Here is a 144,179-nt window from a genome sequence, read left to right as displayed (position 1 = left end):
GAATGCTTTTGTGGACCTGCCGCCCAAGATGCTCAAAACCCAGAGGTGAAGAGAGATTATACACCAGAAGCAGAGGATGGGGTTTTCCATAAATCAAAACGCTGAATCAGTATTCACTGATGGCCGTTGGTTTACTATTCCTATCAAGCTGAAAGAAAGAAGTGTTAGTCAAATCAAATACTTTGTTTCTAGCACAGAAATTTATTTTGTAGTTAGTTGTGGAATAAAATCATTAGCAAGCTTTTTAATGTAATTAAATGTTCAAAATATGTAATGTGTTTGAAGGGTTTTGCATAGTGTTCTGAAATTGAACATTGCTAAGAATGTGAAAGTGAAAGAAACGAAAAGAAAAAGGTTGGGAGGAGAAACATGTCCCTGATCTACAAGCTCACACAACTTAGAGAAGTGTCCAACAGGTACTCTGTCAAAGCCTATTTATTCTAATTTTAGACACATTTCAAATGTGTATGGTTTTGGTTAAATGGTTTCCCAGGACACAGTAAGTCATAGGCAGCAAATTGTATAACAGTTAGAGGCAGACTCTCTAACACATCAAGAAGTGACAGTTAGCAGCCTGACCATGAGTAGAGACTGAAGAAAAACCTATAAAAAGCAGATATAAGAACTCGAAAAGAATTTAATGCAGATGCCAATACTCCCAGATAACATATATATTTATAATGATGAACTCGAATTGAGAAAGGTTAACTATGTATAGGGTATTTTTTTCTAGACATGTGTAAGACACCTTAAGAGGATATATATAACATTTTAGTAAGCTTTTCACTAAAATAAAAAAATAGAAGATGACTTTGGCACTTAACCATAGAAGCTTCAATGTTCTGAACCATTGTTTTATGGGGGCACATATCATTCCTTGAGGCCAGATAAATAGGGATCACTGAGAATCTTTAAATATCAACTTTTAAAAAGGTATAATTTTACATTCATTTGGAAGTTTCAACGTGTAATCACTAGAAAAGTACGGGAACCTCAATTTTAAAACAAATGTCCTTCTCCTTTCTAGGAGCATATTTTTAAAGTACATGCTGCACATGTGTTTTAGTATAAAACTTATACTAAATCTTAATCACAGAAAAAATAATTTTCCACATTAATCCTGTTAAATTCTATGAAAAACTGAACCTTCATTGGACTTTAGCATGCACTGTATACCCATTTTGAACTTATTTAATACAACACAGAACAATGGGTGAGCCTAAATATATTGATCTGGGAGTCCAACAGATTAAGAATTATTGTTTCATTAAAACTATCAGATTGCTCACTGAAGTAAAATACTATTATAATAGTACAGCCATCTTTTGGCATTATAATGGTCGTTAATTCATTCATGAAGGCTCTGTTCATTTCTAAAGTAAAAGATCTTAAGTCTGTTTGGCCCGACCATGTCTTCCCAGGATCTCAATTGCCAGTCACCTCCCATGGAGAGGTTCAAAATTGACCATGACATAGAAAGAGGGGGAGGCTTCTTTTACATACTTTTGAAGAAATCTAAGGTGATAGGCAATAACCAAAGTTATGGCCTGTATGGGCAGCAACAGATAACTAAATGAAAAATAGTTTTCACAATTATAGGAACTAAAAGTCCAATCGTATTTTAAATAGCTATTAATTTATAGTTTCTAGTGCCTTAAAAATGTGCTTAGCTCTTTGGGGGGAAAAAAAAGCTATTTATCAATTCAATATAAGGTTTTCAGAGAAATATATCTATGTAAAATTAATTGGTATAATACAGGTAAAAAGCATTATTGACTCAATATTCATATTTGTCTTGAGTTGAAAAATCATACATATATGGCAATTGATTTTGGCTAAAATTTTACCACTGCAGGTATAGAACCCTGTTAAACGAATTATAATGACATAATGACTCAATTATAATTCATGTTTTAATTCATTGTTTAAATTCATTGAAATAAATCGATGACCAAAATAACATTTTCCAGGTACAAGTCTATCCTAACTTTATCTTATTACCATGTTAGTATATAGGCCTTTGGACGAAATAATTGACCTGTAATATCTGGTCCAACTCTAGGTCTTTTACTTTATTATACCAAAATTATACAAATGCTAAAATATTATCCTCTGATTTACTTTGAATCTTTTTGGTTATGAAACTAATATTACAATATGGTATTAAAATGTAGCTCCAAATATTTAAAATGCTATTTTTCCCATAATTCTGGTTTAGAATGAATACTCTTCTAAAGTTCAATAAATTACAGTCCTCAAAAATCCTACATGGTTTTTTAATGTTAATTTTTGTTTCTGTGGTTTATTCATGATGTTTCATGAATGCTGCGCAATCAAAATTCAGTTTACTTGGTTCAAGATGCCACAGTGGGAAGTAGTTCACTGACTGGGGAATACAACAGATCTGGCCTCTAGTGCTGGCTCCAGGTAGCTGTGTGACCTGGGAAAGATATTTGATATCTCTGGGCTTCACTTACCTCATATTGTAAAATGCAGGAGGCTGGACAAGCTGATATCTAAGGTTCCTTCTGACATCACTTTCTATGACTTGGCGATTCTGTTGCCATAAAGTCAGCAGAGGGAGCACTTTTGCTACATGTCATAAATTTTGGCTATTATTTCAATATCTTTCAAAAACTAAGGGGTTTGTGAAGAACATTACTGAAACTAAAAATTGACAATCCCTCAGTTTTATCAAATCACAAATCTGATAATAAATTTGAGAAAAGGTTAAAAATAATTTCTGTTCCTTGAATTTCGTGAGTAAGACCCAGAAGACAATTGTTTTATAAAGGTCAAGGAGCTAAAATATACTGAAAAGTTAAGCAACTCTACGTGGTAATATGTTGATATGGGACCCAGTTAAAGAGAAACACACCAGACCATACAACAGAGGCTATCTGGTTTCAAAGATGAAAAGTGAAAAATTCATCGATCATAAAAAATTAGCAAATTGAGTCTAACATAAACAAATCATGCAAGTGATTGGTAGGTTTTCTTTGGCACTTTTCATTAAGATACACTAGGAACAAGTAGGTAGACACAACCAGAGCCTACAGGCTTGTAAGAGACTGGAAACGTGTGCTATCAAGCCAATGACAAATAAAGTTGTATATCTGAGAACCTGAATAACTTTCATTCCTATATTTATAGATATCTTAAAATTGAGTATCATGTCTTTTTAATTATTAAACAATCTCATATCGTATATTAAATTTTTTATTCCTTAGTAAGAATTTTAAGATCACAAAATAGTGTGGCAATATTTAGGTAATAGAATTTGTGGAGTGCTGAAAATACTGGAATATAAAGATAATTTCTAGTTTATTTTCAAATACTAAACTTTTCTAAACCAGCTGGTTTCTTGCAGACAGTATTTATTTTTTAAAATAATTTAAGACAGCATAAGCTTGTACCAAGCATAAGCATTGTAACAAAAGTGCAACTTTTCAGCAAATCCTCCCAAAAAGATATTTTAACTCAAAATATCATTAGCACATATTTTCTCCCTACAAAAATAGCATGTCAGACATCATTAATTGGATGTATTAACAACTATGTACATAAGAGCCACCTTGTAGGCTAAGAGTTTAACGTTGTTTAAACACAGCGTTTGAGGCAAACAGTAGCAACAGCAGCAGCAAATGCACCAAACTGACTAAAAGACCCAGATATTTTCTTCTCTCATAGTCAGACTGTTGTGTCTCACCCCTTACATAACATTCAAGTGAGATTTCTCACAGTGCTACCTTGGCAACAAACTAAAAATATCTAGACAAGGTCTTGGTTTAAGCCTTATTAAAAAAGCTTTCTTTGTGATTATCTGGTATCTGGTTTGGTCTCCAGAAAATACATAGACTTGGATATAGGAAGGCCTCACAGGGCTTCATTCCACATCTTTACAGCATTTCCAATCAAAACTGATGAGTTTAATATTTTCCTCTTGTGATTTAACAGAATGTAGGATAAATCAGTTTGGACTTGTTTTCTTTTTTAAATTCAGTGCACATTCTTTTTTTTACAGCAAGATTATCAAAATCTAGGAACGTGATGGATTAAATAATGGCAGAGTGGGAATAGATGCTATATATATGTATATATGTGTGTATATACACACACATACATACATATGTATACATACGATGAGTCAATTGATTCATTGTCAATTTCTCAATAAAGTGCCAGCAAATATACTAAGAATAATTCTGGCCTTCCTCATCTATCCCCTTCCCCGACTTGGTTCTGACGATGGCCCAACTCCGTGTCTCTTTAAACAAGTGCAAGTTACTAAGGGATACCATTCAAACCACTCCAGAATAGGTTGCAACATGAGCGACTGCATCTTCTCCTCTTCCTCTGAAAAATATATGCCTTTTAAAGAGCTGAACTTTATAATATACTGAAGAGTAAATTCAATTCTAAGATCCTCATTCTGTTTTCAGGCAGAAGTCTCCTGAAGCAGGCAAGACAGCTTTGAGTCATTGACAGATAACTACTTGCTGTTCGATGTCAACTCCTCAGCCACCTTTCCCATACCCTGGTTCAATCAGCTCATCCACAGAGGAGACTCCTCTCACTTCCTCGAGAATTAGGTTCTGTATTTTAAAAGACAATGGAACGTGGCCTAAAGGTAGGCAAAACTTACTTCAGGGAGTTCTTTAAAGAAAAAGGAATCAGTTATCTAGCGCGAAGGTTCTTTTACAGCTGGTGGGGGAAGAAAGGGATGTTAGTGTGTGGAGGGTGGGGTGGTGAAGGATGAGCAAAATAGAACTCCAAATGTACACAAAACACCTGTTGTTTTTTTTAAAGCCGGTCGTGCATCAATTACACTTCCTCCCTTAAAAACGTTAAGGGTGTTTTAACTTAATATTATTATTCCGCGTGAACCTTCGTCCTTTCTAAGAAAGGGACGCAAGGTTTCAGGGAGTTTCCTTCCCTGGTTGCGAGGGATCTTCCTGAGCAGAGCTCTCCGGGTTCCCGTGCTCGCGGGGGCCAGCATAGGGCAGGTGGGTGCGCCCGTGCGGGTGAGGGGGATGCAGTGACCCAGGGGGCGCCACCTCGTGAGGCAGGAGGGTCGCGGCGGCGGCTGCGGCGCCCGCCTTCTCGGGAGGGGGCGACAACACGGAGGACAGGCAGGGAAAGGCAGCGGCGGCAGCGGCGGCGGCAGCAGCGGCGGCTGCGGCAGCTGGGGCGGGGATGCCGGGGTACAGCAGCGGGAACGGGGCGGCGGCCGCCGCCGGGTACAGGTACTTCTCCAGGCTGCTCTTGTCCAGGAAGGGCTGCACGTAGGCGGCGGCCGCTGAAGGCGAGAGGAAGTAGAAGGGCAGGCAGAAGGGGGCCGCGGCGGCCGCGGGCTGCGCGAAGGGCGCGCCCCCGCCTCCGCCGAACGCCACCAGCGAACTGAGCAGCGCGGCGTCGGGTCTCAGCAGCGCGGCCGCGGCGGCGGGGTCCGGCCCCAGGAGCGCGGCGGCCGCCGCCGCCGCACCACCCCCTGCGCCGCCACGAGAATCCAGCCTCATCCTCTTAGGCGCCGGCGAGTCCTCCCCGGGGGGCTCCTGTTTGATGGTGACGCGGCTCGCCCCAGCGCTTTTGCCTTTCTCGCGGTCCGGCCTGGCCTCGGCTTCGCCGCCGTAGCCGCTGTCGGTGTCCGTGTCGTTTTCGGCTGCGAGCTCGGCGCTTGGCTGAGTCCGCTGTATGACCGGAACGCAGTGGGCGAGGGGCTCCAGCTTCTGCCCAGCGCGCTCCAGGCAGGGGGCTGCTGCGGACCCGGCGGGGGCGGCGGCCGAGGGCGCGCCTGTGCCTTTGCTCAGAGGGACCTGTTGAGTCAACAGCTGAGGGGTGGGCAAGAACTGGGTGGCCACCGCGTGCAAGTGGTTGATCAGCTGGATACACCGCGGCTCCCTGGGCGTCCAGCTCTCAAACCGGGAGAGGTATTGCAAGACTTCTTTGGCGCATGTTTGAAATCCCGAGTGGAACGCATCCAAGTCGGACTGAATGGGCGATTTCAGAGATCGCTCCCCTAGGATGAAGAGGGGGTGGGGGGGGGAGGACAGAGGAATGGAGGCAAGGAAAAAAAAAACCCACCGACGTTAAAACATCTGCTTATCACGTGGGCCCTACATTGACTAAAGTGATCTCGGTTTTTCCTCTGTATTCGAGTGATATAATCCACCGGTTGCAAGGGGGTGGGGGTGGTGGCGGGGGTGGAGAGCAGGGGGGCGCTCTACTCCCAGCTGAAAAACTAAAGTGGAGAGAGGGTGCAACCGCCACTTTAAATAAAAATCTGATTCCTCTGAGTTGTGCTGAAAGCCTCTAGGATGCTTCGGGAAATGGGCACTTTCCAATGAAGAGAAAATATAAGCAATTTCACAAATGAGAATGAGCCCGTGGGACCACGGAAGTGGGGTGGGGGAAGAGTCCTATCACTGCTCTTCTGTGGGCTTCCAGGCTTCATCAGGGTGGGTTGGCCTCCCAGAACTGACTTACCATTCTGTAAAGCAATTATCTTCTGATGCTGCTGCTCGGTTAAGGCTGTTAAAGCTTTTAAGTGTTTCAAAGTTAATTCCAAGACTACCGCTTTCTCCAGATGCCCCAGAGTCTGCAGTGGTGCAAAAGAGAATGGGGTACTTGGTTACTTAAAAACACATTTGGCTTGATTGGCTCTCCATTCAGCACAGCAACTTAAGCAAACACTTTGAAAGTATTATTCCTATACTTCTTGAGCTTTCCACAAGACAGGTTATAAACGATTTCTTGCCTTCACAGTTGTGAGCACCTATTCTTGAGTTTGTGAGAAACTCTACACTATAGAACAAGTTGTAAGGCATCTGATATTTACATTTATTCTTATATGTCTGGGAGTAGTACCAGGCTATTAACGCCCTTGGAGAGTAGCAAGGAAGGAAAATGTGCATCTTACTGTCAACTTCAGATGTTCAGGCAGTAAATCTTTCAGCTGAGCAATGCATTCATTAATTCGGTCTCTTCGTTTCTTTTCTATTAATCTGTGTGGTAATTTGTAGGTATCCTTAATACATGAGAGTCATGGAAGAGAGAAAACAATAACATAAACATTCATTTACTAGATATAACAATATCCCCTCACCCGCCAAAAAAACACATATGTGATAAACTATGCCCAAGGAACCTCTTTCCTCTGGACTGTTCTGAAATGCAATTTAAATTCAGGTATGATGTTTAATCCCCCCTGAGAGTATCCAGCAAACCACTTAAAATTCACAGTTGGGGAAGCTCAAGGGCTGGAATATATTTGCGGGCAGAGCTTAGCTGTGAAATCAATGGCCCTAATTAACTATCCAGGCAGGTTATGGGGGAACATCGGAAACTTACTCTTACCTTGCTATCATCTCGCTTCATGCTCCTTTTGGGTTTGCACATATACAAAGAGGAATAGTCCAGTCTGCAAAACAGAAATCAGCATCAGGCACCCATTCGGGAGGGGCTCTGCCCTCGCCCGCTTCATATCACTTTCTGGAGAAGAGAAAATATCAAACTGAAGCCCAGACAGATATTCTCAAGGGTGCGTGCACCTTACCCTATAAAATCTCTATGTTCCAGTAACTGTCTCTCTTGCAAATGAGGAATTCCTTCGTCCATGTTCAATCGTTGTCCGTTTCCTCTGTTTCGATTTTTGGGGTTCTGTTCTATAATCTGTGGGATGGTAGCTTTGGGAGATCTTGGGGGGATCTGTGCGTCCCCAGTCTCTTTCTCTCTCTCTCCCTCTTCAGTGCAGTGTTGAAAGTGTGAAGCAGTTGGTTCCCCCCCTCCCACCGCGCTCGCTCTCTATAGCACACACACGCACACACACGCACGCACACTCGCGTCGGCCCCACTGCGCTGGTAGTTTGCTCTCACTCCGGGCAGTGTTTGGCCACAGGGCACGCGCGTCGCCGGCCAGACCAGCACCCAGCTCACGTGCGGAACGTACCATCCGCGGTCCAGCCCGGAGGGGGGCGGGGGAGGGGGCCAGGCCGGGAGGGGCGACGAGAAGGCTGAGGGAGAGCGAACGGCAGGAGGGGGCGGGGACACCTGATCAGGGCCACCGGAAAGGAAAAACAACTTCAGCCAAGCTATTCATCTTCCCAAAGGCGATGCAGTCAGCTGGGGGAGGGGGAGAGGGCGCCGGGGGGTGCGGGGCAGCTAGGGCTTCCTGGTTTCGGAAATGTGACTCCTTCAGTCTGTCCGTCATTACGGCGCAGGAACGTGAACGTGGCTTTTTGCTTTTCCACCGACGGTGTTGTTGGTTTGGACCAGAGAAAGGAAAGAGAAAGAGAATTCGCGATGGACAAACTTCAGTCCTGAAGGAAAATTTGGAGATTTGTTTGCTCACCGCTCAGTGGCCTGGGGAAACCCTTAGGCCCTCGTTGGAGGTTGCCCCAAAGAGGGGCAACTTGAAATCCTCTCCCTGAAAGATTTAAGATAAATGAAATATCACTGGGTCCGAATGTCGCAATCCAAGTGTCTTTTGACGACATAGTGTCCCTGGGCCACCCAAAGTTCCCGCAGCAGCCGGAATTGCGGTGCCACTAATCACAGCAGCAGATGACGACGTTTGGGGCCTCTGGTGCTCTCGGAAGAACGAAGTGGGGAGGGAGGAGGAGAAGAGGGGATAGCACTAGAGGGGCTACCGCAGAAAAGCAATGCAGCATTATCACTAGCCTGCTAAACTCCGCCGCCTCTCAGTCCCTGGGGTGGCGCTGCGTGCTTCCTCTCCACTCCCCCCCGCTCCCCGCCACCCCCCTCCCCCGTGCGATAAGCGACACCGGGAGTGTGCAGAACCCACGTTTACTACCGCTGGCACCTCCAAAGCCTCCCTCCTTAATCCTGTCTCAAACGGGTACCAGCACAGGGCCAGCAACGTGATCCGACCTGCCGTTGCTGCCACATCACTGCGCGGGGAACCCGTGTGCGCGCACGAGCGCGCGCTCGCCTTTTAGCCGCGGCGACAATCTCGGGGAAGCACTAGCCAGCGGTAGCTCGGCCACTTTTCCTCCAGAACCATCCTTGGAGCATGACTCACTGCTAGTGAGAGTTACTGGGAGGTGTCTCTGGCACTGCTGCCCATCACAGCCAGCAGCAAGGGGCCTTGGAGGCCAGGGGCAAGCATGTCCTGCGGGACTCCCAGGTCTCCGACCCCGCTGCCGCTACTCGGGTCTGCCGGAAAGGGGGGTGGTGGGTTGGGATGGAGAAAATATATATTAATTTCCCTGTATATAGATAGCTATAAAACCTAAGGTCTTTCCTTCCTGCACCAAGAGTAAAATTTACGTTCTCCCAAGTTAGCCACGAAACATTCATTATGGCCAGTGGCACGTGAACCAAAGGGAGAAGTATGCCGAATGCACACGCACTGGGGCGCAGCAGGGACTGGGGCCATCGCTACGTGTCCCCTGGCCCGCCCCGCCGGGCGCGGGTTCCGGGGACGGATCTGGGTCGCGGGAAGCGGCGGCTGGGAAGAGGTCACGTGTCTGCGGGAGTCGGGTCTCCTCCCGGCCTCCGGGAGCCGCCCGGCCGCGGCCGCGGTGCGCGCTGCCGCAGTCTCCCGAGTCCGGGGCGGAGACGCGCGCCGCGTCTGGCTTCGTGACTCCCGCAGCGGCGGCGGCAGCCCAAGCTCACCCTGGCGTGAGGAGACGCTCGCGGTCCATCCACTTTGTCTGTTCAGAGGGCCTTTGAGGTCGCTCGACTTCCTCAAATAGGGGCACGTATTTTGTACCGAACAGACAATTTAATAATGATAATACTTAAAAAGTATGTTTAAATATGATTTTATTTGAAACCTCGATCCAGCCTCTCATTTCCAAGTGATTGAGTGATGAATTCCTTTTGGTGGGGAGGACAATTTGGAGCCCTAAGAGCGATATATCTCTGCAGCACTGTGTCATTTTGTCCTCTGGTTCTAAATTGGCCAATAAAAAGCCTAGGGTTGGGATGGGGGAGACCGTGAAGGGGGATGCTGGTAAGATGAATAATTTAAAAATTAAAATACCAGCTTTCCTTAGAGGTTTCTGAATATTTGGAGAAGGAAGAGGTTGTAAATATTTTCTCCAGAGCGAAATTTTCACTTGAAAAGATGGATGGAGTATTTAGTGAAAATAAAATGAAGACTGGATCACTGCATCTGCGCTTTGTCGGGTAGAGTAGACAAGACACAAGGCAGACATCTGATCCGGGCAAACCTTAGGGACTGTCTAGGGGCAGACACAGTAGCAAGTTAAAACAGGAGAAATAGGGAAAGAAGCCTAGTGCGTCACGGATGTGTTAATTTTGGATGTAAACTTCCCATAATTTAAAAGCGCAGGCCTGTTGCTGCAAATGAAGCCTTTTGTTACCACGTCTATCTCCTCTTTCCCCCACCCCCTCTGTACTGTTTCTCTACTTCTGTATCCAACATTTTTATTTTCCTTTTTCTAATATCCAGCTTAAGCTGAAAATGGAGTCTTTTCTAATTTTTAGCCTCCTTTGCTAGTCTAGTACTGCTTTTCTTTTTCTGTCTTCTTTTTTTCATGCCCACTTTTTTACTCTTGTCTCCCTTTTTCTTCTTTCTTTTTTCCCTTATGTTTTTCTCTTATTAATTTTCTCTGTTAACTGTCTGCTGTTGCTCTTCCCCTGTAGTTTTTGTTCTCTTGCTATTTTTTTTTCTTTAATCTTTCACCTCAATGACTCTCCTTGCTTATCCACTTCCCTTAAACTTGAGTCCTACTCCTTTCTCAAACTCATGCCTTCTGGAATATCAGGCATAGTTTAATGCCTCTAAATTTCCCTTTGCTACAAGGAGGGTATAAGAATAACTGACTATATAGCATTTACAATTAGAGCACCAGACTCCATTCTAAGGGCTTTTCATGTATTCATTAATTATTTCCACAACCTGTAAGGTATGTACTAATATTGTTTCCATTCTGCATATGAGAAAATAAGTGTATAGGGAGATTACAAAATGTGCCCATGGTCCCAGAGCCAGTATTTAAGTACTGACAGTGGGCTCCAGGGTCTGTGCTTTTAACTACTATCCCTTGTTGTGAAAAGTGAGGGTTAAAGGTTAAATGTTAATTAGCTGCTTAAGGGTTTTTTAAAAAATTTACCAGTGTGAATGTTCAGCTGTGTGTGTTCACATGCACACGCAATTTGGAGAAGAGATGGGGAATGGAGAGATGTTAGCATTGGAGCTGATGGCAGAGAAAGAAAAAAGTATGAGAAAAAGAAAGGTGGCAGCCTTTCGTCAGTGAGTGATTCATTTGGCATCTAGCTCCAAATTGATTGATTTAAACCCAAATATCTTAATTAATTGTTATATTTTTATATAGAGGGACAAATGGAAATACAGTTTAGAAAAGGCTAATGGTGACCAGCTGGTCACCAATTCCGCTGAGCAAACCAAGCCAAACTCTAATGTGAAGGCTCAGGTTAGTAATAGGAAAAGTTCACCTGTGGTGAAGTTAGAAAGGGAAAAAAAATTCCCCTGTCTCACAAAGGAACAGAAGACTAGAATGCCCTCTTTGGTTGGGTATGTTTAAAAATAGGTTGAGTCTTATCTTTTTAGGAAGGTTTAATGCTGTCCTGCTGAAAGCCAAGGAGATACAAGATGAGCTCAGAGCTCCTTTGAGCCTATAATTAAAGAATTCTGTGACGCCTTGCTTTCAATTAGAGATACCCATCTTTTTTCTTTTAATAGGTGAGAGGGAAACAGCTTCTATTGCTTTTCTTTGGTCAGGTAGGGAAATCATTACCTGTAGAGACTCTAATGAAAGGGAACACTTATCCCAGTTCCCACCTCCCTCCTCCTCCCCACCCCACCTAAGTATTCTAAGCCCTACACTCATTATATTCACCTAGTGACTTTGGAAAGTCTTATCATGTTTGCTTGCAAAGTCTTGGATTTCCAACAGAAACAGAACTCTCCTGAGAGGATTATAGTTTCCACAGAGAAGAGAGGTATTTTTGCCTCTTTGGGGTTCTGTAAGCCCCACTGCTATTCTGGAACAATGAGGTTAACTGGAATGTTTTGGGACCCCTGGTCTGATCCAAACTGACTATGCATCTCTAATGGCCTTGAAGGCCCCAGATCTGCCTAGGGATGTGGAGCCTCTAGCCTGTACTGCTGTGAAAATGTCCTCTCAGATGGGCAGATGTCTTTTTAAATCACCTCTGTTTGGGATGGTGGACAAGAATTTGACATCATTTTACATCAAAAGGGGAATGTACCCCATTAAGCAGAATTCATAAAAATCTAAAAGTTTAAAGTCGATGCTAAAATCAAGGTGGTATGAGGATGGGGGTAGGCTGATGGGGGTGATAGATCGGAGATGTATGAAATCTTCTTTGGGAATCCCTTCTCTGGGCAAGCATACTGCTCTCAGGGGAGAAAGATTAGTGTTGTCCGGCACACCACTGGAAGAAGGCTGCCTCATACAAGGATCTTAGGAAGGATCCTCACTGCTACTCACCAGAGGACAAATATGACTTGAAAATATTGATAATACTATTTGCTGAAGGTACTAGATTTAAAATCCCAGAATAGAAGGTTGAATTTTTCAGTCGTGTACTCAGCCAATCAGCAGGAACAGTACAAGTATCCCTATTTAATTTGTAAATAACTTGTCTTTCTGTAGATTACCGATTAATGTCTTTGTGGCTGTAAACATACATATGATTCACTTTTATATTTATGTAAAACTGCTCAAGAAGTTTATATACTTTTAGTCTTTGCATAGCACCAAGGAACAAGTAATATTAAGTATAGGAAATGAATTTTGTTACTGCCAAAATCATGTGTTTTTGAATTTATATAATTATCACAAACACACACATGGGTGGTCCTTAATTTAACATGCTCAAAGTTCCTGGAGTTCTTACATAAAAAAGACAGCTAGGAGAGAGCCAAGCTGAAGACCACTATAGGAGTAGAGGGGTGGGGGCCTCTTTGGCTTCTCGCTCCCTAAGTATCTGCTTGATCCCTCCTGGTACCCATGCACTTCTCATACTGACTGAGGATGATCCAGAAAGAGACTAGGAAAGTAGAATGAGGAGCACATGACAAATCCATAAAGATTTCCACAAAGTGGCTACATAAAGAGGGGTCTTTTAACTCTTGTGTTTCCCTTGTTACTGCTGATGAAAATCCTTAGAGTCGTCAAAGAGATTCATGCTTATGTATTATGAAACACAAATAGGAATAAAGCATACTAAACAGCCACTTATCTCCTCTTTTCATTATGGGCATGGTCCTCAAGTCAATTTTCAGATGGTGTTCACCCAGTGCAGAGAGCTGTCTATAACAGAATCTGGTAATTTATAAAGGCAACAATAAGACTAGTTAAGGAAGATTTAACCAGCACTTAGAATTATTGGTATATATTTTATTTAACAGTTAATTTAAAACTAGAATTCATATATAATCGATAAAGGCAATATCGTTCTGATACTAACTTATGATCCTTTTTCACAGGAAACTAATGGGAATTTAGGTTAGGTGTACATATCAGTTAAGAACTGTATTTGAGCCAAAGTAATAGCAGCTTAAGAATTTCTTTTTCAGTCACATTAAAAAATCTGGAGGAAAGATGCCCAGAGGTAAGGTGATGTAATAATAGTGCTGTCAGTTCTGCTTTTCTGCTCACTTTCTACCAGCTTCCGCCCACCCTCAAGATTGCTTCATGATCATAAGATGGCTGCTGAAGCTCCTGCAGGAAAGGATAAAAGGATGCCTACCAGCTGAACAAGTCCCCTCTAAAGAACTTTTTCTTATAAGTTCCACTCAGTGACTTCTGCTTACATATTATGTCCAATCCTATTACAAGAGGGCTAAAAATACTTTTCTGGCTGAGGCTCACTCAACAACAGAGGGGTTCTTTTAGTAAAGAGGGAGCGGATAATAGATATTGTGTTGCCACTAGCCATCTCTGTGGTGGTCCAATGAAAGGAAATGGCTTGTTCAGGTCCTCTTCTTTCTTCATCACTGGATATTTTTTCTCTATATACCATATGTGTTGGCAGTTTCCCTTTATTGTATGAGTGTGTTTAATACCAATTTCAGAAAAAGTTCAGTCTTTCCATCTGCAATTGCACAAACTTAACCAACTCCTTAAGCACACGCTCTTTAACATCTGTATTTTTAAGTTTTAATAATTGCAGAGATCTGCTTAGGGAAGGAATTTAGCAGGGTTTTCTCTTCTTCCTGTAGAATGCAAATTGCAACTGCATGTTTTCTGGGAAGTGATTGTTTTCCTTTTTACATAACGGCATCTGTCCTCTAGTACTTCTGTGTCTGTAGCTATACCTTCTGCCCCTGGCATTTGGGTTGAGAGAGAGCAACTTTCAGCAAAAATGGACTCACTGATAGTCCTCACCTAGAGGATTTTGCTGTACTTGGAGCCACATCATGTAGGATACAAAAGCTTTAGGGTCACAGGATTAGAAGAAGAGCTTTGTGATTGAGTTGGGTTCCGTACTCGATGGAGAAGAGAAGAGATAGGTGAGTGCAGTAGCATAGGAGCAGAGGGGCCAATCTCTAAGGCTGGAATTGGCAGGTGAACTCTGGAAGAGAATGCATGTTTGGAGCACTTTAATGTGGACAAGTATTAAGGCAGGTGTCTTACAAACAATATTTAGATCTCTCAATTCTTTGAACTAGGCACCATTAGCTTCACTTTAGAGATGACAAACTTAGGTTTAGAGACTTTAGGTAACCTGTCTTTGCAGTGTAGAGAATAGCAAAGCCAGGCAATAGGGAACCTAAGGCATGAGATTCACTGCTGCGCGTTGTCACTGGCAGGAATCTAGGCTTCTGGCAGCCACCTTTTCTCAGCCCTCGAGGGGATTCCCCATCCAAGTCTTTCACCTTCTTTGGAAAAGCCCCTCCAGGTCGTGGGAGCCATCACCAGAAGCCATTTAGAGGTGTTGCCAGATGAGGAAAATGATGGGAGGGCGCATTCTTGATCCCATTCTAGTTGTGGAGTGGTGTTCCTGACATTTGAGTTGGAGTTCTGGGTGTATTTTCTTACAGATAGACAAATGGAATAAGGTTGTGGTTAGATCACTGGATAAAGCTGCCCAATGTCTTGGAATCTGCTATTCAGTCCTCATTGGTTAAATGAGTATTTACTGTGCTTATAGATGCTTTGCAGTATTGAAGCTTGCCTTCAACGACCTTATAATTTAATGGAGGAGAGATTACTAAGAAGAGAGTTCACTAAGAAAGCTGAATAGTTATCCTAAAGCCATTTCATGTTCAAAGAGTAGTACTCAGGTGCATTTGCTGCAGTACTCTTTGGTGTATTTGAGGTACACTTATTAGCTTTGCTTCTGTAGTAATGGACTTTAAAAATTATTCCAGAAAGTGCAGTCAGTGGCGTCGGTCTCTGGGTAAACCTTGTCTTACTGTAATCAAAACATCCCTGGATGGAAAGCTGAGCAAAGAAAATGCTGTCTTCCCTGCTCCCATAGTCTGTCTAGCTCATCATTACCCTCCCCCAATTTGCCTTAACTTCCTAATGTTGGCGGGAATGCCCTTTCAACACCCACTCCTTCCAAACATATACAGTTTTATTTTATATGCGCTTGATCTGCTCTGTCTCTGATTCTGCCATCTTCATGACACATACTGTGATCTCTTCTCTTGGCTTAGTGTTTGAACTTTCTCTCTTCAGTGGTTTGGTTGCTTGGTGCTCCATATCTTCCGTTGTCTGTAGTAAGAAGCTCCTGCTCCATCCCAGCCCTGAGCCGTCACCCTGACCCCCTGCTTGATCATTGCCCTAGCAGGTTTCTTGTAGGGGGAGATTTGGACAGAAGTTGGCTTAACTAATTTTCTCTGTTACAGAGCAGGTTGGAGCAGTTTTAAAAAAGATAGTAACTCATTAAAATGGCCCATGTGCTCCAGGCTATTACATTTCACATTCTGCAAAAGGATATATCTTCTTTATCCTTATGCTGTTGACTTCCTTAGTTCTTCCTTGGCCTCAGCCCTTCAATCTGGAAAGAGGCCTGGCAGGGCTGGCAACTGGGGCAGCCTGATGTCCATGCCCCTTCCAGCTACATGGACTGGATGGCAAATTTATCAAGATTGCTTGACCTTAAAACCAAAAACATGGTGGTCGTTCTTGACCCCTTCATGTCCCTCAGTTCCCTCAACCAATGAATAACAATGTCCTGTAGATTCCGTTCATAAATATACATTAAATCCATCCTCTTTTTTTCCTTCCTCACTGCCTACACTCTAGACCAAGCCCCCATAACTTCTTATTCCAAATACTGTAATGTGAACTTCTTAACTGCCTTTAACAGTTGGAGTTTAGTAAGGAAAACAGAAGCCACTCTAGATATTTCAAGTAGCAGTGATTTAACAGAGGGAATTAGAAGCACACATAACCTTTGGATACATAAACTGGGATAATCAAGGTTGGGAAGAACTGCTGCTGACCTTCAGGACAGTTTGACAGGAGTTTCGGGGAAGGCCTGAATGCCATTGAGCTTAGCAGCCTGCCTTGCTGAAGAAGCTGACTTGCCTGGAAGCCACTTCAAACCTCACATCTGCACTCAGCTGCTGCTGCCACTGGAGAAATATAGTGTGTCTCTTCCACTTTCCACATCTTGCAACAGGGCCTCTAATTGGTACAATCTAAGCCGGAAACCTGTGGGCAACAGAGAATAGAAAATGCCCTTCCCCAGCTTCTCGCCTGTAATGAGAGCAGAGTGTAGAAGGCAGTGGAGCTAAGGTTGAGCTGACAACAGACATCTCACACTCCATATCTACTGTGTATGCCTACCCTCTCTCCACCACATCTAATTTGATCCTGTATTATGACCCGAGAAATCTTTCTATCCATGCAATTCCCTTGATCAAAACCCTTTGTTTCCTGTTGCTATTAAGATAAAAATAATTCTTCAGTGGACTGAAAGACATTATATGTGACTTGACCCTTGCCTACATCTTCAGTCTCATCTCTCATTTCCTTCCTCTGTTTCTACACTCTAACATACCAGCTTTCTTTCCATTTTTCTTTTTCTTCCTTCCTTCCTTCCTTCCTTCCTTCCTTCCTTCTTCCTTCCTTCCTTCCTTCTTTCCTTCCTTCCTTCCTTCCTTCCTTCCTTCTTTTTCCTTCCTTCCTTCCTTCCTTCCTTCCTTCCTTCTTTCTTTCTTTCTTTTTAATATACTCTGCTCTTTTAAGGCCTTCATGAATGCTGTCCCAACTGATCGGAATGCTTTTTCCCCATTTCCCCAAGTCTCGTCAAATCTCTTCCCTCTACTTATCCTTCAGGTGTCATCTGAAGCATCACTTTCTCCAGGAAGGTTTCTCTGAGCTCCTGGACCAGGTTTATCTCCTTCTATAAGCTCCTTTGTACCTTGTAATTTTCTTTCATGACACTTATACTATTTGAAAGACTCATAAGATTTCCCACTGTCTGTTTCCTGCTGGTTTGTAAGCCCCATGAGGGAAGACACCTGAATTATTTACTATTGTATCCCCAATGCCCAAGAGTGTTGAGCACAGAACACTCAGTTGTTTTTCTGAATGACTCCTGGAGGTGCTCCACCAAGTCATCTATGCAATGAAGCCTTGTTTCAGGAAAAGGCTTGAATGACAAGTCATAACCCAGCTACATAGTATTTGAAGGTCCTCGTACTTGCTAGAGGTGGGCAATATAATGTTGGCTGATACTCTCCCATCCTGCTGTTGGACTTTCGTATGTTTGTACAGATTTTATGGTCAAGAGCACCCTCACTGCACATAGGGCACTGCATATTTCTTTCTTGGCTTTACCAGCCATGAGAAGATTAGGAAGCAGACAGTATGAAGGATTGTTAAGTGCTCCTGATGTAGCAGGAAACCCAAGAGCCTGGCAGGGTATTTAGTGAACTGGGTGGGGCGGGGGATGGGTAGGGCCTGCGCCTCTGGAATTGCTGTTGGTCACTGTGTCAGTATGGACATATTCTGTGCCTAGAAGGCAGTAAACTCTGGCATCATGCTCCCTAATAATCTTGGAAGTTGGCATTTCTCACTCACAGAATTTTACTTTTTTCACAGTGTGCATGAACAAGACAGAAAGACTTCAGGGGCTGGAGCTAGTCCTGCTGAATTCCACAGGTGCTCTAGAGACCATGAGTTGGTGAGGTGACATCCAGGGCATGGCTCTCAGAGCCCAGAAATGCAGAGGTCGTCATGGCAAACTGTATTTACAGATCTGCTAGGCTGACTGGATCACAGGAGGGGTTCCTGAGGTAGTGCCAAAAAGCTTGGTTACCAGGAGTACAGAAAGAAATGAATACTGTGCCAGGGTGTAGGAGTCAAGCCTCAGACTGTGGAACAAAGTAGGAAGATTGAGAGCCAACGAAGCCATCAGAATGCCAAACTGGTAGGCCAAGAGGAGACAAGAAGTGAGCGGTCAGTGCAGACAAAAGAGAGCTGGAGCAAGACATGGGAGCCAGGAAGCAGGTGTGGATGAGATGCTACTGCTGTGCAGGAATTCTTAGGGTAGTCACTCATGCTCCTGATAGGCCGAAAATAGGGTCAAGACCACTTCAATCCTCATCCCCAAACCAACTTTGCATTTGTTCCTGGCACATATATTTGCAAAAACAGAGTTCTTTTTTTTTCCTAATTATTCAGACAGACAGGGTTGATTTTCCTGATAACGAGGTTGCAAAATAAGACTACACTTACCAAACACAGCGCTGGTGATAGCAAACCATCAGCAGGCCTACATCTGAGTTTACATCTGTTCAACTATCTTGCATTGTCAGAGATGATCAAGTGGGAAAAACTCTGAGTCTATTGTGATTTTAGATAGCTACACTAATGACTTTTCTGTGACCTATGTTTTTTATTATGTTTTAGAAATTCTGCTTCAGATATACCAAAGGTAATGGAATAGACACATTACATATGTCCTGTTTCATATTATTTCATGTTCCTGCTTATGGTGGCAGAGTAGTGTGAGCTCTGGCTTTAAGATTAAGAAGACCTGGGTTCAAATGCTGTTTTCCCCCTGACTAGCTGTGTGACCCTGGACAAATTATTAATATGTTGACTTTTCTCAAATGCAACACAAAAGTAGCAGTGCCTACCTCTGACTCGTTGTTGTACAGCTTGGCTATAGTCATGGAGAACACCTGCAGCATAGTAGGTGAGCAAATAGTAAATGGTAGCTATTGCTTTCCCCGTTTGAGCTGCCTGGTCAAAATTATGAATATTGTGGAATATGGTTTGAAAATAATTGATAGATTAAGTAACATATCTTAAATTCAAGAAGTAAACCCATTGCTTTCAATTATCCTTTTTTTTTTTTTTTTTTGGCTAATAGGTGAATAATAATAAAACAGAGGGCCAGACCTGTCAATGTGATTTTCCACTAATGAGACATAATTTTATTTCATATGCTAGTTGGAAATGTGCACAGCTTTATGCTTTTAAATCATACTTTTTAGAAAGCTCTTCTGGGAGGCCACACAGTTCCACAATCGTGCACGAAAGCGGGGAAATGCTGTCAGCCCATGCTTTGTCATAAGTTCAAGCCTTGTTCAGATCTTAAGTGAATGACATGGGTGAATTAAGCTTCAACCTTTGTTAGCTGGCCATGGGAGATATGTTGACTCATTTCTTCTTTATGCCGGCTATTCTGATAATAATAGCAAGCACTTTTAGAGCAGTTACTCTGTGCCATGCTCTGTTTTAGTATTTTAACTCAGTTAATTGCTTAACAACCCTTTGAGATAGGTACTGTGAAAATGCCATTTATAAACGGTAGAGACTGAGGCGCACAATGAGGTAATTTGTCCACGCACAGCTAATAAATGGCAGAGCCAGGATTCCAAGCAGGCACTGTGACTACAGAGCGAGTTCCCACAACCTCCCATTTTACTGCCTCTCTGCGCAACAGCATGCCCAAGAGCCAGAGAAAAATGGAATGTTTTTATTCACCATCCATGATTTTGTTTAGAGGGCTGAGGGTCCATGGTGCCAGTAGGAACATTTGAAACTGAGTACAAGGTTAAACTTTGCTACTACCTGTTTGCCTGACTATGAAAGGCAACTATTAAACATCTGCAAACCTCAGCATCCTTATGTATAAAATGAGGATAATATATACTTGCTGTGAGGGTGACTAATATTACGTCTGACATATAGGAGATGCCCAAGAAATATTAGTCCCTATCTTGAATACTAAATATCTAAAAATATTCAAATATACAATTATTGGTGTCTTCTTTTCTTCTGAAAAATTAATTTTTTGATTTCTTTTAACTTTTCAGCTTTAAAAAAATTGGATCACTTAAGAAAATGTGATCACTTAGTTAATAATTATAGGGCATCTTCTATGTGGAAGGCATTTCCTAAATTGGGGCTGTCCAATGGAACATTTTGTGATGATGAAAAAGTTTTTTAACTTGTGCTGTCTTATATGGTAGCCACTAGCTTTATGTGGTTATTGAGCACTTGAAGTGTGATTAGTTTAACTAAGGCACTGAATTTTAAATTTTATTTAATTTTAACTAATTTAAATTTAAGTTTAAATAGCCACATGGAGTTAGTGGCTACTATTGCACAGCAAAAGCCTAGATGCTTTAATCAGGTCCAAGTACTAGTTGAGCAGCAGATAATTCTTTTAAGAAAGCCAAGACAGTTTCTTAGCCTGTTCTTCTAAGGTGTCTATGATGCTCGGCATCTGTGTAGGAAGAAAAAAAATATCAATTATTAAGCATAAATTCAGGCAAATAAAGAATAACTATAGCCATCAACCTCTCTAAGTTTTATGATATTTGACAGATCGATTTAAATTTTACTGGAACCCAAAGGATGTATGTTATCAACATTCTAAAATACTGGTCATGAATTCTCTATGAATATTTTAGTCACTTCCCATAAACAGATAGTAAGATAATAATTTTAATACTGCATATAATACTGTATGTCTATTAGGTTTGGATGTAGGCAGTGGTATGCTGGTAAATGTTTAACCAGTTCTCTGAGAAAAATGTGTGAGTGTGTGTGTGTGTAGAGTTTATTATACCTTTTTCTATTATAAAGTATGCATAGCAAAGCACACATAATAATAAAATATACATTACTCCTGTAAATTCCATATAGCCAATTAATTTTCAGTGAATGCTTTTATTGATTTTTGCCAAACTCTTTTATTTCTTGTCAGCCTATGGTTGTAATTAATTCACAAGTGTAATTCCGACATGAATGTTGGTTAATGTTTTTGTTTATGTTAACTAGTAAGGTGAAAGGGAAGCAATGAAGACATTTGTTAGAACCTCAACTCATTCATCAATGATATGAGCAACTTTTCTTACTAAATCTGATAATTATTTTCACATACTGGAAAAAATGTCCTCAATTTTTTTTGCTATTCACAATACAATGACTATGGACGTGACACACTTTTAAGTTCAATCCACACGACTAACTATCACTTTCTCGAGTCTAACACTTGACAAAATAATAAATCAAGTCCTAATCTGTAGCATTTCAAATTTCCAAGGTGTAAATGCTCCCACCGTGACCAGTTTTGAGCTGCCAGTGCAACATAACTGCACGTGGAGTTGTGAAGCCGCCATAGACATAACTACCCTCAAGAGCACAGGCAATAATAAAATGCAGCAAGTTAATTAGAAAGTGATGAGTTTTGATTATTATTTTTTCTTGATATAATTATTTAGTTATAAGTTTGTATAACATAATTTCTAATAATGCCTAATTTTAGAATTAGTCCTGTGTTCATCAGCAATTTATCGAGGGGCTACTCTGTGCCAGGACTAAGTGCCAAGGCTATAAATCTGAATAAGGCCTGTCAATATTTGTGCCTTCCAGGATGTGCTCATCCCCTCTTCTAAACCTACTTTTTCTCCCTGGATGATCTCATCGAGTATCATCATCTTTAATATCATCTTTATGCTGATGACTCCCAAATTTATGTTTCCACTTCTCTCTTCTACTGCAAGCTCCAGATTCATAAATCCATCAGCCTACTTGATGACTCCCCTTGGATATCTTACAGTTATCTTAAATTTAATGTGGCCATTCCAGCCTGATACATCTTAACGTCCACCTTTTGCCCTAAATCTATCCACTCATCCTTTGTTCTTCACCATTCTTAGTCAATGACACCAATTGATTGAGCCCCCAATTTAGAACAATCCTTGATTGTTCTCCTAAATTACTTTCTACATTCAATCCATCAGAAAATTCTGTTCCTTCTGTACCAAAATATTTCCTGAATTTGGACAGTTTCATCATCTTCACTGCTATCATCCTAGTCAAACCCATTATCTTTATTGAGACTATGGAGAAATTCTCTACTTGGTTTTCCTTGCCTCTACTTTCCCTCATACAGACCTTACACACAGTATGAAGAATGAACACTTAAAAATATAACCCAGCTCATGTCAGGTTTTTGCATAATTTCTCTCCAGTGGTTACTTATTACAATTGGAATAAAGTCCAAATTTCTTTCCATATCTACAGTTGGCTGAATAATGGGCTCCCAAAGAGATCTATGTCCTAATCTTCAGAACCTGTGAATAAATATTTCCTTAAATGGCAAAAGAGACTTTGCAGATGTGACTAAATTAAGGATCTTGAGATGGAGAGATTATCCAGGTGGGTAATCACAAGGATTGTTAAAAGTGAAAGAAAGAGGTCAAAGAGAGTCAGAGAAGATGGAACTATGGAATGGCCAAAGATGCAACACTGCTGGCTTTGAAGATGGAGGAAGGGGCCAAGAACCAAGGAATATGGGCAGCCTCTAGAAGTTGAAAGAATGGTTTTATAGAATGAGACAATTGTCTGACAGGTGAAATGGATTATCTACTAAATCTTTTCATTTCCAAGGTCTGTGATAATATTACTCATAGTCTAAATTCCTATTAAAAATTATGAGTTGGTCGCTTTTCTTCTTGGGCAATGCAGTACAAATTGTATTCATTTTTAAGTTTACTTTTCCAGGTAATTCAACGTAAGGATGAATTTGCTAATATATAATTACTTCTAGAGCACTATGTAGGTATGTTTTCAATTATTATTTCAATTAATTGAATAATAGAACAAATTTAAATGATTGACCATCTTATTCTATTATTGGGGAAAAATGAATTCTAATAATGTGAGACAGTGCCAACTCAAATCCATATGCTATGACTATAGCAGACTATATATGAATTGTATATAGTCTGTCTATTGTTCAGTTTAAGAAAAACTAGAATTGACACATCTGTCAAGCTCTTGTGACATCTACGTTTGTGTAATCAGAGTATCTTAGACTTCACTGGCCATATAACATTATTGCATTATTCAAGATTCACCCCACTGCAAGTGACAGAAACCAAACAGAAATGAGCTGAAGCAGTAAAGGAGATTGTTGGTCTGTGTAATCAACGAGGGACGGCAAGGTGACAGAACTAAAGACATGAATATGATTAGACCTCCTTCTCTCCATCTCTTATTTGGAGTTCTCTTGGGAAACTAACTTTAATCTCTCCAGCCAATTTCTTCTTCAGGGCTAAAACTGAGGTAGTGGTGGTTGTGGGGAGGAGGCTGACTGCAGCTTAAAGGCACATCTTCAGGGATTTGTAACCAGAGAGAAGAAGGGTTAATCCTTCCAGGTTCAGTTCAGGAAAGGCTAGGAAAGGACACAGGCTGGCTTCCTTAGGGGCACTTGATCAATCTAGAAGGACCGATGAAGAGTTCTCATCCATTAGCCATGGTAACAGTTCTGCCCTTATGATTGGGGGTGAGGTGGGATCTATGTTAAAGGAGAGGGAGGAGGGCAGGGCAGAAGAAAAACAAAGGTGTCTGCTGCACTCAGGACCTTAGCATTTGTACCCTTATTGCCATGAGCTCCCATAGAGCAGATAGCAGGAAGTTCTGTCTTGTACAGGAAGTTCTCATTTAATATCTCAATAGGTTCTTGCAAACGGTAACTTTAAGTGAAACGACATAGAAGGAAACCAGTTTTTCCAAAGCCTAATTGATATAAGCAAGAGTTAAGTTCCTATGGCATACTTCTGGTCGCAAAAACCTCACCAAGCTTTTAAATAATGACCCAAAACATATCTAAGATTAAACATTGAAGTAAATGTGAGATACACATACATTTAAGAACTATCAATAAAAACAAATGAGAACGTGATTTTCCAACTCACCATTCCAGTTCAGGGTTTCCAGAGCTTGTCAGAATGCAAGGTGAGACCCCATCATGGACAGGACATCCTTCCATTGCAGAAGGCTCTCACACATATACCCACACTCACTCAGACTGGGACAATGTAGACACGCCGATTCACCTACTGTTTGCGTCTTTGGGACGTGAGAGGAAGCCGGATTCCCAGCGAAAGCCCACACAGCCATGGGGAGAACATGCAAACTCCACACAGATAGTGGCCCTGGCAGGGAATTGATTTTTTAAAAATTCTCATCAATGTTATAATGAAATGATGTTGAATGAAAAGATGTTATTTGAGGACATGCTGTACAGAGCCTCTGTTCACTAATACTTCTGGGAATCCCTAAGATGCCTAGAAGTATCCAAGACTCAGTCTTGGCTTTCTCTCCTTACTGTGCATCCCACAATCCTGGACACAAAACTCCTCATATGAGGCAGGAATGGCACCATCGCTACAGCCTTAGATTGGGCACTGATGGAGACAAGTGCCCATTCCATGAAGACAAAATTAGAATGCTCCCCTTATGTCCCTCTGTCAGGAGTCTACAGTTCTCACTCTTGCTATGAATTTGTTTCCTTCTAATGAACGCTTCTTCTACCAGTGGGGAGAGGGAATGCACAATATTCCTTGTGCCCATGAACAGTACAGTTCACTGGCTCGATGCTCAGATGGCTGAGCCAGGACTTTTGTAACCCACATGCATGTGTTTTACCCATTTGCCACCCAGAGGCTGAAACTTTGTTCCTGTTACTGTGTCTGCTGCTGCCATGTCACCTTTGATGACTTGGCATTTTTGCTGTCTGTGGAGTTGGAAGTCAGCTTCTCCTGATGTTGGGTAAATTAAAAGGGTGGAAACCTAAATCTAGATAGGCACTTGTCACCACCTCCCCCCACCCACTCACCTGCTGCTAATGAGAAGTGAGGAGAAAGATGGGGCTTTTCCACTTGCATAACAAAATGAGCAGGCGTTAGTGGTGCAGCTTTCTAAACCTTACCTATAAACTCTCCTCCAGAATGCATAGCCTGCCTTGGTGGGTGTACTGGGATGGGATGGATTCTGGTTTCACTTTTCAAGTTACATATAGATGTAGGAGTGTGCTAGTAATCTTTGCTGTTAAAGTGAGTTCTTGAAGCACCCTCAATCTCATGCTCATTCTGACCTCTGTTGGGGCCATTTCAATTTAAGAGGTTTAAGGGACATTTATGCTGTTAAAGTGTACCACCAGGAGCGATTCTTTGGTATCAGTTAATTTAGTCACCTGCACGAATCCCTGAAAGACAGATTCACCTTAACCTTTGTACTGATAAGAACCTCGCCCTCTCCACACATATTATTAACTTTATAAGCCATGCAGAGAGTGAGTTAAGACAAACTTACTGTTTGTATGTTTTTATTATAACAGTTTTTTTAAGGTATAATTCACATACCATAAAATCCACCCATTTAAAGTGCACACTTAGTTTTTAGTATATTCACTGAGTTATGATGCAGCTTTCCAACCATCACCACAATGTTTTAGATCATTTTTATCATCCCCAAAAGAAACCCCGTATGCATTATCAGTCACTCTCCATTCTCCTTCCCCCTTTCTTCTCTCTCTCCAGCCCTAGGCAACTACGCATCTACTTTTTTGTTTCTATGGATCTGCCTCTGGATGTCTCATATAAACAGAATCATATAATATGCTGTCATTTGTGACTGGCTTCTTTCACTTAGCATAATGTTTTCAAGGATCATCCATCTAGTAACACGTATTGGTAATTTATTCTTTTTATTGCTGAATAATATTTCGTTGTGTGGATATGCCACATTTTATTTATCTGTTCATCAGTTGATGGACTTTGGGTTACATTTATTTGGGGCTATTATGAATAATCCACTGTGAACATTCCTGTACTAGTTTTTGTTTAGACAAGTGCTTTCAGTTCTCTTGGGTATATACCTAGATGTGGAATTGCTGGTTCTGTGATAACTAAACTGCCAGACTGCTTTCCAAAGTGGCTACACCATTTTGATGTAGGAGGCTTCCAATTTCTCCACATTATAAGGGAAGTTTTAACGGAAGACGTGATAAATGTCAAAGTGAGGCATAGGAAATCATAATCTCTCTTTATTTATTGGTGATAAGCTCAATAAACTTTAAACTTTTAAGACTTGATTGATTCAACCTAAAAAGTAGTATTTAAAATGCATGCTTTTACTCAGGAACATGTAATTCTAAGTAAAATACAATAATAAAACTTCAATGTGAAGTGTGTTTATCTCACAAGTTTTAAAAAGGATGAATGTACCTGAACAAAGGTTTCAGGTTGGTAGGGTTCGACTCTTTTCCCCAAGATGCTCTTCAACATATAGGTAAATTAGATACAACTGGATAGGTGGGGATAGGGATGTTGCTTAATTCTACTTTCTGGAAATATTCACGTCTGACCCTTAGCTCAGCCAAGACATCCTGTGACATATAAAATAAAGCAATAAACAATGTAGGTAGGATACGGAAAAAATAAAGCACGATAATATTTACCTATGACAAAAAAAGTAATACACTGCTGGTGGGACTGCAAATTGGTACAGCCACTATGGAAAACAGTATGGAGGTTCCTCAAAAAACTAAGAATTGATCTACCATATGATCCAGCATTCCCTCTACTGGGTATTTACCCTAAAGACTTGAAAACTCAAATCTGTAAAGATATTTGCACACTGATGTTCATAGCAGCATTATTCATGGTGGCCAGGACGTGGAAGCAACTGAAATGTCCTACGATAGATGATTGGCTAAAGAAGCTGTGGTACATATATACAATGGAATATTACTCAGCCATAAGGAGAGATGAAATTCTGCCATTTGCGACAACATGGTGGACCTTGAGATAATCATGCTAAGCAAAATAAGCCATCAAGGAAAAGTTGAAAACCCCATGATATCACTTTTATGTGGGATATAAACCTAAAAACAACAAATGAACAGGACAAACAAACAGAGACTCATGGACATGGACTATGGTTACCAGAGGGTAAGGGGTGGGGGAGGAGTGGGGCTTAGACGGGGTAAAGGGGGTCAAATATGTGGTGACAGAAAGAAATATAACTATGGGAAGTGAACACACAGTGTAAATGTATATATGCCTTACTGTTAAAGTATACAACTGAAACCTATTGGATTTTGTTAACCAATTCACCATAAAAAAAAAATTAAAAAAAAAGTAATGGAGGTGCTATTCAAATAGGACTTAATACAAGAGCATTAACTTCTTAGTGAAACAACTGTAAGTGATGCAGAACTTTTTCTTCTCTCCATGCTCTTCCTCAGCAGGCCTGACAATGGAAGGCTTTTAAGGGAGCTTTTCATTATCTGTCCCTTTCCATCCTAGGTGAACTTTTGCAGAGCCAGAGGCACTATGGTTAGGTAGTTAAGGTTGGTGCAGTTTGAGGGCTACACAAGGCTCTCAAAATGTATCTGAGGGAATAGGGTGTATGTTCATAACTCTGTCTTTGCACTGACAGAATCTTCTTTTTAGAAACATTGTGTATAAGACAACTTTTTGGAACTTTAGCATATATCTTAATTTTTTATATAATGAAGTAAATACTTCATTTCAAAAAATAGAAATGACTAAGGGATTATTAGGTAGTTGGTACATTTATTCTGTACTTTGGCATTCTATTATGTAATTTTCTGTCAAGAAAGACCCAAAGATCTTATCTGTGGATAACAACCCATAAATTAACACGTCCATTTAAGGACCTGCATGAGCCAGGCCCTGGCTACTTTTCTATTCTCCTACTACGCTTTTTTGTTATTTGCGCAGTGTCGAGTTATCTCTGTGATTTTGTGTCTCAGCCTTACCTTAAGGCTATTTTGGAGTCACCTGGCTTCTTCCCCAGATTCTCATTAGGTGGAATGGCCTAGATTCATGCTACTCGGGAGTGAATAAGAGGCTGTCTAGTTTGTATTTTTGTTCTGGGCACTGATGGAGAAGAGACCTTAAACCAATTTGAATAAAATCAAGGCAGCGAATCATCCTGTCAAATGTTTTAGAACTGACTTTCTGGGATAGATATGAACACTGCAGATTTGTGTGATGATAAAGAATGGAATGGATGTAAGTGAAAAATTCAGGGGTTGGAGCAAGCTACAGTTCCTCTATTTAAGGTTTTACAATTTTGGCAACTCGTAATCTACAGTATTTAAACTCAATTCCACTTTGTTCAAGCATGGTTTTCTAAAACTATGTCTATATGAAGTGAAAACATGAACTCGAAAGCTTGTAACATGGTGATTTTTTTTGTTTGTTTTGCAAAAGCTTCATCATTATGAGAGTTTCTCAGTTGTGTGACATAATCAGAGAATCTCGGTCTTATGTGACATTTCCATTCACAAATGTCTCGAAAATAAATAACGACTTTACAGGAATCACAGTGGACAAAATGCTACATCTGCCCAATAATTACTGGCTAATCTTAGTGCAATGACCACTCTCATCTGTATTGTTACACACTCAGACCTGCCAGGTTCCCCATGCAAATGCCTGGATTTTTTTAAAATCTGAAATTCTCTTTGTTCCCCACTAAGAATTACTCCTGTTTAAGATTTGCAATAAGAAAAACTTCAAGCCATCTTGGATTTTAAAACGATGGTAGATTTTTCTCTGGAACATCTATCTTATGTGGAGAAGCACTTATTATAAATTGACGAATACAGGGCTTACTTCCTTTTCGTGATGTGTAAAAACTATTTTTAAATTGGTTAAAGCTGTGATGCAGTTTATAAATCCCACCTCAAAAGTCCTATGTCTATTTGCTTGTGTTGCTGCATTTGTAAACATCCAATAAAAGTTTATTTATTCGCAGTTCTTATGATCAGAAATCTTAATGTTTTGTATTTTTTTATACATCTACAATGTGATAATTAGTTCCAAATTGATGATTCAGAGTTTCTTTGACGATAAGATTTATTTTTTATATCATCAAAGAAAGATAAAATTTTGTCTCTAATGATATAAATATTTAACTCATTTTATTTTAGCATCAAAATTAGGCTTCATAGAAGCCAAATACCATTCTTGAAGCCCAGCTTTATCTTTTTCTAGCTCTGATGTTGAGTAAGTTAGTTAACCTCTCTTAGCCTGACTTTTCTCATCTGTCTTTTACTGCTAATCGTATATAGGTCATAGGTTTCTCAGGAGAATTAAGCCAATAAATGGGCATATCTGATAAATAATTTGTACTTAGTACCTGTTGCCTGATATTGTCAACAACAGCAATGGCAACAATAATAATACTTTGGAAATGTTATTCTATGTGGGGCATATGTTGTAATCTTTAGTAGCCAAATAATGTGATACTCCATTACTCAATTACTATATCTTTTACTATGTAGGTAATATATTAGCTACGCATGCATGAGCATACACACACACACATGCAAACACATACACACAAATGTCTATATATACTGCACCTAACGTTTTTAAGGAGAGGCTCTAGAATTTAAACCCGTATATTTGGATATATATAGTTCCGAGATTAATACTTTTGCATATCTTCTCAAATGTAAGAAGAAACACGGGCGCTTAACTATGCTATATGGTATACTGTCTCAGACTTTACAGCTCCCTCGTGACTCTGTCAAGAAGGGCTCAAGGCCAAGCTTGCATTAGCCATAAGAAAAAAAGCACTTTGGACAAAACAAAAAGTGGATTTGATTCTGGGGCACTGGGTGTTTTGCCTACTTAACTCATACACATTACACTTCACACAAAGCCCTATAGCAACATTACACAGCTAGATATTTCACGCTAAGCAACATATTTCAGTGAAAGCTTTTGATGTCTAAGTGACACACTCCCAAATATGGTACCCTCACATTTTAGTCTATTAACTAGTTCTAGTGTTACAGACTGATGCTATGAAATGGGTTTAATTATTATTTTTTTCACTTGAGCTAATGATTTTATTTTCTCAGGAATGACTAAGTTATTTTTTGACCTATACATATAGTTTAAATATGCTTCAAAAAGAGCTTGTTTACAAGTGTTCTTTGAAAAAAGAAAGTCAAGTGAAAAGTTATATTTTTTCTTTTTTGGGCAAATCTTTGTAAAATTTTAATCTGAAGAGTCATCTGCATTATTACAATCCACTAGCCTATTAAGAAATGTGTTCAGAGAGATCCTTGAGATCTCAGAGCTGAGAATACTTCGCAAGAAACGAGCAGAAAGCCCAATGCTGTGAGCACTAGTGGGTTTTGGAAGGAGGCATAAGACTTTTGTGTTTTTAGACCCTTCTTAAAACCTGGAAAGAGACAGTCATCATTGGGATTTGTGCTGTGTTCTGCATGAGGATAATTTTGCTTCTGGGAAAGTAAGAGCAAGGCCAAAATCACTCCTGGGATTTTGAAGTCTGAAGTCACTTGTTTGGCTCTGCTCCCTAGAGAACTCAAAAATGCTATTCATCAGCCAGGGTAAACAGTGGTTGAGAAATAATTTACTGTAATAATTATTTCCAGAATTTTTTAAGATACAAATTCTTCTACATTGCTTTTCAGGCACTCAAATGGCAACTCTTGGTGGGGTTTTCAGGTGAGACTTGGAAATGAAGGGACTGGTATGTATTTTAGAAATCTCCATGATTGTTCTTTCTCTCACAGAACTCTTAAGCACCCTGTTAGTCTTTTTTATGAACAGAATTTTTTTTTTTTTATAATCATATTATAATGCCAGCATGAGATCAGCTTTTGTTAAAACACCCAAGCAGAACCATCAAACATTATTAAATCCTTTTGGAGCTGTTAGAAGAGGACAAGGAGAGAAGTGAAGGGAAATAAAGTTCATTCTGGGATGTTTAGGTTAGTACTGGCATTATTACCCTATTTAGATCTCTTCTCAACCATGAAAAAATAGATACATACATTGTATTAATTTTTCTCTTGCTGTTACACAACATGACTGCTTCTTATAATCCTCAACTGGGTCTCTAAGCTTCTGTTCAGAGGCACTTTTTCTTATAAAGTTTCACTATCACAAGTTAAGAAATCATTTATTCATTCAACACAAAGTTATTAAATAGTGTGTGTCAGCCACTGTTCAAAGTTCTCTGCATACATCAGTGAACAGACAAAACTCCCTGCCCTAATGGAGCTTGCAGTTAGGTTCCACAGAACATTCATCTTGTCTATGTTCAATAAGACCCAGTCTTCAGAATATTTAAAGGGTCCCTGTGGTCCAAGGGAGTCTACTATAAATTGCTGGTAGCATAGCTGAAAATTCACTAACACACATTTAAATATGCAGAAAATAAATATTTAAAATATGTCTAATATGCAATCTAATCTTCCTTATGTGCCTCTGCCTGTTAGAAAATGAAAACAAAAGAGCTAAATTTTTTTTCTCATCTAATGCAACCATTTAACCATTGCTTTTAGGTAATGCTTAGTCTCAAGATTAAAAGAAAGAGGGAGAAGGAAGAGGCAGTGTATCAGACAATACATTTAAATGCTGGAAGAATATCAATATTTTTTGCTATTAGTAATCCAATGACTATGGACACAACAAACTTTTAAGTCTAATCTGCATTGTTGACATTTTCTCCATGATTGCCTTACCAGACAATCAACAAAACAATAAGTCAAGCCCTGACTGTAGCATTTGCAATTTTCATGGTGTAAATACTCCCACATGGCTGATTTCAAACTCCCATCGTGACATCACTGAACATAGAAAAGATGTACTACAGTTCACTATCATGTAATATTTCCACTAAACAGCTATGTCTTCATAAATAACTCCAAGATCACAGATACTAATAAACAGCTAGTAAAAGTAAAGTAATTAGGTAGTAATGAGCTTTGAGTATTTATTAATCTTGTTTTTAATATAATTTGTTTTATTATAAGTTTATATAATTTAACTTTTAATGATGGCAGTATTTAATAGTTGCGAAATTTCTAAAAATTTAACAATTTAATCTCACAAGTCATAAGTCAGGCTAAAACCGTAGTAATCATAAATTATCTCTTTAATTCCCGTGTCACTCTCCTTCAATCTAGCAGCAAATAATATTGACTCTATTTCTAAAATATATGTTGTTTTTAATATTAAATAATATTTCATTATATGGATATATCACTGTTTGTTTATCCATTCACCTATTGAAGGAAATCTTGGCTCCTTCTAATTTTCGCAAATATGAATAAAACTGCTACAAACATTCATGCACAAGTTTTTGTATAAACATAAGTCTTCAAGCAAATATGTAAATGACTTGGAGTGTAATTTCAAAATCATATGTTAAGGCTATTTTTATACTTGTAAGAAGCTGTCAAACTGTTTTCCTAAGTGGCTGTACCATTGCATTCCCACCAGCAATGGATGAGTGTTCCTGTTCTCTGCATCCTCACCAGCATTTGGTATCATCAGTTTCTGGAGAGTTGGCATTCTAACAGATATGGAAGAGTTTCTCGTTGTTATTTTAATTTGCAAATCCCTAATAACAAAAGATATTGACCACCACTTAGTGTGCTCATTTGTCTCTATACATTTTCTTTGGTGAAGTGTCTTGTTCAGAACTTTTCCCAATCTTTTCTTTTTTTAATCATTGTGCTCTGTTGATTTAAAATATATTTTGAACTGCTTGCTCACTTCCCTACTATCATCATAGTTCTCATCACCATCACTTCTCACTCATATTCTTGCAAAAACCTCTTCACTGCTCTCTCTGCCTCTACTCTAATATTTCTACTGTCTATTCTCTACACGGTAGCCAGAGTTATATTTTTTAAATGTGCATCACGTCATTGCACTTCCCGTCTTAAACTCTTCAACAACTTCCCATTGTCCTTAGAAGAAAATTCAAGCTCAGCATGCCCAATAAAGCCCTACATCCTCTGGCTATAGCTACGCTTACGACTTCATCCTGCCATTGTCCTGCTCAAGCACTATATTCCAGCCACACTGGCCTTCTCCCATTTCCTAAAATATGCCTACTTTGTAGTAACCTCAGGGCCTTGGTGCTTGTTCTCTCTGCCAGGGATGCTCTTTCTTCACAATATTCCATGGCTGACTCCTTCTCCTCAGGTCCCAGTAAAGAATCATGATTAATTTTATATGTCAATTTGACTTGACCATGGGATGTCCAGACATCTGGTTAAACATTATTTCTGGGTGTGTTTGAATTGGTTGACTGAGTAAAGCAGGTGGCCTTCCCCAGTGTGGATGGTCATCTTTTAATCTGTTGAGGGCCTGAATGGAACAAAAAGGCAAGGAAGGTTGAATGCACTCTGTCGGACTGAATATAGATCTTCTGCCTGTGGTGCTTCTGGTTCTCAGGCCTTCAGACTTGAGCTGGAATCTACATTGTCAACCTCTGGCTCTCAGGCCTTTGAACTGCACCACTGGCTTTTGTAGACTCCATTTTGCAAATGGCAGATCATGAGACTTCTCAGTCTTCATAATCATGTGTCAATCCCTTATAAGAAACCTCTCTCTCTGTTATTGAAGTATTTAAAGTACTTATCACTGCCTAAAAGTATTTTGTGCATTTATTTGTTTGCATGTTTACCTTTTATCTCCTCCATTGGAGAGCAGTGACTTTGAATGTCTTATGCATTGTTGTGTTCTATCACCTAGAATAATGCCCAGCACATGCTAAGTACTTAAATATTTTTGAATGAATGTGTATATAAGTGAATAAACACAGGAACTGGTGGCAACACCATTTTGAGCCTTTGTTTAGTTTTAGAAAAATATTATAAAAGAGGCTTGTAATGAACTTGATTAAAAGGCACAGCTTTATCTGTAGATGGTAGATTTCCATGACTGCTGCCACATACCAGTAAGGGCTTCTGTGAATTCTGGGTGCTGGCCTTTCATGAGTGCCAAGTAGCTGATGACCCAGTGGTCTCAATCATCAGTAATATTGTGGCTAAACTTGCTTTTACAACAAAGTTTAAGTTGTGAGAAGTAGTCGTTTATGTTCATAGTGATGAATGAGCTCAGATGCAGAGCTGGGAGCTTGGAATTCCTGAAGCAGCCTGGTGCTTGGGGGTCCAACAGCTCACACGACCTTTGTTCTCCTTCATGAAGAGGCTCCACATGATTATCTTTGTGAAAGAACTTGGAGTAGCCTCAGGAAGACTTCCAACCTTTGCTTTTTGCTTTTAGTGGTTGCCTTTAGAGCAGATACATTATCTATGGCAAAAACCTTATCTTGAGCTCACCTATCTTGAACCCGAGCAGTTGCTCAAGAAAGTAATTTAGAAAGGTCCATTTCCATATTTCTCATTTTTCGTTGAGATCCCTGATATGTCAAAATATGGTAAAGTTCATGAAGATTTCTGCAACTCACCCTCTGTTGATCTGGAAAACCAAGTTTCTTCCCTCTGCTGTGAGATTTTGAAAGCAGACTGCATGTCTTTCTTATCAAGGCACTTTGAGTATCTAGCACTGTATACCTAGCACTGAATAATGACCTATGGATGAAAGACAGGATTTCCATGTTCAAAACACTATCAAATTGGCTATGGCACCTGGAATCTTTCTAAAGCAGAGTCTTGGTGAAGCTCTGTAGAGTTCTAGGAGTCAGAAGTTCTGAATAGCCGCTGTCCCCTTCTTCACCACTTTCTCTTAAGGAAGCACTGAGCAAAAGAAAACAGGTTTTGAATCAGACAGATATGGCTTCAGGTTCTGACATGAGTTAAATGACTAGTTAAATGACCTTGGCAAAGTTAATTAACCTCTCTGAGTTTTCAAATCTGTAAAATGGAAATACAAATGGTACCTATGAAAATTAACTGAGATAGAGTATGTAAACATTTTAGCCCAGAACATGGTATCTACTATGTTTTCAATTACTGGAAGCTGTAGATATAAATCTTGCGGAGTGCTTTTTCTGCTTTTCGTGTCACATCATCAGCAAGCATGCTGAGGGGCAGGGCTATATCTAGAGCAGAATAGAATGGGGTCTAATAACATAGGGCCATAGCAGATCCTGGCCAGAGTTGTGTTAGGAAGAAATGGGGTTTGGGCCTAGAGCTTGGGGCACTGTGATGGTAGGTATGTAATGAGAAAGTTGGGCATGATAATAGGACAACAGAGAAAATGGTCTATAGAATCTAGGAATAGATCAGTTTTCACAGTTGGGAAATTTTATTATGAGTGATACCTGGATCTCTATCAAACTTCTGCAGAGTCTCTATTCTTCATTGAGTATCTACTTTTTAGAGAAAAGAAAAAAGCAGAACTATGTTCTATTACCACTGAATTAGAAGAACATGGCAGTTGTCTGTTTTAAACTAATGACTGGTATATTCATCCTATGAATGATCATTGGGGAAAATATATTTCTTCTTATTCTGAGTAGATCAAATAATAGACAGTGAATCGTGAGTGAAATTACTGGTCCAGACTGATCAAGGAAAGGTGAAGCGGTAGATAAGGAGATGAAAACTAAAGAAGAAATTGTGAACATAGAAGGGCCACAGGTAAAGGGATGAGAGCAGGAATCTGGAACAGAAGGAGATGGTATTGTGTTGAGGGAGGGCAGAGGGAAAAAATGAGAGGTAAGCAAGCCTTTGACAATATATAAATAACCCTAGCTTTATCCTTAAATGGCTATCCATACAACTTTAAGACCTCAAAAAGAATAAAGATCTTAACATTTAAGAAAATGTCCTTTGTCATAATAATAAACTGATGCCCCTTGAATGGTTTCGTAATACATGTGTAGGCGACAGAGTAATTTGGCAGAAAAGGGAAGAGTTAATGTGAAAGAGGAAATTTGAGGTTAGAAGAACATTAAGGCAAATCATTCACCAATGAATATAAAGGAAAAAGCAAGATTTAATAATAAATTGGGGGGGTCAAAGAATAGAGCTAATGCTAGTGACCACACACTACACATGAAGCTTACTGTGCCAAGCTTTTTATGTGTAGCATCACATTGATTATCACAACCTATAGAATGAGCCCTATGGTTAGCCCCATTTAACAGGGCAAGTTGGTGACTTGTTTGTGATGAGAGAGCTGGGAGGTGGGGGATCTGAGTTTTGTATCTAGGCCCTCTGAGATATTCAGCTGGAGTCTCTAAAGGGCTGAGAGAAGATGAAGATAGGGAGAGGACTGGGAAGGAACGGTACAAAAAATTTTATGTTAGAGAATCTTAGAGTAAAAGTAAAACACAGCAAAGAATAAAAAGAAAGCGTCTATAAAGGAGCAAGGGAATTAATATTTATTGATCACCTTGAGTGACACAGATGCACATCTATAATCTTTCATCACACAAGAAACCATTGAAATGGACATGATTTCCATTTACACAGATGAGGAAATAGAAATACAGAGAAGTCACCTGTTAATCACTTAGTTTATAAATACCGGAGCCAGGATTAGAATCGCTGTCTGCAGCATTAGAAAGCCCACAGTATTTCCATTTCAACAGCTGCCTTGGGAAAGGAAGTGCGAAGACTGGGTGTGAGAGAGCAGAAATGGCATCTCCTTCGAATGGTGGGGTAAAAATGCAAATAAAGCATAACTAGAAAGACAAAAAAAGGAAATGAGAAAGGGAGGACCGCAGGGTGATAATTAGGCTTCATACCACCTGTTTTCTCTTTGACCAAAGAGGTCTTCAAGGCTCTGAGTGAAAAACAAAGCAACTGAATGGCTCAGAAAGGCAACAGAGACACTTCTATCAGTCACGACATGGAGTGTTCAGTGATGTTGAAACATGTGATATGGAGAAACCCCAAAAAGTGACAAGAAAGAGATTCCAAGCAATTGACATCTTGTTGATGGCAACAAATGTTTCATAGGAAACAAAAATTTTAAAAGGGATGAAGACAGAGAGATCCGGAAGACACTCTCTAAAGGTGCTTGGCAGGAAGTATGGTTACTACATAGGATAGAGTCGTCGCTGGGTATGAAAAACAGCCCTGTGAAGCTGGCACGGTAGGTTTTATTATCATCACTTTGCATATAAGGAAACCATGGTCCATAAAATTTGAGCACTTGCGGTACCTGAGTTGTAGAATCTAGGTGTCTGACTAAATCTAGTGTGCTTAATACTGTGCCATTTTTCATTTAACAAACTACATTTCTAATGGTGAATTTGAGGTGTTAGATAATGGGGGAAGTAGTTTTGAGCAGGGGTCCTTACCTTGTCCTATATCAATAGCTCTTTTTAAACATTCTTTAGTTTTTAATAAAAACGAGTCTACTTTCTAGATGAAAATGACATCCAGCTCAGTCTTATTAGTGTTGTTTATAGTAATGGTAGTGTTTTCCAAGTGCAGATTCATATAGAACCTTAACCTTGTATTGGCTAATAATTAATAAAGTGGATGCTGACTTCACAGAGTGATTGCAGATATTACTGCGGTCCTTTTGTCTACAGCTGTCCAGGATACAATGATCCTCTGGAAAGCAGTTCTTTGATGGCCAGCTCAATATCATTTATAGAAGTAAGCTGACTGCTGGGAAATATACCCTCTCTCCCAGGCCCTGGAGTCTTTATTTCACACTTAAGTATATCCCAGTAAAATGGAGTGAATTATCTCTGGCCCATTTAGAATAGAATCAACTCATTTTGGCCCATAAAAATTCGCATTGGGTGCAGTCATGATTCTCAATGGTATGCTGATACTCTAGGCTGTTTAGATTACTAATTTTGCCTCTTTTTAAGGAAATCTAGGAGAATGCTTTCTTCCTCACCTTCATGATTTCTGTTGTATCAGGATAAATAGAAGTTACTAGAAATCATGGTCAAAGTGATTTTGAAGTTCACTGTTGAATGTCTCTAGATACTTCATGCTATATTCTGTGCCTCTGTTTCATTCCCCTGGGATAGAATAAATATTCCCCAATTATTGATAAGACTAAGTGGTTCAGTAGCAACATAGCACATATCTAGGCTCTTCATGAAGAAATCAGCTGTTTCCTGAGTCCAGATGTGTGCTGTGCTTATGTCTCCTTTTAACACATTTTACTCAGAATTCAAAGTATTTTTACAGGAAAATCTTATGAATTTCATTATCTACCCTCTCATCTGTGATAAAGTCATCTTAAAGAAACAGTTACTTTATCTTTTTTGCTTAAAAAATTTCAAACCCAAGGCAATGAGAAATGAAGAATAGGTTTTGTTTTAGAAGGTAGAAAACATGTTTGTTTAAGATAATGAGACACAAGTAGGCTATTAATTAGTGTAGAAAAGATCTCTGAAATCTTAAATGCTAACCCCTATTTATCATTCAGCTCTTCCCCACTGGTTGTCCTCCCTCCCTCCCCACCTCCCTCCTTTCCTCCCTTCCTCTCTCACTGTTTTTCTTATTTTCTTTTTAAATTCTTCTGTATTTGTACATACTTATCTACTTCCTGCTCTGGGCCTTCTCTTCCCCAGGGCAAGGCCATGTATGAGCCTACCCTGCCCAGGTTCTATAAATGGACACATAATGTCTGACATCTTCAGACAATAAGCTGGTCTGGATAGAGAAGATTCAACAGCTTGGTTGTGGCAACTTCAGGCTCTGAGTGACAGGTTTCTCACCATCTGCATCACAGAATCTCTGACTCTGCTTATTGACTCTGAAAGGCCCTGGCAATTCTTTTTATTTCTGCCAGAGAGGCAGATAAAGTCCTGGTTGAGGGACGCTGGATGGAGGCACACTGCACAAACAGAGCTGAGGAGCCTCATCCGGCAAGGCTGCTCCCATAGCAGACCATTAGGATCCTGCTTAGTTTTTATGTCTAGGACCCTCTGATTTTCCCACCGCCACGTAGTGGCCCCTTTAAAGCCAGCTTTTGCGAACCCCAGTTGAATGCTATTGAAAGATTGGCCTCATGCCATGAATATGACATCGACACCTCCTCCTGCCAGTATAGTCCATAGAATAGTCAAGCTCAGAGGTATAGGGAAAGGTATCTGGCTCAGGATATCTTCCATTTCAAGTGATAGGACCAAGTATAGCCTGTCAAGAACTAAGTTGGGCCATAGCCTTCTTTGCACTATTGCCTTTAATTAAGACCCATCATGGACACAGCAGTCATGTGACCAGCTCTAGGATCAGGAAAGGCAACACTGCCTCATGGCTGCAGGCTTGTTCCACTAAACCCTGGTCATACTGGATGGGAGGGAGGTGCTAGCTGGAGTGCAGAACCAGTCTATGGGGTGTGATAAACAGATCAACAGAGGATACTGGGACCAAGAGGTCTGACTCTGCTGGAACATGCCCTAGGTTTGGGAAGGGCTCTTGCAGGGCAGCAGAGAGGCCCCGAGGCTAACTCTCTGTCCAAAGAATTAAATGAGTCATTCAGGCAGGAGTTTTGCTAATACCCTAGAAATAATGGGTGGTAAAAATGAGGAAACTAGGATAGGCAGGGCAGAAGCCTAGGCAACATGACCAGTCTAGAGACTGGCCACCAGAGGAACATGGTGTGTTGGGGCGGGGGAGCATAGTGTCTCAGGGGTATTTTCAAGATGGGTGTGTGCACTCAGGTAGGCCTCTTATGGGGCAGGTAGAACAGTGTAGCGGGTAATGCCCGGCTGGGCCACCTTTGATTTTGTCTATCTGGGTGACTACAGGAGGTCTTCTAGGGTGGCTCAGGTTTCAAGAAGCAGAGTTCATTCTGTACCCATTCGTGAAGTTGATCACATTCGTAAACATGGAAAGGATTGATATGTGGATGGAGGAATAGGAATAAACATGGTCTTTGAATGTTCCTGTCCAGGGTACAGAATCCCACATGGAAGCAGAATTTACAAAGAGACAGATTGGTTGAATGAGAAAAACCAGTTTCCTAGTCTTCCAGCAATGACAAGTGTTCCTTGTGTGGTATCTTTAGCAACCTAGACAGTGTTTGGGACACGGTACCTTCTCATTAAACAGATAGCCCTTGCTAAGGATCCCTTGGTAGAAAAGGGATCCCCTCTGAAAAGGGTCTGTGTGAGGAAAGGGATTGGCTCTGATATCTGTCCCTGAGGAGCATTTATAGATGATTCTGCATATCTGAATGAACCTTCTCTCTGCATCGCTATCAGCCCCTGATGGCAAGACTCAGCACAGAGGTCTGGTAGTGCAGAAGGGGTGGGAAGCTGGCACTGGATCTGCTCAGAGGTAGAGCAGGCAGTGTGGTGGATCATCCAGGCTTCAGAGGATAGGTGGAATTGCATTTTGAAAGAAAGAAACCAATAGCAATAGTGTAGGTCTTAGTCCATGATATTCAATATTTGATTAAGATAAAGAAAACAGAAAAATGTTCTTATGTACAAATGGATACTTGTTTTATATTCCAAATTTACCTCTTCCCCAAATGATTTTTCACTTTCAAATGAGCTTCCAATTTACTTTTTAAGTCAATTAAAATTGTTTGTAGATCCAAGTAATCGCTACAATTGAAACACACACACACACACACATACCATCTATGTGTTATGTTGTAAGAGAAATTACTCTGCTATTTAACATTAACTGCCAGAGCAAACTCTTCTTTATATCAAATGCAGTAAGTGATTTTTGAGAAATATAAGCAGCGGCATTTGATATAAACAATACAAATGTAGTGGTTTATTTTGTTTTTTTGATGAAAAAGGGAATGTGTTGATTTTTCCTTTATAGGTACAACTTATCTATGGCAGCTCCTGAACCATTTTTTCTTCCTTATTTATAACCTTCTATCACCCTAGTTCCCCTCACCTATCACCTCTACTACTACCACTCTGGTCAGAGCCACTATCATCATCTTACTACAAGAGCCTCACGAAAGTCTCTCTGCTTCCGCTCTTCCCTTCTTCAACCTGTTTCCAACGGAGTAGTCTGAATGAGCATTTTAAAACAAAAGTCATATCCTGTCACTCCTCTGCTTAAAATCTTGCCATGGCTCCCATTTCACTCACAGTAAAATTCAAAGTATTGACCAAGGTCCACACAGCCCTTCATGATCTGTTTCCATCCCTCTTACCTCCAAACACCTCCCTGCTTCTCTTTCCTCATTCCTTTCCTGCCCCTTTGCTGTTCCTTGAACTCATCAAGGGCCTTATGCCTTAGGGCCATTGCTTTAACTCTTCTTGGCCTGAATCAATTTTCCCCCTTGGCAACTTCTGGGTTCACTCCCTTTGCTCAAATCTCTGTTCTCAGTGAGGCCGGCCCTATCACCCTAATTCTGCAACTTAGCATCCACCCTTGCATTCCTGACCTCCCTAATCCTCTCTACTTTTTTTCTTTCTCATTATTTATCACTTTTTAACATACTTTATAATTTTCTCATTTATTATATTTACTGTCATTGTCCCTCTAATAGCATAATAAACCACACAAAGATAAAGGTCTCCATTTTGTTCAAGTGTCTAGAACAGTATCTGGCATGTCATAGGCAACCAGTACACATTGTTGACTGAATGAGTGAACAAATGCATGTTTTCAGTGCATCTTAGTTTATCTAGACCTTGTCATCCTTCTGTGTAACATATCACAGGCTAGTCTTTTTGCTCATCATCTCATTTGTTCTTTGGGCACCTGTTACTATCACATTTGATCATCTTTTATGCAAATGATATCAAATATTCCTTTTTTGTTGTTGTAGTTTTGCTTTGAGAAAAGTTATTTCCATATTCACCCATGTAGTTGTGCTTTCTTTTTATAATTCATATAGTTCAGTGAGGCTTCTCACAAGAGCCTCTGAGCCAGGTCCTGCTTTTGGGCTAGTGAAAATTCAGTTTTCCAATGAGTTTGCTGTTCTCATCTTCAGTTGATTGTTGCAGCCAAGTTCCTCCTGCTGTTAAACTTGTGGCTCTCTTGCTTTAACTTCAGTCCTGAGTTTTGTATTTATTCTCTCTAGATATGGATAAAAGATGTCTCTTCCCCAGAAGCTTTTCATGTAAGCTGAAGGAAGTAAAACTACCCCTCAGTATTCTGCTCTATAAACAAAACAGCCCTAACATCATTAATCTTTCTCCAGGGGATATATATTTTTTCCTGAAGACATGTCACTTTAATAAATATATTTCAGAAGGTGGCACACAATTTTGTGCCATGACAACTTACTGAATGCTTAAATTTAAGTGGTGAGCAGAGATTGCCTTTATGAGGAAACCACAATATAATTTAGTTTAAAAGAATTTTGCTTGGTTTAAATCGTAAACTGTTGAGAGAAATACTTTCTGTCAGAGTGCTGAGGGGATGTATCGGCCTGTGACTACTGGCTGTAACTATATCTTGCTTTCATAAAGGGAAAGCTCACCTGAGAATGGCACTAGCAAAGAGGGAAGTAAGCAAAGCCACCAAGAAGTCAAGAGAAATGACACCTGCTGACATCAGAGAGCACCCAGTTGTTCTGATTAAGTCCAAGTACTACATCACTACACTCTTCTCAAACTGGAGGATGCACAGCTCAATTCTGTACAGGGAGGATGCAAAACAAGAGTATCCAATACATCTGTCTGAAGCATCAAGTTTATTACAAGATTTGGAAGAACAAGTACTTTAATGAGAACCACCCAAAAACATGGAAGAAAAGAATAGCGGGGGGAGGACTAGGGCCCCAAGTCTCTGAAGTTTCAGCCAGGTGGGGGCTGAGTGGTGGACCTGCAGCTAGGCTGACTTCCCTCTTATCCCCCAGGGGGCTCCAGGTCGACCTTCAAGCTCACCAGGTTTTGGGTGCAATGCTTTTGAAGGTGATATCACCAGGTTTTGGGTGCAATGCTTTTGAAGGTGATATCAAGTACCCTCCTGATGTGAATCCCGAGCAAAGAAAGCCGCAGCAACTGGCACACCTTCATCATCCTCTGGACCAAGTCCTCTTACCCAGGGGTCCTTGCACACACAGTGAGTATTTCTTGCACTGTCTCCACCTGCAGTTGTTTACATCTAGCCTCCGGCCCATCTCCCCCACCACGTGGCCGGGATCCCTAGAGTCAGAATCTTCGAGTTCAGCATTTAAAATGCAGGAAGACTGGTTTGACCTTCCTGGAGTCTTTGGTCGTAGCCCTACCTTGGCCGTCCACGATTCAAATGGTCCCTACCCTGCTCCATTTGCCATGCAGCTTCTTGGATGGCCTAAAGCAGAGCTTTCTCAAAATAAAGTCCAAGAACCGCTGAGCCACTCCCTGCTGGCCTTTGCTGGTTATCTCTGGGATTTCACTGCTGCTGCTGCTGCCACAGGTGCTATAGGTGGAGGGGGAGTCTCCAAGGTTACACTGGGGGGCTTGGGTGAGGGCTGGCGATTCTCGATCCAGGCTGGGTGGGGGATTGGCAGGCCCTGATTCCTGGTCCTCAGGCTGCTGCTCTGCCTGGCAGAACCTGGGGAACTCTGGCTGACCCTCCTTGGCTGGGGAGGGACCACAGCTGTTGAGATCAGGGGAACCGAAGGGCCTGACCAAAATGGTGCGGCCTGCCCTTGTAGGTTTCTTGGTGCTCAGGATGAGATATGTGGCCATCATGCTATTGTATCTCTTGCTTTTTAATGAGTCTTATATCTGGTCCCACTCAAACCCTAGGTTCATCAACTCCTCTGTCACCCCAGGGTCCATGTCATCGCACGGTGACTCATTGTAAGGCCTCAGTTCCTCCTCTTGGCCCAGTTTCGCCACAGGTCCTGCATGATTTCTTTCAATCTTCCTCAGTCTCTGGGGTTGAGAGTCATCAATTTTTTAAAATAACTTTTCCAATTCAAAAGAGATTTTAAAAAAATGGCATATGGTTTTTCCCTCTTCATACTCACTGCTGCAACTCCCAGAAGTTCTTTCCCATAAAAGGCAGGGTCCCAGTGACCATCTTATTTGAAAGCATTCCTAGGCTCCATATATCTGCCACAGAGCCATCATATTTTTGGCCTAGGAAAAGTTCTGGGCGGCATAAGAGGGGCTGCCACAGAACTTGCTCAATTTATTGCTGCTAAACTGAGCGCTGAGTCCAAAGTCTGCAATTTTGTTGTTCACTTGAGCATCATAGAGCATGTTCTATGGCTTCAAGTCCCCTGTGGACAATGCCTCTCTGGTGGCGGACCTGCATAGCGTGTAACAGCTGTTGAAAAACTCTCTGGGCCCCATTTCCAGTCATGCAGCCATGGTCCCGCATGTCCCTTCCACTAAGGTGTTCCATAAGGAGGAATGATGTTTCCTTTGTGTTGATCGCTTGGAATAATTTGACTATATTCGGGCGATTCAAGACCTTCATGCAGAGGACTTCCCTCAGTGGAAGTCTCTGGAGGCTGGAGGATCCCTGTTGACTTATGACTTTGACAGCCACCTCTGTCCCGTCAGAATGTGCCAGCCCAATCTCACTTGGCAAAGCTGCCCTGGCTAATGGTGTTCAGGAGCTCGTAATGGCCAATACAGGGCTCCTGGTCAGCAGAGACAAATGCAAGTTCATGTGACATGGTGACTCGCTATCTACACTAACTGACAATAGTAACAATGCTAACTATGCCCGCAAACTATTCTAATAAGCTATACTAACTGTGCTAACTAGATATACCAACTATACCAACATTACTAACTATATTAACTGTATTAACAATGCTAACTAAAAGTACTAACTAAAAAAGTTTAAAGAAAAATGAGAAAAACAAAAAAGAGAATGAAAAAAGAAAAAAGCAAAAAATGAGAAAACAAAAATCGAGAAAATTAAAATGATAAAAAAAGAGAACAAAAGAAAAATAAAAAAGACAAAAAGGATAAAGAAGGAAAAATGGAAAAAGAGAACAAAAAATAAGAAAAAGGAAAATAATAATCAAAAAAGAAAAATGAGAAAAAGAAGAGTAAAGAGAAAAAATAAAATGGGGAAAACCTCAGGCTGTTTTCCATAGTGACTGTACCAATTTGCAATCCCACCAACAGTGTATGAGGGTTCTTTTTTCTCCACATCCTTGCCAACACTGTTGTTCTTTGATTTATTGATGATAGCCATTCTGACCCATGTTCATGGCAGCACAATTTATAATAGCCAAGATGTGGAAACAACCTAAATGCCAATCAACATACGACTGGATAAAGAAGTTATGGTTCATGTATACAATGGAATGTTATTCGGCCATTGAAAAAATGAAATCCTACCATTTGCAATGACATGGATGGACCTAAAGGTTATATGCTGAGTGAAATAAATCAGGCAGAGAAAGATAAATACCATATGATTTCACTTATATGTGGAATCTAAGGAACACAAAGGACAAACTAATTGAAAACAGTCTCACAGATATAGAAGACAATCTGGTGATTGCCAGAGGGGAGGGGTTTGGGCTGGGAGAAAGGAATAAAAGGTTAAAGAAGTACAAATTAGTGGTTGATAGACAGTCACGGGGATGGGGAGCACAGCATAGGGAATACAGTCAGCATTAATGTAATGGCTAGATGTAGAACCAGAGGAGAGAAAGAACAATCAGGGAGATCGTTTTATAAACTATATAAATGTCTAACCAATGTACCGCATACTTGAAACTAATAATAAAATAAAATAAAATAAAAAAAGAAAAGAATTCCATTAAAGGAAAAAGAAATAATAAAGTGGGGGAAAAGGGAGAAAACACACTAAGAGGTCCAAGTCACCAAAAACCAGCTTCCTGGGCTACAATGAAATACCTCAGCCCTGCCGGGGCCTTATATCAGAGTTTTGTTTTGTTTGTAATTCCATCCTACCAGTGCTTTATAAGATCAGAGCAAAACACAAACCAATCATAGCTGAAGATAAACTACAGAGGTTTTCTCAATTTTTGGTATCGAGACCCCTTTATTAAAAAAAAAAAAAAAGGGATCCCAAAGAGCTTTTTGTTTATGTGGGATATTAAAGATTGGCATTTACTTTATTATAAATTAAAATCTAGAGGATGCTTCATTTATAATTTGAAAATCTAATAATTTTTGTCTTTTACAGACCTTATAGCGTCTACTGTTAAAACATTCAATTCCTTATCCTTAAACGCTGATTGGTCTCAAAATGATGCTATATTATGATACTATATGATATTATGATACTATAAGAAAATATTCGGTTGCATAACACATGATAAGGTACGTTATGGACATCTATAAACCTAAGAGGAAGATAGCTTTCATTATATTTTTGCCAATAAGATCATGAGCAGGTTTCTCTTCAGAAGTTAGTGGGTTGACATACTCAAAGCATTGAAGAAGAAAAACTGCCAATCTAGAATCCTTGATTTTGACTATGGCCATGTCACCCTGAATGCGCCCAATCTCGTCTGATCTCAGAAGCTAAGCAGGGTCGGGCCTGGTTAGTACTTGAATGAGAGACCACCTGAGAATACCAGGTGCTGTAGGCATTTAAAAAAGAAAAAAAGAATCCTTGATTTTAAAGGCAAAACTAGGCTTCAAAAATGAGGGCGAAATTAAGACATTCTCAGATAAACCAAAGCTGAAAGAGTTATTTACCACTAGACCCATTCTTCATGAAGGGAGTCCTTCAGGTTAGAAAGAAAGGACATTGGACTCAAAGGCTTATGAAGAAATAAATATCTCTAGCAAAATAAATACGTGAGCAATTATATAAGCTAGTACTATTGTAACTGGTTTGTATCTCTGCTTTTTGTTTTCTACTTGATTTACATATTATCTAACATACTAAAAACCATAATTGTTATCTATGATTTCGTACACACAATACAACAATGTGTGGTTTTTTAACATTAATGACTGAAAGGGGATGAAGTCAGAGCTATACAGAATTGAATTTTTAAATTTATCTCAGCTTATTTTCCAGGGACATTCTCTTATTGATTTAATTTATTTCACTGTCAAATATGAGCCCAAGTTCTTTTCTATTGTATTGAGGCCTAACTGGTCCTTTTCCATATTGCACATGTATTCTCGATTGGCTTTTCTTTTCTCTCTAGGTATATCATTTTATACTTGCCCCGATTACATTTCATCCTGTTTTTGTATGATCATTAAAAATCTGGTCAAAGAAATTTCGAATTTACCTCCTCTCTTTGTAGTACAAACAGCTCCATATGATTTAGAACCAGTCACATATTTACTAAGCCCACGTTTGATTTCTTCTTTCATTTGTAAAGCTAAAGACAAGCAACCTCGCTCCTAACCCCATTCCCCAAACTATGTAACACCACTCTATCTGTTAGTGACCCTCAGCATTAGCAACTTTGGCCTTAGCTTCTATGACAGCCCAATAAAAAGAAATGGCTATTTTCTTTGGATGTAGTTTATTGCCTGGTTTATACAAACATCTCATAAAAATACATAAAGCTTGGGGGTCAGAGGAGATATAAACAAGAGTTCTTAAATGAGTATTTTTATTTGAAAAATTCTTAACTTTTAGATGGAATAAGAACAGGAGGTGTGCTTTCTTCCTATCTTAAAATTAAGAAATAATTCAGAAAAACTTTGGCAGATGAGATAAGCTGCCTGCAAATTTTGGGCCCCAAATGCCATCTGTAGAGAGCTGAGGAAAGGGTTTCCTCCTCGTAGGGGGTTTATTGTCCTTCCTGGTCTGACTAAATCCTCTGGCCTTTAGAATAGCTTACAGATCTGCCCCTTCTAGATTTTGAGGATCATTACTGTAAAGCTGATATTTTAACGAACCATTTTTAACTGCTGCTGCCTTGTCATGTATTCTAATTGAATATTCTCAATTTTGTACTTATATCCTGAAGCAATCTAATCTACTAGGATACAATTTAGTAAACTGAAAAAAATTTTTTAAAAAATATATAGTAATGAATGGGACTAATTACCATTGTGTTCCATGCAGTGGAATGTAGCCAGTAGATGTTTAACAAATACTAATTTATGATCATAACAGTTAGCCCTAGAGGCAGACGACATGGTTTTCCTTTTTTCTGAGTCACCACGCAATCAGAGAAAAGGCACTTTTGTACTTCAGTTTCACAATCCACTAAAAGAAATAGTTCTTGTTCATCATTATCAACCCAGGATAGAGAAAGAAAAGCAGAGGGATTAACTTAATAATTATCTTTGTGTTTGAAGGTGGCATCTGGCCAGGTGTTCTCAGGCCCAACTGAAGAATTAGAATAAAATGTGTTTGGATTGGGAAGATTAAGGTTAAATGATGAAATCCTGGAGTGCCCTATCTAGACACTTTTTAACTAGGGCTTTTCTTGCTTCACATGGCAACCACAGGAGGTTGGATCAGATGACCTCTCCTATGGTCTTGCCTGTCTAAGTCAATTTTAAGGAAATGGTTACTGGCCAGAGGTAATAAACGGCAAGGGTAGTTCTTTTGCATAATCTCTTAATAATTATGTGGTCCAGGATGAAACTACTGACCATTTAAATGCCTGAACTCAGAAATTTAGCAACCAGAAAATATGGTTGAAGGTAACTATCAAAATTACCAGCAGCTTAACTGCTTGTGTAACCTTTAACCCAGAAATCCCTGGATTTCTAGAGCAAACTGGAAACCAGCCAGCCAGATCTAGCCTGCTGCTGACTTTGTACAGCTTGTGGAACAAGAATGGATTTTACATTTTTTACATGGTTGACAAAAATAAAAAAGAATAACATTTCATGACCCATTGAAAATTAAATAAATTCAAATTTCACTGCACATATATAAAGTTTCATTTGAGCACAGTTATGCCTGTTCACTTATGTACTGTTTTTGTACTATGTCAGCAGAGCTGAGTAGCTGACATAGATACCATATGGCCTGCAAAGCCAAAAGTATTTATTATCTGTCCCTGGAAAAATTTGTCTATCCCTGATCTAGAGAATCTATCTAGATTTGTCATCTTTATTTCTGTTTTTTTTTTTTTCCTGTATGATGTTTATGTTACTTACGTATTAAAAATATTATCAAAAAAAGATTGACGAAAGCATCAGAGTGTACAATAGGACAATGAAACAGCTCTCTACAAAACTGAAACTGCCCAGTGGGCCTGGCAGAGGACCCCCACACTGGGGACTGCATCTTGTTTTGCTCGAGTAATTTCTTAGCCTTTATCTCCTCCTTTACCACATTCTTCTTTATAAAAGAAAAGAGCAGGCTTCCATTTAAAATTTTTCCCATTTTCTACCTCCAGGGACCAACCCAGGGAGCCAGTGGGCATGAAAGACTTCCCTTCATTCAAAATAGATAGTCAAGCTTATTTACCAACAGTTGTGCATCTGAGGAAACTGCTACTCCTCTGAAGATATTTAAGTGATGTTCTGTGTCCTTCATGATTACCAAAGAACTCACAGCTGAGCAAGGTTGAGTGGGAGGTTTTCTGAAGTAGAGCACTGCTCCTTCTCACCTCCCTCAGTCAGGATAATGACCGTTAATTACATTACACTGCAGTCTTTAAAATAATAGTATCACCATTCCTTAACATGGCTTTTTCAATATTTCAAGATGTTAGAATGAAATTGATAGTAAGGGCAATATATTCTTAGGATTAACTATGTGGCTGGCAAAAAAACACTAAAGGAAAAGGCACTAAGAAATTATTATGCACATAAGGCTTCCATAGAAAGATGAAGAATAGAAAATTGCCAGAATGATCCAAAGAGTCATCTACCTGTCCCGGTGCTGAGGCCGTCATGGCAGTAGCAGGACGACCTAGTGGGTGTATTGTGGGCAAGCACTGGTGGGTGCTGCACATGAATAAAATGATGTTGGCATTATAGATGGTCTTCTTACCTCCGGATACAGTTCTTATGCCGGTCAGACACCAGCATAAGTGGGGACTGGAAAACTGAATTAAATTTAATAAGTATTTATTGAACACCATCAATATCAGGGTTAAGAAGTAACTGAAGACGGTGCTGTGTTCTGGGTGGCAGGAGGAGGGCGGTGTGGAGGGGCTGGGGCACTGAGGTACCCTGGCTGCGATTCAGATACAAGGAGACGGTGACAGTAGAAAAGAGGAACAAGAGGAACGTATGAGACACATTTCAAAGGAAAAGTCTCTGACTTGGTGATTGATTAAATAGGGACATTATATAGAAATTTCCCTGAAGGCAGAGTTTGGGCCTTAGACATGCCACAGTGGCTAACAGTACTTCTCATCTGTGTAGCAAATGAGATTTGAATGAAATTGGTTGAAGGATTGTTGTCATGCCCAAAGAAATGTGGTACCATTAACAAGATTAAAGATAAAGAAAGATTTTTTTTAAAGAAAGATTATGAGCCTAGTTTTGAAAAAAATAATTTAAGGTAATGATGGGTCATTCAACATCAACTATCTAGTTAGCTGATTGAAATTAGGGGAACTCTTGAAAAGTATTCCTATATTCAGCTAGCATTTCTTTAGTTTTCAAACTCCCAAAGAATTGATTCTGCTTTTCACTAACAATTTCTTACTCTTTGTTTCAGCCTTTTAAAAGTAGAGGGCTCTCAGTTAATATGCAAATCAATGTTGTCCATTAAAATTGGCTAAATTTGGAGTAATGACAATCACTTATAATGGAGAATATTTGTGAAATATATGAATGATTTTCTCCATATTTTTAAAATTCTTCCAGAAGCACCCATTTGCCTTGAGAGGATTTAAGAATGTTATAGAAGGAATATAAAGGACAAGGAAAGGTTAGCATTTAGCCTCTGACGTCAAAATAAGATTTTCAAAAGTCAATGGTCATTTAAGTCAACTTTTGTCCCAAAAGAGTTTTCTAAATTTTTTTAACTATCAAGACTAATCCATGAGAATTCAATACACAGATTTTCTTCCACAGTACAGAGAGTAATAGCCCTTGCCTTTAAGATAGCTAAGTTACAAGGATGGCTGACAAAGAAGAAAAGACATTATGATATAGAGTAAGTAGAGAGGCTGAAGCCCGCCCCTTCTGGTCCAAGGGAAGGAAGACAAGCAGTTTGAGGAAGTCAGATATCAATCTCTCACCCATATCTCTCATGTGAGGTTGAAAGCTCAGTGAGTAAGGTTTTAGAAACATCTAGATAGGTACGTGGAAACTGAAGGATGTTTGGATTAATGCCCTACTTTTCCAAGGGTATTGTGGAAGAAGCTGTGGCTCCAAGAAAAAGCCCCAGTCTTTGGCTTGATGCACAACCAAAACAGCATGAGAGAGATGGCATAGGGGTAGCAGTGTGGGTTGAAAAATGAGTGACTGATTCCTTCTGCCCACATATGTGTCCATAAAGGGGACGCTTGGTGAGGGAGTTTCAGGGATACAAAAAAGAGCTCATAGACCAGCAGAGGCTTAGGGACAGAGAGGAGAGGCTAAAGAATATAAAGACTTATAGGCAAATGAGATGGACCACAAACTTCAACACTAGAACTCAGTTTTCACCTTCAAAAGCCAGATAGCACCTGTCACACCTCAGCAGTCACCAGTCCAAGAAGCAGCCCTTCCCCCTCCCCCCCACAGCATCTCCCCTCAGCTTCTATAAGGATACAGTAACCTCAGTAGCCTCAGGCCCTTTTCCTACACCCGGAAGGAGTGAGGTGGCTTCTGAATGTCTGAGCACTTATTTGAGGTCATCCAAGCAGAAACTGAATTATCGGAAAAGACTGCAAATGATTGGACAGGATTAACATCTGCAGATTAACAAAATATGTACCCACTGGCTACCCCCACACTCCTCCAATTCCCCACAATGTGGGGACTAATGCAGCAATCTGAAAAGTTATAATGAACTAAAGAAACTATTTCTTTGTATATCTGAGTATATATGATGTGAATGTATATTTACCACTACTACACATCATTAAAATTAGGAGTTAAATGAGGATTGACTGCTATAAATTATTCTCAGCGTAACTATAAATTTAGGATAAAGCTAAACTAAGAAACCTGTCTTCAAATGTATGGCATTAATTCCAATTGTTCGAAGTGAGAACTGTCCTACGCCATTAATAGACCATTTTCCTCCAATAACATTAAAAGCCGACTTTGGAATACAGTGCTATTTTAAGAGTCTTCATGTATTTACTAAGATCCAAACAAGTGAACTGATTACCACTATTAAAAGCCTTTCAAAGCATCAAAGCACTATAAGAAAAATCTATATCAACATCCCTGAATTGTATGCTTCACCTCTTGTTCTCTAATCATCTATTGTCCATACTCTAATTTTTCTCTGTGGTCTGTGATTTACTAATTCCAAGTAAGCCAGAGGAAATTTGCTTCAATTCAAAATCTGATATTTTATGTTTGGAATTCATTGAATAAATCGTTATTGAACAAGTCTCTCTTCCAAGTTAGGTATTTTTTCCCTCATTTTGACCCCACTTATTAATCAGATGGGGGAGACTGAGACAGCTTTGCTCATTCAATGACAGAAGTAATAATAAATGTAAGTGCTCATCATTCTTCAAGCATTGTATGGAATTGTAATTATTTTATGTAAATTATCACATTTTATCATTACAATAACTCTACAAGTTGATATTATTTTTATCCTTATTTTACAGATGAGGAAATTGAGACATAGAAACATTTAGTATCTTGCTCAAAAAATCATACAGCTAGTAAGTGGCAGAGATGAGATTCAAACCCATTCAGCTTAATTTACTAGATTCTTCTTCTCTTAATAGTGTCATTGTACAATAAGTCCTCACTTAACATAGTCAATAGGTTCTGCGACTTCAAGCGAAACGATACATAACAAAATCAGTTTTACCACAGAGTAATTGATATAAACAAGAGTTAAGTTCTTACGGCATCTCATCAATGTTATAATGAAATGACGCTGAATGAAAGGATATGATTTAAGGACCTGTCACATTCTAGTCTGGTTGCCCTACTTTTCTATCAGAGCACTGTAGATCATACTCTTGCTCCTTAGTTGTTGTGGTACATTTCTGGACTCCATTTATTCATTTATTCCATGTGTCTAGAGTATTCCCTAGGTATACATCACAGTAGTAGGCACTAGGTGCAGGCTAGAACACCCAGATAAATTGACAGCTTAGTAGAGGAGATGGATTTGTCAACAACTACCATATGAATGATAAAATTAGTTCTAACTTAAGGTTCAAGGAATGGAAACGACAGTGAAGATGATCGAATTCTTCTCAGGGAGACTATTGAAAGTTTCCTAAAGGAGTGGAATCCAAAGTATAGTTTGGAGACCCCTGGAGGTCCCTGAGACCCTTTCAAGGAGTTGACAAAATCAAACTATATTTTTAATTATACTAAGAAATTATTTGCTCTTTTTCTGTGTATAGTACTGTCTTCTCAGAGGCTACTTGATGTGTGTGCTATCACAACACAATGAATGCTGAAGCAGTTATGAGAACGCAGGTCTTTCTTCAATCTAGAGATTTACAAATATTTAAAACAGGGCCCCATTTTTACTATTTTTTGTTTTAGAAATTGTGATTATTTTTATTAAAATATGCATGTTATCATATGAGCTTTTAATTTTGTTTTCAAATGGATTAGTAAACATTTTAAAAGATCTGTTTTAACTTTTAATACAGTTAATATCAATATATATATAACCTAGATAAACAAAATATCTTTAGGCTTCTTAATAATTTGTTGAGAGTTTAAAGGAGTGCTGAAACTAAGCCAAACTTTTGAGAACCACTTAGACAGAGGAAAGAATATTGGATTTGGTGTCCAATATTCTCCAGCTCTGGCTCTACCATCTGCTGTTCATCACCTCTGTGCCTGCGGGAAATGATCTAAATACACCAAGTCTTGGTTTCTCACTCGTGTAAGAGGATAGCAGCCCCTACACTCCCCTTAGGTGTAGATCAAATGAGATAAAGTATGTGAAGTTGCTCAAGTCACGAGAGCCTCTCATAATATTTGATAGGTAATTGATCCTGCTTAAATCCGCGTGAAGTATATCCATCCACCTTAGAATTTTAAAAAACGTGTATGAAAAGAATCCAAAGACATGGTAAAAAAAATCCAAATATTCCAGAAGAGTTTTATTTTTGTGAAAAAATTTTGGGAAAAAATCTGGCCTTTAGCCCATCACTCCCACTCCCCAGAGGTAAATATCTTCCTTTATCCATTGCTGTTTAAAGTTCCTCAGAGTTATCATTACAACTCTAAACAATAGGCTTACTCCTCTATTTCTTGATTCAAAATTCTAGTGTTTAATGGGTCCCTGCTGTGAAAGATGAGGATATGGCTCATTTGTATTCTCCCTAATTAGATGCTAATATATCATTTTAAATATAAACAATATAATTAGGCCTGTGTTTGCTGTCCAGCTACCTTCCTTCTCCAACCTTCTTCTACCCCACTGTTTAGACAGTCTCTTGATTCTGTGAAAGAAGAGGATACGGTTCTATTAGCCTCCCTCCGTCTTTACTGCTTCTTTCCTGCTTCCTACTTCTGACAGTGTACCATTCACATTGTCAAGGCTGATAGCATTTATTTTTCATCCTGTCAAATAATTTTTCCTATAGCTGGTCTATATGTTGATTAAACTATCACTGAACAGCATTTGCATTACTATGGCTTTATAAATTCTGTTCACTGCATGTTCTTCTCTATGGGCTCAAAGCCAGCTGAAATTTTTGTGCTACTTGAAGGAGAAGGTTTCCAGCCTAAAAGGCAAATGGGTTTTCAGCATATCCTCAAAAATATCTTGCTTTTTAATTATTATATTACAAGGAATCTACTTTCTTTACAGATATTTCTCACTCTCTCATTGTCTCTCTGAATCATCTGACCTCTTGTTTTAATTTGCTGTTTTGATAGCTTCCAAATCTCATTTTATGGATGCAGTATCTTCATCGATAGCCATAAGGATACTGGAATAAAAATGTTAGCCAGTTCTCTTTTCTGTTTCCTAAATTCTCTCTGTTCCTTTTGAAGGTTGTTCATTTGGATCCTTCTGTTTTGTGCTGTTGATTTTACTTACACGTTCTGTGATCCTTTGTTGCCTGTTCGTACTTTGACAAAGGGACAGGATATAATGACTGACAGGCTTCTGGTGACTTCCAGCTTCTAGAATTGGGGAAATTACTCTGGAGCATGACTTGCCATCCTAGGAATCTCAGTTTGCTTCATTTCTTTAGAAAGGAGAGTGGGGATAAATGTCAGGGTAGAAGGAAGGGTATTGTTTGTTCTGCATTGAAAAGTGGAAGCGGAGATAGGGATGATGGGTATAACTATTCTCTAAAGAGATCTTTAGTTAAGTCCCCACTTTTCAGGTCCACTTCTGAACTTTGTCCTCTATACCTGCAGATTAGCCCAGAGCCTGCCTAGAACTGTACCCTGAATCTAGAACCCTTCTTTTTGGAGACAACCAGGTCTGTTACTCCCTTCAACGTATTCCTTTCCTCTTCCCCAAATCCAGGTATTTGTCGATGTCTTTCATATGCTCATGATTCCTTCCCTTTCTCTTTACCCTTATAGGCTTATTCTTTTCTTTCTTTCTTTTTTACTTCTTTATGGCCATTTCAATAGGCTCTTAAAAAAGAGAATAGGCAAATACACATGCTCAATCATTATCTTGTATCAGAAGTTCATGATATGTATTTCTCTTAGAAAACTGTTTTAAGGATTGATGGACTAGCCATTGTATCTTCAAATTTTGTTTCAAGAAATTTGGAAGCTAAATCCCCGTACATTAAAATATATTGCTCTGATCATTTTTCTTATTTCTTTTTGTTATTATGTTGACTGTGGCTCATGTATGTGGATAATTAAACTTATATAGTGTCTTCAAGGATGAATGAAGAAATGAAGATTTATTTAATGCCATAAAACTGGTAAACAAGGAAAAATTCATTTGCAGCCATCTCAAAAACTCAAATGAAATAAGAAATACATGCAATTTCTGTATTAAATTCACAAATTTCTTTTCGTAGGACTTGGAATGCAGAGCTCTCATGGTTAAAAGCATCCTCGGAGGAAATGGCCAGGGTTTCTGGGTCACCAAGAAAATTAATTCACCTTGTTTACAGTCGGGTAAAGACGAATTAACAATAAATCAGGTAACTCCCTTGCAGTTGCCATGAAAAATATTAGACATTGTTTGAAAGTCAAATTCACACTTTCAGGGCATCATTACTAACTTATTACACATACCTGATCTTTAAATACTATCTTGGTTAAATATTGATTGTTCTTTAAGCTCTACTTGAACTACACATACTGATCACTACCTATTTTTTTTTCAGTTTTAACAGCTTTATTGAGGTATGATTGACATATAGTAAATTGCACATATTTAAAGTGTACAATTTAATAAGTTTTAACACATATATACACCCATGAAATTATCACCACAATCAAGATAATGAACATATCCATCACTTCCAAAAATTTCTCTCGTCCTTTTGCAATCCATCCCTTCTGCCGCTCTGCACCTTCCCTATCAACTCCAGGAAACATCTGATCTGCTTTCTGCCGCTGTAGATTGGTTCACATTTTCTAGGATTTCATGGCACCCTATGTAATTTCTATGTCTGGCTATTTTCTCTCAGAATGATTATTTTGCAATTATGCCATGTGGTTCTTTTCACTTTAGGGCTATTATAAGTAAAGTTGTCATGAACATTTGGGTACATGTACTTGTGTGGACATAAGCTTTTATTTCTCTTAGGCTGGGTCATATGGCAGATGTGTTTAACTTTTTAAGAAACTTGTACTATCTTGCATGCCTACCAGCAGTGTATGAAAGTTCCAGTTCCTCCACATTCTTAGCATTCTGAGCATCCCTTAGAATGCTCAGTCTTTTTAATTTTAGCCATCCTAATGGGTGTGTAGTAATATCTCATTGTGGTTTTAATTTGTATTCCCCTAACGATGAATTATATTGCACATTTTTTAGGTGCTTATTTGCCATCTGTATATATTCTTTTGTAAAGTGTCTATTCAATTTTTTTACCCACTTATTTTTATTGGGTTATTTGTTTTTTATTAACTGTATTTGAGAGTTCTTTATGTATTCTGAATATAAGTCTTTTATCAGTATATGATTTACAAATATTTTCTCCCAGTCTATGACTCATCTTTTTATTCTTTTACCATTTAAATGATTTTATTTTTTGTAGTCTTTATGGGAATTTTTATTTTTTAAACAATAATGATAATTATATCTATTAGTAGCACATCTAGCTTGGTTATCTTACAGAGCTATATGAAAGGCTGAGGTAATGGTTCAACCTTGAAACTTACATTTTAAATAGGGAGTATATTTGAACTGTTAGTTATTATGGGAAATGCAGTTCTATATAATTCACAGAGCTTAATCTTAAAGTTAAAAATTTACAAAAGCTGTAATTTTTATGGGTTTTAAAAAGTGAATTATATTCTGAGTATGAAAAATGTACTTTAATTCCTTAAATTATAAAAATTATTTTAGATGTAGAAATTCTTTTAGCTCTCTCTGTCTCTCCCTCTTTTTATTTGGGTATTTGAACCTGAATTATTCTAATGATATAATTTATTCAGATTCTCTTTCAACTCTTTTATAGATAAAAATATAGCATTAGGTTGGCCGTAGAATATTGAGTTATTTGAATCATATTCAGTAAAAATGAAAGGGGGACTATCAGTGATGGCTCTATCCCTTCTAAAAGGCTCTCTAAATTCTTAAAGTGGTATCAAATTTCTGCTAAATTTAATCCTGAAATTAAAACAAACTCTAGATAGGCTGTTCAGGTAGTACATTTTAAAGTCAGCATCCTAGACTTGGCTATAACCTTTTCTGCAAGCAGTGGGAAGTGGAGCATCACTGGGCAACTCTGCTCAATAACTTCATTATCAAAAATCTTTATTGCTCCTATTTTTGTATTCTCAGGTGCTTGTGCAGATTAAAAGTAGATTCTCCTCCAAAAACAGTTGAAGTTGCATGATCTAGATATTCACTGGAGGTAGCTACTTTATCCTCTGTCATGGAAACACCATCCCTCCAGTTGCTTAAGTCAGATACTTAGGCACTATTTTCTTTCTCATCCCCGATTCTATTGTCTCTCTGATGGATTCTTACATCATCCCTACTCCTGATGTCCCTGCCTCAATTCTTTCCCTTCACCAGTTCATTTTCTACACTGTAGCAAAGGGATGCTTTCTAAAAATATAATTTTTTTAGGTTTATATCCTACATGTAAGTGATATCATGTGGTTTTCAACTTTTTCTGTCTGGCTTATTGTGCTTAGCATGATTATCTTGAGGTCCATCCATGTTGTCGCAAATGGCACTATTTCATCTTTCCTTATGGCTGAGTAATATTCCATTATATATATATACCACTGCTTCTTTAGCCAATCATCTATTGTAGGACACTTCAGTTGCTTTCATGTCCTGGCCACCGTGAATAATGCTACTATGAACATCGGTGTGCAGATATCTTTTTGGATATGGGTTTTCAAGTCTTTGGAGTAAATACCCAGTAGAGGGATTACTGAATCATATGGTAGATCAATTCTTAGTTTTTTGAGGAATCTTCATACTGTTTTGTATAGTGGCTGTACCAATTTGCAGTCCCACCAGCAATGTATGAGGGTTCCTATTTCTCTACATCCTCTCCAACATTTGTTATTGCTTGTCCTGTTGATTATAGCTATTCTAACGGACGTGAGATGGTATCTCATTGTGGTTTTGATTTGCATTTCCCTAATAGCTAGTGATATTGATCATCTTTTCAAATATTTGTTGGCTATTTGTATGTCCTCTAGGGAGAAGTGTCTGTTCAGGTCCTCTGCCCATTTTTTTGATTGGATCATTTGTTTTTTTGTTGTTATTGAGTTGTATGAGTTCTTTGTATATTTTGGATATTAGGTCCTTGTTGGAGGCGTTGCTTGCAAATATATTTTCCCATTTAGATGGTTGTCCCTTTACCTTGTTGTAAAAATATAAATCTAAACACATTACTTTCTTGTTCAAATCTTGGCCATAGCTTTCGACTACTTTAAGAATAAAGTCCAAATTTCTAGTGTGACTTTGCAAGGTTCTTCATGTCGGACTTTATTCTTGAGAAAATAACAATACAAGAACAGAGGGACAATGAATAAAATAAAGTTTAGATTATAAACTTCACAAATCTTAATGACTGAATGGATATAGGGTTGTAGCAAAGGTCCAATGAGATACTTTAAGTAAAAGGGCTTTGTAAAATATAAAACATATTTTAATGTCATTATAATATTAGTATTATTTCTAGCTGTCTCTCAGTGAATCTCTGAAAATTATGGAGTATCGTAACTTCATTTTTAAGTATCTTGCTATTCCATTCTGGGTTTATGAAACCTTGGCACATGAGATTGGTTGCTACATGGCTCTGGACACTCAGATAAATGCTATATCATTGGACACCTTTGCCTGCATCCCCAGTCCTTAGAGGTGATCAGCCTTGAGAAGTCATACTATCTAGTAACTGTTAACTCAGGTCATACTGGGAGAGGGACTGTGAAGGTGATATAAGTTCCCCAAAGATCACACATGACTTAAACCCACTCAACATCACCTGCAGCTTCCCCTCCCACTAAAGAGCTTCTTGTTTTCTCCTCCTCTTCTTGGTCTCACCTTGAAAAGCTGACTTGGGCCCTTGGAGACCAGAAGTTTTGAGGCAATGGGTTCTAGTCATGAATCCTTTGGTTTCAAGGAACAGGAATCCCAGAAACTGAGAACTAGAAAAATCAGGAACTGTAATTAGCTTCTCCAGATTTTAAGTGCCACATGGTCTCTCTTACATCTGCTTCTGACTATATGCTCTGTTCTTTTGCTTTAACCAGCTCTCTCCTTATTCATCTTGCACAAGACCCAATATGACATCATACAATTCTCTATATATCATGTATATTAGGACTGGTGGTCTGTGACATCTACTAATGGCAGGTCTAGTTGCTCATTTCTCAATTCTAGACTTTCAAGAGAGGAATCTGATTGGTCCAAATAATCATTTGAAAAAGGTCCATGTCTTAGTTGACCTATGGATTAAATCTCCTGGGTCGGCTATTTAACAATTGTCCAATTACTTGAGGGTGTGAAATGCAAGGTCACATGTTTTGATGCTCACTTAGTAGACACTAAGAGTGAGAACTGCAGAAAATGATATGGTCAGGGTAACAATTAAGCATTCCTAATACATGAGAAACAATAAAGTGTAGTAGTTAAGAGCATGAACTATGGAGCCAGACCATGTGGGTTTAAATTCTGTCTCTAGATTGTAACTCTGGGCAAGTAATTTTACTTTTCTGTGCCTCAGTTTCCTCATTTATAGAATGAAAATAATAGTAGTACCTTTCTAGTAGTGTTGTAAGGATTAAATACGTGTGAATGTGTACGCAAGTGTGTGTTTAGTATTTGTTAAGTGCTATATCATTATTAACAATCATAAGAATAAAAATCAGAAGTATATAATGTAGCAAATTAAGAACAGCTATGCATGGTTGGTTGAATAATAACTACCCAGACATGGTGAAAACATGGGAGGTGTGGGAAAGGAAAGCAAATTAATGAGCACAGTAAGAATGAATTCTGAATTCCTCAGTTGAAATTTTGGGGACTAAAATTTAGGGAGGGTTGGGGACAAAAAGAGAAGAAAAGAGAACAGAGTGTGTCTGGCTCAGGTGCAAGCAATTGTCTCAGCTGCTAAGACACAAGAAGCTCAGATGTGTCCTTTAGGTCACAGCATCTGCCATGGTCGTTCCCAGCAAAATTGGTCCCTGGTCTGTTCTCTTGGTAGCAGTTGGTCTGGGATAAAAACCTGAAAGCCTTCTGAGGAGTTAAAAAATACTAGAGTCTCTACACTAATATGTGCTATTAGTGTGGATATCTGGATTAGATTAATTCATTAAATCATTCACTCATCAAATATTATTTGGCATTCTCTGTGGCTGAGGCTTATGGTGGGGATGGGGGATGCAGCAATAAACATATATCTGATAAGAGCTCAGAAGCTTACAGTCGAAGAGGGAACATGATATCACACAAAGAACCGATGATGACATGGGAACTTTCAAAAAAGGAGCACAGGTACTCTAGAAAAAGGCTTGAGGAGCAGGCTTCCTGAGAGATACCTGGGAGAGAGAGGAGAAGAGTGCTCTTGGCATGGAGAACAGACTGTTCAAAGGCCCAGCAGCAAGTAGAGAGTGGTATTTGAGGAAGGAGAGGACCCTGGTGTGGCTGGATACAGGACAGCGAGAAGGTGAGAGTAGAGGGCCCCCTTCCCCGCCCCAGCAGAGGAGTCATGTTAAGGGGCTTGCACATTTATACTGATGGCAATGGGAATGAGTGGAAGAAATCAAACTTGTCACATGTGAACTGCATCTCATTCATACTGATGAATCGCCCTCTTCTGTTTTTCTGGGGACAGGACCAGGCACCGTGGCCTGGGGAGTGGGGGTGGGGAACATCGTACTATCAGGACAGAGGAGGATACAAAATTGAGGTGGGCCTACATAAAGAGAAACCTCCTATACGTCACAGTTTTGCTTGGTGGTTCAGTGTTCTTTAACCATCACTAGTAAACAAAAGCTCTGCATGTGTATGTTTTCAGTTTCTCTTGACTGCATCCATATAGCAGCAGAAATCCTGGCCTTGCTCCAAAGAGGCCTTACAAAATTGTAAGGTGCCAGCAAACCATATGAAAGGCTTTAGAACAAACAAAATTTCATGCTCCTTATTTCAAGGCTACCTGTTCAAGGAGGCAACAGACCAAATTCAGTTGTGTATCCTTCTTAGGTTCTCTATAAACCCTCATGCAATGTTGCAGTCTCTCTGCTAATGTTCAGTACTTGGATAGTTAGATCCTGATTTAGTCAGACTTGTCTGTCTATCTGTCTGTCTATTATCTATCTATCTATCTATCTATCTATCTATCTATCTATCTATCTATCTATCTATCTATCTTATCTAACATCTATCTATCAGCTGCTGTGCCATGGTAAAATATTTACATAGGCTGCTGTCTTTTTGTATGAAGAAGTCATAATTTGTCCTGATGTGATAATGTGTGCCCTGTGTTATGTTTTCTGATGGCATAGCAAAAGATTGCTTCCCCAAAGTGCTCTATGCTGTGAAGATCAATAAAGAAAATATCAACTAAAATTGGAGTAGAGAAGGCCTATAGAGGGAGCTTTTATATATGGTCAACTACTCCAAATGGAAGCTGTCAATTACTCCAAACAAGAAGTCCTCAATTATAGACCCCAACAGGAGAAGACATACCTTGCACTCCCAAACAGCAAGTACAGATACTTTACTACTCTAGCAAGAGAAAGGAAGATTTTTCTTTTGCCCATCAACAAGCCCAGCCAATGGAAACACCACAGCTTAACCAATGAGAAACCATCTTCACCTGAACTCTTAACTTTCCTTTAATGAACTTACATTTTTCTCTTGCTGATGAATTCCTTGTCCCACACTCCTTTCTATAAAAGCCTTCTATCTTGTATAATCACTTGGAATATCTCTCTGCTTGCTAGATGAGATGCTTGCTGCTCAAATCATGAATCATTTAATAAAGCCAATTAGATTTTCAAGTATACTCAGTTAAATATATTATATTATTTAATATATTATTATATATATTATATAATAATATATATAATAACAGAGCTCTCATACAAGCCCTGTTAGAAAAAGAGAACTTGGCAAGGTTAAGGATGTAGTTGAAAAAAGTTGGTGAATTTATGTTTTATCTTCTTTCTCTGCTTCTTCTCCTGGAGGTGTGAACAAATAATGAAACTGCTAAAAAAAGAAAGGAGGCACACAAGAAGGAGGCCACACAATTGGCCCTTAAAAATTCAGAATCTAGATCATTAGCTGTGAATCTGAGTCGGAGGTGCTGAATATTCATTCACACGACTGTGCACGTAGTGGCGAGATTTCTTTTCTTGACACAATGAGCAGAGTGTCCTGACACCTTTGGACATTAGGGAGCTTGCAGAACCCACTCAGAGGTGACAACAAGGGAATGGACTTTCTACTTCCACATCCCACACCACCCCCACAGTCCCCAACCATCATACAGCATTACATACATAAGCTCATGCTACAAAATATAAATGAAACCACTAAATTTAACAAATTTAATTTCTCCCTGTTATCTGTCTCCTGGGCTTTCTGGGCATATAACATACTTTTCTCCAATCTATAATTTAGCTTTAAAGTTCATGGTTAAATAACTAAGCAATTTTAGTCCAGAGATATATTCTGGAGTGAAAGAAACATTATTTTAAGATACACAGAAACTTGAGAGGTATCTGAGATCTTTTGAGAGGAATGAAAATTAAATCAGATATTTGTCTTTTCATCTACTTCAGAATGCTACAGCATCTCGTACATAGTTGGGGATTCAAGACAGTTGAAGACATTCAACAGAATTTATAGCTCTGGAAGGGATGAATTATAAATTTCCAAGGGGAGACAATCCCTATTGTCTACCCGTCTATTTAGATGTACAAACTGATGCATCCACCATAATCCTTGCCTGTTTGGCTGTGCTCCATTGAAGAAAATATTGTTTGAGGACAAAAAGTAGGGTTAACAGAAAGCAGAATGATTCTCTTATACAGCACAGAATCTCACACAAGTTTTATTTATTTATTTTTAAAGGGGATCTATTTTCTTTCTCACTTTGGTCATATTGATTAAAAAAAAAAACCCTGTGATTTCTGTGAAAATATTTTTCCTTTCTTAGAGTTTAGTATTCATTTTTTTTTTTAATCCAAAAAAGCTATTCTCGATATAGTTGGGAAATTTTTCATTTTATCCACTTCTTTATTTACTCAAATTCTGTGTTATCTTTTATTTGAAGACATGATAGTAGCAAAAATTATGTTGTAAAACAAAATTATTATTTAGGACCAAAGTCCTACTCCAACATTCTGGCTGTTGAAGGGAGATTGGTCAACACTGTCTTATTGTTAGAATTGTTTTTTCAATGGTGGCTTAAAAAGAGGGTGTGGTAAGAATGCATTCTAAGATAGTAATTTCTCTTGATTCTATAGAGCTTACAAAAAGCAATTAGATAGGCAATCAGGCAATCTTATCTGAAAAGGTATGATTATGAAAACAGAGACACCAATTACAGATCAAAGTTTAATTACTTTTTACTTTTTTTTTTTTTTTTTTTTTTTTGCTTTGTAGGAGCAAACTTGTCCAGTGAGATAATGGCCTGAAGGAAACTAGTAAACTAAATCCGACACGTCGATGCCTCTCATTGGAACAGCTACAGGTGGAGGATAACATTACAAAACTTAGAAATATGAACTCAAAGATAGAGTTTAAAGGAACCAGAATTAATATGTAGAAATAAATATGTCCCTTTCAAAAGTGTCATTTTGGAAGGCATTCTACTCATGTAGTGTTGCTGTTGTTCTAAGTATTTTTGTTAATTATTTTTTGAGGATTGCTTTTAAACCTCGTGTGGTACATTATGTTTAATACTCTATATGGAAGCTAATAGCATTCTAAAAGGATGGGTTTAACTTTTAGAACAATCGACAGCTGTTTGAAGGTGAGTAAAGCATGCAGCAGGATGGGAAGAGTTGAGTGCTAAGAATGAGTTAACATAGTTTTGAATGACAACACCGCCAACAACTAGGAATAAGATCATGGGCAAGTGGCACAACTAATCTGAGCCTCGTCTGTAAAAATGAGGAAATGGAATCATTCATTCATTCAGTACAGTCTATTGAGCATTCACTATGAGGTGCAGATAACAGGAGTGGAGAGATAAGGTAATTATCTCTGACTAAATTTCTGCCCCAAGTTGATGATCGATCTTTAACGAAATAAAAATAGCTAGGTTTACATAAGCATTAAGTAATAAGGAAGATTATCTTGGGTGGCTCATAAACCATCTTTGATAAAACTTTCCAAAGAAAAGTTCCAAATGTTTGAGCAACTATAGCTTTGCTTAGTAAAAGTTTAACTGCTTTTAATTGACAAAGATAAAGGACCACGCTCATTTCAGATGCATTAGTTGGCACCTGGATTTCTTTCTTTCTTTCTTTCTTTTTTTTTAATCTGGAGCAATGCATTGAGATAAGCGATAGATGCTTTGAAAAGTACAGATGCTGTATGCCAACCCACTTCCTGAATTAGAATCTTGTGAGGAAGGTTTATGTTATAGGAATTTAAAAGAACATCATAAGTAATTCTGATACACAATCAGAGCTAAGAACCACTGACTAATTATAACTCCTCAGACTTTTAGAAATCTCTACCTTTATCTTGCATATTATACCCATCTCTTTTCATAAAACTTTCTTTTAAAAAGTATCTTAGCAGAATCTTATAATGAAACTAAATTCAATTACTGTATGAAGATTTGGTCCAGAGATTATTTCTTTATCTACCAAGTTGTAATATCCTTTTAATTGAGTAAACACTATGCACCTAATTCTCTGTTTGTTTTTAGGTGACTATAAAATAAATCTAAAATCTAATCTCTACCCCTAATGGCCAATGTTGAAAATTGAGGATGATGTTGATAGTATTATGAAAGGGGTGTACAGAATACTCAGATCTACTCCAAACCACAGCCACCCACCCTTCCTCATGAGTTTATTGAGGGATATGAACACTTAGTGAATGTGGTAAGTTGTTAGCTGAACTTTGGACCCAGACACCATTGATGATTGAAGTGTGATTCTGAACTGGATCACAAAGCCCAGGCTGGCACCCATCCTGGGCCTTATCACAACTCCTCGTTATCATCCCAAATCACGCTGTACCCCAAATGGCCCCACTGAAGGGGCCTAGAAACTAGAAAAAAAGAATCAAGGGGCCATAAATAAGTCTTCCAATGAAGCAGCCTCTCTAACTCAGCCTGCTCCCTTCACTTATAGGTGAAAACCTGAGGAAAGAAGGAGCAAGCAAGCTCCTCCTGCTTCTAACCACTATGCCGGTGGGTGCTCTGGATTCTAATAAACCCACAACTTTTTGGGGGTGGTAGTCGAGGCGCGAAGTGGAAAATGGTAAGATTACTGCTTCATAGCCTACAGATGGCAATCTGGATGGGCCAAGAGTAAAGTATTCCCTTTCTGGATTTGCAAAGCACTGGGCATAGTTATAAATTGCTGTTATTTATTATACTCTGTTCTGTAATCTGTTCATTCTCCTTGTGCTAACACCGTTCCTAGTACAAATAGGTAACCAACAAGGCTTTATAAATGAAGTCTATCATATAAAAATTTTAGAATGTAAGAGCATATTAATAGAACTTATTTGATACATATAATGCTATAGAAATACAAAAAAGAAATAGTTCAATAGTCTGGATAGCTAGGAAATTATTCATGGAGAATTTGGGCTTGAGGTAGACCTTTATGTAGAGTAAACCTTATATTTACACAGAGGACATCTGACCCATGACAGTGACTGTGGACCCTCTTTGGATGTTGGAGAAGAGGGATAAGTCAGTTATCACTTTGAAAGAGAGTATAAACTGAAAATCTGACAAAAGACCATCATTGGTCAATAATATATAGACCATTTAATGGCATAATTTATTTTTCTTATAGATGAACAGCCATATAAGAAAGACTATTATAGAAATTAGTAAATTAATAGAGATATTTTATCTTATAAACAAGAAGGGAGCAAAAATGTAAATTGTGGAACAATTGAAGTGAGTTTCTTTGAAAACTAGGAGTTTTTTGTTTTTTGTTTTTTGGGTTTTTTTTAACACTGTAATGTAATGTGCCCATTAGGAGACAACAATAGGAAGAAACGGAAAACGCATGTGTGTCTCACTGCCCCCAAGCAACCACTTTTAACATCTCGATGAGTTTTTTCTAGGCGCTAGTTTCATTCTTATTAAACCTCGAGAAACTTGCTTCAATAAACATTTCACATTTCCTCCATTTTCTTCTCTTGTGTTGCTTCCCCTGCTCTCTCTAAACAGGATGTTCAAGAAGATTAAATTGTTTTGATTTACAATATGGATTATTAAGGCCATTATGAACAAAAGTTAAAAATGCTTGAACTTAAAAAATACCCTTTCCCAAAATTTACATGATGAATTAAATATTTATTGCAGATTGCTTATATACAAAAAATACGACGAGGTAAAAAATAGATGATGAAGAAAGTTGCAAATGATTGACAGGTAGGAGTTCATGAACTCCAGCAAGACCTTGGTTATTCAGGCTGCTGAGAGAGGGCTGACTTCCCAGGGGCTGGCAGTATATTTGGGTGTTTAGAGTCAGTCAGCTTCTCCTTACCTTGTCCTGGTCTGATTATTCCCTAACTACCCTGGGGCAGAGAAGCAAAAAAGTGAAACTAGAAAGAATTATCTCCAAGGACTAGGCACAGGGAAAGAGCTGTTGGCTGGGTAACATGGTGAGGCAAGTCTGAACCAGTAGGTCTGATCTGACAGATTCCAGAGTCATTTCATAGATGAATAACCACAGGCATGAATAATAACTTTACTATTTCCCAGCTACACAGTCTGTGCACCTTGGATTGTGATATGCTGTAGTAGAGTCACTTCGCCCTTTGTGCCTTGCTGTTCCTTGCACACAATTCTGTCCTTGCACATGAAACACTTTATTACATTTCTCTGTTTATGGTCTATATTCCTCCAAGTTGAATGTGAGCTCCTTGAGGACAGGAACTTGCCTTTTTACTATCAGTGCCTACTGGGTTACTTGGTAATATTAGGCAATAAATGTTTTTTGAAAGAATTCAAGAAAGACTGTTGTACAGGCAGCTCACAACTGAGGAAGAGGTACCAAGAAAAAATAAATGATAAAGTCACAGTTAGTGTTTGAAAAAGGAATCCTTCCTATTGCCTTAAAGGATTGCAAGAGTGTTGAGCTCAGCTTGAGGTATGTCCTGGTCAGGTTCAGGAGTGGGACTTAATCACAAGGATATATCTCAAACACACTAGGTGCCCAAATTCCACCCCAAACATAACTAAATCAGGCATGTAAAAGAAAACATGTTTTAAATGCTCTATGGGTGATTCTGACCCGTATCCCTGGCTAAAAACCAGTGCATGCAAGTGTCTGTTAACATACTATTTAATTTTACATTTTAGGCTAATAAAAGAGCGATAAATGTTCCAGGTATAATCAACTAGTTGAGCATGATGCTCTATTAGTACAAACACACCTAAGCTAAAGGTGGCGTAGATTATAAAACAGCACTTAGCATTTCCCCATATGCCACATTGCAAAAGTATTGTAAATAGAAACCTTATAAAATGTCTAGCCTGCCCTATGATGGCTTTGTATCTTCCTACACAGTTTGACAGAGAAATATCTGTTATTTAATATTATTGTCTTTTTAGAAATGAGCTCATGGTTCACTTGTCACTTTTATATGTTTTTCTTATGCTGTTGCAGGTCTGTAATTGCAGAGATAAGGATGCTTCTGGGCAATACTGAGACTCACCTGGGTGAGTGCATTAGTTAGGGTCCCTTTGGTTTCAAGGGAGAGAAATAACTCAATTAAACAAAAGGAATATCTATTGACCTATTTATTTATTTAAATTCTCAACAAATATTGATTGAGCACCTAATGTCTGCCAAGAACGATGATGCAGTGGTGAACAAGATAATCTCCTGCCTTGCGATGTTTAAAGATAGGCTTGCTTCAAGCATAATTGTTTCCTGAGCCTCAAATTATGTCATAAAACTTCTCCCTCTCCTGTCCCCCATCTTTTTGACTCTCCTAGCCTCTGTTTCTGTTTGCTCATTGGCCTTATTCTCACCTATTATAGAAAGATTCCCTCCAAGTTATGGAAGCCTCCCTTCAAAAAAGGAGAGGGGACCATACCCACCCCAGCATCCTTATCAAGCCTAATGGAAGGATTCTGATTCATCCTGCTTTGGCTTAGTCCTTCGTATACGTGACCCTCAAACCCAAGGTCGGGGGCAGGGATGCTATGATTGGACAGACCAGGTCCAAAGGGCCACTCCTGTGGTCATCGGGTGGGCAGCAGTCCCACAAGGCCGTGTTGTGGTGATTGAGGGGGTCATTCTCCAACATAAAGAGGGATTTTAGGCCCAAAACAATGACATCCACCATACCATGTGTGATATTTGAGGAAGTATAATATTTGAGAAATGTGAACTTTTTTCTGTTAAGTTTAGCTAATCTAGCTTAATGTTAGAGTATCAAAATATTGTTTTAAATGTGCAGTTCAGTAACTTCTGTGAAATAATTTGAAATAAATTAGGGTATTCAATGGTGAATTTCGTATTTATTTTGATGTAACCTTCACAAGGTGATAACAGAAGATTAAAAATAAAATCACAGTTCTTTTATGATTGGCTAGGGTGGGTAACAGACAGCATTTGAGTCTGGTCACTTTCCTAAAGCAATGGGTGCAATCAAGGTTTCTATGGGGGTGCACTCTAAAGAAATAGACAACACTGGAAGAAAGGACTGGGAATCATGTTTTCTAGGGGTCATTCTGGAAAAGTCCCAGTTATGGACTTGGATGAGAGTACAGTGGATGGTGGTGAGCAAAAATAAAAATATATTGTGAAGCAAAGCACTAATTCAGTATCTGAAATTTCAGAGATATCAGGCAGTGAGTTAAAGCACAGAGAGGGTTATACTTTTCTGTGGAGAGTGTAGGAGGAGAAACAACTAGAACAGAATTGCCAAAGCGAAATTGCAGAGAAAGATAATACTTAGTAAGGAAAAAGTGAATAAGAGGGCAGGGCTAGGATAATTGCTAACAATTATTGATTACTTATCCAAGCTGGGAAATATTCTCTGTGTTTTCATGAACTATTGTAGTTACACTTCATAGCAACCTTCTCAGGTAAGTACTTTTAATATTCACATTTTATAGAGAGGAAATCGAGGCTGAGAGAGATGAAGGAACTTGTCCACATCTCATAGCTGGCAAGAATGAGAGCTGAGATTGGAACTTAGGCAGACTAAGTCCAGCATTTGCACTCATAACCACATAAAAATGAGAGACAGTTCATAGAAGAATGGTTGGAGAAAAAGAGCATGGCCTGCAAGGATTTATCGTAGGGTCAAAGATGTTTTTAAGGATGGTGATGATTGCATATGGAACCAAATGCAGGAGATTGTTAAATCTATGGAAACTTGCATATTATAAAAATGATAAAAGATGTCAATCTGGTTTAGAGTCAGATAATGACTCACTTATTCTAATGAAGGAGGAAGATTAGTGGCCAGAGTGAAAATCATATAGTTTGCTTATAATGCGTATGATTTTTAAAATGACTTTGTAGTGTTTTTAATGTTATTATTTAGAAAAGTTGATTGTAATTCACCCAAAGTATCTCAGTTGTGTTATTCCTAAAGATAACTCTTAAAACAAAAATAAAAGTGTACAAACAAAATATGCAATTCTAGGATTTTAAAGAAATATTATTTATATCAGAAATATCCAGATTTAGATGAATCTTGTGTGCAAATTATATTAGGATTTAGGATTTATCAGTACTTATTAAAACCACATAAAGTCCTTTACACTGTACTGAAAACTGCGAGACCAACAGTGATTAAGAAAGCCTGGTGTCTGCCCTCGTGGTGCTTATGATCTAGATCCTAGACATCACCTGTTCTTGCTACCCTGGAGCGTGGTAGAGATATCTGCATACATAGCACTGTACTCCCTTAACATGTATAATCACCTGTATGTGCAATGTACCAATGCAATTTTCCTATGCAATAAAACATCTAATTTATCAAAATGTATACATCAAATTTGTGCATTTTTTTTTGTGTGTGTATCAGTTGTACCTCAATAAAGCTAAAAGAAATCTAAGTCATTCAGCTAAAATATAGATAGAAAGAACACTGGACTTAGAGAAAGAAGGAAAAAATGTAACTTCGGGCAAGTCACTTAACCACGCTGAAGAAATTTCAACTTCATCGAGTTTGGTTAAATTTTAAGATATAATATGTAAGAGTACTTTGTAACATATATATAACATTGCATCATATACATTTGAGACATTATTATTATTGTGACTTACAGAAGATTATGTTTTTTATTCTTTTAGAGAAACTTTTCAGAAAATGATGCAGTGTTATTAAAACTTATCTATACTTACAAGATAATAGCGGTAAAATGTGCTATGGGATAGGATACAGAAGAAGCATGGCTCTATATCTGAAAACCTGCATCATTTAGAATAAAAATATTGATAACTAATTTATTATATACATATCCTAGAAAAGGCCAAAAGATATAAATTCTCTTAACTGCCTTCCTCCCATTCCTGCAAACTTAACTGCGTTTTATCTTGTCATATTCTTTCCTTCTGACTAACTCTTCCACCTCAAGGAATTTATCTGATCAATTGTCCAGGAAAAAAGTCAAACTTCTCCTTGACTTTACATTAATCCTTTAGCTTTAGCTTTTCCTCTTTCCTTCCCTTCACAGCTAAGCTTTTCCATAGATTCCGTTACCCATGTTTTTCCCCTTTGTCATCTCCCATTCACTCTTAAACTCACTGGAATCTCGAAATTGCTATATGGGATTGCTCTTGGCAAAGGCAACTGATGACCATCTTGCCACTAAAGTCTATGAACACTTTGTTTATCTTACTTCATTTCTCTGTGGAGCTCAAAGACAGAGTGAATTTGAGGTACATTAGGGACATTCGAATGGAGATGTGAGTAGGTAATGACATTTGCAGATCTAGAGCTAAGGAAAGAAATCTGGCTCCTTAGGTTTGGGAGTCTTCAGTGAAGCCATAGAATGTGCAGTTTATGAAGGAAGAGGACAAAGAAAGGAACCCCGAGGAACACCAACATTTAGGAGACCAGCAAAGGAAGTACAGGACATGAAGAAACTTGAGGAGTTTTAAAACTTGTGGCAGTTTTAAAATATGTTTTTGATTTTTTTGATACTCTTTCTTTCAATAGACAGATCTTAATTCTTATCCCTTTGAATGTGGGCTGGACTCAGTGAAGGCCTTCTAAAGAATAGAATGTGGCTCAAGTGTTGCTAAGTGACTTCTGAGGCTGTGTTATGGAAAGGATAGCTTTACCTTGTTCTCTCAATCTCTGAATCTCTTGTTTTGGTTGAAGCCAGACAAATGTGTTGTGAGGACATTAAAATAACCCTATAGAGAGGCCAATGCATGGAGAGGCCACATAGAAAGGACTAATTTGCCAGCCAGATGAGTGATCCACCTTGAAAGCTGATCTTCCTGCTTTGGTCAAAACTTCAGATGATTCTATATCTTTCAGGTGAAACCACGGAAACTGTGAAGAAACAAACCATTCCTGTCTGAATATTAGACCTACAGATACCATGAAATAATAAGTAATTATTGATATTCCAAACTATTTATTATATAGCAATAGATAATTAAAATGAAAGAACCAGAAAGGCAGGAGGAAAGTGAAGAGAGTTTGGTAAGATAATTCAAAGAAAAAAACCTCAAACTTTTCTCATTCTATTGTTAATTACCTATGGATATACCTTAACTCCCTGTATTTCTTTTTATTACATTTTAAAAATTACATTACATAAAATATCAAGCACAGACACTAAGTGTTGTTCAATGACCTCTCACAATTGCTTACAGTCATGTAACCAGCACCCAAGGCAAAATAATAGAAGACTTCCATCATCTTGGTGAGTCCCCTCTTGCTCCTTTCTAGTCAGGTCTCTTGTTCCAAGTCCAAATCATTCTTTTAATTAGATTATCACAGATTATTTTTGCATCTTTATTTTTATATAAATGGAATTATGCAGTATTATTTTGTGTCTGATTTCTTTCACTCAGCCAACAGTGAGATTCGTTCATGTCATTGTCTATTAGTAGTTCATTCTCTCTTATTAATAAGTAGTATTCTACTGATGAATATACTATGATTTGTTTATCCATTCTTCTCCTTGTATTTCTTAATTAAAACAAGTATAGTTATTTCTTCATCATTGTGGACACATCAAAATTATATGGATAAAATTATATAGAAAAACTTGATATAATAACTTCATATAAATAGGTGGAATGCATTAGGAAACTATTGATAGTTTTCATCTCTACAGAGTCTCCATAGAATGAAAAAGTTATAATCACACTGTTGACCATAAAGAGTACACTGCCCATATAACGTTTAACTTGAAAATGTGAGCGGCCATGCAAAAATCATAAATGAGTCACTTTTTTTGAGAAAAAAATTGACCCGTAAGACACATTTAGAAATAATGACTTAGAAATAAAGAAAATAGAAAAAAAAAATTTATTTCTTACACGCACACCACACACGCACACACACACACACACACACACGGTTCAGCAATATCTCAAGAGTCATTTCATGTGTGAGGCCAATGAGATATATGGGCCAATGGTGCTGCATATCATAATAGAGTTTTTAATTGTTCTCTGTATAGTATTGGTTACTTCTTTAAATCAACTGCAATTGAACATTTTTATATACTTAATTATATAGTAAAGAGACTTGATACAGATCTTGGAACTGTAATAATTTTTCTATGAAAGCATTTTTGTTCTTGGTGAATCTAAGATCACGTTCCGGATTTCTTAAGAGCATTTTGTTAATGGCACTAGTTTTAAAAAGAGTTATCTTCCCAGTTCTGAATTTCTGAAGCATAAATAATTTGAAATAATGTTGAATTTGTGATATAGCAAAAGTAGTGAAACTAAGTTTAATTTTGTTATTTCCCCCCGAGAATCAAAATAATAGCAAACCATATATTAACTAATCTCCTGCAGCTTCTAATTTATAATATCTGTCAGTTTTGAATTATGGGAACAGCCAATAGAGTATCTGAAAACACTTTGTTTCTACTTTGCCTTTCTTCCTGGTAATATAAATATCTGAAGAAGTTATTGCTTAACCTATAAAACAGAGACATTATAATTTATAAATAATAATAAAACCTATTCATTTCTGCTAAACTATGTGACGAGCTGGAAATGGTGATTTGTCTCAGTGGAAAGGACATATGAAAGGAAGAGATTTCCATGTTGTACTTTTTAGGACTCTCCGATCCCATTTTAGCCTTGTTTACTCTCTATCACTAACCTTTTGACAATTTTTCTCATCCTGTTCTTGCTTCTACTTCCTCATATCAATTAAGTGATAGTATACTGTTCTCATCACTATAATCTCACGGTATTGCCAAAGACCAGGCCCCCTTAGGTACAGATTCAAGCAAGAAGTTGGGAATTTGCCTTCTTCACTGGAAGCTGAAAATTAAAGTCAGCAGTTGTAATCAGACTAGAAAGAATACGATTTATCTGGGCTATTGTTCACTGCTATTGGTTTCATTTGTCTCAGCTAGGCAATTAAAAGTAAACCTTTATGATAAAAATTTATGTACAACTCTTTTACAAGTGTAAGCCTTACTAGTTCTGAAACTTAGAAAACAAACCTATAGGAATATCATCCTATTATTTCATTTAACTGTTCTAACATATCTAATTTCAGGGTCTGAAGAAAAGGCTAGGGATATTTTATTCTTAACTAAATGACAGCCTAGCAGTATTGTCAGCAAATACAGCCTGCATCTAGTTTATAAATAAGAGATTTTTAAAAATTTATAAGAGAATGGTCTCCATTGACTATTGTATGTATTATGGTGGTAAATCAAGATATTTTTGTGAAGTTCTCAGGTAGCTGTAGGTTCAAAGCTAATAGCTAATTGTATGATAGATAAAATACTAGCCATGATCATTGTTTAAAATCACAACTTAAACAGTCCATCCACTTGTTTGCCTACAGGAAGTAATTAATGAAACAGGTAATCCACAATTGTTCACTTTTGGTTCCCCTCACCTCCATCCATAACTAGGCCAGTGGCTTAATAATCAGGTTACTTAATAATTCTAATATTCAATTTTTTATCTTTAAAAATGGAAATTATAATTATAATGTGATTCTAAGGAGTAACAGTAAACTATGTAAAGCACCTAGCATGTGCTTGTTGCAGAATACTCAGTAATTGGTAGTTATATTATTCAGAACAACAAATAATTGGAGATAGTCAATTAGCTTCCCAAAACTGTTTACAATATTTACACAGAAAAACGAAGTATTGTTCTGTTTTGTAATTTGATGTGGTCTCAGTCAGGCCCTAGTCAGGTGAGTCTAGTGTTCATATCAATTTTTATTTGTCTGTTCTCCCTAGAAATCTTAATGATGTAATGACCCCAAAGTTGACAATGACTCTACCTCAGCCCTTCTGAAACTCTTGTGAGATTGAGGGCAGCTTCTACTGCTCCTGAGTGGAACACTGGCATGCGCAGCTTGGATTCTGCTTTCTAAACTACTGCATTTGTTCCATGGATCGTATTTTTCTCACTGATGCAGAAGGAAGGTAGAAGGAAAACACTGACGTTCACAAAATAAGAATGTGTTTTATACTTTTGAAGGTACCTTGTGCAGCCCTGGCTGTTTACGAGGAGAGCTGATGAGAGCTAGTGTATAATTCTGAAAAAAAACAAAACAAAACAGAGTATTGAGTTAGACTTTCTTTAAATTAGCTGAGATCAAGCAGTCTAGGAGTGGGCTTTATTCTAGCATCTTGGCAATATCATTTATTTTAAATACAGCCTTCTAAATGTTAAAATGACCATACCAAAGTAGATATAAATACTCTAAAGTGAGGGGATCATTTCTTAGTGGTTTCACTGAAATTTGCTCTAAGTGCTACAGAGGAGAAGTATGTGGGAATAAGAATAATCAGTTTTATTGATTTGTTCTGGGACTTTGGGCAGGAAATAAAACTATCTTGAACATCCTCATGTCCTTGCATACTGTAGGTGCTTTCAAAATATCTCAAATGTGGACTGAGTTAAACTGTCTGAGTCCTAGGTGCACAATAATCTGCCTAGGCACTGTTGTGGAGATTAGTGAAGACTGGCTGGGGACTCCATATAAATGATTAAAAGAGCTTTTAAAAACAAATACATGAGAGAGAGTTCACAATCGGCCCAGCATCTCTCTAAACAGTTATTTCAAAAGCAAATACCTCAATGGGAAAAATACCTTTATTTGTCAGCTGGATTGCAGAATTCAAAAAGAAAGAGAAGAGCCTACGCCTTTGTTGGAAAATAAACAATTTAGCTTCCAGAAACGACTTCACAGCTTGAAGCCCAGCAATGCCTATTTCGGATTAAACTGTCTATTAATTAATAGACATTTATCACCTTGCATTGCACCTTTTAGAAAACAAAACCAAAACCCCAAACCCCTGAGGTTTGGAGAGAAGACGACAGAACCCTCACCCCGCAACAACATCGCCCCTCCCCCGCCACACACACACACACACACACACACACACACACACACGCCTGTCTAAAGTGCACAGGATTTAAGAGGCCAAGGGACCCGCGCCGACTCTCGTGGGCAATTGGGCCCGTGGGCCCAGCAGGCGCTGCGTCCCAGCGCGTTGGCAGTTGGCGACCCCCCTCGACTCCCCCTCTACTGCGGGCTCCCTGTGGCCTTTGGAGGCTCAGCGAGTCAGTTCCAAATGTTTTCCATATTTGTTCAGCCTCCGTAATTCGAATACCAGGGCAGGCTCTGCCCGCCCAGCGCCTTGCTTGGGGCCCAGCGCGCCGCACACGCACCCACCCACCCACCCACGCAGCCGCCATGGGCAAGGACAAGCAGACCCGCGGCCAGCAGAGGCAGGGGGGGCCGCCGGCCGCGGACGCCGCCGGGCCCGACGACATGGGGCCGAAGAAGGGCAAGGGGGCCCCCAAGGAATGCGGGGAGGAGGAGGCCCGAACGTGCTGCGGCTGCCGGTTCCCGCTGCTGCTCGCCCTGCTGCAGCTGGCCCTGGGCATCGCCGTGACCGTGGTGGGCTTCCTCATGGCGAGCATCAGCTCCTCTCTGCTAGTCAGAGACACTCCATTTTGGGCTGGGATCATTGTAAGCATCAAGTCTGTTTTGCCTAAGCGCGTTTGCGGAACAGGAATGCGAAGCCGCATGGTCGAGTTACGACTAACCCAGCTGCATGCGCCCTTCCCCAGCTCCACTCCTCTAACTCGCGCTCTGCTTGGTGACTGATGCCTGCCACACTTGGTTTGACCGTGGGCCAGGCTGGGCGTCGGAGGACTCGCGCCCCCTCTCCTGCTTGTTGCTCTGAACGCCTCCAGTGGGCCTGACTCTAACGCGCTGGAGCTGGGGAGGCGAGTCAAAGGCTGCTTATTTTGGTCAGATTGAACAGCCTCCGTGACAACAGCAGATTCACTTTGGTTTTTTTCCTTATCCTAGTCTCCGGACCCCACCCTTGTCCCTAAATAAGTAATAAATAGTGAAGTAGTTCATTTTAGTAAAGGCAGGTTATGGAAAATCCTGTACTTGGAGTTGCCCCATTGGGTAGTATTAATTTTATTTTTTACATTTGAGGTTCCATCAGTCAGTTTTATAAAATAATGGTCTAAGGCAGGAAACGCAAACACAGCAAGCACAGCCTTAAATCTGCTGGAGTCTAAAGTGGGATAAACCCAGGGCGCCGTGGCAGAAGTATATTTGGGACTGCTAATGGCTGTACTGTTCTAAGCAGAACACTGCTCAGCTGTTTTGAGTGAGTGTTGAGACATACAGCATACTTGGCTTAATTAAAAGGATTCTTTGATGTGAAAGGGATGCCATTTATTGAGCACCTACTGTGTGCCTGTCCTGATAGAGGCCTTACATATATTATTTCTAATCCCCACATTAGTCTCATGGGATAGTTCTTATTCCATTTCTCAAATGAGAGAACGAGAGGGCAGACTCACTCAGGGTCATGGGTAGGCAAAGTTGGCAAATCAGCCAAGCTGATTTCTTTTTGTACCAGACTACATCTGCATTTTCCTCATTGAGTTACACTGCCACTACATTTGGTTTGTAATTTTAATATGGTATGTTAGAGTTCCTTGTGGTTTACTAAAATCTCATTTGATCCATGAAACAACACTTTGAGGTGGGAACTGTTTTTCCTCTCCGCGCACAAAGAAACAGATTAAGAGAAATTAAATGAGATTCTCAAGGCACAGAGATTTAAAGTGGGGGCGTCATGCCAGACTAGAGTGGACGCTTCTGGCTCCTAGTCTCCTATTGCATCATTACTGTTATTACTGACCACGGGAGCTATAACTCATACAACTCTAAAAATAATTTTGTACGGGGGTAGATGTTAAAAACACCTGATAAATATGCATCGAGGTAGGTATTTTGTAATTAAGATTATTTGAACTCACAAATTCTTGCAGAGTAATTTAAAACTTTTAATTTGTGTACTAAGAATTCTCATGAAATTATCATGATTGGAGTTTTCTAAATCAAGTGATTTTAAAAATAGCATTTCACTAAGATATACTGGGTATTTTAGTCACCTCAGTGACTGTCAAGATCCTAGAGGGGAAAAATGTCCTCTAAGGTAGGCAAATAAATAGAAAAAAGGACCAAAGTTCCTTCGTTCAGTGGTTTTGAATATCATTCATGAATGTGTTTTCTATCTTTTCTTTATTTCAACTTTAAAAAACTTGGTACCAAAAAAGCAAATTGATGAGAAAAAATTTTTTCTCAGTGTCTAAGGCGTGAATGTACAAATTGTGCAACTCTGAAATTTCATGAGCTGCAATTAGGAACTTTACATGAGAGCTCCTTGGGTGTGATACAAAGAGTATTATATACAGCAAGGTCTCTATTCTTTCCAGTCTTCTCATTTATAATCTAGGATCCACCTGAAGTTTGCTTGTAGTGACACCTGTACTGATGACATTTGTAATCTTAAATGTTCTTTCAATAGGGAATATATGTAGCAGAGAACAATTAGTGGAGACGCCCCAAGACAAGTGAGGGGAGTCTCTGAGGGGCCAGGTGAGGACAGACTCTCATCCCAGCGGGGCCAGAGCTGCAGGCAACGTTTCACTGCCTTCCACAGACACCGTGCTTGTTGTCCTCATCTCTCTGTCTGTGGTTGGTCATGGAGCACTCTTCCAAGTTTTCAGGGAGACAAGATGGTGAAGGGCAGAAGCATAAACACTGCACCTGGTATTGAGCCCCAGCTCAGCCACTGTTCACTGAATAACTTCGGGCAGGTCATTTAACCTCTCTAGGTTTCCATTTCTTCATTGATTAAATCAGGATGGTAATAATAATTCCTACCTCTCAGGGTTGTCCTGAGGATTAAATAAATTAAAACATGTTCTAATACTTAGAACAGTGCTGGCTAATGGTAAGCATTCAGCGAGTTAGCTCTTTTTATTAGTGATTAGTGAAGCAATCGTTGGTAGTGGCACTCCTCAAATTCAAAGTGGCTCTCTTTTATCTCTCGTGTTGCAGAATGATCATTTTGGACTTGCTACGGTTCTCAGACCAGTTTGTACCCTGAGGAGATATCAGTTTGGCCATCTCACTTTTTCTGTTCTCAGCCAAGTTGCTGTTAGCAATCTCAGTGGTATTAGATTAGTCCAGTACTTTCTAAATCTCTCTGGAGGTTTATAAAAATTCACTTGGAGGAAAGGAGCCCCCTCAGGATCATTTTCCCTAGAAACATGGGGGTGATTCTGGTCTGATTTATCTCCCAGGGAATACTGAAGAGTTGGCGCTACTTAAGAGACCTGCTGGACCAAAGCAGTACAGGTCAATCCCTGGGCTGAGGCAGAGTCAAACTTGCTTCTAGAATTTAGGCTGAATTCAAGCAGGATCCCCAGACTGATGTACCACCCCATTGATAGCTTTGCATGCTTTACTCTTCTATTTCTCTTTATACGGTTGCCTCTTATCATATGGTACTTATTCATTTTATAAGGGTTACTATCCTATTACCTTGGTATTTGGGCATCACCATTCTCATAATAGAATCTGGGTATATGGACAAATCCAGAGGTTACTTCTTGTTGGCTAATGTTTGGGTGACTTGACAAATATTCAGTGAACTTCTGGTTATAGGCTGAAGAAGCCCTTGGTGATCTATGATCAGAGATTTATTTCCAGTGGAATTTAAAAAAAAAAACAAATAGGTTATTTCTTGCCGATCCATAAGTATAACTCCCCTCATTCTTCATCAGAGAAATGACTGAAGTCTTTTTACTTTAGTAACAAAAGGTTCCTGTAAAGGAAAAAATAGAATGCAGCCACTATGGAGATTGACTAACCTGTAAAAGTACCATTCTCCTCTCAAAATTTTTTATAAATGGCTTAAAAGTTATAAGTCACACCACAATGACAATACAAAGTGAAACAGGATATTTGAGGATGAACTTGGCTGGGTTAGGGGATCCTAGGTAGTAGAAGTTTGTTTTGCATTTTATTCTATCAATGGTTGAGTAGCTAGGACAAGTAACTAGGCATTCGAGGTGGCTCATCATTCCAGAATTCCTACTGATGAAAAATACGTATGGACTGAAGGAATCTAAGAACTTTGGGGCCTTTACTTCTTACTCAAATTAATACAGTTTTGGTGTATGTGAAGCATAACATGTTTGAATTTTGCCTTACTTTTTTCTTCATTCAGTAACATTTGTCAGGGGTGTCCACCATGCTAGGCATTGGTCTAAAAATAACAAATTATGTACCAGGAGGAGATCTCCTGATGGACATGTGCCCTTGCCATATCTGACAGTAATGAATACTTCCAATTAGAAAACTTAACCTAGCAAATATTTTTAAAAGCCCATTTACCTTTCAAAGCATTTTCACTTAGTGATTTATTGGCATTGGCATCTTTACTCTGAAGTCAATTTAAGAGCAAACTCTTGCCTCTCATCCCCAATGGGGATGCTTGGTACTTGTTAGTCTCTGGGCCCTTGTACAGAATATTCTTTTCCTTGTTGTGGTTTTTAGCTTTCCTCACTCTCTTTCCATTGCTTCCATAACCCACCCAGGTGGAATAAAATTCCTGAGACATATACCACATTGATCACATTAGAATGTTTAAGGAAAGGGCTTAAAAGGAAGGGAAGAATATTTCCTTTCCTTAATGTCATTCATAAAACTCATCATACGAATCTGTCATGGTTAAAAGTCTTGTCAAGAATAATTTCTGTAACAGTTATCATATGTTAACTTACTCTAAGGAAGTCAAAATGCAGGTGTATTCGAATTTTAAAAATTTATTTTTAATTTGACTTAATGGAAGAGAAATTGGGTGGTTACTTATTTTAAAGCAGAATATACCCGGAAATTTACATGTAGATAAATGACACACAGCAAGTAAAGAACAGGTATTGTTATTATCTATAATTTATAAGTAGAGAAGAAAAGACATGATGATTTAGCTAAATGATTTGATCATGGTTATGGAAAAAATTAGAAGTGAGGAAGATTGGGCATTGGGGTTTTGGGTAGACCATAAAACAGGTCAAGAAGCTAAAAGTGGTGTCAATTTTCTATACAGCTGTATTGACATCTGAGCAACTTTATCTGGAATTACACTTTTAGGAATATGTTGTATGGTAATACATTATTTTTTATATAATTTAATATAATTCCATAGTTTAATGTTCCCCTTGTGGTACCTCTGAGAAATAATTTTTATTATAGCAACTGTCACAGGCTTGTTAGGAGCTGAGGAATGATAATTACATGGCCTAACTCAATTTATTACAATAAATAATAATAGGAAAATTATCTTATAGGCTCTCCTAGTAAGTATAAAAATAGAATGTAATTGAATTAATTGGGCAAAAAAATTAATTTTAAAAAATAAAAAGGGAATATTAAAGAATTTGGTAACATGTTTTCTGAAAGAATTTTAGGAATAAGGAAGTTTAGTGATTGAACAAAATCATTTGATGCTTAGAATATTAGGAAAAATGTATATTTCAATTCTATTGCTAGCCTCATACTAAGCCAAATACACCAAGATCAAGAAAGTGCTTATATAATGAGTAAGTTATCCCTGAATCATTGATCTCTTTTTAAAATATGGAGACGGGGCAGATCCTGATATTTTCAATCCTGTAGTGTGGATATATTCAACTCAGAAAGTTAGTCTCTGGAAACTTTTGAGATTTCAATTATCATTTGGTTTTATTTTTTTATGATAGAAATACTAACGTAAAGAATTTGGGTGTAGTCAATAAAAAATAGAGAAATTTATTCTCTTTAAGTATACTGTATGTTTATGGGGCTCTATGTATCTCCTGACACATAAAGGTTACCTAGTATGTTTTGAATTGAATTCTTTCTATTCCATACTTGCCATTATCAGACCTTCTGTTTGAACTTGTGAAAACCATTTTTAAATTATGATTTGCAGATAAATTAAAGTTTATTGATAACATTTTAAAGAACTGTGAGGTAATAATAAGGAATGTGCTATTGCTCCCTTTTCGATTCCCGAATTTAGGACACATTAGCTTAGCATTATGGAGATGTTTAGTTCATATTATAAAATATCTACAGGATTAAAAAATGAGGTCATTTGACTTATTTTACATTACCCTAATTAGAACAAATTAAGACAAATTAAGATTGAAGTAGCTGAATGCTTGGTGTCTTCCTTCTGCAAAGAAAGTAATGGTATACGTTTCCCTAATATTTGGTCTAACAGTTTTATAGATAGCCACTAATAAGATGTCCACTTTGAATTTGTTCTGAGGAAATGGACATTTTCTAGACTTTTTCTTGCCTTTAGCCTTGTCTATGACATTTCTATGAAGATATTCTTTAACTGGGTCTACTTGCCTGTTTTACCCTGAAAGGCTGGCATCAGCATTAAAGGTTACACACAAGGGTATGTGAAGAGTTCAGTTGCATATTTCTATGTTGCCGTAGGACAGGAATGGAATCTAGTCATTAAACTTTAATTAGATATCATTTCATGCAAAATATAGTTCATTTTTAGGATCCAGATCCTGGCAAACTAGAGAAATGCTGATCAAAAGACCCCATCAAAATCCAAAGCTGGATAGGACCTAATGATGTATTTTAATCCTGTAGCTATTACTTGCTGTGAATATTCAAGTTGAGGTTTATTACAGTGAGTTCAGAGCTGAAGGTGAACTTTCTTTTTTTAAATGGATGTTGGGAATAGTATTTAAGTCATAAACTATATAAAAGTCTTTTTTCGGAGGCACATCTTTTAGATGGTTTGGATGCTTCCTCAAATCTCAGTGTATTGAGATAAAATTTGGCAGGAGTAACTGTCAGATGCCTGCAGCTCACTCAGTCACCCCAGTTAATTTTAAAATTCATGTGTGTACACTCACACATATGGCAATAACCAAAATATATTTTTCTTTCTGTCTTAGTCTGCTCCATCATGGTCAGCTTCTGGTGAGGGCTCTCTTCTCGGCTTGCAGACAGCCACTTTCTCAATGTGTGCTCACGTGATCTTTCCTAAGTGCACGTGCTTGGAAAAAGGAAGAGATTTCTCTCTCTTCCTCTTCATATAAGGCCACGAGTCATATCACATTAGGACCCCACACTTATGACCTCATTTAACCTTAATTACCTCCTAAAAATCCTTCCTCCAAATTTAGTCTCATTTTGGGTTAGGGCTTAAACATATGAATTTGGGAGGACACAATTTAGTCCACAGCACTTTCAGTGAAGAATATAAATTCATACAACCACCTCAGCGATTCTTATGCTTGATTTACAGCTTATTCATAAAGGCCCTATGGCTTGCATGGAACATTTAAAAATTGGAATGTTTCCGATGAGAATTCTGAGCTAGTAAACTGACATGTGGTAGTGCAATGGGGTGGTGTGACTTTGTGTTCATGCCAGTAGTGAAACATATGGAGGAAGTTTTTTTACTGCATTTACAGATTGCTTCCTTTGTCAAATTTCAGTAAAAATAAAATCCAATAGATTAAGCCAGTGAATACAATTCTAAGGCTGGCTTAGGCATTTCTTTTGCTGCGCTAGTTCTTTAAGGCTTAAGAACTACTGTGTAGTAAATCTCTGCCTTTCTTTACTGCCCTGGGAGTGACTTGCTGCCAGGTTCTAACTGAATGACACCTTGGCTTCAGAGGCGAGGAAATGAGGGTGGTTGGCTGAGCGGCGCAGTTGGGGGATGCTCAGATTTCCAGCAATTAGATGAGCTCACTGGCTTCTGATGGGCAGCGATCTCATGTGTGATGTTTCTAGAACTCAAGGGAAGCCACCGTTATTTTCATTTTTGAAGATGATTCTGAAAATCAGATTTACACTCTTTGTTCTGTGGTATGGGTCATAATAAAACCCTGAGGTGTTTCTACCTTGGGCCTCGTGATGCAGCGGCCTCTAGTAGGAGCCTGCATCTCCTTGGTAGATTCCCCTCTTTGGCAGGACTTCAAGGGCTTATCATAGGATCCTGTTTGTCTAACTTAGAAATCCTGAACTTCGCTCTGATTTACTCTTTCGAGGGCTGCATAAACCCAAACCATCCCAGAGGCATACTATAATATCTCTGGTTTGATTTTTGAGCGTATTTAAAGTTGATGCTCTTTGATTTAATGTTGCTAGAGCCATATCCCCTGCTTAACACAGTGCATCATTGCTGTGTTTCCTGGGCACTGTCAAAAGGCCAGAAAGTGACTGGACATTAGAAAGCAAAGGATTTGTCCATAAAACTCAGATTCTGTTGAAGAAGTTCTGTTGGGGCCTGTTTCTCTTGTTGCAGAAAAATGAACAACTCCCTGCACCTTGCTGGGAGTGCTGTGGGGCTGGGAGAGGCTGCAAGAAACCTTGAGGATGCTGTTTTAGTGGCATCCCACTCAACCTTTATTTTGAAAGTGATTCAGCATTCATTGTAACGAGCCATTAAAACCCCCTTTAAGATAGGTTATTATCAAGGCCTCTCTCGGGTGGAAGATAATGACAGCTGACAAGAAAAGAGGGAGAATTGCAAATGTGTTAACTAGACTCTGACTAGGGACAGAATTTTAGCTTTATTACTAGAAAAAACAAAAAACAAAAACAAAAACAAAACAATACACCAGCTACCTTCTACCTAAAGTATCAGGTGTGGCACACATATCAGGCCATTAGGCTCAAGCTGAGCTTTATCTCACATTTAGCTCTCCCTGGAAAGCTATGAAGGAGGCTTTTTCCAGGATAAGAGAAATAGCATTTTAGTCTTCATCATTTCTGTTGCAGAGTGGAGGGTGCTGCTCAATTAGGGAGAAGAACGCAGGATGACTATGCCCACCTTGGTGAAAGGGTGGAGCATCCAGGGCAATGAAAGGACAAGCTACGACCCTATAAGATGAACACATTATAATCAATGAGAGATATTTCTCCATGACTGCCTACTGCTGAGAGACAGAATTCGACAGTTTTGTTTACATGTTATATGTTCAATAAATTTATTTCTCTCATGCTCTCAGCTAGTCAGATTCTGAAACAGAAGGATCAAATCCATGCAGGTTGGCTTCGTCTCATAATTTTTTTGTGAACAAGTAGTTTAAGATGCCTATTAAAGTGTTTTGACCTGGGTTAAGGGCTTTGAGGCCAAACGTAATTTAAAAAATGAACATAGGGTGACCGTAACTATTGTGTTATAGAACCCTCGATAAATAATTCTCATTCAGTCACTGAATCTAGTGCGTCACAAATTTTTCCACCTCGAGACCTCCCTGAAGCCTCACTCCCCTTCTCCTTGTCCTCACACACACACATCACAAAAAGCTCAGTGTCTAGCTAACCCATGTTGCCATGGAAGGGAAGAGGAGAAATGCTAGAGAGGCTGCAGGCTGCTTGGGGACACTGACCTCATGTTGAAAAGAACAAAACACTTTTCAAAGGAGAAGTAATATTATATATTACTTAACGTTCCATTATATCTTGTTTTGTTGGTATATATATCATTTTTTTTTTTTGTAAAAAGTGCTCTCAATTAGAAAAGCCACTTGATAATATTTGTTAAAGGTTGAACAGGATGGTTCTTTCATTTGCACTCCTGTTACAATGTTATATAATTGAGTTTATATTGATTCACTGTGTAACTTCCATATACTGTACTATTTCTTAAGTTTTTATTTATTGTACAATTTAAGATATATGAACTCAAGAGCATTTATGTAGAATTATCTCTACAATCATTTCTAAAGTGGGACTTATTTTGAGAACCTACTTAATTATGCCTGAGTAATAAATTCCATCTTATAACAATACCTTTGGAGTAGGCTACATTTATGAGATTCCTTTCCCTTCTAAAGATTTGAATAATACCAAAATGAAACAAGTGAACTGTAGGTTGTTTATTTTTCCCACAAATGTGTAGCAATTATACCCCTCCTGTCGATTCATGAGAAATGCTGGAACACATTCTTTCTCTTACGTTCTTTGAAAATTGATTATTTTGCAAAGTAGGTATTTATAGAACTTATTGGCAATTAGTTTCTGATAAATCACCAGAAGAATGAGTTAGGTGGTTGGTAAGCAACAGAACAGAATGCTAGAAAAGAAAGAGTACTTACTAGTACTTTGTCTTTCCATATGCCAGGTATGGTGTCCCCAGGACTTCAGTGTCTGGGAAAGGACACACACCTACAAATAACGACAATACAGTTTAGAAAACCCGGTGCTAAGGTGGTATCCTAAAGAAGTAACACAGTGGATGGAGGGTGTGATTAACCCTGTCCGGGGAGGATCAGAAAAGACAAGGAGAGGGGACTTGAAATTGTAGGAGCGTCTCCAGCTTTGAAATAGAACAAATGTGGGTAGACTCCTGGATCTACTGATTTGTAGCCATTTTCAAAATTTTTGTTTGATTTTTACTTTCCTTTTTTGGTGCGGGTTTGAGTAAGTATGGGCAATTTTATGATTTTTTTAATTATGAAAATTTCTAAGTCTACAAAAGCATATAAAGAATAATAAAAGAATCTCTTATACCTAGGTTTGTCAAGTTTTAATATTTCATCATAAATTTTTTTTTTTTTTAAGAAAGAAAACATTACAATACATTGGAATCACTCGTTTCCTTTCTCAATCATATTTTTCTACCCTAAGCTCCTTCTCCGGAGGTTCTATTATCCTGAATTTGTTATTTATCATACCTGTGCATGTTTTCATACTTTTTAAATAGGTACATACGTATAACCAATAATTAATATAGTTTCATATGTTTTAAGTTTTATATAAATGGTAGCATATTATTTTTGCTTATATTTCTTTTGAGATTTATTCATAATGGTACATGGATACCATTCATTCATCTTCCTATACTATATTTCATTATAGGAATACACAGCAATTAATTTATTTAGTCTTCCGTTGATAAAAATTTAGGTTGTTTCCCAAAATACATATTTTGCAATTACAAATAGTGTTGCGATAGATATTCTGTTCCATGGCTCCCTATACACATATTTCAAAGTTTCTTTAGGGCATATTCCTAGGAATTTAATTATTGGGTAATAAGATATAAGCATCTTCAACTTACTAGATATTGACAAATCAGTACCATAAACCCAAATGTTGTAAATGAGATAATATATGCCAAGTGGGTAATGAGTAAAGGTAGCCTTTCTGGGTAGAGGAGATCCTTGAGCAAGATTTGAAGACTGAATATTACTATGTTCAAAATGATGGAAGGAGGAGTACTACACCAGGGGGATAAAAATGTAAAAGGTCATTTTAGGTCAAAGGCACGATTCATGTCCTATGACTATTAAGCTCAGTTTTCATCTACGACCAACTTTATTGATTCACAATTCTGTTGTTCATTTTATTCAGTCTTTTGAAGATGTAACTGCAAAAATTCCCAGCAGTTCCTATAAAATACAAATCTTACCATGGATATACGAATCTGTGCTATAGTATTGAAATAAGACCCAAACCAAAGAGACTCATTCTGCTTAAATAACTCCACTATAAGTCAAACACTAAGATAGGTGTCAGATTTTCCTCTCAATTTTCTGTGAGTTGGTAAAACACTCAGTTGTGAGATTCATCGATTTAAAATGATGAGCCATTTGCAGTCATATTCAAGTAAGGTTTGGGAACTTATGAATTGTAGCAGCTTTGTCCTGGCACGTCTCTTGCAGACTTTTCTGGCTTCCAGCCTTGCTTGGCAGGAACATCAAGGAAAGCACACTCTATCTATAGGTTTGGGAGTCACACTCCCTTCATTTAGCTGCTGGTCACAAGTTGCAGCCCCTTTTTATCAATTTCATCAGGACAGTTTTCTAATATCTTATAAAGTAACATACGAAATGTAAGTGAACCTCTGCAAAGTACAATGTGTGCTGAGAAACAGTATAGTCGCTGAACAAGCACATCTTCCTACTCTCTCTGTGCTTGTACAGATCTAGCCAAACTATACTAGCAATGCAAATTATAGTGCAACACTGGTTTAAAAATTTAAAAAAATATATATATATAATATGTATATAATATATATATATAATACATATATATAAAATACATATCCATGGGTTTCGCATTCATGTATTCAACCAACTGCTGATCAAAACTATTCGAAAAAAATATTACATTGATGCTGACATGTACTATGTAGTTAGGCCTACAATGGTTGCATCTATACTGAACATGTACAGACTTTTTATCGTCATTCCCTAAATAAAATAGTATAATAGCTATTTACATAGCATTTACATTGTCTTAGGTATTATAAGTAATCTAGAGATCACTTAAAGTATATGGGAGGATGTATGTAGGTTATATGCAAACCCTACATTATTTTATATAAGAAACTTGAACATTTGTGGATTACGTAGTATCTGTGGAGGTCATGGAACTAATCCCTCCTGTAGATACTGGGAGAAACGAGCATATATTTTTGGTTATGGAATAGTTTCAAATCATGATAAAACCTAACACTTCAGATTAGAAAGGATGTATCTTACCATACAAAGGATTTCAGTCTGGTATGTAAATGCTCCTTAATGCTCCACACTTCTTTACCAACCAAGCAGAGATTTTATCACAAGAGAGCTGGTGAATCGACTCAGTGCTGGCAATTACGTGAACAATAATTTCCTTAAGAATTGCCTCATACGTTCTTACAATTTATTTTCCAAAGAGATCTAGAATTTGCAAAGTTCTCCATGACAATAGGCCAACTTTTGTTTTTGATTTAATTAATTAGCACATAAATTATTTATTTTGGATCAATTTGAATGTCTTGGAATACTCACTTATGAAAAGGTCCATACATTTACAGTAATTCAGACATAGACCTGTCAGGTATCAACTCCTCAGGACAATTATAATAATAAATGGAGAATAAAAGGACAATTATAATAATAAAAGGGGGAATAAGATTGTGCAAATATTATAAATGGGCTAAACTTAGATGTGGGTGACCAGGTGTCTTTTCTCTTTAGTCATCTAGAATTACTTTTTCACTGAAAACTTTTCACCTGGATGTCTACCAGCTTTTAAAAAATAATCTCCTAGGTCGTCTTTGCAAAGTAAATATCACAAATTGTTCTCTTCAACCCCCCACAGAAAGATGTGGAAATGAACAAATGCAGATGTGTGTCATAACCCAAATTCTTCCTGGGCCAGGTGGAATTTAGTTCTTGCATGAGAGAGTATTCCTGTCCTAGAGCTCTCTACTGGCAATTTTTACTCTAACAAAAAAATAAAAATAAAAGGAATAAATCAGTGGAGCTCTCAGGTTGTAGATACATAAGGCACATTGGATATTTTCCTGATATATGATAAGCCAAATAAAAAACTCCTTTGCAGAAGTTGCCAGCTATAAAAAGTTGCTAGAGTTTTGTTTGTAGTGGAAAAGAAGCTACTACTTTGGGCTTGGTTTAATAAAACCTAAGAAAAAAATTTTTTTTAAAATTATAATTGGTGTTCTGGCGTTTAATACCTGTACATTAATGTTTCTAACGTCTGGAGACAAATAGTTACAGTTTTCCTCCTCAATTTGATGGCCAGCTCTGCCATAAATTCTTTGGTTGATTTTGAATCTTTATATTTACATGCCTATCACTTTTGGAATTTCCAATTAATATCTGTGCGCTAAGTTTGGCTGAAACAACTAAGCTTTTGTAAAAAGTAATATTAATTTTGGATCTGTTATGGATAGGAAATAATTTTAGCTAAACAACATTTTCAGAAATTAAATGCTCCTCTTTGTGAAACCGTTATAATGTAATCAGAGAAACATATACAGCTTGGCCTGGTTACCAAGACTGGTATTTCCTTAGTAGCAGATAATAAATAGGTTTGTAGCAGAAAGAAAATGAGGCAGAAAAAAGAAGTTTTATAACTCTTAAGTGCTTGCAAACTGTTCACGTCAACATCATTGGAAAGATTTTTGAAAAGTGCGTCCTTGCTATGCAAGCAAAAGTAGCCTAAGTCACTAAATGAAAGGATTTATTTCTTTGACAAATAAGTATTGACTGCTTCATATATGCTGGGCACTATTTCCTTTACATATGCTGTCTTATACAATCCTCACAGCAATTTAAGGAGGAGGCATTGTTGTTATCATTCCACCGATGATGAAACTGAGGTTCAAAGAAGTTAACTTGTATAAGGCCAAAAGCTATAAAGTGATAGAGATGGATTTTGATCCCAGGTCTGTCAGATTCAGAACTAAGACATATTGTTTCGGTCTCTGTGTTTAGGTATGTGGCCCATTTTGCTGTAAAACTTTGTATAGTTTCCCTCTATTGTTTCTTCTTCAGGGCAGGTATATATCATTTATTTATTTATTTATTTAATTTTTTTAGGCGAGGCAACCCTTGGTTGACCTTACAGATTGCAAAGACCTTGTCAGCTTACAATCCCTTATTTTTTATTTTTTATGCCTACAGCACCTGGTCTTCCTAGGTGGTCTCCCATCCAAATACTAACCAGGCCCAACCCTGCTTAGCTTCTAAGATCAGACGAGATCAGGTTTGTTCAGAGTGGCATGGCCGTAGCCTGTTATTTTTTTTATAGAGCCTGTGAGATCTTAGATAACTTATACGGGATATGAGTTGTTGAAATAACAGAACCACAAGCCTCTCATAAGAAACAACCATGAGTCCACCATCTTTTCTTAAGGGTTTGCTGGGTATTACTGATTCATTTTTAAGGGAGGAAATCTTGCTTTAAAGTCTTATTGTTTGTGTTTTGCTAATTACTATATGTCATGTCTGTGGGAAAAGAAGCCATAATGATAAATGCTATGTTCTCCCCAGCTCTTCTCAACCAATGACACATATCTACTTATTTACTTGTTATGGTCTGCCTCTTCACTTTAAAGCATTGGCCCTATCAAGGTGGTGATTTTTATCTCTTCTGTTCACTGTAGTATCTCCAGTGCCTCAAAGAGTACCTACACGTTGTGATGAGTACACAATGAATAGTTGTTAGTGAACAAAATGAGATTATATGATAGAGGGCTACAATTACATATATTATTCATTTCAGCTCAAATTTCAGAGTAAGTTATACTGGCAGAGTTTTGAGGTCATATGAGATGGAAAAAATAGTACAAACTATAATTCCAGGCACATAATTTATGATCCTTAAAGCAAATCATAAACTATTATTTTCTCCATTTTATATATGACGAGACTGAGTTTCAAAGACTGTGACCCTGTCCTGCAGCTTGGACAGTTATTTGGATCTCAAAAACTATGTTTTTCACACTCTTGTCTCAGGAGTGTTACTTCAAGCCAGTCAGCACAGGAGAGGAGCAGATAATGGAATGTTCTCCAAATCTCTGCAGTTTTCGCTTCACTCACAGAGCTATCAAAATTCCATAAGGGAGGCAGCCAGGCCATGTAATGGTTAAGAGCTAGGCTCTGTACTCTGATTGGTACAGCTCTCAGCTCTGGATTTGCTATGTGGCCTTGAGCATGAAAACTTTCTGAGCTTTAGTTTCCTCTTCTATAAAATGGGGCTAATAATAGGAATTACACTATAAGATTTATATGAATACTAACTAGGATAATTTACATAGAAAGCTTAGTTTAATGCTTGGAACCTATATTCAGGGTTCTACTTTCCACAGTTTCAGTTACCTGTGGTCAACAGCAGTCTGAAAATATTAAATGTATAATTCTGAAAATGAACAATTTATAAGTTTTAAATTGGGTGCCATTCTAAATAGAATGATAGTTCTTGTGAGGTCCTGCTCTGTCTCACCTGGCACGTGAATCATCTCTTTGTCCACTGTATCCACACTGTGTATGCTACCCACCCATTAGTCACTTAGTAGCCATCTTGGTCATCAAAACTACTGTTGCAATATCACATTGCATTCAAGTAACCCGTATTTTACCTGATAATGGCTCCAAAGCACAAAGTAATGCTGGCAATTCAGATATAACAAAGAGAAGTTGTAAACTGCTTCCTTTAAAGTGAAAAGGCGAACATTCTCAATAAGGAAATGAAAAATCGTATGCTGAGGTCAACAAGATCTAAAGTAAAAAACGAATCTTCTATCCACGAAGAAAGAAAAAGAAATTTGTGCTAGTTTGCTAAAGAGAGGGAGAGAGACGTCATCCACATAACTTTTATTATGGTATATTGTTATAACTGTTCTATTGTATTGTTAGTTATTGTTATTATCCCTTACTCTGCCTAATTTACAAATTAAACTTTAAACTTTATCATAAGTATTTTGTATAGGAAGAAACATAGTATATATAGGATTCTGTGTGATCTGTGGTTTTAGGCATCCACAGGGGGTCTTGGAAAGTATCCCCTGTGGATAAGGGGAAACTACTATAGTTACAAACTAATCCCACTTAGTAACCAGATGCTTCTGTAAGAGAAGGGACTTAGAGGTGGCAGAAAATGTGGTAGAGATGCAGGGTGTGCTAGAGTATCTCTAATGGGTTTGTGTAAGCTGATTGTGCACACCACTTCCCAACTCTGTGCTCAGTGTCTTCATGTTGGTAGCTTGAAATCAGCCATGGTACAAATATCAGTCCCTCCCCCCTCAGCCAATTGTAGAAATGGTCTAGTTTTGGAGGTGATTGCTTTGCTTTTGCTTGGAGCAGGAGTGAATAATGCCTATCAACAGTAGCAGAGTGCCACATCACACTAATTGATGATTTAGAGATGCTTCCCAAACCACCAACCAGACACTGAAGCTACAGGCTCTGGAATGTGGTCATATTTAAGTAGCAATGAAGACAATGGGTTCCCTCAATCTTAAGGACTCCTTCAATAGCATAGACTAAATTTATTTATGGGGTAACTATTGTTACATCTCATTGTGATGTGTAATAAACGACTCTTCCATAGGAAACTCCACTAGTCTACATATCACTCTAGATTCTTAACCATTCAGATAACCCCACACTAAATGCCAGCATTTAGAAGACTATGTCTTTACTTTAGACTAGTGGTTCTCAGTGTGGCCTCAGAAACAGCAGCACTAACATTACTCAGGAATTTGTTAGAAATACAAATTCTAGGTCCCCATCCCAGACCTATTGGATCAGAGATTCTGTGGACAGGATCTCTGAACCACTAAGTGATTACCAAGTGATTCTGAACCACTGGCTTAGACTTTGTCTTGCCTTAAGGTAGTGGCCATGAGAATCCATTAAAAATGCTTAAGTTATACTAAAATGTTCTCTCCTATCCTTCTGAAATCTTGATCCAATAAACATCCTTTAATGGATTCTCATGAAATGTTCTTTTGGATAGTGTTTAATTAATCAGCAGTTCTCCCGAGAGACCTCATTCAATCAACAGCTTGCAATATGTTTATCATTTGTTGAAAATGATTTCTAATATTCTGGCTTAAATTCTAGTAGATGAAAATTCATAGAAATTCTTTTAAGAAATATCTAGAGAAACACATACAGTTTTGCTGTACCTCTTGTTGATCAATGGGTTGTGCAAACATGAGAAGAGAGTTTATCTTGTTAGTATATTGACTGAATTAAAGCACTTTAAATACAACATTGAAAGTTGATTAACTTACAGAAATAGAGTCACATTTCAGGTACACAAATGACAGAGGGGGATGGAAAGAGGAGAGAAACCTTGAAACGCATTTGACAAGGGAAGGCTGTATTCCCTGGGTAGCCCTGTCAAGCAGCTCTCTCAATAATAAAAGGGAGAAAACAAATAAATAGGAGGTTGTGCGAATGTCACAAGACCAGAATATAAATACATATGACATGGAGAGAAGTAAATACCAATAATTCACATTCTCACAAAATGTTTTAGAGTGATATCTTCTAGCTATGCCAAAATGAGAAATATATATATATGTAAGTAAATCTCTAAGACACTTGTCACACAGTCACCTTTTATTCAAAATGACAACCCTCAAAACGTGCAATAGGTACAATAGGCTGAATAACAAAAACAAAGACAATGTGTGACAAGACTCAGGATTCGGACATATAGCAATGGATTTAACATTCAGAGAACATTTCAACTCTGTTTAACTTCCTAACGCACAAGAGAGAATGCAGTCTTCACCTGAGGAGAAAAAGAATATCTTTAGACAGAATGTGGAATTTAGGACTTAAGTATTCTCTTTACCCTACAAAACTGTAGAAACATGCATCCAAAAGTAGGTTAAAATGATGGTAGTTGTCTTCTCTTTTCCAGTAAAAATCATTTCAAGCTTTTTTTTAATCAATATAATCATCTATCTGTACATGAACTAAATCTTAGCAAGCTCTAAATGGCTAGCAGCTCTTTTAGCATTGGTCTTCCCAATGCCACCCAGTTCATAATTGGCTTTTATCTCAGTAAAACCACCTATCTGCCCCAGGTCTGGGTGTCTGGCCCAAAAGGTACTTTCTTGAAAACCTTATGTAACTGCCTTTTCTCCTGTTCCATGTGCCTCACCTCATCATACTTAACAAAAGCTCTGGCCCAGAATTAGAGAATGATGTTGCAGGTAGGCCTGGTGGGTCTCACTACTCATTAGTATGAGTTCCCCCTTCACTGCCTGGGAAGCCAAAACACCCTGTCTTCCTGGTACATCCCCACCCTGCCAGCTGAGGTCACAAGACTCTTAATCTGACATGAGAAATCTGTTTTTTTCCGCATGGTCATCAAGCCTTCGGTTTTAAGTATTCGATAAATACTACTCTTCTAGAAGTTGCTTACACTAAACCCCCAGTAACCTCTCTCATAAAGAAGTATTGTTTTATGAGGCACAGATATAGGTAAGAAAATGAAATTAACTACCTCAATGAACTACCTCATCTAGAGCCTATTGAGCCCTATCAGAAGGTCAAGAAATTACAATATGTTGAATTAATTCAAGTTTTATAGCAAATACCTTATGCAAAGACATAGAGGTGAAACTTCAAAAAAACAAAAAGGATGGTGATGAGTTTCATAATATTTAGACATGTCACGTTGTACAACTCAAATTGTAAGAAGTGTTTTTGAGATGCTTTCTGTTCAAAAAGTCAAAGATTCTTCATAACTGGGTAAGTTCCTTGGCCCTTTTCTGTTTTCACTAGACTCTCTCTGGATGGCACAGTGTTTCTGAAGATCTCAATTGCTTCATATATGCTGATGACTGACAAATGCATGTCTCCTCTTTCCTGAATTCTAGGCTCACATGGCTGAACTTTGAGTCTATGTGGGCATCATCGTTTTCCACTGCCATTCTGCTCCTGCTCTTGTATTTCCTGTCTCATTAAATATCAACATCATCCACTTGGCAGCTCAAGTCAGGAAGCTAACACTTTCCTGATCCCTCCCTCTCCTTCAGCTCTCACATCTAGTCAGTCTTTAGAGTCTATGTATTCTGCTTCCTTCCTGTCATTCAAGCACACCCATTCTCTATCCCTACTGCTCCCTGTGCTCAGGCTCTCACCATTTCTCCATAGATGAACAGCCTCTTAGCTGGTCTTTCCTCCCAATCTATTCTTCACTGCCAGAAGGCCTATCCTAAAGGGCAAAAGTGATCACACCCTTCCCCTGCTTTAGATGAAATATAAATCTTCTGTGACCTACTTCCTGTCCCCTGCGAGTACACCTTTTGCCTTTTCCTCTCTCACTCTCTGCACCAAAGTTATAGGAGTCTTCAAATGTTTGCTCAGCATTTCTCCATGCTTTCGTACCTATTAGCACTCTCTCTACTCTTCCTTATATCCTTCTCCTAGCTAATTTATTCTTATCTTTCAAAACCCATCTTCCTCTAGAAAGTTTCCCCAAGTCACACTCAGGTTAATCTCCCTTTCTGTGTATTACGGCAGACATGGTCCTAGTACTCGCACAGTATTGTAACTTCATTCTCCTCTCTTACCCCACTAGACTGAGAGTGCGAAGGCTGAGACTGTGATTTTACCTTTTGATTCTTAGGACCCTGGCTATAGTATGCCTTCAAAAAAGTTCAGTCTATTGACTAGGTGAAATCCTCTATAATGAGGTCATATGCTCCTGTGCAACTTCTTGCTGGAAACCAGCCTAAATTAAGGCTATAATGAAGTAGATACTAGTGTTATGGGGAAATTTGTTCCAGCAAGGCAGAGAGTCAGGTTTCTAAGATGCTGGTCAGTGAGTCCTGGTTATTGGAATGTGTCTCTTGTAAAGACAAAGAAGAAAGTCTTGGCAATTGCCCACGTCAGCACAGCAGCCTCTAGGGGCAAAGACAATAATGTGGGCGAGAGTCTGACTCTGTGCCTCTGTGGACAGACACTAACAAGGGAGCACGGCCACGCACTTAGGGGTTTAACTGTCTCCACAGAAGCAGGTTTAGAAGCCTCCATCTGGTTTGTTGCCAATAAACAACAAAAAAGATCTTTCTTTCATTGTTTCAGTTCTGTAAATGCTTAATGGGAGAATACATAGTAAGCCCCTATAGGCCTTATCAAACTTATAACTCAATTAGACCTTTTTTTAAAATGAGTTTTGAGAAAGGACTTCATCTCTGCTTTGGAAATGTAAGCCACATCGTGGACCACGCAAACAACTTCAGTACCATTATTTCCAAATCTACTAGTCTTCTGCTGAAAAGCTGCCTCCCTGGGTCCTATTAGCTTTGTTTTCTACCCAGACCTGTCCAGTCCATGCCATGCTCACATACTTTAAGATTGTGTCTCTCCACTGAGAATGTTATCTACTGCTGTGAAGCCATGCAGCCAATCCTAATGATAGATAACCTTGCAAACAACCTATACTATAAGAACGCTTGGTTTTTGGTTTCACAGCCCATTAGAAACCCGAACAACTTTCAACTTGGGAACCCATTAGGGCATAAGCAACTTATTGATTTTGTAATTTAGGAGTAAATAGGATAGAGGTGTTACCTTAAAATGCTATGTTGGCTTTGTAAGTGAACAGTTCTGCCACCCTACCATGGATGGTCTGTGGTTTGAAGCTGGTCCTAGGGATGAGAATTACAAATATTACCAAACTAGTCATTTAATGACTTGTTAGATAACTCTCAGTCATCCTTGCAACATCTGTCTCTAGGAAAACTGTGCTTATCGGAAAATGAAATATTGTTGCTTATGTTTTCTGTCTTAAAGTAGAACTTAGCAACATTTTAAGGTTTCCAAAATTAAGTGTGCATAGATATGTTTTGATTAGAAACTCTAAATCACAGTTTAAAAAACTCCAGTGCACTAAAAAGAAAATCTGGTTTGACTAACCAATCAAGCACCTTTTCTCTCAAAGTTGCCATTCCTCTCATAAGCTTCCTTTCAGCTCTTCCCATCCCCTTTCCATTGCTGACATTCAAGAACTTGGAAGTTGCTTTCTATTTCTCTCTCTTCAGCGTCCTCCCTTCAGTCATACTATAGCCAAGACGTACAGATTCCACTTCTGCTACATTTTTCCTCTCTGTGCCACTTTCTCTGACTTTGCCTGCCATCATCTGAGGTCTGGCACATCTGATACATTAATCTTGCTTAGATTAGTAAAATAATATCCTCATGTTCTCACTGTCAACTCACCTGACACCACTACTCATTTTCCTGAAAGATGTCGTGAATCATGTCATCTCTGCTTATAATTTTTCAAGGGAGCCCCACTACTTACTAAATCAGTCCTACGATACTAGATTTTCAACCTATCTTTTCTCGTTTTGGTATTTTTTCTAGGTAGCTCTATATTCTGTCATTTCAACTCTGGTTACATGTTTGCTATTCTTTCCACATAATGTACGCAGTCCTACCTCTGTGCTATTGTTTATGCTGTTTCACCCACGCTACTTGTTTTGAGTGCTGGCTCCATTGTTTACTGGCTTTGTGTTTGTTTCTTCATTTATGATATGAGGATCATAATAGCACCTACTTCATAGGGTTTTGTAATTATTATATGAAGAAATCCATACAAAGCCCTTAGAAGAACCCCAGCACAATATAAGTATTCGGGAAATGTTAATGATCATGGTTATTATTATCATCCCTTTCAAGGACCATTTCAAATCCACCTCTTTAGTGAAGCCTTTTTAATTGCCCAACTCGATGTTATTTTTTTCTTCTTTTTGTAGTTCTCTGAATAGCATTTGACATATAATGCCATCCTTCAGAAGAGGGTGTGTACTTATCTTGGCCTGGACTGGGCTATACACTTTCTGAGGCTGAGGAACTTTTATTCACCATTGCATACTCTGAAGGACCTTGTAAAGCACCTGGCACATCTAAAGGACTTAATAAATACTGGCTAAATTGAAAGAACTTGATTTTACTATTTTTAAAACTGTTCTCCAAGCTGAGAAAAAATAGCACATAAAGATAAGTAAATGAAGTAAACATCTTGCTAACAAGGATGTTACTGGTGGAAGATACTGAGATTGATGTCATTAGAGTGTGTGACTTGCCCTGATAACACCCTTTCATTTCTGTTCTCCATTACAGGTCTGCTTAGTGGCCTATCTTGGTTTGTTTATGCTTTGTGTTTCATATCAAGTTGATGAACGGACATGTATCCAGTTTGCTATGAAAGTAAGTTGTCAATTTTCTTTCTCTTTTATCATCGCATAGAAAGAAATATAAGTACAAAACAAAGGAGTGCTTTTTAAGGGGTTGCATATCTGATTATTCTAGAAATTGCATATTTAGGTAGGCCAAAAAATGTTTTAGGAAGGCATTCATCCAGACTTCAAATATAATGCTATTTTTTTTTAAAGTCTTAATTTCCATGAACTGGCTTGGCATGGAGCATATGAAGTCTGTCCTTTTATGCCCTTAAAAGGAATATTGAAAATTCGTCAGTTCGACAAAACACTGTGCCAGGAAAGGATGCCCATATCAGTGCCCACTTCCATGTCTTGGAGGTTATTTGGAATATTTTAATAATGAAGCAGTCTAAGTGCATTTCCTCTCGTAGGTGGGATCACTGAGACAGAAAAAGTACATTGGGTGCATCCAAACAATCTGCACCAAGAAGGGTCTGAGGGCCAAGGGGGAGGAGAGTTGAGATGTGATGGTTTAGCAAGTGTGTGTGCCTTTGTGTGCATGTAGTTTTTCTCTGTTAGAGACAGTGCATTGGGTTAGAGCCAGTTCAGGTACACAGCCTTTTCACTGCAGATAGGATCCACTCCAAAGGGAAACAGAGACACAACCTTTCAGAATCTAGGGAGATAAACACCCAAGTCAGCAATCAGAGCTTGTAGAAGCAAAATTCCTACATTTTCTTTGAACTGCTGTAGCAGAGAACAAAAAGATGTCTGTAATTTTTTTTGTCCACTCACACCATTTACTTTTCTTCTACAAGAAAATACATAAAAACTAGATATTCCTCTGTTCACTAAAACAAGAAAGCACAGGCATAAAAATAAGTCAACTATATTATTTGGAAATTATGAAGATGCAGAAAATAAGATGTTAGTATATTCTAGTATAATTGAAGTTTTTGACATGAAATATAATTTGCAGATAGATGTTGTAAAAGGGTAATTATTGAAATAAAAAATCTTCACATGATATTAAATAGCAAGAAAATATGGCTACACAAAATGTATGGTATTATCCTACAGAAAAAAAATAGCTCTTATGAGCTTAGAAAAAATAGTTATCTGTGAGTGGTGGGATTATATCTGCATTTTGTAATTTTTTCTCTAATTTTGAAATGTTCTCCAGTGAGACACAACTTTTCTAATTAAAATTAATAGGTGCTATTTTTTTTTAAATGATAGAGTTGGAATGTTGGTGGATATGCCTACATTTGGAAATTTTCCTTCTCCTGAGGGTGTTCCTTAAAAAAAAAGTCAGATAAAGCAGACATTGGTCCATGTGTTTTGTTTTGTTTTTCGTTGTTGTTGTTGTTTTTTTTTTGAAAAGAAAGCTCGGTGATGATTTTTTTTTTAAGCCAGAAATCCTAGTAAAAATGGCCTGTTAAATTACAAGAATTTTATTCACTAGGTAAAAAAAAAAAAAACGCTCTAGATTACATTTATCAATGTATGTAAAAGGCCCTAATTTCCTCCCCAGATAATGCTAGGAAACAGCAGAGGCAAAAGCATCAGCTCCACAGAGGTCCCAAAAGCCATCTCAACATCTGCATGTAAAATAAGGAGCAAGGGCAAAAAAAAAAAAAGTCATTGCCAATGTCAGCTAGGTTGAGAATTCCCCACTAGGAGCATCTCATTAACTACCTTTTTATTCCCCCACCTGTGACAGACATTGACAAATTCAGAGGCACTTTTCTCCTGCATATGACCTTTAGTGATGCTCCCTGCGAGCTCTCTAAGATGCCCGTTATATTATTTTCAGTTAGAAAATGAGCTTCAGTCAATCTCAAGGTTTTCCAAAGGTACAACAGGTTACAGCAGACTTTCCTTGTGTTTCTCACACCATTTTGGTGGGAAGGAATAAAAAATATCTTCACATGGTGTTTACACTAGCATAACCACATTTTAGTGTTCTTATATTGATAACCTAGCCCAAGCTTTGTTTGAGAATTTATTTCCTCCTCTTGAACATCAAGACAGCCAGCGAAAGCCATCAGGTGGTGATGGCAGTATGTCATTGTAGCCTACACACACACACACACACACACACACACACACACACACACACACAGCCTTCCTCCCTTTTTCTTAGAGACAGTAGCCACCAGGCTTGCCCTTTCATCTCCAGCTAGCAGTCTTCTTCAGAGGCCCTTTAGCAGGCCCTGGAGGGCCACCCTGGGCTTGGCTGGGCATTGGGCCTCCTGTCTTTCCTTGTGGCTTTAACTTTCTCAGGGCTCACCTTGATGATTTTCTGAAACTAGTCTGGGTTGTGAGCTTGCAGAGGCACTCTGGGGCACATTCCCCATGAGGGCATTTAAGGTGCAATCGTCTCTTACCCACATCCAGGAGGCCCCAAGGCGGCTGCCGCCCCCTCCTGCCTGAGCACGCTGCAGAGGGGCCTTACCATTCCTGCCACAGGGGAAGGTAATTAAATCGAAGGCGAACCGCCCTCCTCCTGAAGTCACTCAACGTTGAAGCTGCAACCGGGTACCAATTAGAGTCAGCCAGCGAGCCAAGCGGCGCCTGAGCTGTTACATAAACGCAGGGGGCCACCGCGCCTCCGCCGGCTGCCCAGTGCCAGACACATGGGCTGACACAGGCAAGACAAAAGCATCCCCAGCCGGGTTTTTATCAAGATATATTTGCTCACATTCCCAAGGTCATCATAAACACTTTCATTGATAGTTTATTCATGCCGAGTAGGTAAAACAAGCCACTTGATTTTAAATTACAAATTCTAACCCAGAAGCTTGTTGCTGTCAGATGAGCTAAAGAAAGCCATGAAGGAAAAATATTACAGCGCTGCAGATGTAGCCCATGGGCTTTGGGGGATCAAGTATAGATTTATGTCTTAAAAAGGATAGAAAAGTTGATTCTGTGGCTCACTCCCGTTTACTTGACCCGATGCTTTCATGGAGTGGGGGAAGCAGAATCGTAATGTGTGACATATGCACCACTGAGAATGGTAAGGGGCATGGCTTTCATTTGTACTCTGGCTGGCTTCTAGCACATTTAAGATGCTCAATTAAAACTGAGCAATCTCCGTGTTTGTGTGAGTGTTTACATCCTTTCTACAAGCCAAGTATGCATTGTTACGCTCTCAGCATGACAGAAAATAAGACAAAGCCAGTAGAGTTAATATCCTTAGAGTTCTGAAAACTGGCAGCTCTTGTCGTCTCTACTAATTTGTTTATTTTTCAAATACTTAAATAGTGCTTCTAGGCACCAGACACTGTTCTAAGCCCTTTACAGATACCAACTCTTTTGATCCTTATAATAATCCTGTGAAGTAGGTGCTATTATGATCATCATTCCCAGTTTGCAGATGAAAAAACAGGTACACATGGGCCTGCTTAATTTACTCAAGGCCCATAGCTAGCTGGGAGAGAACGAGGATTTGAACTCAGGCAGTCTGGCTCCCTGGTCCATGCTCCTAAGCATCACCCTGTACTGCTGTATACGTCTTAAATGTCTTGGGCAAATCTTTTGATTTCTGTGCCAAAGGTCATCTTTCAAAAATAGAAAAAAATTCTCATTTCAGCAAATGGAGTTTTGTGAATAATATTTTTTTGCAACTATTTGAATTATTTCCAGATTGAGAATGAGGAATTATCATCATTACTTCTATATATTGCCCCAATGAATGCTATAGAAATTTGCTAAGGATCTGTGTGTGTGTGTGTGTGTGTTAGATGTAGAAAGGTTATTAAAAGATCTTCTTCCCTCCCAGTCCCACCCATCTATGGCAATAAAAAGTGTAGAGAAAACTCCAGTTGGGACCATTCTAGAAAGCAGATGACTCTCAGGTGGAAGATTATCTGTTTAATTTGGGCCTTCCCTGCCGGTAAAGTCGTAGATGCACCATGTTCCCAGAGCTAGTAATTCCCAGTTGTGTGCTGGCTACACTGGAATGGCAGCTAAAATAGGCGCATGCGCACAGCGTAGCCAGCACGATTTAATTTGGTCCTCGGCATCAAGAGTTTGAAGTCAATCATCAAGCCTGCATACTCCAGAGCAACCCAGAATATGCTGCTCCAGTGGCCCCTCAAAATAAAATATCTTAGCTTAGCACTCCGGGGTTTCAGAAAATATGGCCACTGAAAATCTTGGGGACAAGACCAGAGCAATGACATTCAATATCACAAATTAAATATTTTCTTTTTAAATTTTGTAATGGTGACACTTTGTATTTATCTGGTTCCCTTTCTCCAAGGGAGACTAAACATGTTGCGTTTAAGTTTTCTTGTTATATCCCTGAGATAGAAGATGTCCGATAAGCTGTTTCACAGGTGAAGAAATGTGGGTTATATGTGACACTCCTTCAGATGATTCGAAAATGAAAAATAGTGTGTGTTTAAGATAACTTTGGTGAGATCCACAGGATCTATGCACACTTTTGTAGTCCAGCCATTTGAAGACGAAATGGCGCTAACCAGTTCTGTTGTCTTCCTACACCCTCAGATGTACAGTCAAGTGTCCAGGCAAACTAGACACATGCTTAAGGTACCAGCAGGTAGTGTGCACACACACATGCACACGTACACACATGCACACACATACACACCACTCAAAGAGAAAAAAATACATTTTAAGTATTCTATATTTAAGACTTGAAAACACTTAAAATGGTCAACATGTGGAAAATCACTCATTTGGAGGACATTTGTACACATATTTCATAGTCATATGTATATATGTTTTTATTTGAATTATGTATAGTTGAAGGTAGAGAGAGGGCATAATCTTTTCAGTTACTTTCATCTGAACTTAGACATGACTGAAGGTAATTTTACTCTGGAGAGTTCACATTCACCAGAACTGGTCCTTGTAAGGGGTAATTTTTGACTATGGTAATATAAATCTTGCACTAAGAACTGTGTTGAGCATACTAGTCCCAAAACCTTGGGACTCTTTTCCTTATTTAGACCCTCAGTAGGCGGGACCACTAAGAGAAACATGTAAGTTTAATGAGTACAATCACAAGAACATTTCTCGTCTGTAAGATGGTTTATATTGTGGCCATGTCAATGAACACTCACAATTCTTGATAAAAATATTTCAGGTGTAACATAAATGTTTGACTGGTTCAGGAATTTCACATTTCTTGAGCAGCAGAGTTAGAACTTTAACCACACTTTTCTATCCCAAGGCTAACATGTAGGCCATCAGTATTCAGAACTTTAGTGGATGAGGGACCATTTAGAATTTATTTTCATGCTCAGGAACTACATAGTCACAACTAGATTTGGGATGAAACTTGTAGGTGGTGAAGCTGACATCTAGTCACCTACCTACCTTCTGGAGCCATAATATTTTTTTTCTCCTAGTAACTGCTTACTGGCGACCCTGGCATTTCTGGACACAGTTTGGCAACTACTACTTTGAACATAATCTTTTTTTATTCACCCGTGTTGCTAGTTGACCAGTTATTGCCAATTTAGGCCAAAACAGTATTTACATTGCGGAAATTTGTTCTTTACTTTCTAGTCTTGTTATAATTTTTATATCAGCAGTTCTTGGGGTCAAAACAAGCAAAGAACGCCCTTTGGGGATGGCTCCTGTGTTTGGGATTCATCTAAGCTGCTTGCTACAGCCATACACAAACATCCCTCAATCAAGCTAATATTGTTGGCTCAGTTCATGAAAAGCACCCAACATCTGTATGACAAATGAAAATATAATCAGGGCTTAAGGGTTGCTCCCTGACAAATAAACATGGAGCCCTTTCCACATCTTGAGTACTGAGGAGAGACATCAGGGAATGTCCTGGGAGAGAAGAAAAAGGACAGCTTTTATTAATTAGCTTTCTCAATCGTCATTCAATGTTTTTTGTAACCGGAAAGGTTTTCTTCTGCTTTCTTGCAGCTGTTGTACTTTTTGCTGAGCGCCCTTGGCTTGATGGTCTGTGTGCTGGCCACAGCATTTACTGCTTACCACTATTCACAGCTCACCCAGTTTACCTGTGGAACCGCACTCAACTCCTGCCAGTGCAAACTGCCCTCCTCGGAGCCACTCAGCAGGAACTTTGTGTATCGAGATGTGACAGACTGTACCAGCATCACTGGCACTTTCAAACTGTTCTTACTTATCCAGATGATTCTTAACTTGTTCTGTGGCCTTGTGTGCTTGTTGGCCTGCTTTGTGATGTGGAAACACAGGTACCAGGTCTTTTATGTGGGTGACAGGATATGCTCCCTAACAACTTCCGAAGGCCGGCAGCAAAAGGTCTAACATTCTTGCTCAAAGGTGGGAGAGAAAACAGCACACCTACTAGCTGAGGTTAAGAGAAAGGGAGAAAGAAAAAAAAAAACTTTTGACAATAATTGTTCTAAATGAATATTCACTGTTCTAAATGAATATTTTTATAGTTGTCAGGAAATGAAAAAGCATTGATTCAGGTTTCTATAGTATTTTTACAAATTTTTATGGGAAAAAGATCCAAATTGAATTTAGGATATTAAAAGAACACAAGAACACTAAATAGGGAAAGGATTGCGTAGATCTATCTGTACAGTTGAGTTTATTTCTAATACTCATTTTATCCATTACTTTTATAATCCTCTTTCCTATTAGTCTAGTTTGATAGTATGAATTGGCATTTCAGGCCCACTTGCTGAATTTTGTAGAGTTTTTTCCAAGCCTTCCCACCCCCAACCAGGACATCCTCAGTGTGTCTTGGGGAAAGGCAGGGGGTAGGGGAAGAGCTGAATGGACAGATTGACTGGTAGAGATGTCTTCAAGGCAGGAGACAACCTACAGGAGCAGAGAAGAAAAGGAAGAGACTTTGCAAAAGGCTAAATAATTATAAACACCTGTGCTGGGGGGCAGCCTTTTCTCCTCAGCTCCCTTAGTTTGGCTCCGAGAGCAAATCACTTGCTGAGTGATTCGGATGATTGTCTGCCTCTCAATAATTGAAAGTTGGTGGTAGTTGTATTCTTAATGATGTAGAAGGTTTAAAAATAATTACATTATGCTTCTATTCTATCATCTAAAACAAATCATTAAAACCAATTTCTAGCTAATTGTTAATTATAATTATGCTCAGAAGTCTATTTAATGAGCCCTGGCTGTACTTATATAGCACAGTCAGTATTAGGAGAAATTACTCTCATAAGAGAGGAGGTTTTTTCTTTTTTCTTTTGAAAGCCAAGCTTTACAAGGGAGAAAAAATTTTTTATTAATAGCTCAGGTTAAATATACTCATTTAAACAAAAACAAGAGCATTTGTCACGGGAATGTTTATACAAATAGCACATTTGTGATATGTTTTAAAGTGTCTCTCTTGGCAGCTAAGTACTTTTAGAAAGATTGGGTAACACCAATGTGTTCCATTCACAAAACTATTTTCGATATGAAATCTCATTATTGATTTGTATACACAGTCAACCTGGAGATTGAAATTAATGTTTTGAAGTCCTGTATTTGAGCATTTACATATTGACTTGGAAGGTAATTTTTGTTTTGTTTTTAAGTGACTGTGACTTAAAAAACACAAGTGCCCTATGGTGGGAGACTTTTCTCTCTTAATATTGTTATTATTGAATTTGGAACAATATCAATGTTTTAAGGAAGGAGCTCAGAATGCAAATTCACGCAGCATAAATTTTATCAAGAACTTTCTTAGTATGCTCTGTTGAAAGTAGAAATTCAGTATAATTGAATTCAGTTTGCCTCTCCACATTGCTTATTGATATACTTTATTAATCATGAAATTCTACCCCAAAAGAAAAACATTTTCTTGTTTGCCTTAGTAGATGAATAATCCCATTGATTGTGATTATAGTGTCGATTTCTACACAATATAAATACCCAGATAAAAAGGAAAATGTTAAATCAGTTAGTTGGAGGATTATAAATGTCTTTTATGTCCTCCAGATAAAATACCTGATTCACAGATGTTAAAACCTTTATATGTATTGACTTGCTTTAAAAATGGCCTTCCTACACACTAGCTCAGGCCAAGAAGCCACATTGGAGAGCATAGATGATAGGACACTAGAGCGGATGTTTGATCACACACAAAGATTACATTGACAGAACACCACGCATCCTGATGATGACCTGAAAAATACTTTGTGCCCTGTTTAAAAAAATCCCAAGAACTGAATTCATTTTGATTTGGACAATTGTCTACATAAAGAAGAAAATGACTGAGAATCTGAAATGTCATAGGCTGTTCTTTAAAGAATGAGAAAATAGTGCTTTAACGCTAATTAATATGGATCAGGAGCTACTGGAAGCACACCCTGCATACCTTTAACAACTTTTTATAGCAAACACTACAGATTTTTATATTAGAAAATTAGAATTCTACACATCACTAAGGTGCTCTATGCTTTACAAGTGATTCACAGGGTATTTCAAATAGTAGAAAAACTTTAGCTGATGTGCTTCTTTTTAAAATAATGCAACCAGTAAGAACTGACATGGTGATAAGCTTGATAATATATATTTATGATTTTGCTATTGTATAATGGAATCATTCTTAACTCCCCAAAGAACAAAAAGATTGTAAGTAAAAGAAGGAACAAAAAGAAAAAAAAAGAAAGAAACAAGGAAAATATTTCTGTTATGTGAACTCACTGCATATTGATACATGTAAGAACTGTGTTGAATGAATAACAAACTGCTTTGGACTGGATCTGAAGTATTTTGAGTTTGTAGTTTGCAAATATTGAAGTTACAATAACGGCAACAGAAAAGGAACAGATACACAGCTTTACACTTAGCAAAATGTTACATGTAAAATCTGACAAGGAGCCAGGATGGTGACTATCTTCTCTCTAAACCATAAAACAGTAAGATTTGCGCAATCCTCCTCCTCTTCCACCTCCTTCAGGAGAATTAAATGAATCAAGACTTTGGAAAGAAGGAGAACAGCCGAGACTTGGCAGTACTTGAAAAAGGAGGAATACAGCAGCCTAAATGTACAGACTTTGTAACCGAGCCCACTCAATCGGTCTGCGCGTTCACATGACCACCATCTGTGCCTCCTTCACGCCATCCAAATTTGTGTAGGCAGTGCCTTGGAGCCACGCCTAAAAATATAGCTACACCAGGCCCTAGAAACTGTAGTCAAGTAACAGGCCTAACTTTTTCCCCCTCTTTGGCTTAAAAGTCTATATGATTTCTTTTGAGGAGTTTCTAGCTGCACACATCAGTGTGTTGTTCTGACAATGAGGACCCATCATATGTGTGTTTTCTATTCATTTCCGGGACATTAGAATCTTTTTGATGTTATTATACTGCCCCTCTTGCATGCAGTATACCTGGAATATGTTAACAGAGTTTTAGTGAAGGGTGGGGTAGAGATTCTGAGGGACAGTGGTGAGAAGTTATTTAAAGATTGTCAGAAAAAAAAAACCCCAAAATTGTCCTGGAAAACCAATCAGTTCTTATCATGAAGCATACCTTGACATTTTCTAAGAATTGCCCCTGAACTATTGCTATGTAGCCATAAATTTCTGTAAATCATGTTGGCTCTCAGTTCTTACTACATTCAAACTACCATGTTTTTTAGACGTACATTGTATATTCAGGATAGTAATGTTAAAAAGAACTGATGGCCAGGTATGTTGACTCACAGTAGAAACGTTCATTTGAATGAAAGCTCAGTGGTTTAGCCTGTGAAATGAATACCTTGATGCGTTTCTTCTGATTTTCTAGTACTTTATTATCGCAAATGATTATCCCCTTTAAAAATATTGGTCTATACTTTGGTGTTGTGGTTTGATTCTTCCGGCACTGATGAAATAGTGACTAGAAAACACAGTGTTTCCTATATGTTTGAGGTGGTTGTTTTTAAAGGGGATGTGTATCATACAGATCTCTTTGTTAATAAAATTTTCATAATCTCCAAAAACACCATGTTTGGATGTGATTTAAAGTGATGGTATGTTACACTTGAGCTGGTATATGTAAAATCTCTCAGATTCACATTTACTTAAAAAAAAAAATCTGATTTTGGAATAGATTAAAACTAATATTCATTTCGACTCCTTTGTTCCAGTGACTGTCTCTGTCTTGGTACACTGAACTTATGTAGATGTCAAGTTTGTAAATACTCTCCAGGCAAAGGAAGCCTGAGCTGGAAAATATCTTGTCAGAGGTACTGAGAATGCTGATCTTAATTTATATCCACCGATGTCAAGGAAAGCTTGGTTTAAAGAATGGGATACATGTTGAGTGTCATATGTTCAATCACATTCTACATTTAATTAGATGGAAAATCAGACCGCCTATTCCATTTCAAATCTGAATGCAAGGACTACTTTTTACCATTTTTAATCATTGATTATACTGTAAAATGCAATGTTTCTTTTTGTTTAATTTAGTTTAAAAAGCTTGTCGAATGCAAAGGAAAGGAATAATGATTTAGGATGCATGCTCTGAGCTGGATTTTCTATCCTTATTGTTAAGGCTGTAGGTCTTAGATTGGAAATCTGCTGCTTTTCTGGCTGTGTGACTTCAGATAAACCATTTCGTCTTTAGCTTCCTCATTTGTAAAGTGGAGAAAAACGTCACTGCCTCACAGCATCATGGGAAAGTTAAATGAAATGGCACCTAACAAAGTGAATAGCTCATTGAGGAAGCATAATAAACATTTGGTTTCTTCCTTCCTTAGCCGAGTTCTACACAGCTTGTGACGCTTACCATGGATGCAGGCTCCCATCCCCATATCTAATTAGAAAAGTTGCTCTGCTTTGCTTCCCCTCTGTGACTTCCTTCTTATAAACCAGAAACATTATCAAATGGACCTCAAACAGAAATTCTACTTTTAAAAGAAGATAGCACCAACTCTTACTGATAATAGCAAATGGGTATGTGCTGGCTGGATCCCCATTTGTTGGTTTACACATCTGGATGTTTCTTGAATATGACTGTCTTCTCTCAGTTCTTCTCCCAGGCAGAAGTAGAAGCTGAGACATTTCTCCTCACTTCTAATTTAATGTAATAGAAGCATGTTTAACTCCGATTTTAAAAAGAAAACTTTATTGAACTTTGGTAAATTCTCAGTCCACTGTATATTAGGTTGTAATATACAAGCTCTCATTTATTTAAAAACCAACCATCAAGAACCTTTGTTATGCTTGACTCTGTGAGTCACTGATTCTCATTCAAGAATCATAAAAAGATTTATTTTTGAGCATAGTCAGAAAATACCACTAGAGAGTCATTCTCCAGGCTGGATATGAAAACACTCACATGAATCTTTAAATCTGTGGCAAATTTAATTATTGAAATTATACAGCCAGGAATCTACTTTTTCCCTTGATAGAGTCCATCTATCTTTATAGTTCATAATAAATTACTGTAAATTATTTTTTCATTTGACACATTCATATCTTTTATAAGTTAGTCTTTATGAAGTGAAAAACTAATATTGGTTATTGTATTCTTTTAAATTCAGATTGTAAGCAAATGAAAATAAAACTAATGTATGGGAATGCCAGCTTGGAGATAATTCATTCTTTCATTTCTCAATCCCTTTCAAAGCATGAGTTTTTAGAGGAAATCTTTTTCTGTTTGGGTAGTTCATCAGAAATATCCTTTAATCAAAGGGATGACAAACATACGCTCATCTGTGATTCTTGAAAAAAAGCAGATAATAGGACAATAATCCAAATGCAAAGATTTCAACTGAGACATGAAGTCTTCTGTTTAACAAGGTCCTCTGACTAAGGGACGGGGAGGAGGATGAAGAAGACCAGAGATTCATTTGTGAGACCTGTGTTTGCTTTCTTCTTCCACATGGAAGCCTGCTGGAGAGGGAGGCAGAGATTTCTGATGAGGCAAAGGCCCACCTGCTGCTGCCAGGAACTGTGGAGGAGGCTTGAATAACACCTGATGAGGGGGCTGAACAATTAAATGTCAGAGGGCACATTGGAGTCCCTGAACCTACAGACTTTGGTCTACACATCTCTTTGGGTGGAGCGTTCCATTTACTGTTTGACTTCCTATGCAGACCATTCTCCCCAGAAACTCTCACTGAGTTGTCTTTGCTTGACCAGGTATGATTGCAGACAGCAAGAGGAAGACTCTCAAGGACTACAGAGGACAGTGGCACTGGTGACCAGAGAAGATGACTGTAATCTCAGGAAATGTACCTCAGATTGGTCTCCCTACATCTTCCCAGTCATGTGTTTATTAGAACATTGATTACCCAGGGCACATCTGAAAGTGGTGTGTTGGCCACAGTGTATTGTTGGAAATAGAGGAATCAGAGTCTGAAAAGTACGTGATCATAGTTGGCTCCAATCTCAAGGTGTTGTCTATTCTTTTTCTCTCAAAATATAATTGATCCACTATAGACAATGTTCCCTCAGATACCTTTATAAGCAAGTGTAGACTTTTAATATTTATTAAATATTTTTTTCTAGATTGTAACAAAAGCAACGAAAGCATAATTACACAATTGAAAAAAGAGAGAGCTCACATCATTTTAATTTAGAGAAGCTTAAGACATGGGACATTGAGCTTCATTATATAACCAATGGCTGGGTATGTGCACTTAGGCAAATGTAGGGAGCAGTGACTTCATCAGTACATTGGGGACTGGATAAGATGACCATACATGAAAATCTATATTCTACTTGGCTTAGCTTGGGTTAGAGTAAGAGCAACCAGTCTGGTAAACCCCTCAACCCCTAGATTTCAAAGTCTCTCTGGACAACTTCTGGTAAAATGATCAAATATATATAAATGATCAGATATATAAATTGGGATTTATATATCTCTCTCCTGGGCTCTTTCTACTCTTTCAGAGAAGAGACTGCCACTCCCCCTTCCCTAATTCCATTCCACAGCTAAACCTGCCCTCCTTCATCCCCTGTCCCATCTGTCTGAGACTCGACTATGATATCATTAACTCAAGTGCTGAGGGTAAAGACTTTAAATACAGTTTTTCAGTTCAATAGGATATTCCTGAAGATCAGAAAACTTTTCAGGCCCAGAGAAATGAGGCATGATGCCAGGGAGGGGAGACCTGCCTAGTAGTCCTTCAAACCCAAACATATAGGTATCCACTCACTCTGTCTGATCAGAAGAATTAGTTTCAGAGATGGTGAGACTTGGAGCGCATTTCCCATAAGCCTCTGCTATGGCTGCGGCTTAGGAACCCGTGTGGGTCTGCGGCTAAACAGGCTGCTGGTTACAGCTGAGCAAATCTCTGCTCAAACTGGTTGAAGGGAAGCATCTAAAAGTCTGAGGGAAGGGATTTTTCTTCCCACAATCTCAGAGGGCATTTTATTGTGGAAGGCAGAATGAGTAAGAAAAGGGAGGAATTCATGCAGAACCTCTTTGCCCCCAGTGTCGGGCTCCCTGAGCATTACTTGTGACAACTCACCAAGGTTGACTAACTTTGCTCAGACCCCCGGGCTTCTTTATTCATCCCACACAGAACACCCTCAGAGACTGGCTTGGCTTCACATTGCTGCCAGAGGAGGACGTGTCAGGCAATAAGCAGGAAAAAAAAATGCTCATTTCTTATTGAAAAAAGTCCCAAATTGTAACTTAGCAGAGTGAACTTTTTTCTTTTCTTTCTTCTTCTTCTTCTTTTTTTTTTTTAATTTCCAAAATGTGCTTTCCCCCAGAGTCCTTGAGCACAGACCTGTGGTTTTTCTCTCTCCTGGGTTTTACAGCCTATCTGCCTCAAGCCAAGAGACTTGGCTCTGTTTCCCCTGAGTCAGAGTCTCGGCTGGTAGCTGAACCCAGGAAGCCCAGGCCCCACATCTCTCCCTGGAACCACCAGACCACACAGCCTCCTGTACTCAATCCTTTGGCTGGATGTCCTGCCTCCGCTTTGTTTGGAAAGAGATGTCTTACGTAACTGCAGAATCTACTAAATGCTTCATTGTCTTCCACTTGGGAGAGCTCAGAATAACCCATTAGTGACTTATGACTTATCGCAAAGATAGAATCTATTACCACATATCCACAGCCCCCGTGGAGCGAGCCTCACCTCTCCTACTTAGATCAATAATCATCAAGGACTCAATGATTGTGGTCTTTGGGAATTTATAAGTTCAGGACGAGGTGCATGAAATACAAAGCCTAGTTCATCATAGGTCACAGTACTTTGCTCAAGCAGCACATGAAAGTCATTTGTAATTCAAGATTAAGATAAGCATAAACAATTATGATCTGATTATTCTTTTATTAATCTGATTTTGATAAACAGCTGATGAAAATGGAAGGTGTCACCAGAGAAGAGATACCCAGGCAATGAAACCAGTTTCTCTTATCTCACTGAGCAGGGATTTATTCTGAGGCTCCTATTAATAGTTTTCAATGCCAAGAACTGTGATCATTGCCCTGGATTGCAAGAGCCTTCTGAGTAGAATGAGAGAAACCCATTGGGTAAGGTTTTCTCCTCCATCTTTATTTTCTATGAATCTCTGATTAGTCCTATTGGGACTTCCAGTAATTACTTTAAGCTGGCACCCCTAGAAGAAAATATACCTCTTAGGATTCAATTAAAAATGAAAAGAACTTCTGCATGGTGTTGCCAAGGAGCTTTTACTGAATCAGGCAGGGTGCAGACCAGGAGGAATAAAACACTGTGCATTAGATGACATTTCCATCTGGTTGTGCTGCCTGAGCAGCCCTAGGGAGAAAAGCTAGGGAGAGGGGGTGGGGGAAAGCCTGCTCCAGTCTGCACTCTCTTCCCCATGGACCTCATAGTCTTTCAATGATCCCTCAAGGCTCCTCCTTATTTCTTTCTACAGGAGACATTTTTTCATCCGGGACCAGCTATGTGATTAGTTTCAGTAGAGGCATATTTCTTTCCCTGCTCAGTGACATGTGAGCCCTCGGCTTTCAGAAAGGGTCTCTCCTTGAACTTGGTGAAGTGCAGCCATTTCAAGTCTACCTGAGAAGCATGGAGAAAAGAGGTGAGGGGCTATCTCCCCTGTGACAGCAGCCCTGCTACTTCCCTATGCCTCCATTTCATACACCAACCCACCAAGTTCAACGCATGGATCTTTGGACAGCAGCAACCAACTGAGTGTGTAAGAAATTTGGGGGTGTTGTTTTGTGTGCAAATGTAGCTCAGGACTCATCATATTTAGTTCACTAAGTTAGAAAAAGCAGAGAGTAGAAGGAGAATTCTATTCTGGCTTTAAAAGTATGGTTTCCCCAAGGATCTCTGAAGCCTAAGCATCTTGCAGGAGCTACTTGCCTATATAACATGGTAAAATTTTAGGTCATGGAAAACTCTACCAACTTTGAAATACTAAGAAAAAAATCTACTTCTTTTGGTTTCCTATTTTTATAGACAAAGTGGAGTTCGAGTCCACCTCAAATGAGAAAATTGAATAGTTTCCAATTTATTTGAATACTATCTGCATCCAAAAATGGATGAGGACTACTAATACTCAAAACAACTCAAAAGGCAGTGCTTAATGGAAGTGTTATTATAAATGAGCAGTAGCTCATGGAAGTGTCATTATAAATCCGTTTTCCTATGTAATGCTAACTGTTACGTAGGAAGGATTTAGAATAGACATTGGGAAGAAATTCTTAACTACAAATATGCAAGATATGGAAGGAATCATCAAGGGAACTTGTAGAAACTCTATGCCTACATGAAATAATCTTATCTGAAGATTATTAATAAAATAGTACGCAACTCTTTTTCTAGAATGGCTTCATTCAAATCCTACCCAAAAGCTATGAGAAAACAAATTCTTCCAACCGAAAATCATGAAAATTTACCAAACCAACAGACTTCTAATTGTGTCGTGTTCTCTTCTTATGTGTCCTCTGACCTCTTCTATGTCTAAAAATACTTCTGGCTTAGGGAATTCTGGAGACAGGCCAAAAACAGGGAAGTTTAGGGACAGCAGAAAGTAATAGAATTGAAATATCAATAAACTACCATTTCAAGGTAACAATAAAAAAAAATAGTAAAAAAAAATTTTAAGAATAGACTACATTTTTAAGCATATATATGAAAATATGATTCTCTTTAGCTAGACATGGGAAATCCTAGAAAGTTATTTTAAGGAGCTTTTGAATTCAGTGTCTATATGTATGTGAGAGGCTATATATTATGGTCATTAAGAGTATGGTTCTGAAATTAGATTGCCTGGGTTTGAATTCCACTGTGTGGCCTCCGCTTATCCTTTCTGTGTCTCCCTTCTTCAGTTTCTTCATCTGGAAAATAATAATAGGGTTTTTGTGAAGAATGAATGAATGAATGATTATCTGTAATAGATTTAGAGTGCCTATGGTAAGTGTTTGATGATGATGTTGTTGATTAGTGTAAACTGTCAACAAATTGAAATTCAAGGGCACATCAGGAAACCAGAACAGTGGGGGCACCCAAAATTCCTATAGCAAACATTCTACAAAAACACAAATGAATAGTTTTTATTTTCTGGAGCCTAAGTACAAAACAGCAATCCCTCTGTCTTGGACAATCTTAGAAGTGCAATACAGATGATTTTCTTGTGTTTCTTCTCCAGCCATAATTTCTATTCAGTGGGCAAACTGGATTAGGGCTTCAAAGTTCTGGCATCTGAGAACTCTGAGCCTCTCTGACAGGGAAGAATAATATGCCAGGACCAGAGTAAGAATTTTACATCTCAGAGCCATCCCATGGCCTACTCCTCTGCTCCCATAGATACAGGCGACTCCAGGTTATAATAAATGCCTCATACAGCCTTTAAAGGGATAAAAAAGCCACAAAGAGCTTCAATCAGTGAGCTGTATACATTGAGAAGGGCAAACCCACCATCTCTCCTTCGGAGACACTGGTGGGTTTATGAATTAGCTGGCAGAGTTATTCTCTTCCTACCCGTGCATCAGCTCTTAGCCTCTGCCTCATAACAGCAACTCGGGCAACATGCTGGCGCAGAACCTTGGCAAAGCCCTGGTAGGGACCTCTGTGTGACAATAAAATAGCTGATAACAAACTGGAATCCTTGAATTTTACATATCCATGTCCAGATAGCCAAGGTCAACACTAGAATCCAAGAGATAAACTCCGCAGAGGGCTTTTCCAAAGCTGTCCTTAACAGGCTGTGTTGCATGCCCCAGAAGCCCTTTGGAGCACACAACAGCCAGAAGTGGGCTTAAAATGCAAGATGCCTCTGTCCAAACCTAAATACAGAGTCCTATAAATCAACATCTTGAGTACTCCGAAGAGCTAAGATAAACGAGATTTAGATTTGCAACATGCCTGTGATTAAAAATAGAAATTAAATACAGACATGAGCAAAATATCCTGTTAGGGAAGAGGTGCCTTCCTTGCCTTTAGGAGAAATGTAATGGGATCTAATCTGACCACCAGCAGATACTCCAAGCCACATTTATTGCTCTGACAGTAGTAGAAATATGAGGTCAAAAAGAGACATGGCCAACACCATGCTAGACCTCAAACCACCTCCCCTCTTGCCCCAAGTTTATTCTCTTTCTCTGCTTTTCTTTCATGCAGAGGAAGAAGAACCACCACCAGGGGGAAGGACCAAGGACACATTAGCATGAAAGCCTTGCCTAGCTGCCTGCTGAGTATTGTATTCTTTCTTTCTATAACACAAAAGCAATTCTGGATGAAAAAGAGGTGGACTGTCAGAGGGAATAAAATGTGAAGTACTTAAAAACAAGTACCAGAGTTTTCACACTGTATTCTATGGAACCTAGGGTATACTGAAGGCTCATGTACTCTTTTGTAAGAGAAATTAAGCTTCAGGTGGGGTTTTTTAAATAAAATTATCAGATTTTAAAATGTTTTTTAGAGATAATATTTCTTTTTTAACCCTAGATTATATATATTCCCATTCACACTCTACATCTGTGCATTTTCCTCCAAGTGCAGTCATGTCCCTGACATAAAGCAAAAGGGAGAAATGTTTTTCTACTCTGAAGTTTTAAATTTTGAGTCTTGTTTTTACAATCAAAGTTATTTATTACATTTGTTTTACTATAATAAGGAAACACACAAAAAGGGAAAGGAAAAAGTTTTACAATCTCTCTTAGTTTACCACCAAAGCTTTCTCCTTGATATTTACTTCTTATGTTAAAACCTTATGTTAGAAATGGAAGAAATCTTTCATGTACAACTTGCTTATTTTACGGAAGAGCAAACCAAGGCCAAACAAGAATTAAGTGACTTGCTGAGGATTATTTAGATCTCTCTCTCTCTATCTTTCTTTTTTAACATAAATATTTGGCATAAATTCTTCTTTTTCTTTATTCTTTCCATATTACTTTAAATATTTTACTGTTTGATTGGGATCTGCAATTACACAACACTCTCATTTCAGCAAGTTGAAAATCTCTGGTTAATATTCTCAAGGAGGCTAAGCAGAGTCTGTTGTTGTTCCCCCACCAGCACCACCACGGACAGGGGAGAACACTTCACATTCATTTTGTAGCTTCATTCCCGGGACATTTCTTTAATCTTTTTTAAATAATAATAAAATAAATTAATAAAATAAAAGTTACTCATCTGCTACCAACCTCGATGATTCCAAGTGAGCAGAGAAATGGAAAAGGTGATTCAAGGGGACCCAAGAGCCTGTTTGAAGCAGAGTAGCTATAAGCATGACTAGGAAATACTAAGGGGTAAACCAAAGCAGTCTCTTTGAGAATGTACATTTGGCGGTGTTTGTCTGACATTGGTGACTGGAATTCCCAAGGGAGCTTTCTGTCTGCCCTGTTAAAAACATAGACTCTATAACCAGTCAGATTGCCAGGAGTCCAAGTCTAGATTTTTCTACCATTTACTAGCTGCAGACACTTGGAAAAATTTATTAACTACTCTATACCTAAGTTTTCTACAATCATAAAATGGGAGTAATAAGCACACCTATGTCACAGGGTCGTTGTGAAGATTACATGAGTTAATATCTGTAATGTGCTGGAAACAGTGCCTGGAACATTCTAAGAGCTCAATCTATGCTTATCATTAACATCGCTTAATATCAATCTTAACTCCCAGCCCATCTTTGAATCTGAAAATATGGGCCAAAGATGGATAAGGAAGGGAATTGCTTTATTATATTTGACCAGGTGTTTGGAAAACAGTATGGTTTTCTAAAACCAGTAAAGCATACTTGCTCACAACTAACATTCAGAATAAAGAGCACTTTCCAGAATATGCTTTCTTAGAGAATTCTCTGGTAGACTTCAGACTTTTAGAGTGAAGTCTGGTCTCTAGTTAATATAACAAGCCTCTCTGTAACTAATATGAACTGGATTTTCTGATTGTGGCACCAGATCTGCAACAGAGAATGACAGTCTCACCAATTCCAAATCTTCAAATATAAGGTTACTTTTAGACTCTTCTCCAAATGCTTCTACTGTCAATAAGCATCGGATATTCCTTCCCAGTCACCTTCTTGTGCCTTTGGTGATGTCCTTTTCAAAGCTGGACTTATCCTCTGGGGAACAACATGTTGGTAGTTCTAAAAAGTGCCACGATTTCAGAGCCAGCTCTTCTAGATGCATGAAAAGATTTGGTGTGCAAGTAATGAGACATTTCTTATCAGATCATCAATCTTTTCAGTGTTGTGTCAATCCTTTTGACTTTAAGAAGGTTGCAATGGACCTCTCAGGAAGTGTCATGTAATTATCAGCAACAGGAAAAAGAAGGGAAGCGATCTAAAGAAAATTTCTAATGGCAATTAATTGGCCTAACGCCGATAACATTCCGAAGACCATTTTATGCTGAGAAGAAAAACGGTGATCTGGGAGTCCTTAATAATGCTAATGGGATCATGCTGTAGGACAACCTTCCACTGTTTCTGATTTTTTTTTTTTACCTGTATCTTTTGTACAACCACCAGTGTAAATATACAACACACAAAACAACTGGAGAACCTGGTGGATTGCATAAACTCCTTCCAAAGCAATCAGGTCTCGTCCCTCCCACTGTGTTAGAGGAAGGGATGAAAAATGCAACCTAAAGCTTAAAAACATTGGACGTTGGAATCCATAGGTAAAACAGAAATAAGCACATCATTGGTCACACTGCCAGAACAGTGAGAAACATACTTCACCTGCTCAACTTGAAACGAGGACTGGGCTCCCACTTATCTCCTGTGCAGCAAGGGACTAACGTGAAATCAGCCGTGGAGAAGCCTGCCATGGCCTCAGAACAGGCTCTGCCACTCCGTGCGGTGCCCTTGGCAACATCACAGAAGCTGGAGGAGCTGGGAGAGGCTGCACCGAGGAAAAGGAAAGAATGGCATGAAATATGATGCAGCTGCTGAACTTTCTTTTCATTAACTTTAAATTGTAGCTATTTCTAGACTTTTGGATACCTGAAAGAAGAAAAAAGACCAAAAAGACAATGTGTTTGTTTTCAGCTTAACTCAAAATGAGCAATAATGAAAGTAATTCAGCCTAGGGCAGAAAGATAGGACCTCCATCTCCCTGCTCCCTGCCTTCCAGTTCTGTTTAGCTAGAAGTTTCCATTTCAGATCTCCTCCTCTGGAGCAGGAAAAACATAGCTTCAGAAGGAGGTTGTCTTTGCATCTGTCTCCTCTGTCCCCCTCACCTGGAACCCAGAGTGATTCAGCAAAGTGGTCCCTTCCAGGGTAGGAACAGAGCAGAGCATTTGTAATGTGGCTGTAGAAGTGGGTGCCATCTTTCCAGCTTGCTTATTCACGCTGTCCCAAAGCACTTCTATTAGAAATGGCCAACAGCATCTGGATTATTAAATTATTTATGTACTCTATTTTCCAAGTGTCCAAGTGACCAAGAAGATGTTTCTTGGCTGTGCTAGGCCAGCAAAGACCAGCATGGATGGATGGGAACATGAGGGGCAGGTGTTAGAACTCATCTCCAAATCCTGAAGTGTTCAAGATCCTAGCACTCCAGTCCCCTCTCTGATCTTCTGCTCTGAAGTACCCTTCATTACAATTGGATCCATAGATCTTTGAACTCTCGTACCTCTTGGTCACAGGATAAAAACAATGACAAGACGGAAAGGAAATATAAAAGATTTAATACTTCAATACATGTTTATTGAGTACCTATTTTGTGTTCGTCATCTTTCTAGGATCTGGATGTATAAAGATCAGTGAAGTTTACATTCGTGTGGGAGAAACAGACCATGAAAATATGAGTAGATAAAAAGAACATTTTAGATAGTGGTTAAGTATTATGAGGAACAGAGTCTTATGGGAGAGAATGAAGGGGCAACATTGAGATGATAAGAAAAGATCTCTTTCAGGATGTGCCATTTGATCTGGGACCTCAGTAATGAGAAGGAATGACCCATACATTGATCTGGGAAAAAAGCATGCCAGGTAGAAGGAACAGCAGGAGCTAAGGCTCAGGAATGAGGTTGGGCAATCAGAGGAACGGAAAGAAGACTAAGAAAACTTGATCAGAATGTCGGAGGGGCAAGCTGCCTACCAGATAGGAATGAGGAGATAAGTAGGGTCGGATCATAGAGGGGCTTATAGGCCATGGGGAGGAGTTATGGAACCGCTGAAGTGTTTGTAAGCAGTAGAGTAACATGAAGTTTATCCTACCTGTTTCCCATTCCTACATATGACATATGTGCACACACACACACACATGCAAACAGGGAAGATATGTGATTAGGGTGAAACAGAGTTTGGATTATGAAAACATTTTATGTTTTATAATTGAAAGTTACTTCAGATTTTGATATTTAGAATGATAAACAATTTGTCAAAAATGCAAGAGGAAAGGCTAGGTTGAAAAATAAGACAAATACTTCCTTGAAGCTCTTTTATAAAAGTAATACCTGAAATGGAACAGCATCATCCACACACAAGTCATGCAAGACATTATACTTTCAAAGCCAACTTTTAAAATATTTTGTCATGGCTAGAACAGGTACACAACAGGAAAGAGGAAGCTGATGGCTTCCACACGAAATCCCCAGGACTTGCATATCCATTCAGAGAAGGCACGACTTGGTTTAAGAAACCAATAGCCAGTAGTTTACAAGTGGTGTGGTTTGTCCATATTTGCACAGAGTACCAGGTCTCCCTCCGCGATCCAGACAAGAACTCTCAGTTTTACCCACTTCTTTAACCACAATGGTGTCTCTTTGTTCCCGGACACTGGAGCACTCTGGAATACCCAGACAGTGGAAGGACTGGGACAAGTCAATGTGCTGGAGTGTTGACCTATGAAACTCCTTCAAATATTTTTTTTCTATGTGACTTTCTTTCTTGTCTTCCTTATTTCCTTCCTTCTCTTTCCTTTCTTTCTTCTTTCTTTTCAATGATTTCAAGAAAAGGAAAGAAAAATGTTACAGAAAAGCGAAATGATTTTTATTTTGAATTCCGTGATTATATCCAATACAAGTAAAATTACATAATATTATTCTTGTAAAAGGATGGAGTTTTAAACACCTAGTGATTAGAGGCGTTTTTCAGACTACAGGTAAATAGAGACTGCATATCCACAGAACGTCTTGTTGTTTAAAGCAAATATGTACAAAAGTCAAACAAATACCTTAAAAAAAAAACAAAGTTAATGTCTGAAGAAGACTATGACTTGAGCAGAGTAGTTATTAATAAAAAATAAATAAAAACATGAATTACTTGTAGATGTATTTTTATTCAGTTCATCATATTTATCCTCTTCCAATTTACAGATATAATGTAATACAAAATATTTTAAAAGACTAAAAAAAGTCAAATATTAAATAAGATAGAGAGAACATAAATAAAATAGTAGAAGCTACTATGATTAAATAAATACTTAACTCTGAAAAATATAGACACTTTCTGTCATATATCCTACTTTCACAGTTATTCCAGAGCCCTAAATAAATTAGATTTGAAATTTTCATTTTTACCTCAAATCATTCCTTCACTTGAATAGACATTGGAAGTAAGCTCAATGATTAAAAATCTAAAGAATAAAAGTATAGGAGGCTGAATATTGGCCTCCTAAAAGATATCCATGTTCTAATCCCCAGATTCTTTGAATGTTTCCTTGATAGCAAAAAAAATGACTTTGCAGATGTTATTAAGTTAGGATCTTGAGATGGGGAAGTTATCCTGGATTATCCAGGTGGGCTCTAAAGGTAATCACATGAATTCTTATAAAAAAGAGGCAGAAGGTTTGACACAGAAGAGGAAAAGGCAATATGACCACTGAGGCAGATATCAGTGTGATGTGGCCACAAACCAAGGAATGCTGACAGCTACTAGAGTTGACATAGGCAAGGAATGAGTTCCTCCTTAGATATTCTGGAGGAAGGTGGCCCTGCCAACACCTTAGTTTAAGCATGATGAGACTGATTTCACACTTCTGTTCCCAAATTGTGAGACGATCAATCTACTGTTTTAAATGATCCAGTTTGTGGTAACTTGTTACAGCAGCCCTAGGAAACAAATACAAAAAATTATTCTGAATTAACATGTACTGACATCTGAAAAGGAGTAAAAATAGCTGTGAGGGAGCAAGATAATTTTTTTAAATGGAGCAGCATTGAAAATCATTGATATTTTTGTATCAAAGGAGTAAAGACAGTACTTATTTTATTGTTTAGCACACAGGTCTTTCAAGAATAGCAGATAATACCCAGCTTATATTGGCTGGTAAAATTTTAGTACTAACCATATAGGAAACATTGATTCTTCACTTGTTGAAGCAACTATGAACTCTTAAATATTTTTTATAGGTCAACATAATATGCGCACATAGTAAAAAAAAAAAATCAAATAAGTTAGACTGAGAGCTAATTCTACTCTCCCAATCTTCACAGCCACACTCCTCCTCAGAAGCAGCCACATTCACTCTTTCTGTCTCCATTGCTTCCGATAATTATGTCCATAACTCTGAATAACATGTTTATACCTCTATTGTTTTACTTTATCAACTTTATCAACTTTGTTTTTAGCATTTAAAAACAAAAATGCTAATTTCCACTAAGAAAGATGAAGATTTGTCTCAGCAGTTTTCTACATGGCTGCATGTTAAAATCACTTAAGAAGCTTTAAAAATATGTCTATAACTAATCCCCACCTGTAGAGGTTCTGATTTAATTGATCTTGAATGGGACCTAAGCATCAGTCATTTCTGAAGATATTCAGGTGATTCTGCAGCAGTCAGGGCTGAGAACTACTAATTTAGCTCACACTCGGTCCCCACATTCCTTCCCTCTTTTCTCCCAGTATTTACTAGTTATATTACATATTTTCTTGCTTTTTCAGTCATTCTTACAGTTATGCATTATTATTTGTCTTAATATTTATTCATTTAATCTTTATTTTAAATAGTATAGTTAAATAACTATTTCCCATCAACTTAGGATGATATTTTCTGATTCTTAACTGTACTAGACAGAATTCTAAGGCAGTCTCCAAAATTTCTACTCACTAGTAGGCACACTCCATATAATCCCCTTCCCTAAGTGTGGACAGGACCTGTAAATATAAAGGTATAGCACTCCAGTGATTAGGTTACTAATCAGTTGAATTTGAGACATCCTGGGTGGGCCTGACCTAATCAGGTGAGTCACTTCAAAGAAGGTGAAGCCACAGAGAGAGTCTTTCCTGCTGGCCTGGAAGAAAGCAAACAGCCATGTCATGAATTACCTATTGAGTTTTCCATGGAAGTCATAAATCTGACAACTAAAAGGAACTGAAATCTGCCATAACCAATGAGCTTAGAAAAGAAGGCCAGCCTAAAATCAGATCATAGTCTAGCCAACTCCTTGATTTCAGCTTAATGTGACTCTAAGCAGAAAACCTATCTAATCCCTGCCAAGACTTCTGACCTACAAAAAATATGAGTTAAGAAATGGGTATTGTTTTAAGCTGCTAAGTCTATGGTAATTTGTTATGCAGCCCCAGAAAACTAATATACTAACCAAGCAAGGAGTCACTCTTACCATTTCCTTAACATCACTTCTCTGTTTCCTGAAACTTAGTTTACATCAACCATGTACTTATTTTCACATTTTCAAGGTAATAATATTTACATTCTGTTCTATAATAGTAATAGTGTTGTGGTTATAAGAGGAGTCTGCAGCAGACTGGCTACATTTGAACCTGGTTCTACTTAACATTAGATAATTAAATCTGGGTAAGCAAAGTAATCTCTCTATGGCTGTTTCTTCATCTGTATTATAGAGACAAAAAAATGGATCCTACTTTATAGTGTTGTGAGAAATAAACAAGTCGATGCATGTAAAGCACTTAGAAGAGTCATTAGCACATCGTTAACATCATCCTGAGTACTCAATAAGTATAGCTATTTTTATTACTATTGTTATTATGTTTAGATTTTTTTATTTGAATATGTTTATTCTAAAAGTAGAAAACCAATAAATTGCATTTACATAAATAGGACTGAGTATTTTTCACAGCAGTGTAAAATAGTATGTTAGTATTAAGTATCCTTAACTACAAGTCCAGTGTCATAACTTCCAGAATGTTCCTACCATCAAGATAAAATAGACACTATCTTTTCTTAGATGTCACCAATTCCTCAAAAAAATTGTCATATTTTAGTTTTCATTGTATTTGATAATAACTTTCTTATTTTTTCTTTTCCTGACAAAATATTTTTCTTTTATATCTCAAAATTATCCAGTCTTTTATAATTCAAAAAAATTGCAAGTTGCAAGAAACTATTTTCTCTTCAGAGATATCCTTCAGCTCCAATCTGGACTGATTCCTAGAGATGTGAAATATCAGTCAACCTGGGTTTTTGTGGTAAATACTTGAACATTTTTTTTTCTATTTATCAGAAAAAAATAAACCAAAGATAGTTGAATAAAGTACATTTCCTCGGAAAATTCTGTCAGTATGATAATCACAAATTGGTAGCAGTCCCATGAGGCAGAGGACCAGCTTTGAAATCAGACACTCCTGAGTTCTAATTCTACCTCTACTATTTCCTCTTTGTGAGAGATTAACTTTTCAGAACCCCAGTAGTAACTTCATCTTTAGAAAGATGATAATGCCTAGCTGACAATTCTGTATGTGGCAGATTAAATTAGATAGTGAGTATAAAGCTCTGTGTGTGATATTTGTTACATAGTAAACTTGTACTAAATGAGAGTTCTAATAGTTACTAGTCAAAGAATACAGCTAATCACCCTCTCAGAACTTAACCTATTTCAAGAAAATTATTCATTTTTAACTTTTAATTTCTGGAATATAAAACACATAATAAAAAGCACATAAAAATAAATGCCGAATTTAGCTAATAATAGAAAAATGTATGAACAGATAACGCACAGATTTTTTTTTAAATGCATTGCCAGCATCCAGAAGCCCTCACTCCCCTCCCCTTTTTTTCTCTTCCCCATCAAAAATACTTCCTTCCACTTTAAGAAAAACTGCTATTTAATTTTAATTTTCTTAACTTATATGATGAACACTTCCCTACTTTTAGTTTTATCACCTAAACAGAGATACCTCTAGAAAGTCTTAGATAACTTATGAGGTGCCCAAGAAAGCTTGGTGGATTGATTTCATATTTATTGAGAGACATAGTGTGCAGAAACTATACAGAAACTAATAAAACGGTATATTGTTTGCTCTTCATCAGCTTATAGTGATGAAAAATAAAGCTATGTTCCTGACTACCAGATTGCCTGATGGCCTTTATGCTACTTTCCTAAGGAGTATAACAATATTTACTAGAAACAAAAGTAATACTAGGAATTGCTCTTTTTAGAATTGGTTTTCAAAGCCAGCTTTGTGCTCACATCCCATACCATGAAGAGAAGGGGAACTTGAAGGAGGTTAATATTTATTGAATACCTGCTATATTTTTAGCAATGTGGTAAAAATTTTCTGTTTTACTTATTGTACAACAATTGAACATGGCAGACATTATTAACCCTATTTGACTTGTAAGGAAATTGAGGCAACAGCTAAGAAGTCAATATAATATAATCTTAAGAATGGAAAATGGTATGACTTCCTTGACACTACATTAAAAAGATATAACACTAAATGCAACTAACAATACCGCCCCAAATTGCATAAAATAAATTCTAACAGAATTAAAAGAAAGTAGACAACTCAACAATTATAGTTGGACATTTCAACACCTCATTCCCAATAATTAATAGAAATACTGAACAAAAATTAACAAGAATGTAGAAGACTTGTCAACACTATCAATCAACTCAACCTAACTGATATATATAGAGGAATTCTACCCAACATCTGCAGAATGCATTTCCTTTCAAGCACACATGGTTAGACCTGGACCTAAAACAAGTCTCAGTAAATTTAAAAGGATTAAGATTATATAAAGTATGCTCTCCATTCACAACAGAATTAGAAATCGACAACAGAAAGAAATTCGGGAAATTCCCAAATATTGGAAAATTAAACAACACATCCTAAATAATTCATGGTTCAAAGAAGAAATCACAATGAAAATTAGAAACTATTTTAATTGAATGAAACCAAAATATAACATATAAAAATTAAGAGATGCAGCTAAAGTAGTGTGCTTAGAGGGAAATTTATACTTTTAAATACCTATATTAGAAGAGAAGAAAGTCTTCAAATCAATAACCTAAGCTTTCACATAAAAGAAATTAGGAAAAAAGCAAACAAAACCCAGAGTAAAGAGAAAGATATAAATAATAAGTATTAGAGCAGAAATCAACAAAATAGCAAACAGAAAAATAGAATCAGTGGAACCAAATTTTTTTAATGATCAAGAATATTGATGAAACTTTAGCTAGACTAAGATAAAAAGAGAGAAGGTACAAATAACTAAAATCAAGACTGAAATAGAAGACATCACTACCAATCCTACAGAAAAGGATTATAAGGAAATATCATTAACCATGTGCCAATAACTTAGACAACTTAGATGAAATGAGCAAATTACTAGAAAGTCACAGATTACCAAAATAGACTCAGAAAGCAATAGAAAATTGGAATAGATTATAACAAATAAAGGAATTGAGTTAATAATTAAAAGTCTTCCCATAAAGACAAGCTCAGGCCCAGATTGCTTCACTGGTGAATTCTATTTAATACTTACAGTTGACACTTGAAGAACATGAGTTTGAATTGCTAAGTTCCAGTTGTATATGGATTTTTTTAAAAAATGACCTGAACAGTTTAAATTCCCGTTGTTCAAGGGTTAGCTTCAAGGTTGAGAATCTGGGTATGCAAAGAGCTGACTGTAGTTATATGTGGACATTTTACTACACGGAAGGTCGGCATCCCTAACATCCATCTTGTTCAAGGGCAAACTGAATAGAAATAAGAGTCCTTCACAAAGTCTTTCAGAAAGTAGAGGAGGGAACAATTCCGAATTCATTTTATTACCCTGATAGCATCATCAAACAAAGACATCACACACAAAAAGTCTACAAAGAAATAACCTTCATGAATGCAAACATAATAATCATTAACACTATTTTAGCAAGTTGAATCCAGCAACATATAAAATGAAGACAAAGTAGGATTTATGCCAAGAATGTGAAGTTGGTTGAAAATCTGAAAATTAATAAAAAATATAAAATACAAATACCACATAATCATCTCAATAGATACAGAAAAAGCATTTTACAAAACACAACATCTATTTATGATTTAAAACTCTCAACAAACTAAGAAGAGAACTTCTTCAACCTGTGAATGTGGTAATGCTCAATTCTCTAAATTTACAATCATTAATTGTATATGTACAATAGGTAAATTTATTATATATAAATCTTACTTCAGTATAGCTATTATAAAAAATGAAAAATGTCTAAGGTGTTTAATTCTTTTCAGTAGAAGTCCCTAAAGACAAGAAGTATATCTTTATAATGTTCTCTGGAGCGTAGTTCATTAAAGTCGCTCAATCAATTTTTAGTAATTTATTCAATTGAGCTTTTAAAAATTAATCATGTTCCATGGCAGTCAAGTCGCTACTGTCCTTATCACAACTTACTCTCTTTTGTCTACTCTGTTTCCCTCCAAGTGGCCTTTTGCACCCACTTTTAATCTCTGTGCCTTTGCTCACACTGTGCCCTTCATCCACTAGGTGGTACTTTGGGCACTTGTAGCTTCGGTGCTATCCAGAAGACCTCAGGGTAGTTTGAGAGAGAAAGATACATTATGTAAACAGGCCATTTCTTAGTTGAGTAGTCACAAGCAGAAGAGGGACTTTATCAGGTATAGATAACTTTAACTCACATTCATGGAATAAATCTTTTTCTTTTCCTCAGCCAAAATTGAATAGAAAGGATCTCATGTTTTAGAATTTTTCCAAAATGTGAGTTCCTTGGGCTGTCTATACACAAAAGCCACTCTTCTGAGGAAGCAAGTGGGTAGCTGCGCAAGTAATAGGGCTTCACTCATCAACTCTTCAACCAATATTTATTGAGCATCTGCTCCATGCCAAGCATTGTTCTAGGTATTGAAGGTACAGCAGTATAAAAACAAAGTTCCTGTCCTCATGGGGCTTACACTGCAGTTGGGCAAGAGATAAATAAACAAATAATTGCTGTTGTTTATTCTGTAAGGGCTTTGTAAAGACCTGAAAAGCAGAAAAGGGGAAAATGGAATGGTGGCAGAGGCAGTTACTATTGTATGTGGAGTGGAGAGCCAAAGCTTTTCTAACAAGATGACACTTACTATACCTGAAGGAAATGAAGGAGGGAATCATGCAGCCAACTTGATAAAAAAAAATGGCCCAGGCAGAGAGAAAACAGAATATACAGGGACTGCAGGCAGGAGCATTCTTGGTTTATTTATGTAAGAGCAAGAAGTGTATGTGTGTGTGTGTGTGTGTGTGTGTGTGTGTAGCACAGAGTGTAAGGAGACGCATGGTAGAGATAAGTTTGAGGGTATGGTTTGTGTGGCTTGCAGGGGCCTTGAGGGGGCATTTTAAGGCCTTTTGATATCACTCTGAGTAAAATGGGAGCTACTGAAGGATTTTGAACAAAGAAGTGACACAATCTTACTTCTTATTTAGAGGAGTTACTCTGGCTTCTGTATTGAGATTGACTGTAGTAGGGCAGAGGCAGAAGAACAAGACCAATTAAGATGCTATTGCAACAATCCAGTCAGGAGGTGATGATGGCTTAGATCAGGGTGTTAGCAATTGAGGAAACAAGAAGTGCCATATTTTGTTTATATTTGTAAGGAAGAGCCAACAAGATTAGCTGATGATTAGATATAGGTTGTAAGAGAAAGAGAAGAGCCAAAGATGATTATTTATTTTAATTATTTAACAAAAGTTTATGTAGTACTAACTATATGCCAGACACTGTTCCAAGTTCTTGACAAATATTGACTCATTTAATCTTTGGAATTGTCATTTACTGAGAGCATGGAGAGCAGATTCAAGTTAATATGTTAAGGTTGAGAGGATTGAAACAATTGTGTGAAGATGTTAAACAGGTGTTTGGTTATGCAAGTCTAAAGTTAAGAGTGGTGGTCTGGGCTGGAGATATTCACTCAGTGGTCCTCTGTGTAAAGATGGTTTTTAAAACCATGGAACTGGGGGAGATCTCTAGGGGAGTATAGACACAAACAAGAAGAGGACCAAGGACCATGCTGGAGGCCATCTAGCATTTATATATGAGGACGTGAGGATGAACTACCAAAGAAAGAAGAATGGCCAAAGAGCTCAGCATCCTGCAACCAGGTGAAGAAAATGTTTGAAGGAGGAGGGAGCAAGCAACTGTGTTAAATGCTACAGATCGGTCGAGCAAGAAAGAACCGAGAATTTATTTATTGGGTACTTTGAAAAGAGCTCTTTCATTGAGTGGTAGATATGAAAGTTTGAGTGCAGTGGGTTCAAAGGAAAACAGGAGGAGAAAGGAAATGTTGAATAAAGAGAACTCTTTTGAGGTATTTTCTATAGAGAAGAATAGGGAAATAAAGCAGCAGTCAGAGATGAGTATAAAGTCAAGAGAGGATTTTTGTTTTGTTTTGTTTTGTTTTGTTTTGTTTTGTTTTAAAGATGGGAGAAATAACAGCATGCCGATGGAAATGGTCCAATAGAAAAGGAAAAAATATTAATACATGAGAAAGATTAGTGATCATGAGCTGAGGAGAGAGAATGATAAAGCAGAGACAATTCACCTTCAATGAATGGAGAGAAGACAAGACATGTAGGACAGATGTACTTATGTGAACAGATGTCATTGACATTTGTGGAAGTTCTCTTCTGAATGCTTCTATTTCTTCAGTGAGATAGGAAAAAGGTCACAAGCTGAAAGAGAAGTTCAGGAGAAGTATTGGAGTTTTGAAAAGAGCAAAGTTATGAAATGAACATCTAGGAAAATGGAGACTATCATACAAAACATTAGCCCAACCACAGGTCATTCCATCATTACAGTCTTATTTGGGTCTAGAAAAGTTTGGTTTTCAAGAGGCCCTTATCAAAATTCAAATACTTAGAGGCCCCAGTGCTTTTCTGCTGGATTTCTTGTGTTATACAAGAAATTGTGTTATACAATTCCTGCAGAGGTAAGAAATTGCTCCATATCAATAATACATTACAATTATGAGTGCATTCTCTATGTCCATCAAACCTAAGTACATGTTGTTTAATTAATAACCCCTCCCAAATTAATAAGTACTGAGCAGCAACATACTTAGTTGTTCTCTCCTTTACTATTATGACCAATAAATCTATATAGAATTTATTTTTTAAAAATGCCCAGATTGGGTCACTTACAGGATGGCAAGAGAATGCTGTACATAAGGAACATGGGCTCTGGCATATCTCTTATGCTTGAGTTAGAATAAGATGTGGCCCAGTTCTACCACATTTGAACTTTATTATACTGGGAAAACTGTCTGAAATAGTTTTTCTTTTATAAATCATGGGCTACTGATGAAGGTAGTTGTAAAATTAAATGAAACAATGTCTCACAGTAAATGTGCAGAACAGTATCTGGCGCATAAAAGGCTATTATTATTATTTGTATGTTGTTAGACTCTTAGGTATTATCCTTGCTCATACCTGGAGAAACATCTAGAGAACTTCTGTTTATACTCGATCCAAATGCTCAAATACCACTAAACAGAGGGCAGTAAATGGAGAAGAGTTAGGAGGTGGAGAATGTACAGGCTATTTTTTTGTTTGTTTTTTCTTAGAAATATTTTTATTATAAGTGTTCTGTTTTTTAGAGATGGATCTGGGACTGGATCTCACTTTTAAAAAAATTTAGATAGAATTGACATATAATGTTACATTAGTTTCAGATGTACAACATGATTTGTTATATTTATATATTGTGAAATGATCAACACAATAAATCTAGTTAACATCCATCACCACACATAGTTACAAAAATTATTTTCCTGTGATGAGAACTTTTAAAATCTACTTTCTTAGCAATTTTCAAATATACAGTATAGTATTATTATAATATTATTAACTATAAATACCATGCTATAGATTACATCAACAGGACTTATTTATTTTATAACTGGAAGTTTGTACCTTCACCCATTTTGCCCACCAACCACTAGTCTGTTCTCTGTATGAGTTTTTTTCTGTTTTAGATTCCACATCTAAGTGAGATTATAAAGTAATTGTCTTTCTCTGTCTGACTTGTTTTACTTAGCATAATGTCCTCAGGGTCTATCTACGTGGTTGCAAATGGTAAGATTTTCTTCTTTTTTATGACTGACTGAATAATATTCCTACATATACATACATATATCACATTTATTTATCTCATCACCTGGCAATGGACACTTAGATTGTTTCCATATCTTGGATATTGTAAATAATGCTGCAGTGAACATGGGGATGCAGATATCATTTTGAGTTAGTGTTTTTACTTCCTTCGGATAAATATCCAGAAGTAGAATTGCTAGATCACATGGCAGTCATATTTTCAATTTTTGAGAAATAACCTTTCCAGGCTATGTTTTTAATTGTCTCCTTGGTAATGTAAACATATCAAGGACTGCAACATATTTTGCTCATCTCTATCTTGCCCAAGACTCTTGAATCCTTAGGCAACTGAAGAAGAGGACATCTTCATTTTATCATAATATTTAAAAAGTCCCAGAAGGGTGGGAAGAATGTGTCTAACTAAATTCAGTGGGACTATTTAATAACTCATTAAAAAAAGAAAAATAATATAACAAAAATATGTAAATTTCCTAAGCTCTTGAGTTTCAAAGGACTGCAGCCATGAGCTCTAGCTCATCCTAGCTTGGACCTGAGAAATGAGTGGGTGTGCTGACTGCTGGAATTGAAGTTAGATTTAATGATATTCTCCAACACTGAATTCTTTGCTGATATAGTTGTTTGAAACTTGTAGCTGTTTTGCTGTTGTATTTTCTTATATGATATAGTTTAAAATGAAGAGAGCAGGGAAAATTCTTTGAGCCATGTATGTGCTCCCATGAACAGAGAGTGTCCATGAGCTAGGATGCTTAGGGAGCAAGAGAGCCAAGGTTCTGTGTTCTGCACTAAGCTTGATCTGTGACCTCTGTGTATCAGTCAGCCCAGATTCTAGACACTCTGGCCTTTGGTAAAAGGTTAGGGCCCCAGCACAGCCCACCAGACAAAGCTCCAACAGATAACTGGAACTGTTATTCATTAACCTGACCAGGTGGTTGGGAGTCATTCTGCGTCTGACACACTAGTTTACAGGCCACAGCCATGGGGCTATATGTCTTTTACAGCCAGCCAGAATGTGGGGCCACTCCCACACTTGTCACCTGGCCCTTGTCTTCTTGGTAGGTGACTATTTACTCCTCTTTCGGTCACTCCAGAATCTGCGCTGAGGCTCTCAGTGCAACTTGCAGGTTATGCTGTGCAAGGGTTTTTAGCTTCTTTATTTAGCCATGGAATCTCTTCTCCCAACAAAACCTCATGCCAAAGTTCAATACTTAAAACAGCTAATTCTGGAAGTATTTGGCATGAAGTGGAAGTGTATGATCCAAAGCTGGCCATCTCTACCCCTCCCAAATCTATAACAGACACACACTTCTTGAGGCACCTTTAAAGAATTTCTAGGACTCAGTTCAATAGCCTTATCCTCTCATTTCACGGGTGAGAAAACAAGTCTAAATCTGCCCTGTCCAATATAGCCACCAGTCCCATGTGGCCACTGAATATTTGGAATTCTAGTCTGAACTGAGGTGTGCTATAAGTGCAACACACACAATTTCAAGTTCCCAAGTGCCCAAAGTCCTCTTCCATCTCTGGAATTCTGTAATTTGTGGTATGATGTGCCCCTGAGTTAGCTCTGACTATTGGTGACCCTATGAATGTGTGATGTCCACAATGTCGTGATCTCAACAGCCCTGCTCAGCATGAGTATGCTTAGGGCTTCTTTTATGGAGTCAGTCCATCTCATATTTGGTCTTCCTCTTTTCTTGATGTTTTCTATTTTTCTCAGCATTATTGTCTTTTTCAAAGAACCTGCCTTCTCATGAGGCCTCCAAAGTAGGACAGTTTCAGTTTTGTCATTTTTGCCTCCAGTGGTGTTTTAGGCTTAATTTGCTCTAGGACCCACTCGTTCCTCTTTCTGGTTGTCCAGGGTATCCTTAGAGCTTTCCTTCAACACCATATTGCAAATGAATCAGTATTTCTCCTATCAGCCTTCTCCGATGTAATTTGCCACTTGCGTATTCACCTCTATTACAGCCTGCTAGAAAACAGTTTTTAATGAAGTGTTTTTACACCCACTTCTTTTCCTTTCTCCATAGTCCACTCCTCCTAAAAGCCAACTTTAGCAAAGAGAAGTTGAGTTGTGAAAGGAAGATTATTTCAAAGACAACTTCAAGTACTTCCTTCTATCCTTGACCTTGAAGCAATGAAAGATTAGCTGTGTGCTCTTACCTCTACCCCAGTAATGTACGAGGAAGACGGTGAGGAGTGGATGAAGGGGAGGAGTGAAAGGAGAAGAGGAAGAATGTAAAGATTAAAAAGGAAACAGGTTTTAGAAATACATATTTGAAGGAATGGCTAATCTTCTAGCTGGACTCCTTGGCTTATAAACTTCTAGAAAGTAGGGACTATGTCTTATTTTTTGGAGGGTGGGTGGTGGGGAGCTTGTCTTACACAATTCCCAAGCGCTTGGCTTATAAACTTCTAGAAAGTAGGAACTACGTCTTATTTTTTGGAGGGCAGGTCGGGGGGAGCTTGTCTTACACAATTCCCAAGCACACTGCTGCACTGTGGGTAATAAACATGGAGCAATCTCTTCATTCAGCTCACCGAGTTTGCTTACAGCCCTGCCTTTTATGGCTGGCACATTTATAACAGGCATGATAACGAAGGCAGATGAAACACATAGGTATGCAGAGTAGAAGTCAAATTAAACAAAAAATTTATTAAACTTTTTACCCTCCTTCAGAGCTCCTATGAAGCAGAAACACCCAGACATTGTTTTAAGTCAGGGAGTTTCCAGCTTTGCAACTGAACGCCCTGGCGGAGGGCCAGGCCTGCTGTCAGTGCGTGGGAGAGAGTGGCATTCTTAGCGCTGTGCTGCGAGTTCCAAGTTTGTGAGGCATTTATGTCAGGATTTAGCTGTTACCTATGGGTTCCGGGTTCCATTTTTCCTCTAAAATACACTTCATCTCTGAATTGCAGCACGTGTTAAGACGCTGGTTGTGCTCTGTTTTCTTAAGGAGTCTCTAGATTTTGTCTCGAATGAAATGACGGGGCCAGAAGCTTCTCTCAGGCCCCACCCAAACCTGACAGCCCTGAAGGAAGAGCAGTGCTAGGGAAGGTGGCTCTGAGGACCTGTCCTTAGACGCTGGGCACGCAGCGCCCTATTGTCATCTGCTTCACGTAGGCGTTGTAGAAGGGAGAAAAGAATTGGAGCAGCTTTCAAAGGCCGCTCGAACTCAGCCTTTCCTGCCCACACCAGGGACGTTAACTGTTGAGTTTAGCTTTGCTGGGAACCAAAGAGCATAAGTAAAATAGGCTTTTTTAAAAGGAAGAAAGGAAGAAGGGAAGAAGGCAAAACCAGAATATTTCAAGTATTTCTGGAATTTAGAAAAGACTAAAACCGGAGTAATTGGTACAGTGGTGGTGGTGCAGGAGGTCCAATCATCAATCCTTCAGGGATATTGTCCTGTTGATGTTGGTGACTAATACCTGCCTCACAGGAGAGACAGCCCAAAACTAAGCTCTACCAAAGCTCATAGCCGACTATCTGTATCAGGAGGGATTCCTTCATGAAGGATGTACTGAGACCCTCTCACCAAAGCCTGAGATTAGTTTTCCTTGATATACTTGAATAGAGGCATGTGGAGAACTACTCCTTTGGCAGTTTCTTAACTGAGCAGGGGCCACTGGAGGCCTAGCCAGGCTCGAGGTAAATGGGCTTTAAAGTAGGGTTCCGAGAAAATGTCTGTTGGGTTGAGCACACTGTTCAGACAGTACTGGTTACAATGCCCTGGAGTAGAAGGCCCACATAACTGTTTCCTTTCCAGGGCCTCAGGAAACAGTCTATGGGCTTTTGTTTTTTTCTCAGAGAGCTCAGAAACCCAGTCTTCACAGCTCCATTCATCCTCAGGGATTATAATAGAAGAAGGAAGACCACTCTCTTTGCATGCTGTAGCTTGTCTTCTGAGAACTACCAATAATATGCACAGGCTTTGAGATACAAAGAAAATCGAAGGTCTCCAAATTTAGGGGAATTGCAGGGTCACCATGCATATTACTCTGTGTGTGCATATCTTAACAGAAATTTATTATCTCACAGTTCTGGAGGCTGGAAGTCCAAGATCAAGGTGTCTACAGGATTGGTTTCTTCCAAGGAGTCTCTCCTTGGCCTACAGACGGTCATCTTTTCCCTGTGTCTTCACATGGTCTTCCTTCTGCATGTGTCTGTGTCCTAAACTTTTCTCCTTATAAGGAGACCAGTCATATTGGATTAGGGCCTACCTTATGACCTCATTTTAATTCAATTATCTCTTTAAAGGCCCTGTCTCCAAGTACAGCCACATTCTGTGATACTGGGGAGTTAGAACTTGAACATGTGAACTTGACAGGGGACAGAATTCATTCTATACTACCATGTCTATGATTTTTAGGAAGGCCAGGAACTTCCAGGCAGTCTCCCCACTCACGATGGCACACCACATTTGGATAACCCAACGAGGCTATTCCATTTTCATTTCTTACCAAAATGCCCCCATTTTACTGGCCTTCCTAAGCTCCTTAGGCCAGTCTTCGCCAGAATATCATTTCTCTGTGGTGTTGGGGCTGTTTCCTGGAACATTCCCCTTGAGGACTATAGCATTATCAAGCTGGAGGCCAGTGTGTTCCCTCACCCATCAGCCCTCACTTGCAAGCCCTTCCCAGCTCAACTCAAGCAGACAATGGGCCCAGTTAAGGAGGACTGTGGTCTTGCCCAAGGAGCCAGGTGTACACACACACCCCAACCCCAAAGGGTAGCATTCAAAAACATAGCTTTCTCTTCGTCTACTTTTACTTCCTGTGATGTCTATAAGCAGGACTTCTCTGTGTGAAACAGGTTCCAGAAATGAATGTTCGAAATTTGTTTTGCTTCTCACCACTCCTCAAAAGTAATTCTCTGGTGACACAGGCTGGGAAAGAGGACAAGATTACTGAGTCCAAAGAAGATCTTGTCCAATCTCTCTGTTTCTCTTGAAGAACAATTTAAAGTCACTTATTTCTCCTCTCCCTGAACCAGACAAACAACTATTTTCTTTACACTGGGCTTTGCAATTCAACTCTATTTTCTATGATCAGTGCTGAGTTTATTATACAAAAACTGCTCTCCCGAATCCTTAACACGATCGTTCCTGGGTGGTCCTTCTTGGGTGGGTCCCTGGGCACCGAAACCCTATGCCATGTTTCCTTCTCTGCTTAGCATGCCGGGAAGATTTAGCCTCACAACACTCAGCCCCAGCTCATCAAGAGATAGGATCAGAACATTGTGGAAGGGCCATGTTTTAACAATGCAGAAAATACAAGCTATTTCAAACATCAGGCCTACTGTGCAAAAAACAAACCCTTGTAGCACATCCTGGCTTGAAGGGCCCTCTCACAGAGAGGGTTTCTCCCCTCATAAAGATTGGTATCACGGGGTGAGGGAAGAGTCGTGTCACTCCCAGCAGGGCTTCCACTCAGAAAGGCTTCACTTTCAATTACCCAAGAGCAGCTGTAGACAGCTGCTTATGTAACAGGCTCTGTGCCTCCTTTTCTGGAGGAGGATGTGGAACCATTTGGTGTTTGCTGAATAATGAGTCATGGTCAGATTTAGGGAGTAGAAACGGTAAGTTTCTCCCCTGCATTGCTTCCTCCGGACCTTCTAGTAAAGAATGATAAGCAGTGAGTCAGTGACCGGCGGGGCTTGCGCTGGGAAGGGAAAGCACCGCAGAAGGCTCTGCCACACGCCCCTGAAGGGCTCACGTGCTGAACTGCTGAGGGGACTTTGGGGGCATTTGAAGCTCAGCTAAGCTCTCCGTGAAGAGATACACTGTTTATTTAGGCCTGAGGCTGATTGAACAGGGCAGCTGCAGTCTTCATCCAGGCCCCAGACAGGATCCAGGAGTCTCAGGGTGAAGACGGAGGCTTCAAAATGAACAGAGCTTTCTCCAAACCTCATTCTAACCCTAAGAAATGAAACACCTATGGGAAATGGGAGGAAGGGCATCTTTGTATCAACTTAGAAGCTAAACAGTCTGGTTTCAGCCAGAAAGAAGAAATAAAAAGAAATTAAGATATGCTATTGTTCGTTACATTCTGTGGTAAAACAAATTGAGAAAACAAGATTAAACCCTGTAAGAGAATGGACAAGAGATTATTTGTCGCTCTTCACATTTCTAAGAAATCCAGTCAAACTTTACATATTTTTCACATCAGCAAATAACATCTCCTAACTTGCTTCCTTAACTCCTGTGATGCTTTTCAACATGCCCAGCAAGAAGTCACAGCCTTTATTGTCCCTCTTTAGCAAGTCACAACCCAAATCTGTGTGTGTAGGCAGGGGTCTCTGATGGAGTTGGTGGGTCTACCTTCTGTTGTGGCAGGTGCTGTAAAAATTTCAGGACAACTTGCTTCATAAACAATGTAGGAACATTTTCTTCAGTGCACAAAACTGCAGGAGGCTGACTGCTCTGGCTATGAGCGGTTTCATCACATAGAGGTCAAGATCAAACTGCCTGGGTTTGAATCTCAGCTCTGCTACCTACCGGCATCTATGCGACTTTGACATATAATTAGCTTCTCTGCTAGGTTCCCTTATCTGTAAAAGAGGGACAGTGGGAGTCTCTACTTCAAAGATTGGTTGTGAAGTTTGGGGTAAAATGCATAAAGCGTTTAGAATGTTTTAAAAATATTCAATAATGATAATGATAGTGACATTAGCATGATCATTACAATTATTATTATTATTTAATGTTAGCCTAATGATCATCTCTAGTGACTTCTACTCAAAAATATGTTAGTGAGATAGAATAGCATGAGCGGGTCTTATGGTCCAACAGATAGGGCCTTTTCATAACTAGTAAAAATTTTCCTTAATATTTTTATCTATAAAATAAGAAAAATATTAGAAATTTATAGTGAAGATTCAATAAAATAAAGTATATAAAATCATTCAGCTTAGAAAGTACTCAACAAATGGTAGCTACTTTGGTGATTATTATCAAGTTTGCAAATCTGAATTTCTGCTCAAATAAGTTCCAGATTTCTTTATCTCGTGTAGCAAAATGAAGTTCCAACCCCCAGATCACAGATACTTCTTTACAGTATTTATACGTATATTTATACTATAAAATTTCAGAGGGGAGGCAAATTCACGGGCATCTGATTTGACACAAAGCTCGTAAGGGGTCTATTCCAATATTTGGTGAAGAAAAGGAGGGATGAAAGATGAAGAGATTCTTTAGATTCTTTGAGAAGGGCTCTTTTGGCTTGAGTTATAGTGATTGATTTCCTGGCTTGATTTACTTCATGGTATTTCGTTTCACTCAGCTGACCACAGAAAGCAGATGGCACACCTCCTCTGAGACTGGCTCTGAGTGCTGTAGGATGAGAGGAGCAACCACACAACCGACACCATCACCATCATCACCTCATTTAACCTTCACGTTTCGGGAGCACTTACTGTATGTGTCGAGCACAGCTCAAAGGCCTTTATTTTAATTTTGTCCTTAAGACAACTGTGTTGGCCTGATATTATTATCTCTGTATTTAGGATGAAAAACAGTGATTTTTTAGAGAGTTGCAACCTGCTCATGATCCCATAGCTATATGTGTGCGGCTGGGATTAGAATCTAGGATTCTGATCTTGGAGGACCAGGCTCTATTGCCATTATTGCAGTCATAGTGTACAAATCATCTGCCTTCATGTTGCTACTGAGCAGCCATCCGGTGACCTGCTGTCCAGGGAAGCTCACAAGTTGTCTGTGTTTGAGGAGAGACAGCAGCCATTGCTGACAGGCTGGAAGATTCGTTGCCATCCTTGAGCTCTTGTTGTAACTGAGACGAACTTGACAGAAACAATTCAATTCCATGGGAGAATGAGATTCCCCATGGCACTGCCAAGTTATTCTGTGGAGTCAGCGTAAAGGGAGGGTGTGCTCCTCTGTACCCATCCTTTGGTGTGGTGGCCTCACATGAGAATGACCCCAGCCCCCAGTGTTTTAATGCAGCTATCGGAGCCTTTTCAGAAGGGCAGAGCTGAGGGCTTGGACGAGTTTTTTTTCTTGAAACAACGCTAATTCGTCCAGTTTTGTGGCTTTTTTATGTGGAACAACATTAGCTCATCCAAGCTTGTGGTTTATTTGAAAACGAAATTCCGGTAAATCTTTCGCACCATCTGGCAGTGCGGTGATTGGCTGTGAGTTAGGAACAAGCCACTGAGCACACAAGAAAACAAAGCGAAGAAAACCCACCCCAAACAGAGGGGCGCTCTGTAATCTCCATGCCTAAGCAACTCCACAGGGCTCTCTGAGGATGGGCTGCCGCCATAAGCAGAGCAAACCTGTTACTCTCGGGTGGGAGCTAGTTTCTCTCAATAGCTGAGGCCCAGTGGAATTTCTTAGGTTAAGCTTTAGCCGAGGTTTTATATTCTTTCTATAGAAACAGATTAGAAGGGGCCCTCTGAGGGTACATACAGAAGATCTAGAAACCAACATGAGTGATCAGGAGAAAAGGGAACTTTAAACATCAGTGGTTGACTCTTTGGAGTGTGGAAAAATGATGAGGCCTGGGTCCCTGAGGGACGTAGAAGATGTTATTTTTACTTATGTGTCTGCCACACCCACCAATCCTGCCCCAGCCTTCATTGCATGTATGACTAATATTTCTCCATTGCAGACTGTGTGCCTTGCACTGCATTGGGTACAGGGGACAGAACTGTGAACCAGATAGAATGGCCCTCCCTTTAAAGAGCTTATATTCTGATAGGACAGACAGATTGAAAAACATACCATTTAAAAAATAATTTCAAATACAATTGAGTGTTATTCAGGGAACAAATAATGGCTAAGAAGGAGAATCAGTGCAGGGGGCCAGAGATCAGGACCAAGTTTTGATGGATTGCTCAGGGAAGGCTCTCTGAGGAAGTGACATTTAAGCTGAGACCTCATGATAGGATGTTGCTGGCCATGCAATGTGTGGAAAAGCCTAGGGCACTGGAGGAACTGAAGGGCCAGGCTGATTTGACGGTGAAAGAGAAGAAGGGATGCATGAGATAAGGATGGAGCAGCAGGTAAGGGCCACATCCATAAGTCTGTGACAAGCTGTTTCCTCCTTTTACACAGAGATAGGCATGATCTAACTTACATGGAGAGAAGAGCACTTTTGTCACTCTGGGGAGAAGGAATTGTAGGAGGTCAAATGTGGGAACAGGAAAAACCAGTTAGGAAGTTACTTTAGTTGTCCAAGCGAGAGATAATGGTATCTTGAGCCAAAGAGATGGCAGGTGAAAGGGGGAGAAATAAGAGATTTGAGATAGAAACAACAGAATTTGCTGATGGATTTGATGTGAGGGAGAAAAGGGAGAAATAAAATAAGGATGCTCCTAGGTCTTTTAGCTCAAGCAACTGGATGGATAGTGACGCCATTTGCTAAGATGAGGAAGACTGGAGATGGGAGCACAATATTACGTGGGAAAAAAAATCAAGAAATCTGTTTTAACCATGTTAAGTCTGAGATATCTGTTATATAGCCAAGTGTAAATATTCTAGAATTCAGTGGAGAAAAAATATAAATTAAGATGTCATTAGCATGAAGCTGGTGTTTAAACTCATGAGAATTAATGAGCTGATCTAATAGATGGGGATTAGAAAAGTATTCCAGAAAAAATGTTTGGGGATTTCTTGTGCCTCCTAGCCTGCATGAGCCTCTGGGCAGTAGAGGCTCTAAGTCACATTAGGAGAGGCCTTGTGCACATTGTGTGGAGACTCCAGCCTACTTGTGCACAACTCCCAATCTCCACCACCCACCTCCACACACAGCATCCATTGTTCACTAGTCAAGGATGAACCTGGAGAAAAGGCCCTAGGCCATGAGCTGTTTAGACAGACAGGTATTCCAGGGCCCTAGAGAGTGGTCAGAAGGGATAGTATGGAGGAGCAGTCCCTTCAGATCTGTGGACCCTCACTCCTCTGAGTCAGGGTCAGAGCAGGGACCTCTATAGTACAGGATATAGGGCAGGGGCTCTGGCTAAGGGTGGTACTGTGCATGTCATACCCATGGGGTAATTAAAGCAGCTAATAGATAGGCCCTCAGGAATGAGCTCGTATAACTCACGCTGCCAACCCCTGGACTCCTGCAGTATCCGCTACATAGACCCCTACCTGATCCGCACTGCACTTGTCATAACAGGAGTGGGCACCCTACTAAACTTACCAAAACCTATATTGGTGGGAAGCAAGAGAAAGCTAAAATGAAGACTTGAGTGAAAAGGAAGCAACCCATCTGCAGAGGCTAACCTCAGCAAGGTTAGTCACAGGCCCTATGCACAGGGTCCAGTGGGCATATAATGGGTATTGAAACATCAAGTGTGGTTCACTGAGGTGCCAGGAAGAGGCCATCCATCAGGCTGTATTCCAATGGACATTCCAGACCCTTAGTGATGTGTAGGGAGGTAAAGAACAGCAAGGTTTTTATTGGACTGTCCATTCCAGGCCCAGAGCCAGTGAGGTTTGAGTGGCCATAAAACAGAATCCATCCAGTGCCCTTTGACCCCAAGGGTTGGGAGTTAGCAAGGGCTCATCAAGGAATTTGAAGGTTAGGGCTGTCTTCCTATCTTAGTACATTATGAGGGTGTTAGCTAAGATAACTCATCTTCGTTTTGTGAACTGGCTCAACGTTTCGAGAGAGGCAAGGGTACTGAGGATAAGATATACTTGGTCATTCACAGTGCATCGCCCACACATCCAATATTAAGACTACTGGCATCATGAGTTAATTTCCTGATCCATAGTAGAAGGCTAAGTTGCCTGCCTTTGAAACGTTTGGCTCAAGCCAAGGCTGGGCTGCAGGCAGGCCCATCAGCATTCTCTTTTCAAAGACTCAAGGGCTGGCAGCCCTCCCATCAATTCCAGGATTAGTGACCAGGACTTACTCGAGCTCAGAATAATGAAATCTTTAGCTTTCCTCATCTACTGAGCAAATTCACAAGAGGAGGATATCATATACAATAGGGCTATAAAAATAATATAGCTGCATGACACTTTCTACTTTGTTTCTTTTTGCCTTCATAGCAACCCTGGTGTCCCTGTAGCCAGAGAGGTAGGGCTGTCAGAGAAAGATCCTGAGAGCCAGCAACGATAGATATGTCTCATTCCAAACTCTGGTGGTGGCACATTCTGTGGCCTCGGGCAAGTCACCCAATCTGTCTGCTTCTTCCTTCCAAAATGTGAAACAAACTGAAAAGGGGCTGGAAGAATTCATTGGTTTGGTGGAAAGGTTTGAGCAACTTGGTTCCATCAGTGCAATAATGACCTCTTTCTATTTACAAGACTTTGGCTCCTTTCCTCATTTCACTTTTGATAGTCAAGTGGATTTGCAAGTAAATGAGAGCTCTCAATGGCAATCTGCAGAGCATTTTAAAAGCCTCTGGTCTGAGCATCCAGAGAAAACGTCAGGGACTCTTTAGAGTGTTACTTAAGGGGTTTTCAACAGAACGCAAGTCAAGACCACTTTGAAAGCAAGTTTTATGTGGGAATAAAATTATTCTGTATTCCTTTTGCAAACTAAGGAAACAGGAAATTTGTATTTTTGAATTGTGGCCTTGAACTTTATATGTTCAATTATCTCAAAAGATCGACTCGCATCTAGTGTATTGCTCTGTGTGTGACATATTTAAAAGCTTAACAAATGTTTTTGGCTAGATACATGGATGAATGGATGACTAAATAATAGTTAGTAAAAAGCCACCTATCATTAAGTTTTACCCTAGCTCTGGAATTCTCAAGATTTAGGGTTCAGAATCCTCAGGCATACTTGACGTTAACTTGCATTCTCTTACTTCAACAAAGGTCAGGTTTTACTTAGATTGAATAAAACCAAAAGCAGATTCACTATCCTGCATTGCAGCCGTGGGAGGACACTAAAACATACTGTTTGTGTAGAGCAAAACCCTATGGTATGGGTATGACTTATAGAAAAAGAAACTAAGGCTTGGAGACCATGAGCATTTTAGTGTAGCCATCTGTGATTTGAACGTCATTGAAAACTCCTTAACCCCAGACTTCAGTCTGCCATCTTGCATATACTTCTCTTGATGCTCATAGATTCTCTATGTCAACACAAGAAGTCAATGGCATCGGCAATATGTTTGTAAGATCAATTGCCTCAAATTAGTTTCCAAGAGTCTGAATACAATCAAGCCCAGAAAAGAGACCAGTTAACGTTAGTGGTCACCAGTCCACCAGTTAACCTTAGTGGTCACCAGTACATACAGAAGCCCAGAACAGCCACTTCACAATAGAAGCTGGGTATGATCCAGAGGGTTCCAGGTAGGCTGATAGATACCATTTCCTCATTCAACCATCAGGTCACTGAAGACATACCTCTCCCTCATACCTAGATACTGTCCTAAGAGAAACAGGGACAGGAGATGAAACTCTAAAGAGCCAAGTACTTTGTGTAAGAGAGATTGAAGAGTTAAATAAGGAGACTAAATTATAACACCAGACCAAAGCTTGTTGTAGTGTCTAAAAGCCTCACTACTCAAAGTGTGGGCCCCAAATCAACAGCTTTAGCTGGGAGCTCATCAGAAATGCAGAACTCCGGACAGGCTCCAGACCTAATGAATCATAAGCTGCATTTTAACCAGATTCCTAGGTGATTCATTCATATGCACATAAAGTTGGAGGCATGCTGGTCTAAAGAACAGAACCCTTTATTGTCCCTTATTCCTTGTCCAACAAGGGTGATGAGTGCAGCTGTAGCACAAAACTACAATTTATCTATACATCTCGGTATATCTTAAACAAATTTGTGACCCTATCATAGTTGAATGAAAACAAAGAACAAACCAAAGAAAACGATGGAAGCTTCTGGCACTTCTTTGAGTCAAAAAGAACAGGTAAAACCATGCCGGCAATTGGGTGTCACATGTCACCTCCCTCTACTGACAGCTGCTGTCTTGAGTGCTGAGCTGAGA

General features: G+C 38.7%; 2 protein-coding genes, 1 long non-coding RNA gene, 1 other non-coding gene and 1 pseudogene across 4 annotated transcripts; 3 read left to right on the top strand and 2 right to left on the bottom strand.

The window, feature by feature from the left end:
* Window positions 1–3,201: 3,201 nt before the first annotated feature.
* BHLHE41 (basic helix-loop-helix family member e41) lies at window positions 3,202–8,744 on the bottom strand. The gene is made up of 5 exons (XM_039882458.1): window positions 7,556–8,744; window positions 7,357–7,420; window positions 6,920–7,027; window positions 6,487–6,598; window positions 3,202–6,019 (listed from the first exon to the last, which is right to left on the bottom strand). Exons 1-5 carry the CDS (start codon window positions 7,615–7,617, stop codon window positions 4,920–4,922), a joined length of 1,446 nt encoding a protein of 481 aa, XP_039738392.1. The 5' UTR covers window positions 7,618–8,744; the 3' UTR covers window positions 3,202–4,919.
* A 34,132-nt stretch (window positions 8,745–42,876) lies between these two features.
* LOC120618340 (uncharacterized) lies at window positions 42,877–65,707 on the top strand. Its single transcript, XR_005657223.1, has 3 exons — window positions 42,877–42,990; window positions 55,880–56,005; window positions 64,111–65,707. It is a non-coding gene; the product is annotated as an uncharacterized LOC120618340 (long non-coding RNA).
* LOC120618618 (uncharacterized) lies at window positions 46,326–46,444 on the top strand (annotated as a pseudogene).
* A 10,758-nt stretch (window positions 65,708–76,465) lies between the features above and the next one.
* On the top strand, window positions 76,466–108,548 carry SSPN (sarcospan). The gene is made up of 3 exons (XM_039882457.1): window positions 76,466–76,824; window positions 98,592–98,678; window positions 104,552–108,548. The coding sequence occupies exons 1-3, from the start codon at window positions 76,546–76,548 to the stop codon at window positions 104,915–104,917; spliced, it is 732 nt and encodes a 243-aa protein (XP_039738391.1). The 5' UTR covers window positions 76,466–76,545; the 3' UTR covers window positions 104,918–108,548.
* On the bottom strand, window positions 90,612–90,730 carry LOC120618739 (5S ribosomal RNA). Its single transcript, XR_005657287.1, has one exon. It is a non-coding gene; the product is annotated as a 5S ribosomal RNA (ribosomal RNA).
* Window positions 108,549–144,179: the final 35,631 nt, after the last annotated feature.

Source organism: Pteropus medius, unplaced genomic scaffold (genome assembly GCF_902729225.1).
Source record: "Pteropus medius unplaced genomic scaffold, Ma_sr-lr_union100, whole genome shotgun sequence".
Lineage (NCBI taxonomy): Eukaryota > Metazoa > Chordata > Mammalia > Chiroptera > Pteropodidae > Pteropus > Pteropus medius.
Note: the sequence above shows the minus strand (reverse complement) of the source record. Positions and strands in the feature narration are given on the sequence as shown.

Coding starts and splice junctions, on each gene's coding strand:
- SSPN (XM_039882457.1), top strand. CDS start 76,546: ATGGGCAAGGACAAGCAGACCCGCGGCCAGCAGAGGCAGGGGGGGCCG. Junction 76,825..98,591: donor CATTTTGGGCTGGGATCATT/GTAAGCATCAAG, acceptor TCTCCATTACAG/GTCTGCTTAGTGGCCTATCT. Junction 98,679..104,551: donor GTATCCAGTTTGCTATGAAA/GTAAGTTGTCAA, acceptor GCTTTCTTGCAG/CTGTTGTACTTTTTGCTGAG.
- BHLHE41 (XM_039882458.1), bottom strand. CDS start 7,617: ATGGACGAAGGAATTCCTCATTTGCAAGAGAGACAGTTACTGGAACAT. Junction 7,421..7,555: donor GAACATAGAGATTTTATAGG/GTAAGGTGCACG, acceptor TCTGTTTTGCAG/ACTGGACTATTCCTCTTTGT. Junction 6,599..6,919: donor CTGAACATCTGAAGTTGACA/GTAAGATGCACA, acceptor GCACCACTGCAG/ACTCTGGGGCATCTGGAGAA.